The sequence below is a fragment of the Rhodnius prolixus genome, unplaced genomic scaffold (assembly GCF_049639745.1).
Source record: "Rhodnius prolixus isolate KJV_2025 unplaced genomic scaffold, Rpr scaffold_11, whole genome shotgun sequence".
NCBI lineage: Eukaryota > Metazoa > Arthropoda > Insecta > Hemiptera > Reduviidae > Rhodnius > Rhodnius prolixus.
Window position 1 is genome coordinate 15,946,259 of NW_027411625.1, and position 131,089 is coordinate 16,077,347.

Consider the following 131,089-nt stretch of genomic DNA (forward strand, 5'->3'; position numbering starts at 1 on the left):
ATCTGTCAGTGTCACAGATCTGCAGTCTTGTTTATTCTCTTTTTTTTTATTGCTTTTTTATTCCATAATTCAGTACCGTTAATTGAATTGGAATTTTTAATTGCACCTGTAACGCCTGACTTCAGGCCAAGCGTGCATTATTAAACGATTTATGCCCAAAAAGTGGAATCCATTTTTAAAACAGAATTAATTTTGCCTCAACAGTTACAGGTACACAAAATGGTGTGAACACTCACAACAGTGATTTACGCCACAATTCTTTCGAACATTACACAGACTCCACACTGCACAGACTAAACTGAACGTTTAAACCACCCTTGCCAACCTCAGAATATAATCTTTAACAAAAACTTACAGTTTAAAATGGTAAGTATAAGGGTTGATTAAACGCCAAAAGGTACACAAATCAGCAAGTACCCAACATTTTATTAATACTTCATTGATATCATTTAAGAAATTTTACTGCATTAACTTTTCATTGATATTTTAGAATTTATTAGATCTCACGGACCCTTATGCTGGCCACTTCATTTATAAGAATTTTTTTGTGAAAATAATAATAAAATGTATATTTCTTCATCATAACTAAATAGAAGCTTATTTTAACTCTATTCCACATTATTTTTCTGACTTATCTCTATTATGCCCTTTATTCTGTGTAATCACATACACATGCACATTAAAATAAAATAAAAGTTGAGTGTAGTTCTAATTACTATTTAAATTTGAATCACGAAGTTAAAACAAAATTTGAATCTTCAATTCGTCTAACAGAAGTATTTGAGAGCACAAATAACACACAGTTAATAACAAGTAAATTATTCATTTCTCAGTTGTAATTTAATGCAGTCCCTTTAATTGAGTACTTGCAGTAATATACTTTAATAATTAACTGTCCTAAATATGTGCAAATCTTATCTATTTTATATTCCATATATACATATAAGATTGTAGGAAGAACACCTAGATTAAGAATGTAGTTGAAGAAAACTATATTATTTAATATTAACCCAGATTAATGATTACCTATTATTTTTAACCCTTGACTACATAAAGTAATAATCACTTTAATCGAGGAATGAACTTAAACCGACGATTTTTGTTTAAAAACTAAATAAATAAAATAAACATATAACGTTTTTCTTTTCTACCTGTGATTAATAGTTTGATTATTACAGATAAATAGATATTACAGTCAATCAGTTTAAGTGAAATGGTGCGTCACTTGAACAAATATTTTGTAGATGAAAATGGCCAGCATAAGGGTCCGTGACATCTAATATATTCTAAAAATATCAATGAAAAGTTAATGCAGTAAAATTTCTTAAATGATATCAGTGAAGTATTAATGAAATGTTGGGTACTTGCTGATTTGTGTACCTTTTGGCGTTTAATCAACCCTTATACTTAACATTTTAAACTGTAAGTTTTTGTTAAAGAGATTTTTGTACCTTTTGGATAGATTTCCCTTTTTGCTTTACAGATTTTCTTAACATTTGGAATAAGCAATAGTTTCATTACAACCTGATATGGTGTTAAGTCAGACCCGTAACTACCACTGGAGAGATCTTTTAAATGAATGCTTAGAGTTGCGGTCCCCAAAGAATCCGCAACAACAGTTTTCTTCGGTAAACGTTTCAATCAAAAGTGGAAGGTATTTGTGAGTAAATAACAAAATTTATCAAAATTGGTCGTAGTTATTGATTATTAAGAGGGGACTTACTTAAGTGGTGCAAACTCGAGATCCACAAAAGCATTATTCACATAAAATATCGAATCGAATGACAATTCGACGATTGACGTAAATCAGTTCACGCGTCGATAATTTAAACGATTACAATACTTCCTCTTAGTAGGTGTAAGAGCATAGTAGCACTTTAGAGTCACGTATGGAAGCTTTTACCACTTCTTCGTGCTAAACTTTATCAAACCGGACTAAGTGTTATAGAAATAATAGTAATAATACTTTTAGAGTGGGCCTTACTTGCGGGGGGCAAACTCCCCTTCTTAAGTGGCACAGCGTCGAGACTTAAGTGCAAATCCGTACAAGATTTCGATTCGAATGACATTTCATTCGTGAAAATCGGTTCACGCGTCGATAATTTGAAACGACTGCTGTACTTCCCCTTAACAGGTGTAAGAGCAGATCGTCGCTTTAATGTTACGTAGAGGAGTCCTAACCCTTTCATCCTACCAATTTTTTTAAAAATCTGGCCAAGATTTACAGAGTAATTAGTAGTAATAATGTTGAAGGGGGCCTTATATACATGGGGCTAACTGCTCCCCCATTTGATATACAGCGTCGAGATCCCCAAAAGACACATCTACATAAAATTCCGAATCGAATCACACCTCATTCATGAAAATCGGTTCGCGCGTTTAGGCGCTACGTTGTTTACAAAAAAGGTAACAACAACAAGAACAAGAACAATTTCTGAAAAAGCCGTTTTTGCTCATTTTCGGCAACTTTTTTCTCGAAATCTATTTCATCTGTGTTGTTGCAAAAAAATTACAGTTATAAAGGAGGATTTGCCCTATATTTTAAAGAAAATTTGGGAATTTTATCTTTTATAGAAAAAGAGAAAAAAATTGCCAATATACAACTGTCCTGCCGGACAGTTTTAATGAGTATACAAAACAAAAAAACGCTCCTACTTTGGCAGGGTGTAACCCACTGCTTTTTAGAGCTTTGGTTGGTAAAGTATATCCAACATACACTTCAGATGAAAATTCGCTTTATAGATTTGTAATTTGCCTTTTTGCTGAGGTGAAAATCCATTGGGGTTGATTCAACACTCTAAATTAATCCCAAACTTGCGCCTTTCTGGACATGAAAGGGGCCTTTGCAATACTTCTCACAAGGCGGTTGGAATGGCTCAGCTGGCTTCGAACCGGTGATCTCCGCTTTGGAACCCAGTACGCTAACCACAGAGCTAATACCTTCCCCAGTAACCAATATTAAGCAAACTAAGTGCAAAATCAACGCTATATTGGTTCATTCAACCAAATTAAGGAAAAGACGCTAAGAAGTTTGTTACATCCTATTACTATGATGTAAACGTCCAAATTATGTGAATGAGCTTTAAACTGATTGAGCTTCAGCACAATCCATGGAATCCGCCTAGAGTGGCAAAAGTGATTGTCGTTAATTTACTGCCGGCTGCGATAGGCTCTAAAAAACTCAATAATAATACAAATTGAATTTTTTTGAAGTAGAAAGAGATTAGACCGTGTAAGGCTGAAACTGTATCTATCACACATAAGGTGCTGACAGAGTAGTGGCTGATTTAACGCAACGTCCCACAGCTCAGGTTGACAGATTTTCCTAATTCATCAAGCAATGTCAGCCAGTATCTCAGGCTATGGACCGCATTACGCATGGCTTATCCTCTCCCAGACATTTCGCTCATTTCATCGTCTCCATATTTGTTTTACAACTTTACCATTCTCCTATCTAATTCAAAACTTTTGGAACACAATCCTTTTTCAACTTTCATTATTTCCACTTATTTCACTATTTGGGTGTTTATAACATAACAGCTACTTAACAAACATCAAAAAATTGTGAAAACTCTGTTATGCCGAAAATGGGCCACCGATTTCCGCACAGTGTTAACTTCGCCGAAATGACTAAAAGATTACTTTTCTCGTTGCTCGAAGATGACTGTAGTTACCAAGCTCCTCCTGGTTCTGCTTGGAGTCTGATGTCCAGCAGAATAGTCAAGAAGGGTGCAGGTAGATATCTACAAGTCCAAATTTCTCTCTTCATTTCCGTGACTGTAGGGTTCGCGAAAGGGACTAGTTTTAGAGTTGTTTTTTTTCTAATGATGACTATTATCTAAAGTTAGGCTAACGCGGTGGGAGGGGGGTTCTTGGAGTCGTTAGGCGACCAGCTGGGCGATGTTCGTACGCCTTCTGACCGTTTCACGAAGAACTGATGGTTGTTCGGAAGAGCAAGCTCCATCTATGACTTTTGAAGCTTTTCGCCTGCGAAGCTAGTTACTTAAAAGCAGCAGACGACTTACAAATCCATTCTACTCGAGTCTATTCTTCAAAGTATGCAACGCACCTCATAGCGGCCCCACGGTGTCAGGCCTCGAGTCTTGATCTGGACCAGACAATGTGCCCTAGCCGATATAATCTGACCTTTTGCCTTTTAAACAAAATGGCGCTGAATATTTGCCATTTGATGAAATTCGGATTGTAGATAAATGTGGAGAAAATTTTTAATTTTAAATTTCCAAAATAAGTACTAATTTTAGTAATTATTAATTAATTTAACAAAAATAATTAGAAGGAAGGCAGCGCCTTGCATTCATGGAGAATGAGCTCTGACAGACATATCTAATGAAATCCCAAAGTACTAGTTTTACAACTCGACTGCTGTTGGTTCGTGATATACGAAGATGAATTGCCACATTCTGATCTTCATTTTATCAAAGCAATAATAGCACTATAAAGTTATGTAAATGGGCCGTGCATCACGACAGTAATTTACAGCCGATGTTGTTTTTGTAGTTTATATCTTATCTTGACGTACAGAAAAATTATAAAAACTCATAATAATAGTTGGTTTTATTCGAAATCAAAAGACTGTTCAGTTACAACCTGGACTACCAATCGGTTTGTGTGTCTACTCCCAACATTTTGAAATCTTTTTCATACAAGACAAAATCTGGTGTGTTCACTCACCATACTTTTTTGCTAGAAAAAATGTTATAGTAAAGTATGTGCTTCCATCCTCGACAACTAATTGGTTGGATGTTTAGCCCCGCCTGAAAAAATTAGGCGATTTCTTTTATTTTATTCTTGAGAGCAGCAGTAGGAGAAAGTCGTGTGAGTTGCACTGAACAAAATGTTCATCATTGTTTCAATAGCAGTACCTAAAATATAAAATATTTAGTACAAAATGCCCATCCTAGTTCTGGTTTGGTAGAATGTCAGACTGCCGGTCGAGTATGAGCAATGGCTTTTGCTCTGCAAAGAGTTTCCCAATTCAGCTTGGCCATAAAGTATAGGCCTATCAGTTTGGTTTTAAACTTTTTCCCTAGGAAACTGTCGTCATGCAAGCAGCATGCTGAAAATAGATAACGCGCAGTCAGCTATCTTTGTTTGAAAAATTCCAATTTCCAACTTTAAAACGTGTTCACAGTAGATTTTTCGTAACACTTATTGCACTGCTTACAGCAATCATGTATTCATGTATTTGCTTAAATCACCTCCTCCCAATTACAACGGTATGGATTCAGTTGGAGACAATCGTGTGTTCACACGAGATTTGGTTTTACATATTTGCTCTATTCAATTAAAGGAAAGCATCCAGTCGAGAGGGGAGACAGAGGCGTTACTGGTGTGGCGCAATTGCGAGGGACCACCCCTCTCGTGCCCCAGCGAGCTGCCTTCGTCTGAAGCGAACCGCGGCTACTTTGGACTTCATTTATAGCTGACAACACTCGCTGCAGTCTGGAGCTGTGGCTGACATCAAGGCTCGCATAAAAATACCTGCTTTGAACACCACTTCCACTCTCTTCAATTCTCAAAGATCTAAAACCCTTCAAACTGCCACAATTTCACTAAATGTTATTAGGCGTCAATATAACTTAGCTGCTCGGCCTAAGAAGGAAATTGGCATGAGATAAGTATGATTATGAGCGCCAAAACCTCTTTAAAATTCCTTTTCCTCATGAAAAGGTTTGAATGAACATTACAGGTCTACTTATTTAGTCAGTATTTGTACAAAATTTAATGAGAATTTTTAGTGAAGTAGCGGTTCCGTTCATCCGATTTTCTTGGAGGTTGTAATGTGTTTGCTATGAGGCCCAAGGTGGAACTGTATAGTACCATCAATCTCTTGGGCTTCATTACGGCTCACTTCCAGACGTTTCTCCGAATCCTGCAGAGACTGCTGTGAAAAGAATCGAGTCAAATTTTGGTGGCGAAGTTCTAGCGAAATACCTAAAGTGAGTGCTGTAAAGTTCGGCATCAAAGCTACCTGAGGGGCGCTTTTACCACTTCCGTCATAATAGCAGAGGACGTGAAGAGGTCAAGCCGAACAACTAATGATCTCTATCGACCACAGAGACGCAAAGATCTCTGAAGAAGTAACTAGTAAACTGCCCTCCTACGGGCTTCTCCAGTCTTGTACTATTCGTTTTGTTGCTTGAGCAAAGGGTAGTGCACTGGGCTCCTACGCGAAGATCCTGGATTCGAGATAGTTGCCCTTCGATTTTCTCATCCAAGGATGTTTTCTGTTCTCAGTTCTTTGATGGGCAGAGCTGGCTGCAACGAGAGAACACCGAATAGAGGTAAATAGAACTATATGTAGTTTTAATATCTACGTTACACCAGTTGCTGGTTATTTTTTAGCTAAAGTTGTTAAGGTTCTTTTTCAATATCAGCGGTCATTGGTTCCGGGAACATTTCTAGGGGCAATGCCAGCCTAGGAACAATGTTCTATCGAGAGAATCCTTCCACCACCAGAACAATGAACTGCAAGCGGCTCCCAGGAAGATAAATTTCTAAGGGTACTGAACTAAAAATGACACAAAATGGGTTCAATTGTTAACAATGACACGCTCTAATTTGTGCAGTAGCATGACGTTTATTACCTTCCAAATGGAAGAGGTTTTGTCATGCAACCTGACGCAAACGAACCACCAGTGTCCATTCCTTGTTAGGATTGTCAGTAAACTTGATCTTCAGGCCCATGCGGTTAGGGTATGTTTAGAGTGTTTGAAGAAGGAAAACGCTGACGTCTTCATACTTCACCCTCCCGAGACTCCTAAGAGGGGTGCAAGAAATGCTTTTACCGATGCCACCATACACCTTTTTATTAGCGATGATAGGCCAACCCTTTAAGGAAAGTTTATTGCGGAACTAATCTATAAAAAGGTCGATAAAAATTTTAAAATGTGAGCTATGTGAAACGTATAATAGTAATGGAATGTGTGTGTCACCGCATAGTAGACCCTTGACGTTTTCGCTTTTCTGTTCACATATCCGAGTTGATAGTTTTGATACCAGATCTCAGAGAGGCGCACCGCAATTGGCTGGTAGTTTATACATCTCAAATGTCATAAGTAAATATTGTGTATTTACAATTTAAATTACTTTGAGAAAATGCACACATGTAACGAGTGTTTACACACACTGAACTAAATTTGTTTACATAAAAATTTAAACGTTTTCAAAGTATTTAGAATTATTATTATTATTAAGATTTAAATAAATATAATAATTATTTCAAATGTCAATAAAGACATTTTTTTAGTAATAATAATAAAAAAAAAATGAAAAAATTATTTAGAGATTATTTGTTGAAACATTGTGGAGATTAGAGCGCAGTCACTTTTAGAAAGGCTCGTGATAAGATTAATGCCTTATGTATATCTCTTACAAATTCCCATTTCTTTCTTTCATAAACTTCACAATCTACTGGTGACTCATCTGTGTCGTCGAACTACGAAGGAAATATTCTGCGAACAGAATTCATCATCAACTAAAGTGGTTTTAATTTAGGAAAAATGAAAAATCCGATTTCTCAAGTAATAAAAAAATCCCCCTCCCAAACAATTCTACTTGAAAAATGAAAATGATTCAAATGAACGTAATAGTCTTACACTTATTTATTCATTGTAGAAGACTTTACATCGTGACAATAGAGTTGTGAGAACAAATATACAAAATCTCTTTAACAAAAACTTACAGTTTAAAATGTTACGTACGAGGGTTGATTAAACGACAAAAGGTACACAAATCAGCAAGTACCCAACATTTCATCAATACTTCATTGATATAATTTAAGTAACTTTGCTGCATTAATTTTCATCTTTTTAGAATTTATTAGATGTCACAAAATATGCTAGCCATTTTCATCTACAAAATATTTGTTCAAGTAACGCACCATTTAACTTAGATTAACTTAGATCAACTAGTTGCAAACATATTTTTGACCAAGGAGACCTTAAAAATGAAGATTTTTGGTAAAAATTGGGCACGACTGCTGTATTTCCTTTTACCCATTATACAGGGTGTATGCGGAGGAGTGGTCGAAACTTCTGGAGGCGATTCAGCTGCTCAAATGCAACAGAAAATATTCTATTCACTTTGGCCTGATTCTCAATAGTGTCCAAGATATTTGCATTTTTAACTTTTCCGTCGATATTCGCGTTTTTCACCATAAAAACGGCCGTAACTTTGCTATTCTTTATCCGATAACAAATCTGCTTATTCCAAACGAAAGAGGATTAAATTTGCTATAAATTTGTTTAATACCGAGCCTTAAAACGTTTCTTATAACAATGAAATTTTTACATTAATGTCTAAAAAAATTCGGTCTCGATGATTTCTGTTAAAATTTTCAACTGCATTTTTTCAATGATTAATGAATCTAGGAGTCACCCCAACACAAAGTACCTCTATTCGGGGTACGGTTTTATTAAAAACCAAAAAAATCCACATGGTCTTGAAGCACAATAAATGCGCAACTTTTCTGAAATTATGGTACTCCTTGATTCATTAATCATTGAAAAAATGCAGATGAAAATTTTAACAAAAATAACCGAGACGAATTTTTTAGACATTAAAGTAAAAAGTTTATTACTATAAAAAACGTTTTGAGTCCTCTGAATTGAACAAGTTTATAGGAAATTTAATGCTCATTTGTTTCGAATAAGCAGATTTGTTGGAGGATAAAAGATAAAACGCAAATGTCCACGGAAAAGTTAAAATGCAAATATCTTGGACACTTTTGAAAATCGGGCAAAAGTGAAAAGAATAATTTTCGTTGCATTTGAGCTGCTGAAAAACCACCAAAAGTTTCGACAAATCCTACGCATACACACAGTATATACAATATAAAAGAGTTGAGATACGCACGATTTTAGGAGAGCAAATTTTGACCCTAAATAACTCGTTTTCTGCTCGATAGATTTTTACTAAATTTTACACAATTATAGACAATAGTAATCTCCATATACAGATAAATTATAAACAGAATCTATCAAGTAGTTTTCGAGATATTTGAAGTTAAACTTTTCACTTTAAAGAACGAAACCAAATTTTAACCCTAAATATCTCGTTTTCTGCTCCATAGATTTTTACTACGTTTTACACAATTATAGACAATAGTAATCTCCATATACAGATAAAATATAAACAAAATCTACCGAGTAGTTTTCAATATATTTGAAGTTAAATAGTTCACTTTAAAGAACGGAACCAAAATTTAACCCAAAATATCTCGTTTTCTACTCGATAGATTTTTACTAAATTTTACACAATTATAGACAATAGTTGTCTCCATATACAGATAAATTATAAACAGAATGTATCGAATAGTTTTCGAGATATTTAAAGTTAAATTTTGCACTTTATAGAACGGAAACAAATTTCAACCCTAAATATCTCGTTTTATGCTAGATAGATTTATATCAAAATTTACACAATTATAGACAATAGTAGTCTCCATACACTGATAAAATATTAACAAAATCTATTGAGTAGTTTTCGAAATATTTGAAGTTAAAATTTTCACTTTAATGAACGGAACTAAACTTTAACCCTAAATATCTCGTTTTCTGCTCGATAGATTTTTACTAAATTTTACACAATTATAGACAATAGTAATTTCCATATACAGATAAAATATAAACAAAATCTATCGAGTAGTTTTCGAGATATTTGAAGTTAAACCTTTCACTTTAAAGAACGGAACCAAACTTTAACCCTAAATATCTCGTTTTCTGCAATATAGATTTTTACTAAATTTTACACATATATAGACAATAGTCATCTCCATGTACACATAAATTATAAACAGAATCTATTGATTAGTTTTCGAGATTTTTAAGGTTAAAATTTTCACTGTCTAGAACAGAAACCAATTTTAACAATAAATATCTCGTTTTCTGCTCGATAGATTTTTACTAAATTTTACACAATTATAGACAATAGTAGTCTCCATACACTGATAAAATAATAACAAAATCTATTTAGTATTTTTCGAGTTATTTGAAGTTAAAGTTTTCACTTTATAGAACGGAAACAAACTTTAACCCTAAATATCTCGTTTTCTGCAATATAGATTTTTACTAAATTTTACACATATATAGACAATAGTCATCTCCATGTACACATAAATTATAAACAGAATCTATCGAGTAGTTTTGGCGTTATTTGAAGTTAAAATTTTCACTTTATAGAACGGAAACTAATTTCATCCCTAAATAACTCGTTTTCTGCTCGATAGATATTTACTAAATTTTACACAATCATAGACAATAATAGTCTCCATATACAGATAAAATATAAACAAAATCTACCGAGTAGTTTTCAATATATTTGAAGTTAAATTGTTCACTTTAAAGAACGGAACCAAAATTTAACCCTAAATATCTCGTTTTCTACTCGATAGATTTTTACTAAATTTTACACAATTATAGATAATAGTAGACTCCGTGTACACATAAATTATAATCAGAATGTATCGAATAGTTTTCGAGATATTTGAAGTTAAAGTTTTCTCTTTCTGGAACCTAAACCAATTTTAACACTAAATATCTCGTTTTTTGCGCCATAGATTTTTACTAAATTTTAAACAATTATAGACAATAGTTGTCTCCATATACAGATAAATTATAAACAGAATGTATCGAATAGTTTTCGAGATATTTAAAGTTAAATTTTGCACTTTATAGAACGGAAACAAATTTCAACCGTAAATATCTCGTTTTCTGCTCGATAGATTTTTACTAAATTTTACACAATTATAGACAATAGTAATTTCCATATACAGATAAAATATAAACAAAATCTATCGAGTAGTTTTCGAGATATTTGAAGTTAAACCTTTCACTTTAAAGAACGGAACCAAACTTTAACCCTAAATATCTCGTTTTCTGCAATATAGATTTTTACTAAATTTTACACATATATAGACAATAGTCATCTCCATGTACACATAAATTATAAACAGAATCTATTGATTAGTTTTCGAGATTTTTAAGGTTAAAATTTTCACTGTCTAGAACAGAAACCAATTTTAACAATAAATATCTCGTTTTCTGCTCGATAGATTTTTACTAAATTTTACACAATTATAGACAATAGTAGTCTCCATACACTGATAAAATAATAACAAAATCTATTTAGTATTTTTCGAGTTATTTGAAGTTAAAGTTTTCACTTTATAGAACGGAAACAAATTTCAACCCTAAATATCTCGTTTTCTGCTTGATGGATTTTTACTAAATTTTACAAAATTATAGACAATAGTATACTCCATGTACATATAAATTATAAACAGAATCTATCGAGTAGTTTTGGCGTTATTTGAAGTTAAAATTTTCACTTTATAGAACGGAAACTAATTTCATCCCTAAATAACTCGTTTTCTGCTCGATAGATATTTACTAAATTTTACACAATTATAGACAATAATAGTCTCCATACACTGTTAAAATATTAACAAAATCTATTGAGTATTTTTCGAGATATTTGAAGTTAAATTTTCTCCTTAAAGAAAGGAACTAAACTTTAACCCTAAATATCTCGCTTTCTGCTTTATAGATTTTTACTAAATTTTAGGCAATTATAGACAATAGTAGTCTCCGTATACTGGTATATTATTAACAAAATATATTGAGTAGTTTTCGAGATATTTGAAGTTAATCTTTTCACTTTCTAGAACAGAAACCAATTATAACACTAAATATCTCGTTTTCTGCTCGATAGATTTTTACTACGTTTTACACAATTATAGACAATAGTAATCTCCATATACAGATAAAATATAAACAAAATGTATCGAATAGTTTTCGAGATATTTAAAGTTAAAGCTTTCACTTTATAGAACGGAAACAAACTTCAACCCTAAATATCTCGTTTTATGCTAGATAGATTTATATCAAAATTTACACAATTATAGACAATAGTAATCTCCATATACAGATAAAATATAAACAAAATGTATCGAATAGTTTTCGAGATATTTAAAGTTAAAGCTTTCACTTTATAGAACGGAAACAAACTTCAACCCTAAATATCTCGTTTTATGCTAGATAGATTTATATCAAAATTTACACAATTATAGACAATAGTAGTCTCCATACACTGATAAAATATTAACAAAATCTATTGAGTAGTTTTCGAAATATTTGAAGTTAAAATTTTCACTTTAATGAACGGAACTAAATTTTAACCCTAAATATCTCGTTTTCTGCTCGATAGATTTTTACTAAATTTTACACAATTATAGACAATAGTACTTTCCATATACAGATAAAATATAAACAAAATCTATCGAGTAGTTTTCGAGATATTTGAAGTTAAACCTTTCACTTTAAAGAACGGAACCAAACTTTAACCCTAAATATCTCGTTTTCTGCAATATAGATTTTTACTAAATTTTACACATATATAGACAATAGTCATCTCCATGTACACATAAATTATAAACAGAATCCATTGATTAGTTTTCGAGATTTTTAAAGTTAAAATTTTCACTGTCTAGAACAGAAACCAATTTTAACAATAAATATCTCGTTTTCTGCTCGATAGATTTTTACTAAATTTTACACAATTATAGACAATAGTAGTCTCCATACACTGTTAAAATAATAACAAAATCTATTTAGTATTTTTCGAGTTATTTGAAGTTAAAGTTTTCACTTTATAGAACGGAAACAAATTTCATTCCTAAATAACTCGTTTTCTGCTCGATAGATTTTTACTAAATTTTACACAATTATAGACAATAATAGTCTCCATACACTGTTAAAATAATAACAAAATCTATTGAGTATTTTTCGAGATATTTGAAGTTAAATATCTTCTTAAATATCTAGTTTTCTCCTTAAAGAAAGGAACTAAACTTTAACCCTAAATATCTCGCTTTCTGCTTTATAGATTTTTACTAAATTTTAGGCAATTATAGACAATAGTAGTCTCCGTATTAACAAAATCTATTGAGTAGCTTTGGAGATATTTGAAGTTAATCTTTTCACTTTCTAGAACAGAAACCAATTATAACACTAAATATCTCGTTTTCTGCTCGATAGATTTTTACTAAATTTTACACAATTATAGACAATAGTAATTTCCATATACAGATAAAATATAAACAAAATCTATCAAGCAGTTTTCGAGATATTTGAAGTTAAACTTTTCACTTTAAAGAACGGAACCAAACTTTAACCCTAAATATCTCGTTTTCTGCTCGATAGATTTTTACTAGGTTTTACACAATTATAGACAATAGTAGTCTCCATACACTGATAAAATAATAACAAAATCTATTGAGTATTTTTCGAGATATTTGAAGTTAAATATCTTCTTAAATATCTAGTTTTCTCCTTAAAGAAAGGAACTAAACTTTAACCCTAAATATCTCGCTTTCTGCTTTATAGATTTTTACTAAATTTTAGGCAATTATAGACAATAGTAGTCTCCGTATTAACAAAATCTATTGAGTAGCTTTGGAGATATTTGAAGTTAATCTTTTCACTTTCTAGAACAGAAACCAATTATAACACTAAATATCTCGTTTTCTGCTCGATAGATTTTTACTAAATTTTACACAATTATAGACAATAGTAATTTCCATATACAGATAAAATATAAACAAAATCTATCAAGCAGTTTTCGAGATATTTGAAGTTAAACTTTTCACTTTAAAGAACGGAACCAAACTTTAACCCTAAATATCTCGTTTTCTGCTCGATAGATTTTTACTAGGTTTTACACAATTATAGACAATAGTAGTCTCCATACACTGATAAAATAATAACAAAATCTATTGAGTATTTTTCGAGATATTTGAAGTTAAATATCTTCTTAAATATCTAGTTTTCTCCTTAAAGAAAGGAACTAAACTTTAACCCTAAATATCTCGCTTTCTGCTTTATAGATTTTTACTAAATTTTAGGCAATTATAGACAATAGTAGTCTCCGTATTAACAAAATCTATTGAGTAGCTTTGGAGATATTTGAAGTTAATCTTTTCACTTTCTAGAACAGAAACCAATTATAACACTAAATATCTCGTTTTCTGCTCGATAGATTTTTACTAAATTTTACACAATTATAGACAATAGTAATTTCCATATACAGATAAAATATAAAAAAAATCTATCAAGCAGTTTTCGAGATATTTGAAGTTAAACTTTTCACTTTAAAGAACGGAACCAAACTTTAACCCTAAATATCTCGTTTTCTGCTCGATAGATTTTTACTAGGTTTTACACAATTATAGACAATAGTAGTCTCCATACACTGATAAAATAATAACAAAATCTATTTAGTATTTTTCGAGTTATTTGAAGTTAAAGTTTTCACTTTATAGAACGGAAACAAATTTCATTCCTAAATAACTCGTTTTCTGCTCGATAGATTTTTACTAAATTTTACACAATTATAGACAATAATAGTCTCCATACACTGTGAAAATATTAACAAAATCTATTGAGTATTTTTCGAGATATTTGAAGTTAAATTTTCTCCTTAAAGAAAGGAACTAAACTTTAACCCTAAATATCTCGCTTTCTGCTTTATAGATTTTTACTAAATTTTAGGCAATTATAGACAATAGTAGTCTCCGTATACTGGTATATTATTAACAAAATCTATTGAGTAGTTTTGGAGATATTTGAAGTTAATCTTTTCACTTTCTAGAACAGAAACCAATTATAACACTAAATATCTCTTTTTCTGCTCGATAGATTTTTACTAAATTTTACACAATTATAGACAATAGTAATTTCCATATACAGATAAAATATAAACAAAATCTATCGAGTAGTTTTCGAGATATTTGAAGTTAAACCTTTCACTTTAAAGAACGGAACCAAACTTTAACCCTAAATATCTCGTTTTCTGCAATATAGATTTTTACTAAATTTTACACATATATAGACAATAGTCATCTCCATGTACACATAAATTATAAACAGAATCTATTGATTAGTTTTAGAGATTTTTAAGGTTAAAATTTTCACTGTCTAGAACAGAAACCAATTTTAACAATAAATATCTCGTTTTATGCTCCATAGATTTTTACTACGTTTTACACAATTATAGACAATAGTAATCTCCATATACAGATAAAATATAAACAAAATCTACCGAGTAGTTTTCAATATATTTGAAGTTAAATTGTTCACTTTAAAGAACGGAACCAAAATTTAACCCTAAATATCTCGTTTTCTGCTCGATAGATTTTTACTAAATATTACACAACTATAGATAATAGTAGACTCCGTGTACACATAAATTATAATCAGAATGTATCGAGTAGTTTTCGAGATATTTGAAGTTAAACCTTTCACTTTAATGAACGGAACCAAACATTAACCCTAAATATCTCGTTTTCTGCAATATAGATTTCTACTAAATTTTACACAATTATAGACAATAATAGTCTCCATACACTGTTAAAATATTAACCAAATCTATTGAGTATTTTTCGAGATATTTGAAGTTAAATTTTCTCCTTAAAGAAAGGAACTAAACTTTAACCCTAAATATCTCGCTTTCTGCTTTATAGATTTTTACTAAATTTTAGGCAATTATAGACAATAGTAGTCTCCGTATACTGGTATATTATTAACAAAATCTATTAAGTAGTTTTGGAGATATTTGAAGTTAATCTTTTCACTTTCTAGAACAGAAACCAATTATAACACTAAATATCTCGTTTTCTGCTCGATAGATTTTTACTAAATTTTACACAATTATAGACAATAGTAATTTCCATATACAGATAAAATATAAACAAAATCTATCGAGTAGTTTTCGAGATATTTGAAGTTAAACCTTTCACTTTAAAGAACGGAACCAAACTTTAACCCTAAATATCTCGTTTTCTGCAATATAGATTTTTACTAAATTTTACACATATATAGACAATAGTCATCTCCATGTACACATAAATTATAAACAGAATCTATTGATTAGTTTTAGAGATTTTTAAGGTTAAAATTTTCACTGTCTAGAACAGAAACCAATTTTAACAATAAATATCTCGTTTTATGCTCCATAGATTTTTACTACGTTTTACACAATTATAGACAATAGTAATCTCCATATACAGATAAAATATAAACAAAATCTACCGAGTAGTTTTCAATATATTTGAAGTTAAATTGTTCACTTTAAAGAACGGAACCAAAATTTAACCCTAAATATCTCGTTTTCTGCTCGATAGATTTTTACTAAATATTACACAACTATAGATAATAGTAGACTCCGTGTACACATAAATTATAATCAGAATGTATCGAGTAGTTTTCGAGATATTTGAAGTTAAACCTTTCACTTTAATGAACGGAACCAAACATTAACCCTAAATATCTCGTTTTCTGCAATATAGATTTCTACTAAATTTTACACAATTATAGACAATAATAGTCTCCATACACTGTTAAAATATTAACCAAATCTATTGAGTATTTTTCGAGATATTTGAAGTTAAATTTTCTCCTTAAAGAAAGGAACTAAACTTTAACCCTAAATATCTCGCTTTCTGCTTTATAGATTTTTACTAAATTTTAGGCAATTATAGACAATAGTAGTCTCCGTATACTGGTATATTATTAACAAAATCTATTAAGTAGTTTTGGAGATATTTGAAGTTAATCTTTTCACTTTCTAGAACAGAAACCAATTATAACACTAAATATCTCGTTTTCTGCTCGATAGATTTTTACTAAATTTTACACAATTATAGACAATAGTAATTTCCATATACAGATAAAATATAAACAAAATCTATCGAGTAGTTTTCGAGATATTTGAAGTTAAACCTTTCACTTTAAAGAACGGAACCAAACTTTAACCCTAAATATCTCGTTTTCTGCAATATAGATTTTTACTAAATTTTACACAATTATAGACAATAGTAGTCTCCATACACTGATAAAATAATAACAAAATCTATTTAGTATTTTTCGAGTTATTTGAAGTTAAAGTTTTCACTTTATAGAACGGAAACAAATTTCATTCCTAAATAACTCGTTTTCTGCTCGATAGATTTTTACTAAATTTTACACAATTAAAGACAATAATAGTCTCCATACACTGTTAAAATATTAACAAAATCTATTGAGTATTTTTCGAGATATTTGAAGTTAAATATCTTCTTAAATATCTAGTTTTCTACTTAAAGAAAGGAACTAAACTTTAACCCTAAATATCTCGCTTTCTGCTTTATACATTTTTACTAAATTTTAGGCAATTATAGACAATAGTAATTTCCATATACAGATAAAATATAAACAAAATCTATCGAGTAGTTTTCGAGATATTTGAAGTTAAACCTTTCACTTTAAAGAACGGAACCAAACATTAACCCTAAATATCTCGTTTTCTGCAATATAGATTTTTACTAAATTTTACACATATATAGACAATAGTCATCTCCATGTACGCATAAATTATAAACAGAATCCATTGATTAGTTTTCGAGATTTTTAAAGTTAAAATTTTCACTGTCTAGAACGGAACCAAATTTTAACACTAAATATCTCGTTTTCTGTACGATAGATTTTTACTCAATTTTACACAATTATAGACAATGGTAGACTCCATGTACACATAAAATATAAACGAAATCTATCGAGCAGTTTTCGAGATATTTGATGTTAAACTTTTCACTTTAATGAACGGAACCATACTTTAACCCTATATATCTCGTTTTCTGCTCCATAGATTTTTACTACGTTTTACACAATTATAGACAATAGTAATCTCCATATACAGATAAAATATAAACAAAATCTATTAAGTAGTTTTCGAGATATTTGAAGTTAAACTTTTCACTTTAAAGAACGGAACCAAACTTTAACCCTAAATATCTCGTTTTCTGCTCGATCGATTTTTACTACGTTTTACACAATTATAGACAATAGTAATCTCCATATACAGATAAAATATAAACAAAATCTATCGAGTAGTTTTCGAGATATTTGAAGTTAAACTTTTCAATTTCTAGAACAGAAACCAGTTTTAACACTAAATATCTCGTTTTATGCTCCATAGATTTTTACTACGTTTTACACAATTATAGACAATAGTAATCTCCATATACAGATAAAATATAAACAAAATCTACCGAGTAGTTTTCAATATATTTGAAGTTAAATTGTTCACTTTAAAGAACGGAACCAAAATTTAACCCTAAATATCTCGTTTTCTGCTCGATAGATTTTTACTAAATTTTACACAATTATAGATAATAGTAGACTCCGTGTACACATAAATTATAATCAAAATGTATCGAGTAGTTTTCGAGATATTTGAAGTTAAACCTTTCACTTTAATGGACGGAACCAAACATTAACCCTAAATATCTCGTTTTCTGCAATATAGATTTCTTCTAAATTTTACACAATTATAGACAATAATAGTCTCCATACACTGTTAAAATATTAACAAAATCTATTGAGTATTTTTCGAGATATTTGAAGTTAAAATTTTCACTGTCTAGAACAGAAACCAATTTTAACAATAAATATCTCGTTTTTTGCGCGATAGATTTTTACTAAATTTTACACAATTATAGACAATAGTAATCTCCATATACTGCTAAAATATTAACAAAATCTATCGAATAGTTTTAAACATTTTTGAAGTTAAAGTTTTCACTTTATAGAACGGAACCAAACTTTAACCCTAAATATCTCGTTTTCTGCTCGATAGATTTTTACTAAATTTTAGGCAATTATAGACAATAGTAGTCTCCGTATTAACAAAATCTATTGAGTAGCTTTGGAGATATTTGAAGTTAATCTTTTCACTTTCTAGAACAGAAACCAATTATAACACTAAATATCTCGTTTTCTGCTCGATAGATTTTTACTAAATTTTACACAATTATAGACAATAGTAATTTCCATATACAGATAAAATATAAAAAAAATCTATCAAGCAGTTTTCGAGATATTTGAAGTTAAACTTTTCACTTTAAAGAACGGAACCAAACTTTAACCCTAAATATCTCGTTTTCTGCTCGATAGATTTTTACTAGGTTTTACACAATTATAGACAATAGTAGTCTCCATACACTGATAAAATAATAACAAAATCTATTTAGTATTTTTCGAGTTATTTGAAGTTAAAGTTTTCACTTTATAGAACGGAAACAAATTTCATTCCTAAATAACTCGTTTTCTGCTCGATAGATTTTTACTAAATTTTACACAATTATAGACAATAATAGTCTCCATACACTGTGAAAATATTAACAAAATCTATTGAGTATTTTTCGAGATATTTGAAGTTAAATTTTCTCCTTAAAGAAAGGAACTAAACTTTAACCCTAAATATCTCGCTTTCTGCTTTATAGATTTTTACTAAATTTTAGGCAATTATAGACAATAGTAGTCTCCGTATACTGGTATATTATTAACAAAATCTATTGAGTAGTTTTGGAGATATTTGAAGTTAATCTTTTCACTTTCTAGAACAGAAACCAATTATAACACTAAATATCTCTTTTTCTGCTCGATAGATTTTTACTAAATTTTACACAATTATAGACAATAGTAATTTCCATATACAGATAAAATATAAACAAAATCTATCGAGTAGTTTTCGAGATATTTGAAGTTAAACCTTTCACTTTAAAGAACGGAACCAAACTTTAACCCTAAATATCTCGTTTTCTGCAATATAGATTTTTACTAAATTTTACACATATATAGACAATAGTCATCTCCATGTACACATAAATTATAAACAGAATCTATTGATTAGTTTTAGAGATTTTTAAGGTTAAAATTTTCACTGTCTAGAACAGAAACCAATTTTAACAATAAATATCTCGTTTTATGCTCCATAGATTTTTACTACGTTTTACACAATTATAGACAATAGTAATCTCCATATACAGATAAAATATAAACAAAATCTACCGAGTAGTTTTCAATATATTTGAAGTTAAATTGTTCACTTTAAAGAACGGAACCAAAATTTAACCCTAAATATCTCGTTTTCTGCTCGATAGATTTTTACTAAATATTACACAACTATAGATAATAGTAGACTCCGTGTACACATAAATTATAATCAGAATGTATCGAGTAGTTTTCGAGATATTTGAAGTTAAACCTTTCACTTTAATGAACGGAACCAAACATTAACCCTAAATATCTCGTTTTCTGCAATATAGATTTCTACTAAATTTTACACAATTATAGACAATAATAGTCTCCATACACTGTTAAAATATTAACCAAATCTATTGAGTATTTTTCGAGATATTTGAAGTTAAATTTTCTCCTTAAAGAAAGGAACTAAACTTTAACCCTAAATATCTCGCTTTCTGCTTTATAGATTTTTACTAAATTTTAGGCAATTATAGACAATAGTAGTCTCCGTATACTGGTATATTATTAACAAAATCTATTAAGTAGTTTTGGAGATATTTGAAGTTAATCTTTTCACTTTCTAGAACAGAAACCAATTATAACACTAAATATCTCGTTTTCTGCTCGATAGATTTTTACTAAATTTTACACAATTATAGACAATAGTAATTTCCATATACAGATAAAATATAAACAAAATCTATCGAGTAGTTTTCGAGATATTTGAAGTTAAACCTTTCACTTTAAAGAACGGAACCAAACTTTAACCCTAAATATCTCGTTTTCTGCAATATAGATTTTTACTAAATTTTACACATATATAGACAATAGTCATCTCCATGTACACATAAATTATAAACAGAATCTATTGATTAGTTTTAGAGATTTTTAAGGTTAAAATTTTCACTGTCTAGAACAGAAACCAATTTTAACAATAAATATCTCGTTTTATGCTCCATAGATTTTTACTACGTTTTACACAATTATAGACAATAGTAATCTCCATATACAGATAAAATATAAACAAAATCTACCGAGTAGTTTTCAATATATTTGAAGTTAAATTGTTCACTTTAAAGAACGGAACCAAAATTTAACCCTAAATATCTCGTTTTCTGCTCGATAGATTTTTACTAAATATTACACAACTATAGATAATAGTAGACTCCGTGTACACATAAATTATAATCAGAATGTATCGAGTAGTTTTCGAGATATTTGAAGTTAAACCTTTCACTTTAATGAACGGAACCAAACATTAACCCTAAATATCTCGTTTTCTGCAATATAGATTTCTACTAAATTTTACACAATTATAGACAATAATAGTCTCCATACACTGTTAAAATATTAACCAAATCTATTGAGTATTTTTCGAGATATTTGAAGTTAAATTTTCTCCTTAAAGAAAGGAACTAAACTTTAACCCTAAATATCTCGCTTTCTGCTTTATAGATTTTTACTAAATTTTAGGCAATTATAGACAATAGTAGTCTCCGTATACTGGTATATTATTAACAAAATCTATTAAGTAGTTTTGGAGATATTTGAAGTTAATCTTTTCACTTTCTAGAACAGAAACCAATTATAACACTAAATATCTCGTTTTCTGCTCGATAGATTTTTACTAAATTTTACACAATTATAGACAATAGTAATTTCCATATACAGATAAAATATAAACAAAATCTATCGAGTAGTTTTCGAGATATTTGAAGTTAAACCTTTCACTTTAAAGAACGGAACCAAACTTTAACCCTAAATATCTCGTTTTCTGCAATATAGATTTTTACTAAATTTTACACAATTATAGACAATAGTAGTCTCCATACACTGATAAAATAATAACAAAATCTATTTAGTATTTTTCGAGTTATTTGAAGTTAAAGTTTTCACTTTATAGAACGGAAACAAATTTCATTCCTAAATAACTCGTTTTCTGCTCGATAGATTTTTACTAAATTTTACACAATTAAAGACAATAATAGTCTCCATACACTGTTAAAATATTAACAAAATCTATTGAGTATTTTTCGAGATATTTGAAGTTAAATATCTTCTTAAATATCTAGTTTTCTAATTAAAGAAAGGAACTAAACTTTAACCCTAAATATCTCGCTTTCTGCTTTATACATTTTTACTAAATTTTAGGCAATTATAGACAATAGTAATTTCCATATACAGATAAAATATAAACAAAATCTATCGAGTAGTTTTCGAGATATTTGAAGTTAAACCTTTCACTTTAAAGAACGGAACCAAACATTAACCCTAAATATCTCGTTTTCTGCAATATAGATTTTTACTAAATTTTACACATATATAGACAATAGTCATCTCCATGTACGCATAAATTATAAACAGAATCCATTGATTAGTTTTCGAGATTTTTAAAGTTAAAATTTTCACTGTCTAGAACGGAACCAAATTTTAACACTAAATATCTCGTTTTCTGTACGATAGATTTTTACTCAATTTTACACAATTATAGACAATGGTAGACTCCATGTACACATAAAATATAAACGAAATCTATCGAGCAGTTTTCGAGATATTTGATGTTAAACTTTTCACTTTAATGAACGGAACCATACTTTAACCCTATATATCTCGTTTTCTGCTCCATAGATTTTTACTACGTTTTACACAATTATAGACAATAGTAATCTCCATATACAGATAAAATATAAACAAAATCTATTAAGTAGTTTTCGAGATATTTGAAGTTAAACTTTTCACTTTAAAGAACGGAACCAAACTTTAACCCTAAATATCTCGTTTTCTGCTCGATCGATTTTTACTACGTTTTACACAATTATAGACAATAGTAATCTCCATATACAGATAAAATATAAACAAAATCTATCGAGTAGTTTTCGAGATATTTGAAGTTAAACTTTTCAATTTCTAGAACAGAAACCAGTTTTAACACTAAATATCTCGTTTTATGCTCCATAGATTTTTACTACGTTTTACACAATTATAGACAATAGTAATCTCCATATACAGATAAAATATAAACAAAATCTACCGAGTAGTTTTCAATATATTTGAAGTTAAATTGTTCACTTTAAAGAACGGAACCAAAATTTAACCCTAAATATCTCGTTTTCTGCTCGATAGATTTTTACTAAATTTTACACAATTATAGATAATAGTAGACTCCGTGTACACATAAATTATAATCAAAATGTATCGAGTAGTTTTCGAGATATTTGAAGTTAAACCTTTCACTTTAATGGACGGAACCAAACATTAACCCTAAATATCTCGTTTTCTGCAATATAGATTTCTACTAAATTTTACACAATTATAGACAATAATAGTCTCCATACACTGTTAAAATATTAACAAAATCTATTGAGTATTTTTCGAGATATTTGAAGTTAAAATTTTCACTGTCTAGAACAGAAACCAATTTTAACAATAAATATCTCGTTTTTTGCGCGATAGATTTTTACTAAATTTTACACAATTATAGACAATAGTAATCTCCATATACTGCTAAAATATTAACAAAATCTATCGAATAGTTTTAAACATTTTTGAAGTTAAAGTTTTCACTTTATAGAACGGAACCAAACTTTAACCCTAAATATCTCGTTTTCTGCTCGATAGATTTTTACTAAATTTTACACAATTATAGACAATAGTAGACTCTATGTACACATAAATTATAAACAGATTCTATCGAGTACTTTTCGTGATATTTGAAGTTAAACTTTTCACTTTATAGAACGGAATCAAACTTTTACCCTAAATATCTCGTTTTCTGCAAGATAGATTTTTACTAAATTTTACACATATATAGATAATAGTAGTCTCCATATACAGATAAAATATAAACGAAATCTATCGAGTAGTTTTCGAGATATTTGAAGTTAAATTTTTCAATTTCTAGAACAGAAACCAATTTTAACACTAAATATCTCGTTTTCTGTACGATAGATTTTTACTCAATTTTACACAATTATAGACAATGGTAGACTCCATGTACACATAAATTATAAACGAAATCTATCGAGCAGTTTTCGAGATATTTGATGTTAAACTTTTCACTTTAATGAACGGAACCATACTTTAACCCTATATATCTCATTTTCTGCCCGATAGATTTTTACTAAATTTTACACATATATAGATAATAGTAGTCTCCATATACAGATAAAATAATAACGAAATCTATCGAGTAGTTTTCGAGATATTTGAAGTTAAATTTTTCACTTTAAAGAACGGAGCTAAACTTTAACCCTAAATATCTCGTTTTCTGCTCGATAGATTTTTACTAAATTTTACACAATTATAGAAAAAGCAATCTCCATATACTGATCCTTAACAAAAACTTACAGTTTAAAATGTTAAGTATAAGGGTTGATTAAACGCCAAAAGTGACACAAATCAGCGAGTACCCAACATTTCATTAATATTTAAGTAATTCTACTGCATTAATTTTCATTAATAAGTTATTTTTTAGAATTTATTAGATGTCACAGACCCTTATGCTGGCCACTTCATTCATAATATTTTTTTGTTATAATTATGATAAATCACATATACGTACATGCATGTTAAAGTAGAAAAAGACAAAGTTAGAGTAGGCTACTGTCTTGAATTCGTCTTACCGAAATATTCGTGAGCACAAATAACACACAGTTAATAACAAGTAGATTATCCAACAACAATTATTCATTTCTCAATTGTAATTTAATTTAGTCTCCCTAATTTTACTTATAGTAAAATACTGGAATAATTAGCTGTCCTAAAAATATGCATATCTTATTTACTTTATATTACATATATACAACATTGTGGGATGAATACCTACATTGAGTATGTAATTGAAGAAAACTACATTATTTGCGATAAAGCCAGATAATTACCTATTATTATAAACGTTTGACTACTTCATAAAGTAACAATTACTTTAATCGAAGAATGAACTTAAACCGACGATTTTTATTTAAAAATAAAAATAAATAAATAAAATAAACAAAATCATTGATGTATGTTGGTGTAAGCATTTTCTAAAAAAGGTTTTGAATTTTTTAGCCTCATATTTTTTTTATAACGTTTTTCTTTTTAACCTGTAATTAGTAGTTTGATTATTATAAATAACTAGATATTACAGTCAATCTACAGTGCTACTTGAACATATATTTTGTAGACGAAAATGGCCAGCATATGGGTCTGTGACATCTAATAAATTCTAAAAAATAACTTATTAATGAAAATTAATGCAGTAGAATTACTTAAATATTAATGAAATGTTGGGTACTCGCGGATTTGTGTACCTTTTGGCGTTTAATCAACCCTTATACTTAACATTTTAAACTGTAAGTTTTTGTTAAGAAGATTTTTGTACCTTTTGGATAGATTTTCCTTTTTGTCTATTTGGAATGTTACATATGTGCTTTACAGATTTTTTTAAAATTTGGAATAAGCAATTCTATCATTATAACCTGATAAGGTGTTAAGTCGGAACCATAACTACCACTGGAGAGATCTTTTTAAAGATTGATTATAGTTGCGGTGCCCCAAACAATAACAATTTTTTTGAAAAAGCGTTTTGAATAATATAGGAAGGTATTTGTACGTAAATAGCAAAATTAAACTGCGATTTCAGTACTTCCTTTTAAAAGGAGTAAGAAAAATAAATAGCGATTGCAGTACTTCTCCCTAAAAGGCAAAGAGGCAAAGATTTTTTAATCGACAATTCATTGATTTAAATCGGTTCACTCATTGATAATTTAAACGATTGCAGTACTTCCTCTTAGTAGATGCAAGAGCATGATAGCACTTCACAGCAACGTAGAGGAGCTTTAACCACTTATTCGAGCTGAATTATTCAAAATCGGGCTAAGCGTTATAGAAATATTGGTAATAATAGTTTTAAAAAGGGCCTTATTTGGGTGGGGCGAACTCCCCTCCTTATGAGACACTGCGTCGAGACTTTTAAAGTGTAAATCTGTAAAAAATTTCAATTCGAATGACACTTCATTTATGAAAATCGGTTCACGTGTCGATAATTTGAAACGATTGCTATACTTCCCCTTAACCAGTGTAAGAGCTGATCGCCGCTTTAATGTTACGTAGGGCAGCCCTAACCCTATCATCCTACCAAATTTTATCAAAATCGGGCCAAGATTTACAGAGTAATTAGTAATAATAATTTTGGAGGGGGCCTTACATTAAGGGGGCTAACTCCTCTCCCATTCGATGTGCAGGGTCGAGACTCCCAAAAGGCACATCTACATAAAATTCCGAATCGAATGACACCTCATTCATGAAAATCGGTTCACGCGTTTAGGCGTTACGTTGTTTACAAAAAAGGTAACAAGAACAAGAAGAACAAGAACAAGAACAAGAACAAGAACATTTTTTGAAAAAGCCGTTTTTGCTCATTTTCGGCAACTTTTTTCTCGAAAACTATTAGATCTGGGTTGTTGCAAAAAAATTACATCTATAAAGGAGGGTTTGTCCTTTATTTTAAAGAAAATGTGGGAATTTTATCTTTTGTAGAAAAAGAGAAAAAAATTGTCAAAGTTGGGTGTTTTTCAACGTTACGCTTTTTCGTGCACTTTTTGTCGATCAACCCTTATACAACTGTCCTACCGGACAGTTTTAATAAAATATAAACAAAAACTATCGAGTAGTTTTCGAGATATTTGAAGTTAAAATGTTAATTAATGCGCTTGCACAACATGTATTGGCAGGAACATAAAGGGTTGTCCTTATTTCGAAACTAAAATTACAAACCGAGGGGAAAACACGGAATTGCCTTCTAGTTCCACCAGAATGCTACCACTCTTCTCTCCATAAGTGTGTGGAAGCCATTAATAGAACGAACATGAAGGATAAAGAAAAATTAGGAGTAAAAGGTAGAAAAGTAGTGGGCGTTTAAGGAGAGGTACTTAAGTGTGTGACATTCCAGCTTTAACGATACTACAGTTAGCACCACTTCCTCAACAGACGCTTATTAGAGATTTTTTTAAAATTATTACTTGATCTAGTTCTATAAACTTCGTACATACGTTAACGTAGATCTTCAAATTTTTATTTTTATTATTTTTCTATGAAACATTTATTTTGGGAAAATCGAGTATACGATTGTTTTGGATCAAAATTGAGGGTAGACCACTGCATACTTAAAATAAAATGGTTTCATTCGGGATTACGAGCAAAACATGGCTTACGGGAACTTCTGGAAGCAGACTTTTCGCCAGGGACTTGGAGAGAAGCCATTTGCTCGCACCTGATTAATAATTGCTCAAGAGTTTACAATTGCTATTTCTCTGACGACCAAATAATTGCGGCTGTGTCCCAGGCTGGTAAAAAGTTGGGCTTGGCTGAGGGATGCTCTACCACTTTCTCATGCCCAAACTTAATTAATATCTAATTAAAAGTAAAACTTTTGTGAAACCAAGTTAGAGTATAAAATTAATTCGTTCTGAGCAAGGAGTTGGATACAGAAGCTTCAGAGCAAACTTATTTTCTGCGGCAGAAAGGAACCCAGACAACTTTCTCATACCTCATTAATGCGCCCGTCTAAAAAGAAATTTTGGGGATGAAACATTCCCCCACTCTTTTAATAGGAACTATCGCCGTCGTGCAGATTGTCCATCTTCTCTCCAGAGTAAATAAAAATAGTGTTTACAAATTGGTCTAAATTTAAGTCGGTCAGTTAGTCTGACTTTATGTGCGTGGATACAACTCCAAAACGTAGCAGATCCAGTTGGTCGTGGTACTACGCATTTGTAACAAAGCCAGCCAACCTGGAGTCCAACTTTACTAGAATTAAATTTGAAGATTTGCAATTTTCTTGTTTCGGAAATAGCATCAACGATTTATTCTTACTGATTTTGGTTGCGGAATGTGGAGCACTCCACCCCAACTGTTAAGATAAATGATGAATATTACAATGTGCTTGTATTTATTGCCGAACTGGCATGAATGAGGTAGGTTATATTTGTGGGCGAATGAGTGAAGGATAGTTAGTTCGGCTGTGTAAATGGCTGCTTGGTATAATGTCAGTGCCCTAAACTATACCGATTGCATACATAGAGAACTAACATTTCTCTGGAAAAAAAAGAAGGGCATTTTGGGGATTGGGCTGGAGGCAGGCTTCCCCTAACATGCCTTTTCAGTGTGATGTACGGTCTCATCAACTGTATAAGTTAGGAATTAAATATGTAGCTAAAACTTCTGCAAGTCGACTAGAAGTGCCAATTAAGCATTGGACGATTTTTTTTGAAAATAACTACCCATATTTTCCATTAAACTTTGAACACCGACTTAACTTTTACTGACTTTTATTGGTAATATAATTCCAGGAAACTGTATTTAATGTGCACAGGGAGGGGTCAAGCTCTTATCTAAAATGCAGCTCTTTAGCTGCAGAAGATAACAGATTTATGTTATATTCTTAACAAAAACCTTTAGTTGAAAAAGTTAAGTACAAGGATTAATTAACTGACAAAAGGTACACAAATCAGCAAATACCCAACCTTTTTTACATACTTCAGCTTTTAATTTCAGCCAGTTAGAAACGTTGGAAAATAGGATCGGATCCTGTTGCACAACTGACTGTCCAGTAACTCTTCGCCAAACTCCTATGGCTACTGAACAGGTGCTTTGGGTTGTTGCCAAACCTTTTGGCTATGGAGGCTTAGGCTTTCTGCACGTCTCTCACGGAATCGAAGCTGTAAGGTTTTCTGGATCGTTCACGACGTCAGAAACTTGTTAAAAGGAGTTCCTAAACGCGAACCAATCGCACGCGAATAAAGGCAACTTGAACTGTATGCAATAAAATTAGCAAATTTACTTTCATAACACTGTAACACAGTCGCAATCTAAATTTGATTAAACAATATTTACCTATTTACATTATAAATATTTTATTTTTAAATTCTTTCCTAATTTGTAAATATTTTGTTATTTACATTTTTGGATTTTTGTTTATTAAAAAAGCACTTTCACTCAACCACAGAAAATATTTCCTTTTATTCAGTTTTATAAATCAATTTATTTTCTTAATGCCTTTTTTTAGTGTATTTGTTGATAACTTTTACATTAAACATTTTCTAGAATAAATCGTTTTAGAGTAGTTGTCGGGGAGCGTTTGGTTCAACCTTGGTTGTAAGGTTGCAAGAATACCGATCCAGTATAATCACGGTGTTGCAAACGAAAATTTGCAAATTAGTATCCTGAGAATAAGAGTGGTTTTCACATCAAATTTTTCAGTTTTTAACAAAATTCTTTAAAATTGTTTAACAAATTTTCTTTAAATTTAATACTCCTAAATTCACTTTTGTTTAAATAAAAGACTAGCGCTTTGTTTAAAATTGTTTTTGTTTCGGAGTCACTTTCTGCATGATCTCTAAAGTAATGAGTAAACTTAAATTCAGTAAAAATGCTTAGTTTAAAAAAAATAGATCCTTGAAAATTTTTGTTGAGAGAAGATGGTGTATGCTTCACTTTGTTTGTAACAAGGTGTATAACGTTTATTTAAAAAAAAAGTGTACGAAATAGGAAATGATTCACGGAGGTTAGTGGATAGAATATGTGACTTGTTATCTAATCTCGCCGGAGAGATATGAAGGTAGGGACCAGTTTTGAGGACAGCGTCTATCCACCGGCATAAAGTTGAACACTTTATACCACTCGTTCCAATGATAACACTTCATAAATTATAGAAATAACGTAGCAACGCTGAGGCACCGCCCCACGCACAATCTTTCTGCCTTTTTTCCTCATCACAAACGGGCGTTCTTCACTTCGAAGCAAATCCATGCAACCATTCCTTTCAATCTTGCTGTTGCGTTGATTATCGACGCATTTCGTGGCTTACTAATGCCGGTTTAAAAATGTAACTAGTTGTCTATCTTAATCATATCAATTTGTCTGATTGTGGCTAAAATATTTGCAAGTTTCTGACTTAGGGAGTGCAAAGTAGACCTAAAATTTCACCTAAGACATCCCAAAATAAAAATAATAAAATTTATTTAACTTCAAAGTTACCTTAAAGGACTTGTTTTGCACCCTTTGCAATCTCTAAGTTAGTCTCCATCAAGAAGCTACATAAGTCAATACAGGTCTAACCAAGACCTTGTATAGCAATATTTTATTTATTTATATACTTCTATATTTAGATTCTATATTCTATATTTAGAAGTTTAGCAACACTCAGTGAGGAGTATTAACTATTCATCCTAGACCTCTTCCAGTTGGCTATTTATTGCATTTTTCTTGAGGTTTAGTTTTACTGATGAGAACAAATACAAAAACCCAGCTCTAATTGTATCAAATTATATTGGTGAACAAAATAAATGTTTAATACGTCTATTATTTTGGGGCCCATTTACTTCATAGTTAGCTATTATTACTAATTAGTGGATTTACACCAAGTGTGGCATTTTTAAAAACAAATCACCTTCAATAAGTCTCTCACATATTGCACGCTTGTAATAGGTTATATCTCGGGAGAATCAATGGCAAACTTTAAAGGTCTTGTTTTGCACCCTTTGCAACCTCTAAGTTAGTCTCGCATGTCGTACTCCAACAAGAAGCTGCTTAAGTCAATACAGGTCTAGCCAAGACCTTGTATAGCAATATTTTATTGGCAACACTCAGTGAGGAGTAACTATTTAGGAGTGGAAACAGTTAAACTATCAGACCCTTACACTTTAGTGCTATAGCGTCAATACAGGAAGTGAATTTAAGAGATTTAGTTTGACTCCCAGGCACTTGACCGCGAGAGCCCATTTCACAGAATTGTTTATAAATATGATTTTGAGGCTTATATTGGGTCTTTTTTTGTAAACAGTTTTGCTTAAGGTTTTTTTCTAAATTAATTTCAATTTTCCATCTGTGGAAGTATTTTAAAATATGAAAGTCGATTTGACATAGTGTCTATTAGTAGACGCACATAGTGTCTATTAGTAGACGCACATAGTGTCTATTAGTAGACGCACATAGTGTCTATTAGTAGACGCACATAGTGTCAGGTCCCAGCAAACACTTCGGCTATCAGAGAACATTCCCAGGTTCGAAGACATTTTCATTTTTAAAATATGGTAAAAGAAATTGACTACAATTACGTACGGTTCTACCACATGTATAACATTAAGGAAGGGTATCATGATAACCCCAAGCTTGAAAAATTAATAATAAACTAAAATTGTGAAGGGGAAATTAAATAAGCACAAACAAGTAGTCGCTACACTCGACTCACCATACTGAACTAAATTTGATTGAACAATATTTACCTATTTACATTGTAAATATTTTATTTTTAATTCTATCTTTATTTGTAAATATTATACTTGTTATTTACAAGTCTTTTTATATTTCTCATTCATTCACTTACCTCTCAACAACAGCAAATATTGGCTCATTGGCTCGACCGTGCATGATTTCTGGTCCTAGTTCGTTTGACAAAACTTGTGAATCTTTTTTGCTGAAATAAATTTTGGTTTTCCTCATTTATAGTGGCAGGAATTATTGCGGTCGAGGCAAATTTTCAATATTGATTTTCCAATTGAAATATTTATATATTTTAAAATACCTTAACATGAAAAAATGTTTTTTAGGCGCATGGTCAGTGTGACTAAACGGAATATCTCCGAAACGAGAAGTTGCCGAAAACTTTAAATTTGATATTAAATCATGATGGTACAATTGTCACCAGATACAAAATCGCTTTTTAACCGGAAATACGAATTCATTGAGGTTTTTTTTACATTTTTCAACATTCCCTACAAAATGGACTAATGATTTTATTAAAAATCTTTATATAGCTAATAAACACAAAGGTACATCTCTTTTATTTGAAGAAAAATTGTTTGGGGAGTTCTTTGGGCAATAATCGGCACTCTTTTGTCTCTTGAGAACAAATTTATCGGTTACAAAACATTAAATTATAAGGAGAATAATATTATTGTGTACTATAGTATATTTTGCTTTGGTATTTCAGTAGAACTCCCTTACTGAATTTAAAATTTCAAGAAAATCAGATTACCAGGTAGAATGAGTAGAGAACAAGTTTCTGTTTTTTAATTTCTCAAGAAATGTCATCAACGATAACTATTTATTATATAAAATGTATTGGGTCCGCAGTTGCCGATAATATCGCTTACTAGCAAACCTCTTTTCTTCTCTATTTTTGATTTGTTTTCGTTTTTCACCTATAAACAGAAGTTGAATTTTTAGTTTGGTATGTAGAATTTGGTTTCCACTGCGCTTCTGTCATGCACTATACTGTATAATATTAATTAAATTTGGAATGCTACTTTTTACAAAATAAACAACTATTTCTGTTCCATCAATTTTCCGGAAAACAATTCTTTGACGTTGGTGCTGGTACTTTCAGTTAGTACGAATGTTTTACTTAGCTGCTAGTAATGACAAGCTCAAGCAGTAAGAGAAAGACGTGAGTGTTTAATTTAGACTTTGTATCTTCTTTCACTCCTACATGTTGCGTTGCAATTGCTGGTTTCCCATATGAAATCTTTGGCTATTGAAGTCCTGAAGGACTAAGTTTTGCAAAACAATGGCCAGGAATCTTCTTTCTTTCTATGAAGTAAAGAACCTTGCAGGACTTGAACGTCCTTTAATAAAAGTCCCCAGTATTGACTTCCTCATATTCCCAAATTGCCTCCCACATTATTCCAACCATTTCCCCTTGAGACGGGGATAATAAAAATAAAAGTGAATTATCAGTCAAAATTGTTGCCTAAGCATATGTTTAAACAACGAAAAGTAGAAAAGTAGAAATTTGCTCCAAGACATGGAATTTGTAGCAATATTGAAAAACATTCACATTATACAGCAATTCGTTTTTTGCATCTTATCCATCAATTACTCTAGAGTATGTTTGGTCTTGAATCAGGTGTTTCAAAATACATCACGTAAAAAAAAAATATTCAAAAATTATTGAGGATTAAAAATGAACATTGTTCGAAACGTGGTTGAAGTAAGTGGAAATGAATTAAAGAACTGTTGGAGCCTGAGATCAGGTTTCTTATACTATTAAACAGAAGCCAACTAACCGTTTAGTGCAGTGATGGCGAACCTATGACACGCGTGTCAGTGCCGACACGCATCTTCGAAGATAAAAAATTTCATAATTCAAATATTTGTCTCTCATAACGGCCAGAGTTGGTTATTAATAATAATATTATTACTTACGTTAATAATTTAATTATGAAACCATGTACATTTAGCAAAAGATTTAGCAGACAATCTTCGGCACCAAAAAAGTCACTAATTTTTCATACAAATTTTATATTTTTTTCTGTTTTGGTTCAAATATATATACATATATATATATATATTACTTGATTTTCTATGTTAAGTGTCAATGAAATATGTAGAACAAGTCTCTAAATGTAAATCATTGGTTTCATAATTTGGGTTTTTCTATTTTAAATGGCATTAAACAAATAAGTAACTCAAAAACATTATAAATATTTCTATTTTTTTTAGTCTTTACTTTTGTGATGTGGATGACACGCCACGAAAATTATGTTTGGATTTTTCAAAATTTTGACACACCGAGCTCAAAAGGTTCGCCATCACTGGTTTAGTGCGAATTCAAAGTGTCAAGAGAAGCAATGCTTTATCGCGTTTAAAAAGAGGTCGTGTGAGTCTGAACGCCTAAATTAAAATGTTGCACTGCCCTAATTAGCAAAACAATGGAAGTATATCATCGCTATAATTTATTAAGTATTTTGTCACTATATAATTCATTTCTGTGTGAAGTATATAAATACATTAAATAAATAAATATAAATAAATAAATCATTAAAAACGAGAGCGATTACGTGAAGAGTAAGGCGAGCGCTGCTGTTCACGAGTGTTTGAACGTTAGTTCAAATATTTACACTTTGAATTCTCCATTTTGCTCGGTTTTATTTGCTTTTTAAGTTTTCATTGTAAGAGAAATTAATCTGATATGGACACTTACACGGCTTTTTCTTACTCAAGATTGCTCCAAACATCCGTTTCTTCATTTCCCTTACTGTAACACTAGAAGCAAGTTAATGTAAACGTACACTTTTTTTTTTTTAAATTTCACTAGAAATATCCTTTTTCAGAATTCTCTTAGCGCAATGATATTTTGCAAAAGGGTCTGTGTGCGCGTATAACTCAAAAGTGCAAAAAAACGAAGTAAGTTCAAATTTGATATTGGGCTTAGGTATACCTTTATGCTCGGCAATAAGCTTCCAAAAACCAAATTTTTGCCAATGCGAAAATATAATTTTTAATGAATGAATGTCTTTTTAGTTATTTAAGATTACTTCTTGGTTGTTCCGATTTTCTTTTAACTGTGAAGGTCCTGTAACCTTTCTTTAAAAGGTTTTTCAGGAAAATTCCTTTTAAAGGCCGTACCCGTAAGTTTATACAATTAAGCGATTAAATGATTATTTTAAAATTTTGACTCAAAAATGTTAAAAGTAGGAATTCCTGCGATCTTTCCTTTTTTTGAGTTATGATCTCTTTAATTTTATGATATTGTTTAATTTTTCTTCTTCTTTTAAATTATAGCGCGTCAACATCTGAGGTCATCAGCTGCGGGGCTTTTTTCATGTACTGCCTGCTTCCGGACAGTGTTCTCCCGTTACATACGACACTATCCATCACCGGACATGAGGAACTTCTTGGAAGAGAAAATCTAAGGGACAGCAGCTGGATTCGAACTCGGGATCCCCACATTGGGATCCAGTTTGCGCTAACCACTGTTTGATTAGCTTTTTATTTGGGAGTAGAAGTGCCAGACGAGAGGAAGTTGTAATTCAAGCCCAGTTAGTACGATCAAAGGGTAATTTCCGCTGAAAAAATCCTAAAACTTGAGTGTACAAACAGAGTCACCTGAGTCGCCCTTATTTAAAATTAGAAGTGCGAATACACGAAGAAATTGCGGAAATTAGGGCCTAGTGGTGCGATTAAAACTGTTTCCGTTCTGATACTGATGCCACTTCCAATACTAAAATTTCGGCTCAAATATTTCTACGATCAACTGCGACGTTTCCATACTAAATTTAAAAAAATGTTGCTAAAAATAGACCATTCATTTATTACGCACTTTCGGAGACGCCTTGGTCTTCAAACTCGGAATTTCAGTTACTCACTAAATTTTATATTCTGTAAATCACTGAGAAAGCACATCACACTAAAGGTAAACATCTTTGTATACATTATTACTTTATACAAATTCATTTTAATATAATTACTGTAAATATGTTCCACAGCCCTGAAGATGACCTAGTCCTTAGGTCGAAAGTTCGGCAAAATAACTAACCAAGGTTAGTTAAAAGAAACTCAATTGGTTACGTATTCCAGGAAATAACCAAAAACTGAAAACAAAACATTGTCCAATGAAGTCGCATCTTCCGGTAAAGGTAAAATTTTTGCTATATATACATTTTTTTTTTTTTTTTTTTACACAAGTAAGAGCTGCATAGTACACTGAAACGATATTCAAGAAGAATCACATATACCTGGTAAATACTTTCATAGAAATGGGTCTTCGACGGATCTACAAAAACACATTCTTATAGATTTGGCCAATAAAACGACTTCTTCTCACTTGAGAACACAGAACGTGTATTTCTATATTTAACACGATCACCATTTTAAAAATGTCGAAAGAAAGAAGAAAAAACTTCAAGACATTTTAAACATAACGGAACATCTTCTACTAAGAGAAAGACACCAGTACGCCTGGATACATCAGCTGCGCAACACTCAGGTCACTTCACTGACTTTCCCATAAAACCCACTCAATTGAATATCCCAGAAAAAAGTTCCAAATATCAGCCTGAAAATCAAAATCAGCCTGATTTGTTGGCCATACTGTTGTATTTCTGGAGAGCGCCAAAATGATGTGCCGCATTGCTATTAGCACACCTTTCACAGAAATTATCAAATCGTAATAATCAGCATTTGTTCTATAACTTCCTATTTAAAAATTATTGGTTTTACTCACCTACTAAGCCTATTCTTAAAATATAGGCCGTTATTAATCATTTTTCTACGACTACAACCAATTTGTGAGCCATCGTAGGAGGCCATGTTTTAAATGACTCGGGTAAGGGTGTACAGACTGAGGTGCAGTAAGCATTCTAGTCTTCATAATGTAGTGTTATGTGAAATGGCGAAATAGAGGGCAGTATCAGCCACAGATAGTTTATCCATGCGGATGAGAAAATGTTCTAAATGCAGCTGAAAACAGAACTGTGCAAAGCCCGCTTCTTTTAAAATAACTCATGTCGTGGTAAAGAGCATTTTCTTTATTAGGAAAACCCTCGGGAGTTAATGCTTTGAATAATCAAAATCAAATGGGCCCACGAAACCGTTGAACCGTTAATCTGCGGAAGGGTCGCAGACAGTATGAAGCTGATGAGAGATTCGCCAGCATTTAACACTCCGTTACTTAGGTGGTTGCTGGAGGGTTTGAAAGCAAAGACAAAGGGAAATAGAACGGCTAAATCCTTAGTTTTATCAACAGTTCTACTTCCCTGTTGCTGGAACAGTGAAATCATCAAAATGAAGTTGAATTGTTATTGAATGATAAAAGAAAAAAAATTATTAAAATTGGATAGGTGAGAGAGATGAAAAAGGAGACAGTTATGAGACCTCAGGAGCGGAGCTAAGTGACGTCATTCTCAAGACGTCAGCGCTACAGTTGACGATATATTTGATTACAAAACACAAAACTAAGAGAGAAAGAAAGAAGAAATTTAAAAGGCAGCGTTCCAAAGTAGCGCGGGCTCACTTACGAGTACTAACGCCTCGCTTTAAATTTTGCTTAAGCGACCATCATTTCTCATGCTGCGCAGGAAATGTAGTAATACTTTATGAAATTTAAAACTGAAAATACAATTAGGAAAGGAAATAATATCGCTTTACCAGCAAACCTTGTGATTTCTTTACAGTTGAGTTTTTCCTTGCTCAGTTTCTGCACAGTAGCTATTTTTCTTTAACCATGGACATGAGAGAGAAAGGATGCTTTGGAATGGAACAGAATGGGAAATTGTTGATAAATAAATAAATGAATAAAAAATATTAAAAATGATAATAATGTAAAAATAAATTGAACATAATTACAATAAAAACAATTAGACATTTTTACTGAAAATTTCATTGTTTTCTTTAGGTAACTCTTTGATTTTTTCTTTGACAAAAAAATCCGATTAATTTTAGATTACATACATAGTTCTTTTTCTCTTTTCCCTTGTAGCATTATTTATAATTTTTTTTTTTTTTGTGAATCAACTAAAGTATCATAAATATTTACAAGTCATTTATTTTTACTTTTTTTTCATTAAAAAGAAATCTGCATAAACAAATTCATTTAATGTTAACTATAAACTTTATTTGTCTCAAAAACCTACGTTGATTGCAGTTTTCTTACTTTTTAATCATTCAAAAAGCTCCCATACTTTCTATTTGCATAGGTTAAAACCTGCAATATTATTTGCAATTAAGCAGTAATTAAAGTAATGATTTTTTCGGTTTTTGAGTGTGGCCATTCGTGCTTCCAAATGTACACTACCACCTAATTTGTAAAGTTTACCAAGGAATATTTGTTATTTTAGTCAACAACAGATTTGGTTCTCCCGTGAGTGTAAAAATATATGAAAAGGTGCAAACAAACAGTTTTCTTGAGAAATTTCAAATTAGAAAGTACTCATGTATCTAGACCTTTACAACTACTTATTCAATACTTGTCAGCGTATAATGTGACTATTATACGAACAGAAAAGGAGACTAATATGTTATAATTTCAATGCTTAGTGTCCGAAAATTCGTGAGTTTAACTCGCAAATTTCAGCTTTATTTAATCCAGTCTCAATTTTAGGCCGGCTAAATTTCCAAAAACGGAAGTACGATTTTACTGAAGCGATTTTTCAGTTGTATTACTTTTTAAGTTCTCGAAATAGGTTTTCAAATTTTGTTTTTAAACTAGGTTTATACTATTAACGTATCCTTTCTAACGTACCCACCTGAATGTCTAGCACTTTGTTTTCAAGGAACTGACTTTTAAACTCGTCTAAAATCATTCCTTTTTTTAAATGATTTAAGGCGCGTCAACATCTGAGGTTATTGGCGCCCGGAGCTTATTTCAGTGCACTGTCGGCATCTGGACAGTCTTCTCTCGTTACAGACAACACTGTCCACCACCAGACAGTGAGCAGCAAGAACCTTCTAGGAAGAGAAAATCTAAGGGCCAGCAGCTGGATTCGAACCCAGGACCTCCGCGTGGAAATCATCATATCCCTCATTCATAATAATGTACTGTTTTACTATTTATATAAAGTTAAAGGATGTTTTCATAATTTTTATAGTTTTAAATTTGAAGATAATCGGTTAACTTGGGAAAGTAGGTTTTAATTTCCTCGAAAAGTGCTCCAATTTCTTTCGGAAAAATTGATTCCTTGGGGGTTCTGAGATGTTCATATACTTAACCCTATAACTGAAAGCATTCTTCTCTTGATTTGATGTTTTAAGTCTGTCATTTAAGGCACGCCCATACATCACGTTATGAAAAGCGGAAATTCAATGTTACAAAAAAGATTGACAATTAAATGAAATTATTGCGTATTAAATGAAAGCTACGTGAGTTTCACGCTTCAACGTCTGACGTTTCCGGCGCTCACTTTCTTCTTCCCATCTCATGATAGTGTTCTAAAAATAGCCCTGGCTGGGCTCGAACCCAGCACTTGTGACACGCCAGTCCAGCTTTCTATACCACTCAGCTGCCCCATCCTTCGTCAGCCGTCTTAATCTAATTATAGTAGACAAACATTTTTATTCAAAATTGAGATATTCACAGATAGTTAGCTCGTAAATGTAGTTAAATGGTGACAAAAATGGGGGCATAGCACGTAGCGGGAAGGATATCTGAACGTAAACATCACTTAGATCAGAACTCAGGGCCATCGAAAAATCCAGCTACTAAGCCACACAGACTTTCCAGGACTACACGATAGTGTTTCTTGGAAGTATCTAGAAGAGAGGAACTGCCATAAATTACTCAAAGGAAGTAAATGAATATGTCTAGTTATGCTTCTAGCCAGATTCGACGCCACCAGCATAGGATTTCAATCTTGAGAGTCAAATGTAAATCTTCCGGAACTCGAACCAATTTTCCCGCAATTGGTATTACGTAATAAATAGTATTCAAAGTTTAATAACTATACTTGAAGCTTTAGCACCAGTTCACTGATGAACCTTTAGAAGATACCAATTGGAAATCCTCTCAAGAAAATCAATTTTCCACTTAGAAAAGTGAGTAATTAAATCTGAAGAAAATTTCGTCTTCTGGGAACCTCAATAATACTTCATGTCTGGCCAGAACTGATTAAGAAAAAATTGTCACGTTCGCGATGGGTACTTTAAAATAGTTGCACGCAAATGGTTAGAAATAATCCAATGAAAGCTTCAGAGTTTTTTCGATAAAAATGAGAATACGAGGTAATAAAACAGAGTTAGTCATTCCATGCTCTCATAATTGACTAATCTTTATGATCATGTTAGTCTAGTTATGCTGCAGTCAGGGTAAAAGTCAGGTTCTGGAATCACGTTTTTTCAAAGTGGATGGCTTTCAGATTTGAAATATAAAGAATTATAGCGCTAGCAAGCAGGTGTTATTTCGGACTTCATAGACACACGAAAAACAAACAAATATCTCAGACATTAGGAAACGTTGTAGCGAACGTTGGAAAAGTTAGTTTATCTATTACGCCTCTGTGATGGTGGCCGAAGAAGTAGTGGGGAACAGAACAGGGACAGACGAAATGTGGAATCCGGCCAGCTCCGTAAATCCATGAATATAGAAAATCCATTGTCTTGTCTTTAGGAGACTCGCGTTAATTTCGCAATAATTCCAAATTGAACGACTCACTTTAAATCTTAGAAAAAAGAGATAAAAAACTTGAAATGTGCTGATTTTAATAAATAGAGGCCATAACAAATGGCATTGTTTAGTGAATTTATAAGATTTGATGATTTGCAGAAAATTTTTAAAGATTTGTCTTTAGTAAGCGTACTATTCAGTTTGAAGGTCAATGATGCACAGCCATCTACCCGTTGGAACTGATAAAGTTCCAATCAAATCTAATATTGGACATTCAATTTGCTATAAAAAAATTAATAAAACTGTTATGCCTCGTTAAATCTGTATAATTTACAGAAGGATGTGGCACAGTTTGAATCTGTAGCATTTCAAATTGAATTCCTCTCAATAAATTTTTGCTTTCTGCATTGACTATCTTGGCAGAACCAAAAGAAAGTTCATTCCAAATGACAGTTCTTATCAGGTACTGATTTGTTTTTTCGTTCAATCTATTTCGGTCTGTGATGAGTTCGTTCTGCCCGCTGGCCAAAAAGTTGCCTACCCTGTCTAGAAAATAGAGTTAGGTTTCTATTACACCTATGTTAGGGCAAAAACTTATTCAATGATGTGTGCCCTAATCAGTGGTCGATAAGAAGGAAAAGTATGATCGGATTTTTAACTAATTCCTATCATCTTCAACGCATAATATTTTTGAAATTTGGGAAATATACACATTCTAATTCCTTTTAGAATACCTCATGTGCAATGCACCGTCCAGAACCCACATAGCACAAACTTTTCTGGAAAATTCAAAGCTATAAAACCGATGCAGCTGTTTTCCATTTAACAAAACCATTTTGTAAAGTTTCCGCTTAATCCATTCTCTATTTAAATCCACGCAATGATTTTGGAACTCCAAACAGTTCTACAGGTGTACGTTTAGAGGGGAGCTTAATAAACAAAATTTCTCTCTCTCAATTGTCAAAAATTGTAGTAAGAGAAAGTCGTGTGAGTGTATGACGCAAGCGCAGCGAGCAATAACCTGCAACTTTGATATAACCTCCTATATTATGGAGGCTTCGGAAGACTTCATTAATTAGAAATCATTCGTGTATTTTTCAATTATTAATACCTTTTTAATAATTAAAAATTATAAAATTAATAAATTGAAACTATTCGTGTATTTTATATATTGAAAATGTGTATAGATCCGCTGTGCTGGATAATATAACTGATTTTATATGTATAGACGATGAATGAAAACCCTAAGCCATTCTGAACCATATTTGTATACGTCAGAGGTGGAATAATCAGTTTGTTGTAAAGAATTTAAGTTTAATTAAGATAACTTCCAACTCAATATGTGCTTACAATGTAGTTTATGGCAGATACACAATGGAAATAGAGTGTAGTGTGTGAGGGATATTTGTTGGAGCCAAAATCTCTACACCAAAGTGATTCATTAACCTCTGCTGATGGTAGAAACTTCGAAACTGATCAGAAATACAAAAAATATGCGCGCTACGTCGAATAAAATAAGCGATATTTTCTATGTATTAGAAAATATGTCAAAAATTGTTCTAAATACGAATTCTTTGAAAAAAAAAATGACTAAATGATACAGCGCTAGTTATAGTAAATCAAGAAACTATCACTTCATGTCACAAATGTGAACTAAAAGTAATCGCCATTTTTCCATTTGCCGCATAAGATTAAAGAAATAATTTGAGTACTTCATTTTCATTGAATATTTATCACATTATTTACATAATATTGTAATAAAATTATATTCTCTGCGTTGTTTCACCTTTTTCGAATTGTGTTTTTTTAACCCATTTAGGTTGAGAACCAATTTTAATGCGATTGCATTTATCTAAAATCTGAAAACTAAAAAAAATGAAATACACACAACCCGTGAGCCTCTAAGTTTGCCAAATCCATTACCGTAACTTCTTGTCTAACCTCCCACTTTTTTATTTTACTTATTCCAAACTATTTGTTTATGCAGATATATTTCTTTCTTTTACCCTACAAAAAATAAAATAAAACAAATTTATTTATATATTTATATAGCATATTATATAGAAATTTACAAATTATACAAGGATAATTATTGGAGTTTATCTCCTTATTTTTTCTGATTGACTAAAAAAAAATAATCAAAAATTGAAGTCTCTTCTGTTTGAAAAGTCGAGCTTAAATTCGGTGTTTCTTGCCTTTGTACCCTCTAGCCTAGGCTTTGTGCTTAATGAATTTTAAATGGACTGAATTTTGTTTAAAAAGATAATATTAAGGAAGTGTTCAACATTTTTACAATTTATACACTCCTTAATTTAATATAAAAATAAAATAAATTAAAAATAAAAAATAATAATTGTCAAATAGCCATTGTTCAAAGCCTTAAAATTATTTTTATACAATAGCTAAATTTAAATGAAAAAAACTGAATTGGTTTAGTTAGAGAAAGTTTAGAAAAAAATAAATAATTCATTTATCCTTACTTTCCTATTTTTCACTTCTGGTTTTAAGAACAACAGCTAGCCGACTATTTTTACTTTATTTATTTTATTTTTTTGGAAATAACATATTTTTGTTTTTCAATTATTTTTATCATTAAATTTTTTGGAAACTTGAGAATTTTTTTGTACAAAATATACCTTTTTTAAAAAAATTATGGATTCCACTCACTTCTCACCAACTAGAAAGTACTCGCTTCGGCGGTACATGTACTAAAAAATTGCAACCAACTCAAATGAAAAACTTCTACATAGTCATTTATTTGTTTAGTTAATATTAACTTTTAATTTAAGACGGGACAAAAAATATGAGAGATTTCTTCCTTTTCGTTTAAAATATTTACAATTAATTAATAACCATTTTTTCAGTCAAATTAGCTTTTCTTTTTCTTTTTTTTGTTAATTTTTCTCAATCAAAATATTTTCGTTTTCAATTCTTTTTTAACAGGGATATTCTATTTTCTAATATAATAAAAAAATTGTCAAAGAGAATTTCATCTTAAGAAATAGAACTGCTCACTTGAGAGCACCTAGAAACTCCAAAATGTTTCGTTAAATTGCTGTTATAATGTTTATGATACGAAAAGCCAATTTTATGTACAAGTTAATGCAGGCAATTTTTGAGAAATGTCTGCTTTGCATTCATTACGATATTTAAAAGTTTATTTAGTGAACATTGTAAAGATTATATTTGTATTTAAACGGTCAGACAGGTGGCATCTACATAAATGTAGTCATGTATTCTCTGCCAGAAAGAAGGAAACTAAATTCAATTTTTCTCTTTTTGCACTGGCCGACGCTGTGTGACCCGGTCTACTCAATTAAGACCGATTTATTTACCCAGAATCATGTGCTTAATGTGGACAGTAAAGAATCTTTATTCTAGCTGGTAAATGCGTTATTAGTGGTTGCAATTCATTCCGTTTATGTTCTAGCCTACGGAATCAAATTTATTGTCAATAGTGTCAATTATTTAACTCAGATGTTGTCGCGCCTTAAAGTAGAGAACAAATTTGGTATTCATTCGATTATATAGTACAGTGCCGTCTATTTATCAGTAGTTGTAAGTTCACTTCAAAATTAATAGATATTGGTAATAATATTGACCACCAGGCATCCTACTTTCAACAGATTCGACTTCTACCACCCAACTGTAAGTTCTGCATCCACTGCTGGCCCTGTGGCCTAACATTAAAACATGTCTAAGAATACAGAATACTTTTTTTTTTGGTCTTTAAGAAGGAACAAAAACAAAAAACAAGGTTACGAATGTTAACCCTCGGAAGTATTCGGAAAGGTGAGGCGTCTCACTAGAGACTATCACCAAGTTATTTTAAATGAAGTAACCTCACGTTGTATTGCAAAATACGAGAGTATTTTGGGTCGAAAGGTTCGTGCGTCAATTTCAGCAATGTGGATTAAATTTTGCTTTCCTATTGCATTTGGGTTTAATTTTTGAAAGTGTGTGGGTGTTCAGGGTTAAAAGCCAGGAAGGCGAAATACAAAATTATTCTTATTGAATAAGTATATAATTTGGCTATATCTAATAAATTAGATATTATTTTGAAAAACGAAATTTTAATCAGAATTTCATTAGAGTCATTTTTTTTTTACTTACTCAGGTGATGGGGTAAAAATTAAAAGTAAGAGATCTACACCTAATAAGGAGACTGAATGGGAACTTTTCACGTTAATTTTTTTACCTAATAATTGAAAGATTATTATTTCATCTGGCCGGTATTTTTGGTGCCCCTTCAGAGAATTTTATGTACAACAACCGAAGGTCCTCAAATAGGGTTCAGGGTTCAGCTTAAATTAAAGGTTAAAGTGGAATTCCATATTAATTTCTACTACATATAGCACAAAATGGAATACTCAGGCTTTCCATGCAGAATGCGCCACTGCATAACGCCTCAAAAACAGAAAAATGTGATTAGATAAAAACGTTTTAAATGGTACGTGTTTCGAGGGTAATGTTGCCTTGAGCATTTGAGTTACAAATTTAGAATAAATAAAGTTCTGAACCATTAGAAGAGAAAGATTGCAAAGGATTCATTTGTTGAATTATATGGTTTGGAACTCATTGATAGATAAGTTCATTGAATTGTAATTGACAAGCATACTGGTTTTCTTTTTAATTTCGACTCTTACAGAATATTATTGAATATTCAGCGATTACTTAGAAAATTTGAGCACATTTTTTAACACTTCTTCACAAACTGTACTGTCTCTGACTAAATCAGACGAATTGTCACCCTTTACATGTTTATGATTTTGAAGGCAATGCCTTAAGCGACCTTACTTGGGAAAATACCAAATTTTAGAGTGAATTAGGGAAGATATTGCCCGTTGGTCCTACAGCTACACGTACAATGCAGCTTCACTTTCTTCGGGGAGCTTCCTTACGGTTATTTCGCGTTTTAACACTAAATGAGAAGCATTATAGCTCATTGCAAGGATACAGCCGACGGTTTTAAAAGCAGGGCAGGAACTTGGTGTAGAGTGGATCCTAGACGACAAGCAAGTAAATTACTCAAACACAGGATATGAGAAAAAGGGATACTGAAAATGGTGACATCTTCGAGAACCTGAGAATGGCCTAAGGAAGACTTGAGCTACTGCATGGCGTCAAAGGTAAAAATCAGCAGTAGCGAAGTTGACTTGAACTAGATGATAACCCAGCAAGTGAATATCGATGATCGATGAATCGGGCGGTGGCAGTATGAATCTAGCAAGTAATTATTCACATTCCCCTTTCAGCTTGATGTGCTAAAATGTACGCGGTTCATCTTGCCTCAATTATCTGAGCACATCGAATGAGTAGAAAGTGGTTCTGCCAGCTAACTTCTGAGCAGTGTGTAGACGTCACCTTGCCGGAAGAGAGTTGACTTGTTATGTCGCAACAAGAAAAACATGGCTAGACAAGTACAAGTAAAAGGGGTGGAAAATGGGAACTACTAGCGAAGGATGGCAAGATTCCTTGGACTGCACCGCAAGGAGTAGGATGACACCATTTGACGCTATGTAATTAGACAGATATGACCAGAGAGACTTACTGGTTGAAAGGCCAAATTAAAAGCGTTGAAAAAAGGACTTGACTTGAATGAAATGCATGAAGAATTCCCATAAGAGATTTCCAGGTTGATTTCGTGTAGCCCCCTACACGAGTTGACTGCGCAATGGCCACTGGACATGATTACCTGAAAAAGCATTTGCAAGTGGTGAGTATACCCTCGCTAGCGGCACTGCAGGAGGGAAAAATGTCCTTTCCAGTCGTTATTTCAGGTTAAAGCCGATTCACCTGATTGGATGACGTCGAATGGACGAAATGGCCAATGAAATATCGTTGGTTGACAAAAAATGAAATTAGTGATTCGAAAAAATTTAGAAATCCTATCTTTTCCTAGAAAAGCGAACCTTAAGAATCTTGAGCGTGATCTCACTCGACTTTCCTCGCAACTCTAAATTGAGCGATCCTCCAAATGGCGAATTTCATAAATATGTTTGCTACTAACAATGTACCCTTTGTGAAACTTTAGTAAACTGGGCTTCATAATGAAAAGCTCAATGTAGATTTTCCTAGAAAAGTGTTCAATTAAAAGCAAAAAGGGAAACACTGAGTGCTTTCACGTTAGTTTGTGTTCAAATTATTGTAATACACGTGCACACAGACAGACCATTATATTTGACAAAAATTGTTTTTTCCTAACTCAGAGGACCAGAAATCGTGAATATCCGGTGAATGCTTTTTGGAGAATCCAGTGGTAAGAGAAAATAACACAAACATTTAAAGAAATTTGCATTTACAGTGGAATATAAGAGAAATAGATGCCAATTTGCGCTGGAGAAAGGTTTTAAGTTTTTGCAGATTATCTCTCTTTGAGATAAGACTATCTGGCGGAAACTTGGAACATTAGAAAGTTCAGAATACGGGGCAGAAAGCTTTAGAAAACTGCAACCGCTCATAACTTGAGTAAGAGCATAAATATCGAAATCAGTCAAGATCTAAGTTATGCGCGAATACATAAAAACAATAACATTTTTCCTACATTTGTTTACAGACGCTTCAATGTGGAATGAAATGTATTAAGGCCACTATAGTAAGTTTGCTAGAAGTTGGTTGGTTTGTCCTTGTATTTAAAATATCTTTTAGGCGCATTTTCATGGAAACCGGTTGACATCATTCACTACTTACAGAAAATCTCAAAATAAGATTTAGATGGATTCGCAAAGTAATTTGGCTTAAGAAATAATGAAATCGTTCTTTACTGTTTGACACAAAAATTTTGGAAACCTGAGGATACGGAGACTTGTAAGAAGTGCACCCGTTAAAATTATGCATTATTGCACAATCCGAGCAGAGGTTTACTCTTTAAGTACGAGACACTGAAGCCCCATTAATGGCGCACAAAACAAAAGACTCACTAATTTTTTTAATTAATTGATCATAATTAGTATATATATTTTTTAATTTAAACCGCTTCAATTTATTTATATTTATCTATCGAAGAAATTTTTCCGAGATATAATTTGAATACTTTTTATAAGGGATGGTTCTAGTTTTTAGTACCGTTTAAGTAATAAAAACATAAAGCTATCCGCCTGAGAAAAGCTATTCAATATCTATTTTCCTACGACGTACACACAAGTATATGTAAGTCTAACATTCTTATATTTGAAAATTAATTTTCTAGGAAAATTCACTCAGTTGACTTTTCTTTGTTTTGCTTTAGGCGGAGGTTGTAAGGGAGAGTTGAGTCCAAATTGTATTATTTGCGTGAACTTGTTTAATGTTAAAAGCACGAAAACATTTAGAAAGAAATCTAAGTTGGACAAAAATTGACCATGCAATATGAAAACAATCACCTCCATTGAGAATTTTTTAGAAAGTTGAGAGTGCCTTATTATAAGAGGAATGATCGCTGAAGAAGCAATGCAATAACTTGATGAAGCTTTGCTTTTTTATGGCTGTCTAACTCGAAGAAATAGTGCTCCCTCTTTGCAAACGTTTTGGTCGGTGAATGAAACTAAAGTAGATAAAGAAGGAAGGTTACATTCTTGGTGCTCTAAGCTATGGTTGCCAAAAGTTAATAATAAATCACAAAAACCAGAATGCAAGTGTGACAAAAAAGCGTACAGAGGGCAGTATAATAGGAAGGAACAAAGCAATGGTACTAAGGAGACTTCGCTTAGAGTTTAGAGAGATATCACAGAGTGGTCTCCCTGTTACATTCAGAAGATGGTAGAACTAAGTTAGGAAGGAACAGGATTCTATGTGGCCTCAAGGAATCAGTACCGCTCCCGTTAGCACAAGAGCAAAGAATTGGAGGAGAAGACAGCAAACTGCCAATTCAAGGAACCACTGGTTCTGCATAAGTCTTTAAAATTCCAGTATCATACCAAAGGTCTATTTCATTTTAAATTTATTTCTATATTTTTTACTTTGAACATTATTTAGAAGGATATTTATTTTGTTTCTGTATTTGTTTTATGTAAATATGAATAATGAAGGATTTATCACTGCCATTAACTTCTTATAAGGGAATGTTAGGTCCGCCAATATTCTTAAATTTAACCCTTAGAAAGAGTTTAGCGGATGTCGGGAGTGTGTCACATTATAAAATCTTCGACTAGAAACGCAAGTTATTCACAGCATCCACCACAATACTCAGCATAATGAGGCAACATGGGGGTTCCTCAGGGAGTTAATTAACATTAATAGGATGACTGCAGCTAACTCAAAGTGATGATCATATATACGGCTCCTGATAAAGGACCATCAGCGACTAATCGACTACAAAAAAGGGGACGAGCTGTTTGTACATTGTTCAATGAGATCTTGACGGGCAACGTTGTTCTCACTGCACTAGAAAAAGGTATGAAAGAGTTCACAACGAAGAAATTGAGCAGAAAGATTAAATTCGTGGGAGCCTTCGGAGAACTTGAGGAAAACAGAAGAAAGTACATTCGAGGATAAAATTGGCATCATGAGGTGAAAACGTCCGAGCCGATTGAGGGTGAGACTGATGAGCAATCATCTCTAACAGCAAATCCCGCAATCAGAGTGATAAAGCGTCACAAAGAAAAAAGAGAAAAGTTATTAGGTTAATGGAAATATACCCTCTAAAGTGTGATCAAATGTCATGGTGAGAATAAGAGTCCCGCGCAGGATGGAAGGCACCAGTGAACGCAACGGTCAGTGAGCACTTTATGGAGGACCAGATCTGGTGGCCATATTAAGCAAGGCAGGTTGTCCAATGTGAATGCAGCCGCGGCTAGAGTGAAGCACGATTAGAATCATTTAGCGATAGAAAGAGAAAAAGTTTAATTTTTAAAAAATCAAAAGCGTAAGCTTTCATATTGGTGTACAGCTGGAAACAAAATTTGTCGACTTCTTGACAGAAAAAACAACGCGCTATGAACGAATAAAAGTCAAGGGTAAAATTTATTCGATATTGATGTATGGCATAATAAATTTATGCAGTAATTGAAACAAAGTTGATGTGCGAAAACCGCCAGCGTTTGGACAAAGTTTTTGAATTTCAGTCCAATAAGAAATAGATTTCTGGCCAAAAGACAAATAGAGTGCATTTTCGTTTCTGCTATTAAGAAAACTGCACATAGCATCGACTTCATATCACTGGTGGCTGGCATGAAAACTATGGAGCCTAAATTTGATTGAAAAATATTTAGAACAAAAAAAAAATATCTAAAAAAAAGTAATTCTTAAAGTATTGAAAAATAGTACCCAGTTGGTTGGGTGGACCTTACGTCCACTTATCAAATTAGGTATTGTGGACGGAGGTATCTAGCTAACCTACTACTTTACTAAACTCCTCATCTTAAATATCAATAAAAATCCAAGGCATAAACCGGAATCGATAATAATAATAAATTTTAGCTGTGTGGACCTCACCGCTAAACGCTCTAAGGTTAATTGTTTACTATTCATAACAGCATGCTTGTTATTTCTTTAAACTTGAAACTGGTATTAGAATTAAGTTTGCTGAATAGGACGGAACCAATCAGCGTTAAAATCCAGCGTTGCAATCCCTACAGGTCTGAAATATTTTTTAAAAAATCAATCTATTCCAAAAAAAAAGGAGTTGAAATTCGTACAAAGTTCGATTAATTCTTAAACTGTGAAAGGTTTTGTTCAACTTGTTGAAAAAGTTATAAAATGGTTTGAAAATTGTTATTATTGCACTTAATTATAGACAGAAAATTTTATTAAAATTTGGCCGTACCAGAATTAAATTAGGTTCAAAAAAAATATGCTAGAAATCTTGCGATCAACTTAAACCAAACTGAACTTCCTTTTAAATCCAAATTCAAGCTATTCCTTTGTTATATTTGAATCAGAAAAGGTGGAAAATTTATTGACCAAAAAAAAAGCAGGTTTAATTTAACTAACAAAATGTTTGAGAATGTTTCTTTTGGCTAGTAAAAAAATTATAAATTGATTGGGAAAAAATATAATGAATTTAAGAATGTATCAGTCAATTAAAGAAAGGTTTATCTTGACTGATAAATACTTAATTGATTAAAAAATATTTATTCTGCTTTGAAAAAATATATACATGGACAGAACATGTTTAATTTATTATGAAAAGGTTCGATTTGTTTGTAAACAGTTTAATTTGATTTAAAAACGTTTAATTTTATAGGAAAACGTTAATTTCTCTGGAAAATATTTAAGAAGAAAAACAAAGTTTAATTTGATTGGAAAAATATTTCATTTGTTGAAAAAGAATTCAATTTTGTATTAAAACAATTTAATTTCACCGAACAAAGGAATCATCTGAATGGAAAATGGCTAAACTAATGCACACATTCACAAAATTCAGGTAGTCTGATAAAAATATAAATCATCGGAAAAAAACATTTAAAACTTGCAGATAAGAATTATAACCAGATTTTGTTAATTGTTTAATTTTGCAAAAAAAAAAGTTATTTAAATTCAAAAAATTATTTAATTTCAACTCAATAAAATTTTTGTGTTTTTTACATATATTTTGTTTTTCTTTTTAAAGAAAAATTTCTTACGCATTTCTCTCGCGTATCGAACTACAACACAAACTTGAGTAAATGCAAACATATCTATCAAACGAATTCTCTCAGATGAAAATCCAGAACCGATATTCAAAATTACAAAAATTATAGCATGCTATCTCGTAAAAAGTTTTTTTAAAGTAATAATTAAGTTGAAAAATTGTTTTTCTTATTACAAAGTTTAATTAGTTTTTTAAATAGATTATTCTATTGATAATGTTTTTAGAATAATCCATATGAAATTTGTTTCGAAAGGTTTTAATAAATGGAATTTGATTGATGCAAAATGATTTAATAATGAATTTACTTGAAATACAAACTTAAACTTAGATTGAAATTTTTAAGCGCACTTGAATATTTTACGCTGTTTGAAGTGTTAAATTTTGTTTACTTAAAAAGGGTTTAGTTTCATTGAATAAAGCGAAATTATTTTGTTCATGAAGATTAACATCAATTAAAGTTAGCCTTACCAAGAAGCTCGGTTTGTTTTTTTAAGAAGAAAAATAAGAAATCAATAATGAAAATTATATTACTTAGAAACTGTTGAATAAATTGGTTCATGTCCGAACTGCGGGATAATATACTCGTAGTTGATTTTATCTTCCAAAACATGTCTTTTTGCTTGAATTCTGAACGGTATCGAGAGATTAGGTGTGTAAAAGCGAAGCCTGCAGTTGTGAAACCCTCTAGATCCTCCTCAGAAACCTGACTGATTTGAAGCCGAATGAAAATAACAGAATCTAATCAAAATTAAAACAAACCATATATATATATAAATGGCGATGTTTCAATTTTTTCTTTTATCTAATTTTTAAGACCAATTTTAAACAATTCTCTCCATCGCCAGTTAGGAGCCTATAACTCTGGCGCTGTAAAAATCAAAACCCCTTACTGACTTTGAAATAGAAAACGCTAACACGTCTAATAACACAAAAAGATGACTGAAAACAACTAATAATTTTAGGGAACAAAGACTATTTTATTTGATTGAAATAGTTAGTTGTTGAATACCGTATAAGAATGAAATTAAGTGAAACGACTATAAATTATTTAAATAAAAAACACTTTTATTGAAATTAAGAAACAATATTACATTTCAATGAAATGTGCAGGAATTATTTTTCAATTTATTATAATACAGATATAAATCGTAAAATTTTTGATTTTAATTTTGGTATTAGTTGAGAGAAATCCTTCGCGAAAAAGAAATTAATTTAGGTTTATAAGAATTTAATGAAAATATTAAAGTGCATTCAATTTAGAAATAAATAGAAAATAGTAAATTTTGTGTTTTGTTTCAATTTTAGATTTGGTCAACCGATTATTTTTATTGGTATTTGTTGAAATTAATTGAAAACAACTTAGTTGATGTGTAAAAAAATATATAACAGATTTAAATTTATTTATATCGGTGTAAATAAAGAGCTGTTTGAAACTAAAGAACTGGCTGTGAAAAAGGTTTAATTTAATTGAAATATGAAGAAATTGAAAAGAAAGTTCTAGTTTCAAATAATTTGGTATAAATTGATTAAACTCACAATTTGAAACCACAATGCTGGACAATTTCTATTCATATGCATGCTTTCTTTGATTGAAACCGGTTTCAGTGAGACTAATTCATCCATCCCCAAAAAGATTGGTACATCCAGGTTCTCGCTAAAAATGCTTTTGAAAAATGTTCGCTAAAGTTTCTTTTAAATTAATTCCTTAAATTTACCCAAAAAAAGGTATGCTTTTTTTAAAAAAAAAAAAACATTTTAAATATTTGATTGAAATTTATAATTAAATAAAAAACACCAGCTTTTATTTGACTGAAAAATGCTTCATTCTTAAACCAAAAAAATTAAATAGAAAATTGTTTTTGAGGGGAAAACATGTAGGTATTCATCACTAAACAAACAAAAAATATCCACAGTACAATTGCAAAGACATAATTTTATTGGGCAGGATTATTTCTTATTTCTTGTAATTTTTACTGAAGGGGCCTTCCAAAAAATGTAATTACTGTACTATTTTTGATTTTGTTAAGCGAAATTAGTTTTAATTTTTGCGGGGTAAAGTTGTTTGAATGAATTAATTGAGGTAGAGATTCATTGAATTTTTGGGGTTTATGAGGGTTTTGGGTTACTATTATTTTTTGAAAAGCCCGCCTTGACAAAGCTGCCAGAATTAAAATTAAAAATATAATAGTAATAACATTATATTATTTACAAATGCCCGAAAGTCTTAAATTATTTTTATTAATATATTTATTTAGTTTTGTCCAACTTTTTAATTTTATTTTTTGTTTATTTTTGATCTTACCCAGTGAGCGGGTACTGTCACAAAGCTGTTGTCCCTGGCGGTGTGTGGTACAGCGAAGATTGATAGTAGCTGTCCTGGTAGTTGCCATACTGTGAAGCCATTTCATACATTTTGATCTCGGTTTTGGATTCAGTCGGTAGTAGTCTTGTTATAGAGAACGGATGCGAAGCGGCTGTATATTCTTGTTTCAGATTGTGGTGACTACTATAGTCGGTTAAAGCTAGATGTGAATGCCATCGACTACCAAGTAGATCTTCTTGTGGCTGTATGCACAGATCAGAACCACTTTGGTGCAACAGTGAAGCCATTGGATCTGTTTGTAAATTTAGATCATTTTTATCCAGTTTCTCTGGTTTTTTGTTATCTTCATGGTGGCCACCATGATGCTGCAGACTATGATGGTGATGGTGGGTGTGTGGTGATACACTCTTATGCGACTGCCGTTGCGCTTCTTTCTTGTCATCTTTAAATCGTTTTTGTCTTCTTAGATAGCAACCATTTTCAAACATATTACCAGAATCTGGATGCAATGTCCAAAAACTTCCTTTGCCCGGTTTGTCCGGTGTACGTGGTACTTTAACAAAACAATCGTTGAAGGAAAGGGAATGCCTGATAGAATTCTGCCATCTCTGCTGGTTTTGACGATAGAACGGAAATAGGTCCATGATGAATTGATAGATTTCGGACAGAGTTAGCATTTTTGTCGGTGAATTCTGGATGGCCATGGTGATTAAAGAGATGTAACTGTAGGGTGGTTTTGCATGCGTGTAGCTACGCCTGTAAGATTTATCCGTCCTGGCCCTCTGCAAAGCGGCTACAGAACTCGGAGAAACAGTCTCGCCAATGGCTTCTCTGTTCTGCAACCCAGTAGACATTTGATATGCATTAATGTTCATACAGTTGCTAACCGTATTCATATTTCCATAGCCCATAGAGCTGGAGCTCATGCAGTTACCATTCATAGCTGACATACTTCCCATGCCCGTATGTGGTCCAAGCATATTCGTGCTAAAACTACCAGCCTGTGGTGAAGAATTCATAGATACACAAGGCATTGAGTTTATATTATAGGTAGATGTCATTGTTGGACTCATATTAACATTTGTCATTGCACTGCCAACCGTATCTGAATATAGTTTTTGAGATAACATAGTCATACTAAAAATATTTTTATAATAAAAACTAACTCACACTTTTTTACTAGTTTTTTCCTTTTGCTCTAAAAAGTAACTATCCACACACGGACTACGCTGTAAATGTTCACGAGAGAGAAGTCGCACTTTTACTGCTCAAAGAAGTTTCTATTAATTTCATTCAAAAAGCATAAATAAGTAAACTAATCCGAAAAAAATAATAATAATAATAATAGCAATAACATCAACAGTAATAATAAAGAAAACATTTAAAATAAAATATCACAAACGTTTTGTTTTCTCAAAGTGAATCCATTGTTAAGTAATTAAAATACTTAGTTTGTTTATATTTATTTAACCCGGGCTTTTTACTTAAAAACAAAATTGAATCCTCCACACTATAAACACGAACTACACTGGTGACTGTACCACGAATAAACGCAAATGCTGGATGTTACAAGCATATAGTAAAGTAAAAGCCAGTGGGTGCCTTTAGTGGGGATAGCAGTCTACCCTCCTTGGGCACTCTCGTTGCTCTCTCTTGCTCCATCCAAACTGCGGAGGGGTATAGAGAGGGGAAGCGGAAAAATAAAATAAGAAAAGAAGATCAAAATAAAAGCAAAAAAAAAATCATTCCAGAAGGGAAATACTTGAAAACACCCCACTCTGAGCCCTGAACACTCGGGTGGGGGATTATTAAGGGGGGCTATGCAGTTCGGAGCTTTTGAGCCAATGGCAGTCCAGTAACCAAGACAACACGGGCTCGGACCAATCCCAAATAGGGAGATGGTCTCTCTATTGGGGACAAATCCAAGCCCTAAAACGCGGGAGGGGATTTCGTTACACTGCACAAAACTGTAGTAGGGGAACTTGGCGCTCTAATGCCGGCTACCTCCTCTACGTCTCCGAAACTTCAATCCCCACTATTTCCCATCCAACACCTGACGAAGGACCACGCCCCTTAACTCAGTCTCTTCTCACAAAACAAAATCAACTGAAAATACAAGAGAGAGAAAAATTATAGATAAAAAAAAGTAAAAAATAGAAATGAACAAGTTGGGAAGTAGTCGAGCGCAATGCTCCATAGCAACCCCCGGAGATGTAACCTTCCTTCTGTTGGCTTACTTCCTTACGAGGAGTATGGTAAGTCTTCTCACTAACTCACTTACATTTGTAACTTGCTAACTTTTTTGCAATAATAACTTCAAATTTTGATAGTCCTCTTCTCCAAACAATACACCCAAAAGTAGGCTTTTTTTTTACTTACTCCCCACCGCACGTTAGGAGAAGTATTGCAATCGTTCTAATTTTGAATGTTTATTGAAAATATCCATTTTGAGCTTCCTTGAGTAAGTGTTTTAGTGTTAGTTAGTTAGTATGAAAGTGTCATGAGTACAAGTGGGACTGTTCAGTATAATATACTATATTTGAGTCGGCATAATTCAAAAACGAAAAATTGCAATAACTTTTTTTAAAAAATTAACCGAAAGCGTCACTTCACTGACACGATTTTCCAGTATTTTGCTGGTTTACACCAAAACAGCTCCGATAATTCCCTTGAAACTGGGTATTCTGATAACTATGTCCATCTATAACTTATATTTGAAGCGAAATACAATACCTTTGGGGAAGGGTTGAGGTGTGCTTTCCTCTCATGCGCTGTTTATGTATACTGTACATTCTCATCACCAGTGTTATACTAATATGAATTAAATGTGAAACCAAAATTCCGGAAAGTGAGACAACCGGAAGGCCCAATTTGCTGACAGACTCCTTTTTTTCAAATGCTTTCAACTATTTCTTTAGACTGCACACTACAGTACAAATCTATGCACGTATCACCATTACTTTTATTCAAAACATTCGACCAAGAAAGTAGGGAGAGGTGATGTCAAACTCTCGTCTGAAGTTATATTACAGAATATTGTAGCTTTTAACACCTGTACAATATTTATGAGTAGTTAAAATACTGAGTTGGTAGAATATTAGTATTCCAGAATAACGATACGGCCTTTCCCATGTTTTGTGTAGTTTTTGTAGGTAGTACGCAGGTTTCCTTTTCATCTTTGATATCCAGCACTGCGGATCTAACCCCATTTTGAACAGTTTCCTTTTGAATTTTGACATAACGTTTGTAAGGCCGATCACTTTAAGTTTGAAACTTCTGTTTAGAAAATATTGATTTTAGAAGAGCTGTGACGTCACGCTCCCTTGAATATAATCGTTCTATTAATAAACATGTACAATAATAAATTCAACTTCTAAATTCAAGAAATTTCAATTACGTAAATCGCTCTAAGAGAATATGGCGTTATTGCTTAAATATGTTTTAATTTATTTTATTAATGAAATTTAACCATAAATTTTTTCAGAAACTGAAAAACTACATAATGAAATGGTCATATTGAAATAGTGTCATATTGAAATAGTGTCATATTGAAATAGTGTCATATTGAAATAGTGTCATATGGAAATAGTGTCATATTGAAATAGTGTCATATTGAAATAGTGTCATATTGAAATAGTGTCATATTGAAATAGTGTCATATTGAAATAGTGTCATATTGAAATAGTGTCATATTGAAATAGTGTCATATTGAAATAGTGTCATATTGAAATAGTGTCATATTGAAATAGTGTCATATTGAAATAGTGTCATATTGAAATAGTGTCATATTGAAATAGTGTCATATTGAAATAGTGTCATATTGAAATAGTGTCATATTGAAATAGTGTCATATTGAAATAGTGTCATATTGAAATAGTGTCATATTGAAATAGTGTCATATTGAAATAGTGTCATATTGAAATAGTGTCATATTGAAATAGTGTCATATTGAAATAGTGTCATATTGAAATAGTGTCATATTGAAATAGTGTCATATTGAAATAGTGTCATATTGAAATAGTGTCATATTGAAATAGTGTCATATTGAAATAGTGTCATATTGAAATAGTGTCATATTGAAATAGTGTCATATTGAAATAGTGTCATATTGAAATAGTGTCATATTGAAATAGTGTCATATTGAAATAGTGTCATATTGAAATAGTGTCATATTGAAATAGTGTCATATTGAAATAGTGTCATATTGAAATAGTGTCATATTGAAATAGTGTCATATTGAAATAGTGTCATATTGAAATAGTGTCATATTGAAATAGTGTCATATTGAAATAGTGTCATATTGAAATAGTGTCATATTGAAATAGTGTCATATTGAAATAGTGTCATATTGAAATAGTGTCATATTGAAATAGTGTCATATTGAAATAGTGTCATATTGAAATAGTGTCATATTGAAATAGTGTCATATTGAAATAGTGTCATATTGAAATAGTGTCATATTGAAATAGTGTCATATTGAAATAGTGTCATATTGAAATAGTGTCATATTGAAATAGTGTCATATTGAAATAGTGTCATATTGAAATAGTGTCATATTGAAATAGTGTCATATTGAAATAGTGTCATATTGAAATAGTGTCATATTGAAATAGTGTCATATTGAAATGGATGGAAAGAAACCGATCAGTTTTATCGCAAATTATATACTCCGAGTTATTCTTTCACCCGTCGCAGAAGACCTTGCCATCTAAGATAGGTCCTTATTTCTTCCTCGGAACCAGAGCCAGTAAAGTCTGCAAAATCTGAAAAACTAATGGTTAGGCGTGTTTTGCTTAATGAGTGCTTTCCGGTTGCCACCTCTCTGAGCGCCTCAGACGTTGACACGCCTTAAATACAAACAACAACAAAAAATACTGTCCTACTGAAATTTCCGAGTTGCAAGAATGTCACTCGATTGTTTTTCGAGTTCTAAACATCCACAAAAATGTTTCATTTAAACTCGGACATAAAGGGTTAGAGTTAGGTGTGGCGTTGTACAAGTCTGCTTTGATGTGGGCCTCTATGGCCCCTTTTTGCAAGATGTCGCCAAAAGGTTCGCTGTGGACAGATACCGTCAGGTCCTCCTTCACCTCTCCATTGTCGTGTACTTGAAAATCGCGGGTCACCCAGCTAAGCTACAGGCTTTGATGGATTGCCATGGACCCCATTCGATAATAATCTCTAATCAGACAAGTACGCCTCTAAGGTCTTCAAGGTGGACTAGCTGTTAGAAGAACTGGCGATTTTTCTCCAGACAAAAAAAAAATGTGTTTGGTCTGAAAGATTGACGCGTGCCTATCAGAGAAATGGTGGTACTCGGGCCACTATTTCATTTCAGTAAGAGCGCAAGTCAGCATAGCATTTAAATTCTACTTCCTTTACAATCCCTCTAATCCGGGCCTAAATATTGCAACAAAGTAATGGATCATCAATTTAAAATAAATGAACTTATCGCAACACTTCACTGCGACACACTTGCAGATTCTGTATTCAATTAAATTTCGATTAATGTAACATGTAGTTATCAGCGGCAGTATATTTATTTACTGTCCATTAATTGCTTACAAACGCGTTGATAAGAATTATTTCTCATACATTACTGCACAAACAAGCTTCATTCGTAAATTAACTAGATGTACAGTCACCTAAGCAATTCAAAAATTCTGCTGTGAACACTCACTCGACTTACTCTTAGTGCCATTCTCAAGGTTCTAATTCACAAAGTTTTTTCTAAAACTCTGGAAATGTTAATATCTAATTCTAAAACACTTTTGAGGGGACTAACAACCCTCTCTCTCAAAATTACCTTCAGTCGAATTTTTGGATGTTTCCAGTGATTTATGTGTTTGTAATCACTATCCAAAGTTTGAGTAAAATCGTGGCAGCTGTTGGCGAGAAAACCTCATAAAGTGGAAAAGATCCATTCGGTTAAGGGGCATTCCGGCCAAGCGATTTACTTCAAATCCAGAAATCCAGACTCACATTTGATTCTTGTCGTTATTCAGTGCAATATCAGTAATGGCAGAGGATCTAACCGTTTTTAGAAACAATCCTCCTGCCTTTAAGCAATCTGAAAAATGTTCTTATAGACCTGCATGAATTCTGCACTTAGAATACCAAGTTTAAAGAAATTTGGTGGAGCTGTTTTTGGAATAGCCGTGAAAATCTGATTTAGAAAGGTTCTACTTTCGGTCGATCTATTTTGCCAAACCCTTATTCTGCAACCCTTTGTTAGCGCCCTAGTGAAACTGCCGGTGTTTGTTCTTCAATGTCACCTCCTCTCACTGCAGCAGACTAAGAGACATAATATATCTAAAGTGAATACTCACTTGAATTTTACCTTTCACAGTTTGGGAAAGTAAATTTTTTTCAAATTTGTGTTTTTAAAAAAGGACCAATTTTCAAGGCTTTGGAAAAAGCCCTTCCGCGCTCCCTATTAACTGCAGTTTTTTCCTTCCTTTTTTCCACCATTCTGATTACTTCACACCTTAAGCTTTCTGCATACCATTGTTATGAATGTTATAATGAATTGTTCATTAGCACTTCATGTATTTATTTATTGTACATATTTATAATAAAGATTTTCTATCTATCTATCCTAGAGAACTGACATACTTCCAACTTAGCCTTTTGGCCAGTCATTTGATACTCGTACCCATTAATTGAACAAATTATTGAGTCTAGAATTCTCTAGAACAAAGCTCTCTTCGATCAATTTTTCTGGGTAAAATGTTTATAAATCTGCGCGTAGCCAATTAGTATACCTAACTAGTTATGATTAACCAACCGAGGTGCCACTGTAGCCGAGCGTTTGGAGGTGAGGCCCGCAATGCTGATGTTTTTGTTTTTGTTTTTTTTTATTTATTTATTTATTTACAGAATATGTACAAAATATTTACAGGAGTACCAATGATGTGTATTCTAACTCCTGCACAGTTATCTCATATATGCACAAGATAGTAATAGAGTCAAAATTTGATTAGAGGGAAAATAAATAAAAACCTCCAAAAAGGAAAAATAAAATATTGAAGTCTAATTATGGTTTTAAATTATATGCTAAGTATGTGCTTGACTCTGTTATGTTTGTACTGGATGTTGATGTCATATGTTCCTGTCTGGCTGTAAATAGGTATGTCAGTGTCATGGAGTTTGGTGAAAAATCTGTGTGTGCTATTTCTTACTATGTCCTTGATGTAAGTGGAGTCAGTATTCTTGTGGAGCGTCTCGATGTATGTGTATCTGGGTGAGTCAGTGGCCAGTCTTAAGAATTTGTTTTGAATTATTTGGAGCTTTTTGTAGTTGGTGTTACAGGTCAAGTTCCATGCAGGGCAGGCATATAGTAACATTGGTCTAACAATTGCACGGTATATTAATGCTGATATGTAATATACATATAGTGGTACGAGTCCCCACTCTAAGCCATGGATTTTTTTTAATGGTTATTATGATATGATAATATGATATATGATATGAATTTATAGTAAAGTATGATCGCTAGTCGCCTCCGTTTCCGACAGATAATTTGGTAGTTGGACATTGATCAAAAATCGCATCATCTGTGTACTTGTTGGAGCCGTTTGCGAGATAATTCCCCAAAACTGAAAAAATAATGAATTTATTAAAGATTGGCTCTTACGGAAGCTTATAGTGGCGAAAAGCCTTGTTAGCTCCCACGGTGGCGCATCACCATATTCAGTTTTTCGATCAAACACATGCAGACACACTACGTTTCCGTATTCTGGGGACCTCTGATTTTTTTTTTTTTGCAACGTCCTCTTTATTGTTGCAAGCAAATTTAATGTGATTACAATATAAATTTATAAAATAAATAAACAATAAAACTTTAGCTTTATGCAAAATGTCTAATTAAGACTTATTGTTATGTTGACGTTTTTCAGTTATGCTTTCGTGCTTAGGACGAGCCACTAAACATTTATTACCTGTGGAATTTAAACTTACACTAATATGGCGAATGAGGGACAGTTAAGCTAGAATAAACAGGAGTATTGTAGCTCTAGTATATTCTGTTTGTACGTACATCTTTTACGACTAGTTCATCGATTTCCCTTGTACCTACATTGGTATTACTGAGGTAAAGAATGTTGGCTGCCCTGTTTCATAAAAATCAATTTCGCTTTGGAAGGAATCTCATAAATGCTATTTCATTGTCCATAATGGAACAACTGGTAATGGATTATACATCAGTATAGATCTCATCAATTTCTACTCGCTCTTACCTCTTGTACAGGAAATATTGCAATCGTACAGATTTTCAATTTTGAGATTTTAGTGGATATATTTGTTTTGAGGTCATGAAAACGAGAAAATGGTCTGTCTGTCTGTGATTAGTAAAATTCAAAAATTAATCACTTACTCTGGACATTGTTAAAAAAATTAATTGTTAATTTCACAAATCAGTGGCATTCCAAAATGTAAAAAGAAAAAATTAAAGAACCTATAAACCTAATCGCTAATCTGTTCACTTCCATAAATATCAGTGAGACGCTTTCCTTTAAATTTGTAAGCAATTACTTTTAATACTAGTTAAAAATCCGTCGGCAGTTGAAGTGTTTTTTATTCTCAAATAAGATGGGGTGCTTAAAGGTTCTATGAGATCTCTTTGAAAATAAATATTCTACAGCAAAACATTTTAAATAAAAGTGATAGCTATTTAGCATAGTTTGTAGTACACGAGATTTAGCGAAAACGAAAACTGTTCGAGCTTTTTGGAGAAATTATTTTATTATTATTATTATTATGAAGTTATTTTGTTTCAGACGCACGCTGATGAGGAGAGCTATGGAATACGTAAAATAATACCTATTTTAAATGTTAAAACTAAAAGTTATATACCGTATTGATGAAACAGCTCGGAGTAGATATTGACTTTACTAGCTTTTAAAAACGCTTTCTTAACTCATATCTTTGGGTAATAATAACAGAAAATTATTAGGAATAATAATGTTTTGCTTGGTCGACTTATAAAATAATCAAACCTTAAATCACATTTTGGCTGTCACATCTAGCTTTTCTTTAAATCACTGAACATTTTCCGACCCAAAATTTTTCCCAAATTTGTTTTTTTTTTTTGTGATTTCGGTTTTTTCTGTTAGTTTTAATCTCATTATTGAAAAATATCGACTTAATTCTTGAACATTCAGCCTTATATCTGAGCCAAATAGTGTTTGTTTTCCGCGTAATTCTTCATGCTTGTGTTCATGTTGTAATGCAAATTAGTAGCGTTACTTGCAAGAGAACGAACAATAGTTGTGTAGTAATCTCAAAACCTGCCACCTTCTTTGAAGCAACTTCGCAGGGTGTAATCTACAACAGGTAACATCTACGAAAGGTAGCATCCATAACAGTAATGACATTCTTACTAAGAAAAAGCTAAATTGTAAAATTTGTTTCTTAAAAATAGAAAATAATAAACTAAATTAAAAACTTAAAACCATTTTATGTCAAATCCTACCTTGATCCCATTGAGAAATCAGTATTGGCATTATATTTCTGTATGAAGAACCAAAATATGGTAAAGAAGTGCAACATATTTGTTCTCGAATCTTAGCTAATTAATTCACTCCTTCGTTACCGATGTTTAGGAATAGAATTATTAGGAAATGATATTTGCCTGCTACAATGTATTGTCTGCGCAGTTGGGACCACTCCTAAGGGAAATAAATAATAAAGAATAAACCTAAGCTAACTTTAGTTTTAAATGATCAAATTTGCAGTTTGTATCTTGAATAATGTTAATTCTACAATGGTAATTATACATAGAGTAGCGTGATTACTTTATTTGAGTAGGTTTTAGCCGGGATGAAGCTTTACTAATAAATATCAGTAAAACCTTTCTCCAACCAACTCCTCCGAATATCGAACTTACCTGTATCGAAATACAGGTTTTATTTCATCGTCGCAAAATACAGACCATGAGAACATGTGAGTAGCCTCACTGTGGGCAAACCGGGGGTATATTTTAATTTAGCAAAGGAAGGAAAAGAACATTTTTCAAACTTCTTAGCTGAAATACACACGTATTTGTTTTTAAAAATTAGTTGCAAAGGTGGAGAGTGATTATTAGCAGATCTTTTAGTTTCAATTTTATGTATTGAGCGAAGAAAGTCGTATCTGTTTAATTTTCGTTTTCAATTAAATCAAAGATCGCTGTCAGGCAGCCTGTAATTCTCACATAAACAACAATTACACATTAACAAACAGGTGATAGATTGAATTTTTTTGTCTGGTAACCGGACGGTGTTATTCAATATTATTATTAAATTCAATAACTTAATATCTCAAAATGACAGTTTGATAAAAGTACGCTCATCTCTCCTTCAACTTACTAGCTTTTGGACCCCAAGGTTATCTTCTAGGAATCACAACTGGAATGAAAACTTAACAAGGCTCGAAAATCGCCAGCCTCTGGTATATTGAGCGTTCAGACTTGGTTTATTCGTCGAGCACATTTTTCATGATGTTTTTCAGTGGAATTTGCTTTTTTAACATGAAATATTTGTATTATGAAAGACTGATAAAAGCAAAGTTTTCTCTTTTCAAAAAACATTTTGGATAGACTCAGCCTTTTGACCTTAAGAGCCATTGTGTATATGCAAAAAAAGGTCGAGAATTAAATTCACCACAATTTTGTGCTTCTGTAGTTTCTGTTCCTATAAAAATAATAAACATAACCAAACTGTCCTCAGAAAACTTTGAAAATTCAAATCTTTTGCCTCATATTTTTGGTAATGTAATTCTACGATAAAAATATACAGGAACAAAATTACATAAAACTGAATGCAAAAATATTAACAAATGGAATTAAATTTACTACAGTACTGCGTAGTCAGGGCCACTCCTATGGTAGATAATAAGAGCTAAAATCAAGCTAGTATCTGACGGGCTTTGACTCACAGACCGAATATATTTATATATACATAACACTTTATTAAATATTTGTGTAAAAAATAATAATCACAGTTGAATACAATTTTGCAATTGAAATTAATATAAATTTTATCATTTAAAATTAAAAGACACAACTAAAATAATTCAAAACATGTTAGATTAGTGCACTAAAAGCCTGCATGGAATGTCTGCCTTCAAAATGCCATCTTTTTTAGTTAATTAAGTATTTTACTGAATATTACTTTTTTACACTTTATTACAAATTATACTTGCTTTGATGACATGGTGCCAATTTATTGAACGTCTTAAATGCTGAATCCAAATCAACACATGTGATAATTTTAAGTGTAATCAAATAAGTGATTTACCCTTGGAATGAAGAGGAAAAAAATTACTTAAGCTCATAACTTGGTTCATATTAATCATCCTGTAGGAATCAAAGTAGCCAAGTAAAATTTTGAGGCGTACAACATCTCTGAAAACAAGGAATACGCTCAGTGAAAATTATAAATAATACTTTTAAGTTTAATATGTTAGTTTAAAATGTTATCATCGGAATTATTACTTTTGTGATAAGTGGTCTGGGATATTTGTTATCAACAAGTGAAAAATATGTGAATCAAATCTATACATGATAACAGAATTTAGACACATAGATCCATATATGTACGGACCACAGTTGATTACGCCTTATATAAAGATGTTCATAATGTATGCACTAGCATTAAATCTCATTCTTGCAAGATATTGCTTTATACTTAGGTAAAATTTTTAATGGAATTTTCCCTTATCTCAGTATTATGATTCATTTTAAGAATACGTATTTTATGTCACAAAAGAGCGTTTAAATTGTGTTAAATTATTTAATGTGATACTTAGTGGTATAGTTAAAATAAAATTCTAATAAAAACAACTTTACATTCTCTTACTACAACTCGCCAGGTTTTCTTCAAACTTCGATATTTTGAGGGGAGCAAGATGTCTCATAAGACTTCCTTAATTTTCAGGAAAAGAATTTCAAACAAATGCGATACGTTTTTGTCTAGGTAAACGATGTACGAAACCTAAGATGAAATCGTTTAAGAGATTCACACATCCGGTCCACCGAGTCGCTTCCAATCCGCAATATTGGGAATATAATTCTCATTATTATTAGGCCGTTAGGCGCCACGGTAGCCGAGCGGTTAGAGGCGAGACCTGCGAAACTAATATGCATTGTGCTACTGGGTTCGATTCCCCGACTTAAGCCTTGGATTTTATTTAATGGTTAATAAAAGAAATTTATAGTCGCCTCCGTCCACGACACCTAAATTGGAAGTTGAAAGTAAAACCACTCCTGAAAATAGGCATTTCTTTACTTTTACTACTCCTCAAATAACCTTGGTGAATTGTTAAGGCAAGAATCGTTGACCACATAAACCACAAATAAAAAATAAACATGTAAAGCTCAAGCGCACAATTAATGTCTTAAAATAGCAAAAATAGATTTGGATAACCCTTGTGTTTCGTCTAAAAGACTGTTTATTTGTGCTCAGAACATGCTACTCTAAACTTAAAATGTTTGTGCCATAGTAGCAAAATCATAGATAACAAGCGCTAAACTTCATTCTTTATTCGGTAAAAAACATAAAATAACACTTTTACATACAATACAGAAATAGCATGGCTACAAGCCGTCTGCTGGAGCTGCCGCGTGATTAAATTAAATAATAGTACTTTTAAATAATGAAAAAATAAATAAATAAAACAAAAAAAAAATAAAGTAAAAATAAAAGTAAAATAAAATTACACAATATTATGAATCATATCCCGTAAAAAATAATTAAATATAATACACAAATAATAATCATGGTTAATATAATTTAAGTGGAGGTAATTTGTTTATTTCTATAACAACGCGCTTTTTTAGCAAAATAAATAACTTTTTGACAGTTTACTGAACAGAGAAGATTCGTAATTTGGTGTGGTGATATCTTAGAACCAAAATATTCTGTACCGAAATTAGATAATGTAGGACAGGTAATAAGAAAATGAAAAAGATCCTCAGGACCTTGCGAGCACAAAGGACAAATCTCAGTCTCTGGATCTTTCATAAACCAAGGGACCTTGTTCAATGACAATAATTCCCCTCTAAGTCTAACCAACCACTTAAAATCGTCAAACAAGCGCTAAACTTTATAAAAATATATATAATATTGGAAGTTAAAGAAATTAGGAATAAGAGAACAACTTAATCAAAAATTTTGGATGTAAAGCCCGCCTGAAAAAATAGGCAATTACTTTACTTTTTTACTTATTAGGCTGTTATAACATACAATTCAGTAAGAAGACACTTAAGTGGGAAGAACAAGAGATTGAGAACCAATCTCCTGAAAGTACCCTAAAATTAATTACCTGAAAAAAGTTTGGAAACAAATGTAAAATTTCTAAATCGGTTCTGAAACGTAGAAATCATTTCAGCAATCACAAAATAACTATTTAGTTTATTTAGTCACCGCTAGAGTGTAGAATGTGTCGGACTACTTCACAGATCTGGTAATGGAAGCAGCTTTACATTTTGCCATTATTTTTCCGTTTTACTTCATTTTTTAAATCAATCTTGGGCTTACCCCAGGAAAACAGACGAATACTCCAAATTGAAAATGGTCAAGTTGATATTCATATAAGAATATTTATACATACGTTATGGATGATAGATGAAACTAAATTAACTATTCCAGAGAATCATATCCCATTAAAATGCTATAACTCGTCTAAAAGAATTGACTTAATTTACTTGTTGCTACTACTCCACTTAATTGGTCTTTAGCAATAATCATTGTTGTCACCAATTGGCTATTAACGAGTACAGTAATTATTCTTTATTTTTAATCAAATTCTATTTTAGATTCATTTTTCTGGTCTTCACAAATATATAAAAAAGTAGTAAAAGAAAATTATAATAATTTTACTCCGTTTAAATTGCTTGTAATTAGTAAAGATACTTCGAGCTTCTATCTTATTATACTGCTTTTTACGCAGGGTGTACACGGAGGAGAGGTTGATACTTCTGAAGGTGATTCGCAGCTCAAATGAAACAAAAAAATATTCTATTCACTCTGGCCCTATTGTCAATAGGTCCAAGATATTTGCATTTTTAACTTTTTCGTTGATATTCGCGTTTTCCACCATAAAAACGGTCTTAACTTTTCTATCCTTTATCCTACAACAAATCTGCTTATTTCAAACGAAAGAGCATTAAAATTTCCTATAAATCTGCTTAACCCAGAGGCTCAAAACGTTTCTTATAAATAATTAAATTTTTACTTTAATGTTTAAAAAAAATTTCTCGATGATTTTTTTTGTTAAAATAGTCAACTGCATTTTTTCAATGCTTAATGGATCAAGGAGTTACCCAATTACAGAAAAATTGGGCATTTATTGAGCTTCAAGACCATATGGATTTTTTTTGTTTTTAATAAAACCCTACCCCAGAGGGTGTAAATGCAGAAAACTGGGAAGTCTCTTTGGCTAGGGTGCAGAGGCTGGCCTGTCTGTTGATTAAGGGTGTCTGTAGCAGTGCCTCTACTGCCTGGAAATCACCAAGGGTGCAGGCAGTTCGTGTGGCTCCCAGAGACTGGATCTGGAGAGAACATGAAAAGAACAGGGAAGGGATTAGCTATGCGGTTAGCGAATGCTGGATTCCAACGCGGAGGTCCCGGGTTCGAATCCAGCTTGCTGATCCTTAGATTTTCTCTTCCTATGAGCTTCTTACAGCTCACTGTCCGATGATGGACAGTTCTGTAACGAGAGAACACTGTCCGGAGGCCGGCAATGCACTGAAAAAAGCTCCGGGCGCCAATAACCTTAGATATTGACGCGCCTTAAAAAAAAAAAAAAACATGAAAAGAACTTGGTGTCCTGGGATCAAACACAGCAAGACTGATGTCTTGGATGTGTAATTAAAAAGACAAATTGACTCTGTGCTTCGGCAGTTTGGCAGATTACTCTGATCACCGGCCTATACACAGGGTTCAGGAAGCATCTGTTCAAGATGGGGTTTATGAGCTCGGATCCGTTTTGCAGATTGTGTTAGGCCTCTTACTTGTTGTTCGATTACGTTGCAATCGAGTGATTGCGCTATGAAACCTTTGGAACTTTCGAGACCAAAGGAGATAGTAGAACAAAAAGAACTAGTAGGGAAAGTCCTCCACCTCTTTAGTAGGGGAGTTTTCGTCTACTAGATTCAAAGGGGGAAGGCACAATCTCATTATTGAAGTCTCTTTTGGCTGCAGTGCCGTGGGGCACAGGTCCCACCCCGTTATTTTAATCCTTAATCTTTAACTCGTATTTATCGAAGTTTGAACTAAGGTTTTTATAATGAACAAAGATATCAAGTGATAGAAAATGTGCTCTAAAAGAAGGCCCTTAGCATTTTGGAAATCAAGGAATCCACCTAATTAAGGAAACCACAAAATAAAGCAAAATTTAAAAAGTCTGGATTTTTAATTTTTATTTTTTATTTTGTGTTAATTAAATACAAAATAAAAACATAGCATTCTTATATATAATTTTCATTTTCATTTCTCCTTTTGAACAGATGGTTTTTCTTTTTCTTTTTTTAATAATAATAATAATATACTTTATCAAATAATTTACAATAAATGTTTCAGTTATTTTTCGAAAACTTTTCCAGTCTTCTCTGACGGAGAATTTCTTGTTCTGAAGTAGATTTTGAATCCGAAACTGTTGCTGACTTGTCAGCACTGCTGCAAAATAATAAGATAAATAAATTAAAGAATACCATTTTTCAAACTATAAGAGTTCCCTAGTTTTTTAAAATTAACCATGTACGTCTGATGTTCATCAACATCAAATATATACATAAAGAAAGGAATTAAGGAATCGTAATTTGATTTTATAGGGATTGAGTGAGGATATCATGATGTAAGCGGGTGATTGTAGAAGATCCTAAAAGTATTTAACACTAATTTAGAAGCTAATTTTATAGCTGATGATAACTTATATTTGGAAACTTGGTGGGCAATCCATTAAAACTCCTACTTTAATAAAATTAAGACAAAGAAATTTAAGGGTTCTACTCTAGATATATCTGAAGATTACCCGAATGGTCAGAGAAGAAAGAATGGCTATATAAGTATTATAAGTAAAACATATAGCTGCGTTACAACTACATTATTTTATGAGGACATTTTAAGCATTATTAGTAGTTCTCCAAAATCTATTAAGAAGAATAGATCTTCCAGAAAAAAACTAGTTTGAAAAAGTAGCAGTGCTTGGGGAAACATCCCAAACTGAAGTATCTAGTCGTCCTAGTACACATACGATGACAGTTAGAACCATGGCTGTCTTCTATTGATACTACAAAGGTACCAAAAATGTCAAAGAGAGCAAACAAAAAAAAAATCTGATAATCAACTAACCTGAGGATAGCAAGTAAGGAGGAATATGGGGGTCGTATAGGGCGAAATATGGTAAACCCGTTGAAACGCAAGTTAGCAAACTAAAAAACTTTCAATTTTTGTGCTGGATTTGGCATGGATACAAAATATTTTAAAAAGTTCGGCACTATTGACGATGGATTGTGATTTATGTAATATGTGCTTTTGAGACTTGGTTGACCTGCGATCTTATGGCTTCTCCTCTAAATACTCATGAAGTGGCTGCAATAGCACCTGCAATCAGAGATAACGGCAGGGCAAGTGGAGGTCACTTGATACTAACCAAGACTAATATTTTCTCCATCAAATTGTTAAATAGATGTAGACAGGATAATATGAATGCTTATAAGTGGTCAAACGTCTTTCATTCCTATATTTCAGGCCTTCATTGGAATTAAACTCAATCCTTGACTTGTTAAATTTGCAACTGGAGTGATATACATAATGAAAATTGCGTAATTTTGTTTGGAGATGATGTTAGCATTTCTAGATGAGATTTTTTTTTTAGTAGCTTTCATGATTCTCTGTTCGACAAAAATGTTAGTATTCTTTATGAATTCGTAGCTAACAACAGGTTTATTTTAATTAATGACAGATTAAATAACCTGCTTTCTATTCATTCTTGTCGGCTATTGGAAAGAGGACTGTTGATCTCGTATGGTGCCCTCTTTAAAATTTTCATTGAATACCTGACTTTTAAAGTTCTACATATTGTCTCTGGCTCGGATCACTTTCTTGTCCATCTTCAAATTGGAAACCGTTCTGTTTTTATCAATTATGAAATAAGTCCTAGTGAGAATAGAACTCAGTCTTAAGTCATTTATTCTTAGCTGCCCAAACACTCATAATTTATTTTCCAAATGAATGGAAAATTTTGAATAAATTTCAGTCAATTTTTACGTTTCAATTGTGGATTTCCTCTACAAAAACGTGTTTGATGCTATTAAAAAATAGTACAGATAATTAATTTATTAATTGTCAGAACTAAACTAGGTATTTCACATATTTCTATTCTGAAACTAATTATGGGTTGGTTATGTAAAATATTAACAATGAATAATCATAAATTGCCTCGTACATATTACAATAGGTTATTGTACTAGAACAATGTAATCTAGACCCAAAATATAACTGGGTAACTCAAATTAAACATTTATTTATTGCCAGAGGTCTTTACGATTTGTGGTTAAATCAAATTGTCGTTGAATTCAAAAAACACCCTAAATCTATATTGCAGTATATCAATAGGTTTTACAAGACAAACAAAAAATGTATAAGTCTGATTTTAGCTCATTTTACCGACCAATTTACTTGGAAACGTTAGTAAAGTATGTGCTTCCGCTCCCGTCTACGATACCTAATTGGTAAATGGACGTTAAGCCCCGCCTGTAAAAATAGGCATTAGTTTACTTACTTTTTACTAGGAAAAGTTTACCCACCAACTTGAATTTAAGATTCCCCCATAATATTTGTAAAGTTATTAGGCCAATTCGTAGGTAAGCAACTACTATATAAAATGCAGTTTCAGGAATATTTTCTGTACAATAGATCCTCAACATGTTCGGTTTGCCACATACAGGTAAAAGAAAATATCTATCACTTTTTCCTGGTTTTCCTAATGTACACCTTTTTTAAGAAATCATTGCTAGCCAGATATTCCCAGTAACTCTTACTCCACTTTGCACTTTCATAATTTAATTAATTCTTAGAACAAGATTATTTTCGTCAGTACAACCATTTGTTCAATGAATATAAAAAAAAAAATGTTAAATGATTGAGAGTATTAATAAAGGTTGATTTTTACAACTTTGTACAAAATTACAGATATTCAACTACATTCTCTGTACAATTTCTGAAATTCTCTTCAACTTACTAGAGTTTATATTATTTAGGGTTTATTCTTTAGTTTTTATCTTTATTAAGTTAGTAAAAATTAATTGTCGTTACATTATAATACAGTATGAACTCAGGAAGTTACTACAGCCACTATCTGTTTAGTTTATTATTATATTATTTTTAGCATTATTAAATTTTTAATGTTATTAATTGTACGCCGGAATTTTGGTTAAAAATAGCCTTTTGTTATTTATACCTATTTGATTTATAAAAAAGACAATTTTGTGAATAAAGTAACATAATTAGTAATAACTTGTTTACCTTTCTTGAGATACCGAAGAGGTATCTTCTAAATTAACATTAGCTTCTAATATGGAGTTCAATGAAGCAGGTGTAGCACTATCATCACTATCTAAACCTACTTCTTCGCTATCTTCCGCTTCACTTCTGCTGGTTCCACTTTGAGCTTCACTGCTGCTGGCCCCGCTTTGAGCCTTACCAGAAGTATTTGGGGCTGAAATTAAGTTTGAAGCTCTAGGGGGAAAACACAAACAAAAAATATGGTATGGATATTACTCTACAATTTTCTCTTATTGCAATTATTTCAACCCTAAATTTACAAATTTTCTTAAAACTGAATGTAAAAGGGTACCACCTCCTAAAACATAGGTAGCAGGGATTGTTGTTACAAGTTTCTGGATAAGCCCTACACATATTTAATGGGGCATGTAGCGAACGACCGTTACTTGAACTTAAATGGCACCGTAGCAAACCAAGTTGTCAAAAATTTTACACATCGCAATATTTCACTTATTAGAAATAATTGTGAACATAGCGAGGACATTTGAAGTTTTCTCAGACGAGGAGAGATACCCTGCCTACAAATGGAAAAGGAGAAGTAATGTTCCACAGTCAGAAAAGTGGAAACAACTTCAATACGATATTGACAAAATGAAACAAAAGGTCGTCTAAAAAGGATATACGATGCTAACCTTGATGCAGCTGCAATAGCTGCACAATATTGCTGCATCATTATAATGGATGTGTCCAGCATGGCCTGTATAGAGTATAGGTATTGAATCCTCTGTTCCATGCCTTCTCTAGTATCCTGTTCCAGTCTTCGCATTTCTTCTGCACTTAATCCATCTGGTGGGGGCATCGGTGGAGGAACGTCTAAAAGAGAAACAATTATTTTCTTTTACTCAGCCAAGAATTTGAAAACGTAGTGGGTAACAAAACTGACTAGTCCAAACTTACTAAATGCCATAAATGGAAATGGTGGTATTAGAGGTGCATTATCTTGATCCAATTGAGGAAGCGGCGCAAACGTGTATCCTAAAGATGCACCTAGGCTATCAACGCCTTCAGTATGGTTTAGATGTGCAGTCCCATTTACACCTGGAATAGAAGAGAACCTGTTGACTGACGCACACTCTCACGATTTTTATTAATCTACAGTAATAGTTCAACACTAATTGACCATATTTCTTCAAACATAGAACTTTTACAAGACGTTAAAATTGTTAATTGGGTATAACCAAAATCTGGGCAATTTATTTCGCAAAATTCTCAACTGCACTTGGTATTGTTAACAGAAGTTTCTTTATTTCCTATTAGCTACCCATTATATTTTTTTTTTATACTTCAACTTAGTTAAGAACTATGCCATTTAAAAAAAATGGTTTGATTAAATTACAATTCTGACAAGTTCTAAAGCCCACAAACGTAGCTTCCAAAATTAATTAAATAATAGAAAAAGGCTTTGTTTCTCGGCGAGCCTCTAAGGTGTGTTTCAAAAACTTTTCCTCAAAGAGCCTGGACTAGGTATCGCCTGAATACCACTTTTTCTTCTTAAATGCCTAATTTTATCTACGGAAAAGTGAGAACGGTACATATGAAGTTTTATGCCAACAAAAATAGCTGCTAATAGGGGTTGTGGGCTCACAGTTCGGTTAAGATTATGGAAAAAAAATAAAGTAATGGCTATTTTTTCAGGCGGGCTTAAAGTCCAACTACCAATTAGGTGTCGTGGTCGGAGGCGACTAGCAAATATACTTTACTATAAATTCTTTTATTAACCATGAAATAAAATCCAACGCCTAAGACTGGGAATGGAACCCAGTACCTCAATACACATTAGCTTTACAGGTCTCGCCTCTAACCGCTCGGCTACCGTGGCGCCTGAGCTATGAAAAATTATGTGGCTTATATTTCGCAGTGACCTTTATAGGTGAGTACAGAAATCATTTTTTAATTGTGGTGAACTCACAGACTTTGGTTACATCCAAGTTCTTTAGATAGATAAGTATAGATACAAGATTATTTGTAAATAAGTACCAGGGATAGGAAACTGTCCATAAGTCTGCGCTGTGCGATCTCTTAGTCTAGCCTGCTGCGCTGAAGTCGCAGCAGCGCCATTGGTCTGTGCAGTTCTGTCCCGGAGTCTGGGCGTCTGCCCGCTGGCTGCTGCCCCGTTGGTCTGCGCCGTTCGGTCTCTGAATCTGGGTGGCTGGCCAGCGGGAGCTGCAGCCGCGCCAACAGCGCCTCCAGCAGGAGCCACTGCCGCGCCTGCAGCTGGAGCTGCTTGAGGAGCACCCGCCGCGCCTGCGCCTGCTGCTGCTGCGGTGGCTGCAGCCGAGGCTGGTGTCCGCAAGATATTCAGTCTGCAGGTGGGGCATGTTTGCTGGCGTTGGAACCAAGATCGCAGGCAAGACGTATGGAATATGTGATTACAGGGTAATTTTTTTGCTGCTGCAAAAAAAAAATAAAAATAAAAATCTGATGTATTAAATCTGCGGACAGCTAACCGGGATCAAACCCGACATTTTTGGCTTGCGAGGAATCTCTCCCTTTCTACATTGTTATCATAACTAACCTGAACGCATTTCCTCACGACAAATGATGCATACATTGTCCATCGCAGCTAATTCTTCAGCTGTCGCATCAGGATATAAGGTATTCATATTGCGTATAGCCCGACGTGACATGACCACATCATTTACGGCTTTCTTGAAAGCTCTAAATTAACGGAAACAAAATATGTAAGTACATAAAAGAAGATAAAATGAAGTATTTAGATTATTTCAAGAATAAAAAAATAACCTATATGGTACAGCTTAAGAAAAAAATCATGGATATTGGTTTTGGGTGCAGCACGTATTTTTTATTTGATTAGTTTTTTTTGTTTTTTTGAGACAAGAATATTAAACTGCAATAAAACTCATAAAACGATACCCACTCTGGGTAAATCTGGGATAAAAGAGACCCATAAACTCATTAGTTCAACATTAATCCGGTGCCGAAAAGAAATGTCGAACGCTGAGCTATTTTTGTTTGAAATTATTTACTAGTTCATTCATTTTATTAGCTATTCTAAAGAAAAAATAAAACACAAGCGTAGAGTATGGAAAAAATCAGACCCGGACTCTAACCAAATAAGACAACATTATAAAAATTATACGATGCACTATCCTAGAGAGGCACCCAAGTTTTGCAGGGGAGTCACGAGAGCAACATCAAAATTGAATATTATGTTTTGAAAAAGTGCGCTCATATGGGATGTGCAGAATAAATTTACTTCTCTCCTGCATTATAGCAACTAATATTGATTGTTACGCTTTAATATTATTCCCCCTGTTTTTGAACTGAGACCAACTGGACTCGAACCTTACCTTGTAAAAGGAAATCATGACATGATAGAAAGATCATTGATCACAAAATTGGGATATATATTTCTGACAATTTTCAGAAACTGAAGGTTCTGAATATGTTATCTTCAAGAAAAAGACTACCAGAACATAGTCTGCAGCTGTCAGGACAAGGATCCAGGATTCAAAAGGAAGTTGCATCTTTTGAAGAGGAAGACTGAAGATGGGAATTTTGAGGATTGCTTTCAAAAAGCAAGTAGAACAGAAGAAATAAGTGGACGTTAAATAAAAAAAATATAACTATTAGCGGAGCACTTGACCTAACTGTTCTACATAACTATTTCCGACTAGATCATGAAACATCTTTTAACATTGACCCTCTTATGAATTATACAAGAATTATACAGCTTATAGATCTTGCCACATTTTCCAAATTATGGAACTCCGTGAAGAACAAATATCCAGAGTTAAGTAAAATGCCCTTTGTGTTCTGCTTTCATTAGAAAATTGTTTATACCTATGAAACTGGATTTTCAGTTTCGATCAAGTCCAAACACGTAATTCCATACCTGACTGTGTAATACATGGGCCGGAAAGCAAACAGTGGCAATGTGTATATTCGCACCATTATGATTACGAAGGAAAAGTACAATATCACCTTAATAAATCCTAAAAATAAATAAGAATAAAAATTAGAATCACTATTTTATAAGTTTAATTAAATAATAATAACAATAATAGTCTTTACTTACATATTTACAAACTTTACTAAAAATAGGACGTAAAACATAAACGGAAAAATGCCTAATGACAAATCTGTTGGTTATTCAATCGTTACAGGAGTAGGTAAATAAAAGTAAAAAATATAAAAAAAAATGTACCTATCGACAAATGAATAAAATTACAGAAATAAAATAAATAAAAATGAACACTTGAAGATAGCATCAAGATAATAGAAGAGACCCACAGAATGCACCTAATTAACATTACTTCTACATCATATTAGGCAGGCATTTCAAAGTTCTATCTGTATTATACATATTTACTATAACTCCTATGTAAATGCCTGTGGGGAGGCTAAACACAATTATTTGCGCACATCGCTAACTCTGCAGTTCCAAAATGTGAATTTAGTGAGCATTTAGGAGTGTCAATGTATAATCGCTGAGATGTGTTGTTAGGTAGAGACAACTGAAGACGGAAAATGACTAAGTCAACTAATAGTAAAATAATTCCGTGTTGGGAGAAAATTTGAATAATAATTTATATACGTGAAAGTAGCGTATTTCATATCTTGTTTTATACTTACCCATAATCAATTCGGTATACAAGAGAAACACAGCCTTATTCTCCCATGGTAACTCATGGAAATCGTTCACATGAAATGCATATTTAATAACAATATTAAGCACGATAGTAAGCAGTATAGCATATTCAAATCCAAACACCAGTTGAACAGAAGCTCCCTTATTCAGTGTGGATTGGTATGCGTGGCATACAAATAATACATCCAAAATCCCAAGCAGTATAAGAAGCGCTAAAACAGAATTATTTATGTGCCAATTAATTGCTATTATCTTCGGAATGTCAGCATAAAAAATTTTTTTTTTTATTTTTATTATTATTCCTAATATAGCCAATATAGCTCGTGCACATCAAGTGTACAGTATGACAAAACAATTATCAGTGGATGTCCAATTCTCTGCACCACACTGATAAATCAACCTCCGATTATGGATGAAAAACCGAAAGCTGTCAAAAATTGAAAAAAAAATAAAAATAAAACATGGGTGCTATGACAGATATATCTCACAAGATTAACAGTTGTAAGCTATCACTCTGCCACATTTTGGATTCCTTGATGAATTGCATTTTTGAAATAAAAATCTCTCACGCTGGTTTAAATTTCGGTGAAGTTACTAAATCTTTTCCCGCTAAGTATGTATACCCTAATAGAAATTAATGAAGTAGGATAAAGCTAAGTTTGCACTAATGGGAAGGTGTAAAAGAAGAACACATTCAAAAAAATTTCGTTTTTTTTTCTTCATTCTGAAAAGGTGAGTGTGTGTGTGTGTGTGTGTGTGTGTGTGAGCGAGGTTATCTTAAGCTATTTGCCATTGAATAACGCTCTGGATGAGCCATTGTTTCAGTTTTTGGCCAGAAAAGATATTTCTGATTCATGAGAAAGGCTTTGGGAAAGAACTCCTTCTTAATTGTCGAAGATGCACAACCAAGAATGTCATTTGACTGCATCAAACCACTGGCCACCTTCCTTTCAGTCAATTTCCATTAAAAGTCACTTTTGTTTGTAACACATAGGACAGATGTATTAATATTTTTTAATCAAAAGTTCTCCAAGTATTACTTTTTCAGACAGACTGTTAAGATAGTAGGTTCAAGCGGCACAACCGAGTTAACTTTCCTAAATGCACGGATAAAATGGCTAACAGGATCTTTATGCACTGACAGTACTGCGATAATTGCAAGTTTCTTGCGGAACGATATGACGCAGACAACTACAAATAAAGCCAAACCAACGTCAAAATTAAGGCCGCTCTGAACCTGTCTTTCTTTCTAAAATCATAACACCCTTATTAATTTTTTGAAACCAACACTGCGCCTTAAGAAGATTCAAGAACATCATCCCTTTCGATTTCCGATTACTCATTGAGCACAAGTAGATCCAGCATAAAAAAAAATTAAAATAATTAAAATTAAATTAAAAAAACACAAACTAACCATTTGAAGGGTACAAATACAAATACTATACACAGCCTTAAGGAATAATAGGAACGGAAAATCCAAAGAACTATAGCAAAACGGCCAGTCCCCCCCCCCCCATCAACGATATATGTTAAGTCAGAAGAGCCCAGACGTGCTGTTCTCTTTAGAAGCGAGCCTCTTCAGCCCACTGAACAGTGACCAACAGTACTCTCTAGGATGGAGAACACTGTCCAGAGACCGATAGCACACTGAGAACATTCCAGGCGCCCATGAGCACAGATGTTGACGCACCATAATTCTAATAAAATGACCGTTACTTACATATTATTCGAATATGGAACAACCAGGATATAACGGGACTCCGTTCCATCTGAAAGGAAAAAAAAAATAAGTGTCACTTTCACTGGTGAATAGTTGCAGATTACAGTTCTGTTTCCAGCTAGGTAAAGTTGTTTGACTCAGTGTTTCTATCTAACTATCTCTCGTTATCAATTCAGATCGAGCTGTAAGGTAGTAAACTAAGATAGTGCAGGTTACAGTCCTGTTTGCAACTAGATAAAGCTGTTTATATTATACCCTAGTGAATTCTCGTTGCCAATTCAGAATTTCTTTTTTTTTTTAATCTGATTTTAAGGCAGTAAACTAAATCAAAGTTTCACGCTGGAGCAGATAATAAATTATACTTACATAGTCCACTCGTTCATCGGCTAACCAATGAAAAGCTTTCAGGAACAACAATAACGTAAATAACGCTAAAAATTTTGGATTGAAGTCATCTCTAAACACAGTAAAAGCTAGACAAGTTTCAGTAATGGCATACCATGATCTCTCCATTAGGTGCTAAAAATGAAGTATACTTATTAAAAATAAATTTCTATTAAATTAATGAAACATATTTCATTCTAGTATTAGAACAGTGAACAAATTAATGTTTAAAAAGTATTGTATAACGTATCCGAATATTGTTTCTCAGGGCGAGATAATCAATGTCTTGAAAAAGATTTAATTGCGAAAAAACAGGGATGAGCAAAAGAAGGAATTAGTTCGTTGTTAAAATATTTCGATTCAAAACGAGAAAATCCATATTTCGTGGACCTGCCAGCTACACTTAGATTTTTTCTTCTTACTTTTTCTACTTATTGCTTTCTGTCTTTTAATGGACAATGCTGTCTTTAGCGATTGTTCACCGAACATCAATGCACAGACAAAGCTTCTGACATTTCTATGCCTTAAATTGGGAAATAAATAATTTTATCATCATAAAAATGTAAGAAAATTAATATATGTTGCCTAGTGGGCTGGGGCCAAGTAACACAATTTTTGAAGAAATTATTGAACCGCCGTAACGGACACCTCTGGTGGTCCTTTTTCAAGAACTGCAAATAAATTTGAATTGAAGTTACATAAATCCATGACTTTAAGTCCGTGTTGTAATTTTAATTTTGAATAATTCAATCGCAGTTCCTGAAGATTGACACCAATTGTTTCTGAAGCGGCGAAGCAATACAAACATCTTACAGAAAATTATGTTTCTTGGCCCAAGCCAACTATTGAAACAAAGGCCAAAATCTAGTGTCGATTTAGCACATCAGTAAGAACATTATATTGCTTAATATCTACGCTGTATTTTGGAAATATCGTTAACAAAAAAAAAGTCATTTTTTACTTTGAAAAATACATGTTTAGAAGTTAATAATTCTTTAACGAGTAGAAAAAACAAAGATAAATTTTAATTTCTAAACCGTCTGTTAACTGTTATTTCTCATATTAAACAGAAATTTTTAGGTCAGAAAAATGAAAGAAAAATATTTAAGAGAAAAATGTTATTTATTCTGTAAATAAGATAGCTGATGAAAAAATCAAATCTCGACACTTTGGAGCTCAACCCATTCCAATGACTTATTCTTCATCTGTATTTAGACTCCTCCATGGTTAAAAACAGTTTCACGCTGATTAAAAGTGCAACAAAAAATGCAAGACCAGCAAAATTAAAAAAACAAAAAACAAGTCTTAAGAACATTTAAAAGCGTGAAAACTTGACTGATAGCTGCAGAGAGTATGTATAGGAACACATTCAGGACTTAAGTTTCAGAAAATGACAGAAAGGCACAATCGCATTACCAATGCACTTTCCAGCAGTGGCAAGATTTTCTTCTGCGAGTACACTAAATGTTTCAGTTCATAAACGCGGGAAAGGTTCATTAACCAATGTGAGTTACAATAATACAAAGTATTGGCTAGGAGCAGTTGCCATATCAGCACATTTTATTCATAACATATGAATTTTTTATTGAGCTCTTCCTTAGGGAACTTTCGGTACTAACCGGCACATACACAAATGCACTGCAGCAAGCAAATAACCATCATAACTTATTTTAATAATTAAAATATTAATCTACACACCTCCAATTCAACTGCACGTAACTCACCAAAGAATATCCTCCTCATCAATTTACCCATTATGATAACTATTATAAAGGCTTGGATGTAAATAATCTGAAAGAGAAAATAAACAAGGTGTTAGAGAAATGTTAGGTGAATTAACTTCATTACTTTACGATTCCTTTCAACTTTTCCATTTTTACTCCTTATTTTTTTCAGTATTAATTAATGATTACTAGTTTGAAGCAAAATCTTTAAAAAGTTACAGGTTAGAAATCTCTAAGGAAAGTTATAATTCATTTTTAAGTTGCGTTTTAAGTATCTTAATAATTAAGAAAGGTGTAATGGATCTGTACGGGGGCACTAATAATTCTAAGTTTATTATTCTAATAAACTAAGTTTACTTCTCTCAAATCCAATGACGTAAAACTGTAAATCCTTGAATGCAACGAACTACCTATATTAGGCATTTACTACATGATCAGCCTTTATCTCTTCATTGTTTTCTTTGGATGTAAACTAATGGTTACAAGTTTCTTACACTATGAATATTCCACTACAGATTGGTTTGATTTAATTTAAATTTTAGTTGTAACTAATGTAATAAAATTAAACACTCAAAAGAAGCATAAATGGTAAGTTTGTTTACTGCAATTATAATCAGGTATTAATTTGGTCAATAGAAGAGCACATTGTACAAATTAAGATTTGGATATCTCACTCAAGTTCATACCAATATTTCAGGCATTATTTTTTAAAAATCGGCTGCCTGGTGTTTTCGCGGCACTACCGATTTTTTAGCATTAAATTGGTCTTAGGGAACATTACCTGATAAACCCACTGCTTTTCTTCCTCCTCACTACTTAATTTTATAAATTCTTAACAATTTCTAAATTTAAATTCTTAAGTTTATATTCAAAGTGGTCTTTTGTGGAATGAATTAAAGTAAGACGCTTTTCATTATACCTATTTTACGGCTGATCAATTGAAGAAATATCGTCGAATGTGAAATCTCAAAAAAAAATATTTGTAATTTTTTCCAAAGGGAAAGGAAATAAGACACAAAAAATGAAAATTGAATGAAGAGATTTCAGAAGATGTCAACTGGTGTTAGTAGACAGGTGTCTCAATATACCTGCAATATACCTTCATTTAATGAAATCAGTGCAGCTAATTCTGGAATAAGTTATTCTTGGAAAACCTACATATAAAAATAATAAAATTATGTCATCCTTTAAATGTGTAACGGTGTTAAAATGTTTCATTTTTTACTGTATCAAGAGCTGAAAGGGTGGAAAGAAATTTCTAAACAAAAGTATTTACATTTGAAGTGCTGCCTTGAAGAACTGAGTTGTAAGCAAACTTTCCCACTCTATTTTATTTACTTAAAAAAAAGAATTCCTAAGTACCACATACACGTCACTGTTACGTCGGATAGGTAGATAATAAGAATGATTTTCATTTTCTTTTTTATCAAATAGTACTAGTAAAAGAAGCGGATAAATGAAACCTTAAAAGTTAAAGTAGAGGAAGAAATTACCAATGAGCCAGTACAATAGAAATGCTAAGAAGAGAACTTGCTCTTGTGCACTAAACTCTCAAAAAACAATCCTCCCACAGCGAAATTCCTCATCCTTTAAAATTTGTAAATTTTAAAGTAATCTGTAAAAAACAGTTTACCCAGCTAGAAATTCTACAAATTAATAGGTGTATTAATTGTTGGTCCGAGGGGAGGGACCAAGTCCAAGGATACCCAAAACCCCTCTGATCTGTATAGCTACCTAAAAAGAAAGAAAACAAAAAAAAAAGAACAATGAACTAGTGCCCCCAAAACTTCAAACACTTAAAGAGTAGCTGCAGACTGAACAAATCGAACGTAGTCTTAAGGGGAAATAGCCTAAACTCTTCCACTGTCCACGTTTTCTGCCAAAGATCTTGAACATATTCTTCTCGCCCTTCCAACAACCGTCTGAAAAGGAATGAGTGAATGGATCCTTTAGCTCACTAAGTTTACAAAAGCGTCAGTATGCGAAACACAAGTTCACCCCCATTAGCCTTATCTGGACAAGGCAAAGACACACCACTTAGGTGCCACGCCGGTAATTGACAGCGGTCTTGATCCGGACTAAGTCGAGTGCCCTTGCTGACTTAACCTAACCTTATGCCTTTATACAGGACACCATAGACTCAGAAAACATATTCACAGGGTTCCCAAAGTCGGCTGGATCCACAGACAATTGCAGGAAATAAAATCGTATCCTGTCTTATACGTTGCTGTAGGTAGTTAGCGATTTGAGATTCTGGCGCTGTGAGACCGACCAGAGGAAATAATACGCAAAGACGACTGGTGTGTAACTTGGAACATTTAAAAAGGAAAGGTCAGATAACATTGAGATCTGAAGGGAAGTTCTAAGAAAGATAGGAGTAAGTAAATAGCATGTCACCGTTAGCAACAAATGGTAAGAGTGTATGAGAAGGCCGAAGATTATCAAGGACATAAGAGTTAGTAAGAAAATACTACTGAATGCGTGTACTTATAAAAAGTGCTGCAAGATAATTTAAAGGCTAGTGCTGAAAGGTCATGAAAGTCATACAAGGCTATGATCCCTATACACAGTGCAAGAAAACCAAGCAATAGCTAGAACGTAACACCCCGCATTAGCTAAAAAACATCACCTCACGTCATTAAACGTGAAACAAACTGTAGTATTTGATGGACCAAGTTGGAAAAAATGAACTAAAAAGGACATTGAATGAGATAGAGGTGCGCCAAATTGCAGGTTTTTCTTGTACGTCTTCATTGCTTAGAAGACTGCAGATATTTATTTATTAGTACGTTCAACACGAAGAAAAATGAATGTAAACCAGACCAAAGTTTAGCAAATGCAAACCATCAGATAAGTTTAGAAATTAAACAGTGCACAAATACTTCTTTTTTTTTTGTTTCAAGTGTAATGTAAAAACTGAGAGAATTATGAAATAAAATACTTACAGCCATACTGGGATTTGACTTGGTTATATAGACCACTGATGGATAAAATTGTTTCTTCTGATAATAAGCATTTCCAATGACTACGGTGGTCAATATCATACTCATCACAGTTATAGCTAAATTCCTCATTTTTTTAATTCTTTCTATTTACAATATTCTAATGAAAAAGATCACTTGTATAATTCAGTCCAACATCAAATCCTAAAGGATCTAATCAACATAATTAAATTCAACATTTTTGTAGAAGAATTTTGTTTTAAAACGATGTTCACACATAAAGTAAAAAAAGATAAATGAACAAATGTCAAATAAGAAAATTAAATCCTCTCTCTCAAAAAACAAAAGAACCCGAAATAAAGAAAAACAAACAAATTGAAATTAATAGTAAACAAATCTAGCTGTCCGTTTTACAAATATAAAAATGGGTATGATTATTCAAATGAAAGTTATAAAAAAAAAGAAAGAAAATCTGAATCGATAAAATGCTACATTATTATAGGTTAATATGATAGATAAGAGATTTTGAAACAGCTATTCTAGCACATCAGTAAGTTTCGACTTAGCCACAACAGTCCACGTATATCAAGATCACAATAGGCAACACAATCGAAAAATGGGGAAAAAAAAATTCATGCAGTAAAATGGTAAAATATTTCAGTGTTGCCCATTTATTTATTATTTTATTTAAATGTTAAATCACAATTTATTACATTTAACAAAATAAAATTTAAAAAACAACAAATTAACAGAAATAGCATAGAATAAAACAAAATCCCCGAAAACATTTCAAGAATTTACAATATATTAATTGAGCGTTTAGTTCGAAATTATATTATGGCGTGTTTATAAATATCTAAGGCATGGATAATGACAATTAATGGGGGGGGAGCTGCCAAAAAGTACCGCGAACATTTTGGTGTTGTGTTTTTGAAAAAGAATAATAAAGAATAAAGCGACATATAAAACATTCAGGGTTAAGAACAAACGAAAACACATTTAAAATTGTGACAGGCAGTTTGCTGTTTCAAAATTTTAACAGCATTAAGCAGTATAAAATTATAAAGTAAAACAAACAAATTTGCGAATCATAACAAATATGATGCACATCATGTACCGTAAACCATCAAAAGTAAAATACAATTTAAGCATTTATACGAACTTTTACTCTACTTATGATTTGTTTACGAAACAATTCAGTATTTCTGGTAAGGAAGTTTCCTGCTCGCGTCATTCTGTAGACAGACTAAGGCGAAATATTTCACCAATAAAATTATATTATAGAAAGTAATATAATTGTGCATAACTTTTTTTGTAGTTAAAGATATTAAAATATTATAACTTACCTCTTTAATAAAAACTTACACTTCAAAAGTTAAGAATAAGGGTTGATTAAACGCCAGAAGGTACACATATCAGAAAGTACCCAACATTTCTTTCATACTTCTAGTATCTTATTGTTTAGAATGAATTAGATGTCACAGGCCCTTATGCTGACCTTGATTCATCCATAAACATTTTTCTGTTAGAATAAAAATGATGTATCTCATCCTAATAGTTAGTACATAATAAAAAAAAAGCCCTTCATTTTATCTCTATTCCAAATTATTCTTTCGATTTATCTTAATTTTGAATATTCGTCACACTTACTCGCACATTAAGAAAGAAAAAAGGAAAGTTGGAGTTGGACTATTACTGTCGTAATTTGTCACAGGATTGAAACTAAATTTCAGTCATGGATTCGTCTTACAGCAGAATACGAGAGCACAAATTACACATAGTTAATAATACTTGCAATTAGAATTCATTCATTTTCAAATTTTAATTTAATGTAGTCCCTTTTATTGAGTACTTGTTTTAAATGTTTTATAATCAAATAAAAATATACATATCTTCATCTATTTTATATTAAATATATACTCGTATAACATTGACGAGAAAAATCTTGATTAAGAATCTAATTTAAGGAGACTACATTAACATTTAATATTAATAAACTAGATTACCTGTTATTAATTACATATTATTTTTAACGCGTAACTACTGCATAAAGTAAAATACCAATCAGTTTAATTGAACAATGAACTTAAACCGACGATTTTTACTTCCTTCTGCTGCACTAAACTTCCACTTAAATCAGATGTCAAAAACAAAAACAAAATAAAATCGGTATGTACTTTGGTATATGCATTTTTAATTTTAAACGTCAAAACAGTTATATTTTTCTTTAACATTTTTTTGTTTGTTTAAACCAGTGTGTTGTATACTAAAGCGGCCAAGGGATGAAGTCCAGTATACAAGCTTTTCTTCTCACCGCTCGCAGGTACAAGTGACTGGATGGCCCTGAAAAGGACCGTTTACAAAAAATATGTCGGCACTCGACTCGCCTATGGCGCTCCCCAGCGGGGAAGCCGTACAGTTGGGTTCACACTGTTGGTTGAGATGACTGCGCCGCTCCGAGAATGGCTTGATCCCAGCGCGAGGCCACAGCAAAAGTGAAGTGAGAGGCCCTGAAAAGGGCCGTTCGCTAATACCAGTCAACCTGCTTTGGGAGCCCCGGCAGTGTGCCAGCACCCCGATAAACCCCGGTACCAATTGGCCTGGTCCTCGCTCGTGTCTCACACTGTGGCAGCGCTGGTGATCCGGCTTGCCTCCGTAGCTGGTGAACTAAGGCTGCTCGTGTGCTGGGCTTGGTCCTCGCGTTTGTCTCACACTGTGGCAGCGCTGGTGATTCGGCTTGCCTTCGTAGCTGGTGAACTAAGGCGGCTCGTGTGCTGCACTTTCTTCTTTCTTCAAAATACAGGGGTTAAGTGATCGACTTTTTTCTGGTCCGGACAGTGAGGTCCTTTGGCCGGTACAGAGATCCAGGTTTTAAGAGTAAGGCCCAGTCAGCAATCTTCCAGCCAAGGTAGCTATGGTAGATGTTTTCCAGTTGAAAAATTTTCTTGGACTGATGCAGACACGGCCGATTCTGCCCTTTTTATAGCGAAGTCAACCGTGCCGCGCTCTGGCGTCGCGACGGCGTCGCTATCTCTGTACCGTCCAAAGAACCACACTGCCATTCCAGAGTCTTGAGAAAGACTTTTTAAAATGGACTATTTGCCTCTTTTCCTTCTTTATTTTTTATTTAATAAACAATCATATATACATATAAAAATTATATTCTTCCTATTTACAAAAATTCTGTAGCTGTTCAATAGTAAAGTAAAGTTGGGGTTCCAACACTGCATGAATAGTTTAATACCTGCTACACAATATAAATTCAATTGGTGCTACTCATTACTGAACAAATATTTTATGCATGAAAATGGCCAGCATAAGGGTCTGTGACATTCTAAAAAATATGATACTAGAAATATGAATGAAATGTTGGGTACTTGCTAATTTGTGTACCTTTTGACGTTTAATACATACTTTGTGCATACTTTACTTTTTAAACAGTAGGTTTTTGTACCTTTTGGATAGATTTTTTTTTTTTTTTTTTGTACCTTGATTGGAATAAATTTATATATCTAATGATTTTTTAAATATTCCGGTATCGGGAATAATTAGGCTGATTTTCCGCACTTCTAGCAAATACTTTATTAAAATTACTGACCAAGATACTGTACATAATATTAATCCTCAGATTCAGTGTAAGCTTTGCAAATTAAATGAAATCGAAGACTTGTATCATATTTTTCTCAATGCCCCATGTATCAGCCAATCAGAGAATTTTATAACTTCAACAACGAGGAGAACTGGACGGACAAGTTGCTTAACCCTAAAACTGTATCTGCTCTAAAATTAATTTGTACGTATGTGAGTAATGTACTCAAATTAAGAGCCTTAATAATTTATAGAACAACATAATTACTGAGAATTAAAATAATAATAATAAATATTTATGTATAAAATAATAAAATTAAACTTGGAAAATAGTAATTAACTTAAATAATTACTCAAAAATAGTAATATATCTTTAAATTTTTCTCTTCTAAGCTTTAAATTTATTTATGTTCGTCTGGGAGTGTGAGGCAAAATTTCAATAAATTTATTATGTAATTTAATTATGCTGAAAATTAATATTATTTATAATACCAAAAGGTAAACTATTATTTTTCATTAAAAATACGATTTATCTTTTACTTTGTTATTTTATTTTAAGTTGATCTTTAATTTATTTTTATTTTTCTAATTACAACAGAACTACACACATTGTAAAAAAAAATTGTTTGGAGATTGACCCCGTAGACAATTTTGAATGATGTTGTATGTATAAAAAAACAATAAATTTTCTTCTCTTTTTATGATGTCAAAAAAAAAGAAAAAAATTAGGCTGATTTACGCCGGATATATGTAGAAGTTAGAATGTTTTTTTCAATGCCTTGTGGATCTAGTTTTAACTTATCCAGTTCAGATGTCTAATTTTAACTACATTTGACATCAATCTAATAGATCAATAAAAGTAATTCATGAATATTTCTTTAATTATCGTTATAACTTTAAAAATGATCGTGAATGCACTTTTCCAAAATATTCCAAGCCTTTAAAAACCTATTCTGTTAATTTTCTTATTTAGCTTACAGGTTTTCTTTAACATTTTGGATAAACAATATTTTTATACTTGGTAAGGAGTTAGTGGAAGGTAGATGTAGAATGTAATAGTGTCAAGTTAATGGGAAGAAGATGGAGACTGAAAGAAAAGTTACTCAAAATGGTAAGCAGCTCTTAGGATTCTAAGCAACTCTGGAATCAGTTTTTTTTTTTCATATTTTTATAAATAACTTAAGTTTATATATATATATATATATATATATATATGGGACAATTGACTGGAAAGAGCATGTCTATGCATCTCTAATGGTGGAGGCCATTTCGAGAATGATCTGTAATGTTATTGAGGAGTAAAATTTATAATAAAATAGTACTTTTCTTCTTAATCAATGAAATATATATATAACATATAAGTTCATCAGCATTACATTTATAATTTACGGTTTTTACACCAATATTTTTTGCTTATATCTGTGTTACATCTGTTTTTAAACGGTCATCATTCTTCCTTACAAATGCATTTGCTTTCTCAAATTCCAGGCAAACAGACCATCAATGGCATTCACAAGGTACATATATTTCTTATTTAATTTGAGACCTAATCTTCCAGTCAATTATCAAGAACTTGAAGAATAAAATGTCTAGAAAGAAATGTCTTCCAGTATACTGATCCCTCTAGTTTTGATTTTCTTTAAGTTTCCTAATAACTGGCAGCTAGACGACAAAGCTTGTTTTAGCTATGAGCCATGAATGGACCTCGTAGAACTTGATACCTTGTTGAGTCATCTGGCTGATGAGATTACCTAGGCAGCTTCCTTGCAATTTAACGGGGTTAACAAAAAAAATTGATTATTCAAAATTTTTCAGAAGTCTTTTCTCCGCCTAATTTTTATTTTTTCCGCTGCTTGATAATTACTACCGATTCGCAGAGCTTAATTGCATTTACCCAGATAAACATTTTAATAAGTATAAGTACTAGCATGTTAAGTTCCTTTCATTTTTCAAAAATTAGTTCCCCAGGTTGGATTGGAGAATTTAACTTCCACTTATGTGGTTCTGTCTAATATGCTTTAGAGGAGAGTCTGACATTGATTATCTGACCCTTTCCCAGTCGCTTTTAATCAGTCTCAGCACAAAATTTTTCAGAGTGCCTTATTTTATTCACATGATTTTTGCCTTAATATCCGGACCGCTTCAACTTTAATGAATTTTTAAAGGAGGGGTCCTTTCCATGACTTATTAAACACTACATCACTGCATTGATTTAACATATAATTCAACAAGCAAACAACATCGAATTATATCTAAATAGTTAGAATTTATTTAGATGTAGAAACCTGATTTTAAACACGGAATTATAACCGTAATTAGTGTAGAAAAATTAAAAACTAAGTTATAAATCCAAGTCGTTGGTCATCTTCTTTTAAATGTAGGTAGGATGAAGTTCATGAAAGTTAAATAGGAGGAGGGAGAATTATATTTGCAGATTTGCTGTATATATGTAATTCTTTTTTGTTAGACTTATTACTATAATATTAGAAGATAATTGAATGATAACACTTAATTTTTTTATTGATGAAAATAATAAAATAATTGCATATTTCATCAGAAAGAAAAAAATGATTAAAGTATTTGGAAAAGGCGTTACTGGTGCAACATTGAAAAATAACAAAAATGGCATCTGATACCTTGGAATGCGCTGTGGTTTCTATTAACTCTGGCGGTGGTAGAGTTTCTAATAATAGTGTTGATTGTGATGAAATTAGTAAACGTATAGAAGTTTCAATGAATGTATTGACAAGTGAAAAATGTGAATTAAAAACGGAAGAAGAGAAATCAACAGCGAATAGAAACGGTGTCAGCAGCTCATGTTGTACACAAATAAGACAGTCATATAGTAGTAGTAAAACTGATATTGTTAGAAATTTATGGAATAGCGGACATTCAGATAGACTTAAGAAGGATTATTCACATAAAAAACATAAAGGTACGTGTTGAATAATTTTTAATTTATTCTAATTTGGATTTTATGATTGCTCTAATTTTTTGCCTTTGTATTTTCTAAAAAAAGGAAGTAGTGTTTTTTGTATGTATTAGCAGAGTTGAACATTTGATCATTTTTATTTCTAGACTTTTCTTGCTTAAAAAAAAATTCCCATCTAATGTGTTTACATACACATTGTTCTTAATACTCTCTAAAAGAGTTTTTATGCGTAATTCTACTTCAAATAGTCCTGTTCAATTGTGAAGCCTGGAAGTCAAGTCCAGTTACACAAATATTGTGAGAAAGTGCTGCAGGACTGGCAGTTCCTAAAGACACTGCAGTGAAATCCTGAGGCAGATGATTAGTGATGGGTTTTGTGTTTTCTACAACTATTAAAGAGTGATGCATCATGAATTTGGTCTTCCCACGGACTTAAATAGCCCAGCGTTATCCTGTTTAGGATACAACTGTACACGGAACACCAATTTGTTCAAGCGACATAATCACTCGACCAATCATCATAGTCCCTTCAAATCTTAAAATTCATCTATATATGTACTTCTGAAATTATAGAACTGGACATTACCTTAATCATTAGGCTGTATAGAGTGTTTTTATAGTTACTGGACTTCCTTTATAAATATAATTCAATTATGAGCTTATTTTTTTGTGAACCTCGCCTATATCTTACGATTAAATGATTATTAGTAAGACCTAATAGGTAAAACAGGTTTTTTGTTTTTTTTTTGTAACAGTAACCCTAATAAAAAGGAGTTTATTGTGAATAGTGTCAACAAGTGTCACACAATGACGTTTTTATTATATATAATAAAAAAGTTACTAAATTATATAAAATCAATTTTTAAAATAAATTATATAAAAAATGGCAAAATTTTAGAATAAAGAAGCAATTTTCTTACTGATGGCCAAACATGTGCGTTAATCAGTAAATGTTGGTAAAGTTTTTTCTAGGTTGTGTCACTAGTGGGCAGTAATGAGTTAGATGGTCCTAAGTTTGTATGGTCGTGTTAGCGCAAGAGCTGTAGAGGTTGTCTGTTATGTGGAATCTATGTAAGCAATGTCGCGTTCTTCCATGTCCTGTTACAACCTGTGTCAGCTGTAGTCTATCTGTTAGTCTAGTAGATTCCTCTACGGGTCAGAAGTTATGTTCATTGAGTTTCTCTTCCACTTGTGGTTGTCATCAATTCTTCATCGCAAGACTTTTCAATTTCCATTACTTTTCTGATGTTTTTAGAGTTTTTGGTAACTTGACTTCATGTGCTTGTTAGCTGAAACTTCCTTCGCCAATCTGTCAGCCGTCTCGTTCCAATCAATTCCAACGTGTGCCTTTCCCACTCTATTTTCACATCCCAGACGATTTTTGTTAATGAGTGCGTTACCTGTTCTGGCAGATGCTAATGGATGCCTCTATGCCTGATTACTGCTAAGATTATTTGACTGTTCGTTTTTAAAGTTACAGAATTGCCTCCTTCTTTCAGGCCGTGAGCGATTATCCATGAAATTGCTTTGTATGTAGCCAGCTGCTCGGCTTGGTTATGACAGCAGCATAAGTTAAGTCTAAAGCAGCTTTTAATGAATCTGTCGCGTTCGAATACAGCAAATGCGCTACTAACCGTTAGTAGTCTTTCTTAAAGAAAATTGTCACTATCCTGTTTGTCAAAGTCCATTGTCTAGTCCGGGATGAATCCAGTCTGAGGAGCTGATCTCTCTATCAAAATTTTCTTTACCATCCTTAAGGAAATTTAAACCTGTACTTATTCTTTCTCACGTTCTGTTTCATCGTGATTATTGAATGCTTCCATTCCTTCAGAAAAGTTCCTTTCCTCGTCATATAACTGTGTTATCAATTAGGGAAACTTTTCAAAAACATTGAGATATGTTTCTTTGGTTATTCCGTCCATCCCAGGACTCTATTTTTGGTGTAAATCTGTTTATAGCATTTCTATCATTGTTCATAAAATATCTAGTTTATTTTCCGTAGTTATCTATTATATTTCTGTTTTAATCCTGACGTGGTGGTTATCTGCTACGGATATATCATCTTCGGGGAAAAACATTCATTATGGTTCGACCGTTTCATTAAAGTCTGAGATGTAAGTTCCATCCTGTCTCTTATTATGGAAATAATATTATTTTTCATTTTACCCGCGGAGATTTTGTACTCTAGATTCTAGGGATTCTGCTTTTCATTACTGAAGGTGCCAGAATTCTAGTTTTGCCTCCAAAATGATATCTGAGTATTCGTTTTTGCATCTTAAGTTTTTTTGACCGCTTCATCATCTACTTGCTGCCAACTCATTTTTTGATAGCTTCTCCTTTTTCTCATTATTTGTTTCCTTTTTTCTGACAGTTCTTCGTTCCACCAGTTCACTTGCTACTTCATAGTTTCTTTTCTTAACCTTTTAATTTTTTAAAGTTTTATTGCTGGTATTTTGAACAGCTTTAAGAAATGTAAAAGAAAACTTTGACGTAGATTTATCTTGAGATTCTTGTAGGTTGTTTTTCATTCTGCATTTACAGAAGTGCACAAACATTTTTTGGAAAACTTCTCTTTCAGAATGGTTTCTAACTTATTTAATCTCCTTTGGCGCATTTTACTGTTTGTAAATAGAGCTTTCGTGGTTGTTACTAACCTGTGGGCGTCCTCGGATGTTAATATCGAATGCCAAATTACTTTGGTCTGAAAGACTATTTATTTTCTTCCAGTGTAAGATTTCTCCAAATCTGGATTGAATTGACGAGGTGGTTCTATGAGGTGGTCTGCTATATTGTTGCCCCCATTGATGTTGTGTAAAGTAAGATCATCGATGCGAATAATTAAATAATTATGTGATGTGAATAATTTATTTTTTAGTTACCATAATAAATATTTATTTTAATTCTATTCACCATCCTTTGATGCATCGGGTAGTTTTTGCTAAGTGAAGAGTTGTATGGGTCATACTGCCAGAAATGTTACGACTATTGTATGTAACTGTCATAGATATTACAATGTTCTACTTGCATTGGGCAGTCTTAAATTCGATGTTACTCATAACAGATTAGACATATTACTTTGGCTACCTTCTTTTTCTCTAGTTAGCGAGTTACAATGAAAGCACCGAAAAATTTAACTACAACTATGGTGGAGGTACATGTTAAACAGGCAATTCCGACTTAACCCAGGCCCTAATACATTGCTCGAAAGGGAGTTTAGCTCTTACATCAGTGCCCAGACTCACACCTGCGGTAAGCGAAGCCGGGGACAGACCCTGGAGATTCTGCAGCCACCACTTCAAGCTCTTCAGAAGAAAACTGAGCAGGTGTAGTCTCGACAGACGAATACTCAGGTGGAGCCAAGAAGACAGTACCCGGTAGAAGGTTGTTTAGGTATTTTTTGCTATTTTCTGCATTGATTCTTTTTGAGTGCTTCCTGCTGCCACCAATAGTTGATGTAGTTTTTTCTTTCTGCATTCTTTGATTCGCTAGTACAATTCCTTTCTTTATTTTTGGTTTTGAACGTCTCCGACTCCCATCTGCCTGTATATCGTGGCAGCTGTATTTGCCTATAAGTACCAGCAATTTTTTGACAATGCTTCACCCGTTCACGAGGAATTGTTCGAGTCACGGCACCACTGCAGTTACGAAGTCCCGTATGTTCATGACAAATCTTTTTTTGTATGAGCACGTGATCTTTTGATTCCTTATTAGCCCTTTGTGAAACAAATCGGGGTTTACAATGCTTATATGCCCAATTCCCCATTTATCATTTATTTTATTTAATTATCATTTAAATAATTCATTTCATTTCAGCGTAAAGCAACTGTGTTTAATTCAATATTATAAGCTCTATATTCTCCTGCAAAAATACTAGCAGTTAGATTTCTAAGTGTTTTGGCTGAAGTATCAGTCGATTACCATGCAGCTGTAAAATATTTATAATGATCTGGAAGGGTTGCTAAATTTTTGTTATTAACATTGAATAATCAATTTTGGGGTTTCTGTACTTAGAAAGCAAATTTTTCTAAATTTGTTATGCAGAGTGTTTAATCACTATTTTTACAAAATTTAATTGACAAATTCTTGCCATAAGTTATATTTTTGATTTGTTCCTTTCTAAAAAACAAAATTAATTGGTTAAAAATTGCTTAGATATGTTATGTTATAATTAATAACATGCATTATAGTTTTCTTATTCATATTTGTAACAATTGCTTTTTTGTGCTTTCGCATCATCTTGCAATGCTTTCAACAATTATTTTTATCGAGTTTGAACCAATCATGATTGGAAAAGTGGCATTATGATGATCATGAAATTGAGGTTGACAGTAGGTACAAATATTTTTGAGTTGTTGTTACCCCCTGTCATGCCCGTATTAATGACAGGGTATATTGTGCTAAGACAACTCTAAACACTGGCTAGGGTTGCGTTCCTTCCTCCCTTAAACTCCAGTTGTTCTGTATGTGAGTTTATTGCCTGTTATGCGGCTAATGTTTGGGAATTTGAAAGGTATGAAGATTTAGAAAAATCGTTGTGATTTTTTATTAAGAAATTGTATTCATTATCTTCAGATACCCCAAACTACATGTTGTAAGTTGACCTATTAGTTATTTTTACTTAAAGCTACATTTCAAGTATTGTTTCAGAACTCTCGAGGTCCCCAGTCATAGACTAGAGTTCTTGTCTTGGAGGTAATTAGAAGGAAGACATTCTGGTTTCAACAGTGAATTAGTTTGGCTAACAAACACTCTAGTCCGTTTCGTATCTCTATTGGTGACCTGCCTCTATGGAAAAACCAGTTATCGCCCTTGCTGGAAAATCTTGAACTGGCACATCGGGTAGACTTTGCGCAGTCTATAACAAGCTTCTCGAAATTTACTTTTTATATTAGCTTTATAGGCACAAACTGTAAATTATTTTATTTTGATCATCATTCCTCTTCGTTACGTTTAAGAGATTTGAAATGATTATTTCGAGACTAATTACTATATTTGAACTTTGTGCCATGAATTTAAAGGGATGAGGAGAGAAGAGGTGTTCATCAAGTAACACTAGGGAGGAAATTGTGCATTTTCTTGCAATTTGTCCGATTCTCCATGGTTTCGTGTGCGTCATCCGTACCTTCTGTACCTTCGTGTATCATCTCTCTTTAGACTGGAAACGTCTTAATTTTGCTTGCTTCCCATCTATCGATACCAATTAGTGCGTCAGTTTTTTAAAAATGGCAAAAATTTCTTTATTTTATTTGATAATTTAACATATCTGCCTTTTATTTTTCTATTTTTCTTATTTTTAAAAGTTCTATTTTTTAAAAAAGAAGAATATATATTTAAAAAATTTCTTTTTGTAATTTTTTAATTTAATATCTATTTTATTACTTAATTATTTTTTGTCTTAAATTAGTTCCCTTACTGATTGTTTTTATTATAGCTGTTATTTATTTATTATCATTTCTTTTTATTATCAACTAAAATAAGGAAAGAAAAAATGAGAACATGATTTATTGTATTTGTATAAGCTGACGGATGTTTTCAAACCCTAGATACTTCGCATTTATTTATTTACTTATTTTTTTGAGACTTCTTTATATTGTGAAGGGGATACTCGTTCCTTCACTAGTTAATTGCTCAATCAGAGCTTATTTTTTTGTCAGTTCACATTCTTTATTGTTAAGTCTAAAATGTTATGTACAAAATCACTATAGTTTCATAAATATTTAAATTTTTCGTATTTTTCCGATTATTAAGTTAAGTGTTAATTTCTCTGAAACCTGAGAAACAGGTTTTTGAAAACATGGTTACTTAACTTAATTTTTCCCGCCATGATTAATATGCGTCGGGAGTTGGTGTAGTGATTATTAAGAGTGGATTTATAAATGAGTGTTCTCCATTTCGAATCCCGAGTATAACTACTTTATATTTGTTAGATAAAATAAATGAATATTAAGTAATATCGGGATTTTAAGCCCTACCTGAAAAATAAAAGATTACGTTTTTTCTGAATAGTTTAAAGAAGGAAGTTAGTTGATGTTGTTTGGCAGTTTTATACAGTTGCGTTTTGCATATGTTTCTATAGGGGCTAGTTGAGAAATGTATAGTTGTCCAGCAGTCTTAAGCATTTTATAACTTAAGTTGATGTCTATTCGTTACAATTATTATGGCTATATTGTTAAATATATTCCACAGCCCTGAAGATGACCTATTCCCTAGGTCGAAAGCTCGGCAGAATAAAAAATCATGACTGAAAATGGCATTATTCTTTTCTTCCTATTGGATTAATGAATCAGTCGCTAAAAATAATGAACAATATTTAATAAACAAGTGAACATCGAATTATACTTAAAAAGTTCTTTATTTATTTAGACGTATAAACCGAATTGATTAGACAACTCAACACATGATTATGACTATAATTACTTTTTTAAAAAGTTGAAAACTAATTTAAAAATTCAATATCTTTGATCAGCTTCACTTAAATTTTGGAAAAATAGAGGTTTTGAAGGTTTAATTGCGTAGAGGGGGTATTATTTAAATTGATGTTTGTATATATGATTATTTATTTATTTTTTGTTCATTTGTTAGTAAAATTTAGGAGTTAATTTAACTTTTTTTTTATAAATTATTTAAATTAGCTAAATAATTTTATATTTCATTGAAAATAAAAATTATTTTGCCAGTTCGAAAGGGAAATACTGGTGCACTGATATTTAGAATGCACTGTGCTTTCGTCAGTTCCAGTTTATTATTAGTATAACTGATATTGTTGGATATTCAAAAAAGAAGATCCATCCTTAAAAGTATTTCTTAAGTAAAAGGCTAAAGGTAATATTTTGTATTTGTGGATTTTTTATTTATTTATTTTTTGTTAAAGAGAATGTCTTACAATTTTTCAATAAAACATTAGTACTTGAGTAATGGTACATTGTAATCGCAAACACAAATTAGACGTACGTGTAATGTAAATTGTTAGATAATTTTCTTAGGTTGAAAAGTTCAGTTCTTGAATAAATAAGTGTTAGAGGATGGAACTCATCAAATAAAATACTATCGCACAGTACTGTGTTTAATTGCTGCAGAACTAGCTGTACCTACAGAAATGCAGCAAAATCCCGAGATAGGTAATCCGAAGTGGTGTTTTTTTTTTCTGTTAAAGAAGCAATTCATGAATGAATGAATTTGTTCTAACCACAGTCTTTAGTAGCCCAGTGTTATCCTGTGCTATCTTCCCTCATAAAATTATTAAACATTCGCATTCTTGGGATGGCGAAGCATGTCGTTAGGAAAAATTAAAGACTTTTTAACATTGATAACCAAGACTTCTGAGGAAGAATGTGTAAGTATATCACAACTCAGTGATTTGCCCATTTAATTTAGAGACAGTAAGGATTTCTGTTTGTTTGATTGTTGCAGATAGTGAATTTGAGCAGATAATTAATTCGAGTAAGAAGAACAAGGACAGGGACAAACTAGATTCTAAGGAAAGCAGGAATGCGGCTCAAGATCAAGTTAGTATTTGTCATGTCGTTTCTTTTACACTGATTCCTTTATTTTTTCTACATTAATATTCCAAGACGCATCGATATCTGTGATTATTTTATTAGGATCAGGAGCTTTCATAATGCATAGCCGATTGCAAACACCGTTCTTTCATTCCAAACATATCCCATTCCGTGTTTTACATTGTCTAACTAGACAGTTATCAACAAGATATATGGGTACACTTCAAAAGACGAGTGGCCATGGATAAGATAATTGCCTTCTTCATTGACTGCTTAAAAAAACTTAATGCTGCAAACAATCCAAAATGCGCTCTTCCTACCTTCAGTTTTTCATTCAGCAATTTCTTATTTCTAGTAACCATCTACTTACAGCTCTTCAGATATTCCAAAGCAATCATTCACTGCTTTACCGCTTCAATAGCCTTATCCAGTCCTTAGATCGGGAAAACTCTTTCTCCACTACTTACAGAACTTTTATGTAAATTATTTACTAAAATTCTGTCAGTTTATTGCAGTTCTATGTCCAAAGCATTCAAAGCTCCCTCGGTCCCCTCCCGTGCACAGAGATTTAGAAGAGGAGATCCTGAATTTCAGAAAAACGTGTAAGTGATGCCTCCTACTGGTTTTGCATCCCAACATGCGTCCATAGCGCTTTAATTAGATGCTGTTCGACTCTTGGAACTTTTGGTCTGAAAAGCTAGATTATAGCGAGCAAGCAACAAACAAGTCTATCTCAGTCTCTGCAGGACAAAGCAAAGAATCAACTGATAGCGGTCTTACAGTTATCTGACCGCAGATCTTGAACCCGAAACTATCAAATGACCGTACCAACTTAATACAGCTTTATGCCATATATTGGGCACGATAGGTTTAGAAAACGACTGGAGGGAAAACCATGAACCTACAAAAAAGGAGGATTTTCTCCTTCAAGAAACTCAAGTGATCTTGAGATTGAAATAAGAAAAAATAAGCCTCTTTTGGCTGCAGTGTATGAAGAACAGGTTTCGCTCCATGCACTAATCTATGTAAGTTTTGTTTTATTTGGAAACATTAAGTATGAATGATACCAATAATTCTTGGGGTCTGGAAAAGCTAACAATTGATAAAACTGTGGTTGGGTCCAATCAATAATATCATTGTTTTTATCCGTCAATTTATGTTTTATTTATTTTATTATTATTGTTATTTATTTATTTTTTGACACTATCGAGGATTGTTTCAAACTAAAAAGAGAGTCGTCTGAAAGCTTCAAGAAGTAAACCTGCAAAATAAACGACTGTCTTTGAAAAAATAAAAAAGAGAAAATAAAGTGTCAGTCCAATGTAGTAATGCTATCCGTTTCTTCTTCCGCCTCTAGAAGCTGCATTCATTAACAGTTAGTCCTTTCACTAGTATAAAAAGATAACAATTTCAAAGTGGTGGTGTCTAATGAATAGTTGAAGGTTGAATTTCTACCATCATGTCATTAAAATTTATTTAATGTTTACTTTCTCAATCATAGTAGAAGTTATAAATTGAATTGTAATTGAGTTTAATTTATTTGGCAGTTTTAGCTAATGTAACTTCTTCTACCTAGTTTAATTTCGACTATGTTTATATATATATATTTCGCAGTCTGGTTTAAAATTGAAGCTCGAGTACGACATGATTGTACAAAAAGAAAAGCCGTGTGAGACTGAAAAGGATTTTCCAGACCTTAACTCTATAAAAGAAGAAAATCCTGATAAGGTAAAGTATTTAATTTATTAATTTACACATACTGGTTCGTTCGTTTGATGCAACTATAGTTCCAGTCTGAACTAAATTGACTCCAATATGGTAGTGATGTCAGTTGACAGAGAGTGCTAATAATTAGGCATCGTGGCAACTTATTATTTGTAAACACATTACATAGTAACTTATTTTTACATGAGACTTAGTTTCATACACAATAATATAATTCATGTTTCATTTTATGCTTTCATTTAACACATATTTTCTCGGCAGACCAGATTGGGGAAAATGTGCATGAGGCAGATAATAGTTAGCCTGTTTTCATTTTTTTTTTTGGAAGAAGAGGATACGCCACGACATGTTATGTCAGTGTGAAGAGCTCAGTGTTCTTGTATTCGGAAATGAAAAAACTTATGCCTTCATATTTTGCCAAGTAGTCCCTCATCAGATTCTTGCTTTAACAGACAAAACTTGGGGTGGTCTTGGAGCAATAGACCCTTTGGGTCGCAGTGGGAATAGCTTTCTTACCAATCCTATGGAATCTATTATAATTTATTAGAATCCAGTAGTTTATCTTGCAACGTTCTCCCGTTCCCGTTGTACGAGTATGCCAGGTTCGTTTGATATTTTAATTAAACTGTTCCTTGACTACTCTTTATCGTATATGTGTGTTTTTTATTTCCCAGTGTAACTTCATGATTATTGGAGTCAAATTAGATAAACCTAAACAAGAGGCACATGTCTCTTTAATAAAGGCTGTGTTTTTTAAAACAAGTAGATTAATGGCTTTTGCCAGAAACTTATAATTACAATTGTGGTTAGATATTCATTTATTTTTATTATAATTTTATTTATTTACCTAGTAATGTATCTAAGTGCTATTCATTTTTACGTTTAGCTCTAAGAAAATTTGTAAATTATAATGGTAATAATTGTAGAAGAGAGCCATTTAAGTTCCATCTCAGGTTTTATTATTATAAATATTATGATTATTATTATTATACTTATGTTATTTTCTTTGTACTAGGACAAAACTGAGCCATCCAATGAGAAGGCTAGCCTAAACGGGAGCAGAAACAGTGGAGATTCCGATAGGAAAGAACGCAGTCATCACTCCGACAGCAAGCGACCATCCTCTGAACGACGCCTCTGTTCCAAATGCTACAAACGGCAGAAACTAAAACGAGCCTCTATCGGAGTACAATGTAGACGGGATAAGTCTTTAAACAAGTTGTCAGCATTAAGTAGTAATTTGTGCAGCAATAGTCTGTCGCTTGGAGCATCCGCCTTAAGTTGTACCATGCCTAGGAATTTACATCCGGCACTAGACAACCTTAGGTGAGCTTCTTTACTTTATTTCACTCATGTTAGGATGAAATATTGCAATCTGTGAAAATTTCGAAGTTGAATTCGCTTGCCGGAAATACATGTTTTGTGGTCACGAATTTTAATAGCAATGGTCTAAGTCAGTGATACCGAATCTTTTAAAAAGTGGTCTAAATTTTTTTTATACTTTTTTCTTGGGTCACTGTCAGTGGCGTCACTTGGAAGGGGGGAAGATGGTTAAAAATTATTTTTTTGGTTATCACTTTTAAAATCCTCTAAAAAGTTAACTTTTTTTTGGAACTTCTACTTTTGCTAGTGAAGAGCAAAAAATAAAGGTCTACATCAAAAGATTGATATCAGTGGGGTGATACCATGAATTACTGGTGACACCATGCCCAGTCGGCAGTCGCCTCTGTACATCTCCACGTTCTATGATGCTACGATTATGTGTGCGCGTTGAAGTTTATGACTTCTTAACAAACACTTACGGTTTAAAAAGTTATGTATAAGGGTTGAGTAAACGCCAAAAGGTGCACGAATCAGCTAGTACCCATCATTTCATTCATGCTTCGTCAATTGATATCATTTAAGTAGTTTTACTGCATTAACTTTTCATTAATATTTTTTAGAATTTATTAGATGTCATAGACGCTTATGCTGGCCAGTTTATTCATAATAACTTTTTTGTTATACAAATGATAATTTGTACATTACATCTTCATAAATAAAAATGTACTTTATTTTAACTCTATTTCAAACTTTATTCTTCTGATTTATCTTTGTGATGCCCTTTATTCTGAGTAATCACATACTCATGTACATTAAAATAGAAATTGAAAATGTTGAAATATGAATCTCGGAGTTAAAACAAAATTTGAATCTTCAGTTTGTCTTACAGAAGATACGAGAGCACAAATTACACAGTTAATAACAAATAAATTATTCAACAATATTTATTCATCTCTCAATTGTAATTTACTGAAGTCCCTTTAATTGAGAACTTGTAGTAAAATGCTTTAATAATTAGCTGTGCTAAAAATATGTTTATATCTATTTTATAATATATATACATAAAATTGTGGGAAGAACACCTAGATTAAGAATGTAATTGAAGAAAACTGTATTATTTAATATTAAACAAGATTAATTATTACCTATTGTTTTTAACCCTTGACTACTAAATAAAGTAAAGTAACAATCAATTTAATCGAAAAATGAACAAAAACCGACAATTTTTATTTAAAACAAATAAATAAAATAAACAAAATCATTTATGTATGTTGGTTTAAGCATTAAAAAAAAAATGAATTTTTTAGCCTCATAAATTTTTTTGATTTTTTATAACATTTTTCTTTTAACCTGTGGGTAATAGTTACATTATTAAAGGAAAATAGAGTAATTCCCTATTCTTTCACGTCCAACTATCAATTAGGTATCGTGGATGGGGGCGGATGCTCACACTGAACTATAAACAATTTTTTCTAACAAATAAAAAGTAGTCATACGCGGGATTGGAACTGGGGATCTCCCACTTACAAAGCCACGCACTTTGATCACTAGATTAGCACCCGCCCCAATTTGATTATTATATTATAGATTAATAGATATTACAGGCAGTCTAAGTTAAATGGTGTGCTACTTGAACAAATATTTTGTAGAGGTAAATGGACAGCATAAGGGTCTGTGACATTTAATAAATTCTAAAAAATAATTAATGCAAGTAAAATGATATTAATTAAGCATGAATGAAATGTTGGGTGCTAGCTGATTTGTGTATCTTTTTGCGTTCAATCAACCTTATACTTAACTTTTTAAACTCGTAAGTTTTTGTTAATGAGATTTTTGTATCTTTTGGATAGATTTTCCTTTTGTCTATTCGGTAAAGTTTCATATCTGCTTTACAGATTTTCTTAACAATTGAAATAACCAATACTTTCATTATAACGTGATATGGTGTCAAGTCGGAACCGTATCTACCACTGAAGAGATCTTTTAAAAGAATGCTTAGAGTTGCGGACCCCAAAGAATCCACAAAAACAATTTTCTTGGGAAAATGTTTCGAATAAAATGGGAAGGTTTTAGTGCGTAAATAGCAAAATTACACTGCGATTATAGTACTTCCTTTTAAGAGAAGTAAGAACAATTAAACTGCGATTGCAGTACTTCTCCCTAAAAAGCAAAGAGAAATTAGACTTCAAATACGCACGATTGCAATACTTCTCTTTAGTAGTTGTAAGAGTAGGACAGCACTTAAGTATCACGCAGCAAAACTCGAACTACTTCTTCCTGCCAAATTAAATCAAAATTGGTCGAAGGTTGTTGATAATTAAGAGGAGCCTTACTTAAGTGGGGCAAACTCCGTATCTAATGTTCTAGATGTTGAGATCCACAAAAGCTGTACCACATTAAAATTTTGAATCGAATGACAATTAACTGACGTAAATCAGTTCATGTGTCGATAATTTAAACGATTGCAGTAATTCCTCTTAGTAGGTGTAATAGCAGATGACCCTTTAAAGTCACGTAGGGAAGTTTTAAACACTTCTTATTGCAAAATTTTATCAAAATCGGACTAAGAGGCATAGGAATATTAGTAATAATAGTTTTAGAGAGGGACTTACTTGCGTGGGGCAAACTACCCTTCTTAAGTGGCACAACGTCGGGACTTCTAAAATGCAAATCTGTACAAAATTTCGATTCAAACTGGTCTAGGACATGGTTTTTTTTTAACTAGTTAATATGATAGATTTATAGTATTATAAGTTAGCTATCCTTCTAGGACACATGATGGTTAGAAGGAAAGCACACCTGTCCTTATTACAATTTTTCCGACTAAACGCATTTAAGTTTATTTGATTTTTTTATTTTTTATTTTATTAGAAAGTTATTTTGATGAGGGTTCGGAAAGAGTGATTTCACTCTGCCCGCATAATTATAATGTATTTATTAGTAATAGAGCAGGCAGGCATAATCACTAACATTTATTGCAAATTCCAAGTTTGAAGAAAGTTTTTTAAGCGAGAAATTTTAATAATGCAATGAAAAAAACATGCGAGTGTTCTCGTCAGTTTTCTTTATGTATTTGTTTATTTTGCAGATACGGTAAATTAATGAGGGTGGAAACCTATCCGAATGGTGGAGCCTCTGTAATTCACATGTATCAAGACGAAATACAGAACCTTTCTTCAAATGAAATTCAAGATCTTGCCAATGAGTTTTTTAAGGTATACATCTTTATTAACCAAATTTGTGCCTTGTTGTTTTTATTAATTGAATTAAAAAAAGCTTTTTCCTGTTAAATGAATCTTTAGATTGCTCTAATGCCTTAGAAACAGCTCTAGGGAAAAGTGCAGGGGGACAGAATAGTCCTCTAGCCTTCTCCCTGTACCTTTTGTGTCAATCGTTATCTAAAGCAGGATCAAGACACTTCATGTGAGGCTAAAATCCAAATTATGTTTTTTCTGCCTAATCTAAGCAGTTCACTAGAGCAAATATATTTTAACATGCATTGAATGTATTTAAAAACCACGATGTTTATTTACAAGACTTATTTTTTTCTCTCTCCATTTTAGGTCGTTTTTGGTGAGGATGATAATGGAAATGCACACCACGTTATGGGAATTGTGCATAGTTCTGCTAGTTACCTTCCAGACTTACTAGAATACATGGCAGATCAATATCCAAATTTAACTGTAAAAAATGGAATTCTCGGACGAGGATCCGATATAGAGACTACAACAATGAATCAATATAGAAATCAAGTGCACAAACATTACAAATATGGTACAGTTCGACATGGACCGTTGCACCAGATTAGTCTAGTTGGAACTGTAACTGAAGAAGTTGGTGGGTTCTTTCCAGACCTTCTAAAACGTCTTGAAGATAATCCATTCTTGAAAATGGTATGTGAAATTTATTTTATCAGCGTTTGTACATAAAATCGTCTGTAAGTGAAAAAGTGTGGACGCGAGAATGAGTATAGGCTATCCTAAAAACAAGAAGTTCTCTATAACACCTGTCAATTCTGGCCCTTATGTTTATTGCATAAGTACATGAATGGACCTGTTGTTTGATGTATTCAGTGTTGTTAGGCTAGGATACCTACAGGGACGCCAATATCCCTGATGAAGTGTCAAGTCCACTCCTTGTTAATTATATGATTGTTTTGAGTAATTATCTTTTTCTTTTTTTTAGCTTTAATTAACTTTTTATTTTCCTTTAACAGACGATGCCTTGGGGACCTTTGTCAATAGTCCAAATGGAAACTCCCGAAGAGTCTAACGATGGACCAATATTATGGATAAGGCCAGGAGAGCAGTTAGTGCCTACGGTTGATTTTAAATCGCCATTAAGAAGGAGAAGGCAGGTTTATTTAACGGCATTTTGTTTATTAGGAAAGGAAGGACGCTTTGGACAAAGCTAGTTTTCTATGCTCATAACACCCTTTAAAATTTTCTAACCATACTAGAGAATCTTCGTAAAAAACAGGGTTCTTCCTTTTGTACTCATTAGTTTCGGAAGTGGCTCGTGGTGTTATAGTCTGAGTCCCAAAATTGCTCAAATTTCTAGATTCAAATAGGAGTCATTTTTTTAAATTGCACTTTTAATACATATATTTTGAACTAATGTCAATAGTTTTTTTGTTTTTTTTTTTTTTGCAGTATAGAAGTGCTTTTGCAGTATAAGAATACTGTATGCTTTTGAATTTATTCGCTGAATAGATTTAATTTATTATACAGTTTATTTAATGTTCTCTGATTTATGAATTGTGATTTTACAAGGTTAAATAAATTAACCAAATATATAAAATCTTCTCAAATAGCCATTGCGAAAGTTATTTATTTTTCTGTAATCTATAGAACAGGGATAAATGAGTTAAAAAATCTTCAGTACCTGCCTCGAATGACTGAAGCAAGAGAATACTTGTTTGAAGACCGAACTAAAGCACATGCTGACCATGTTGGTCATGGTTTAGATCGAATGACCACAGCTGCTGTCGGTAAGTACTTTTTTCTTGTTAGTATAAATAATAATAATTAATAAGGGTTGATCGTCAAAATAGTAGTAGGGAAGGGATTAGCTATGCGGTTAGCGTATTGGATTCCCACGCAGAGGTCCCGGGTTCGAATCCAGCTGCTGACCCTTAGATTTCCTCTTCCTAGGAGCTTCTTAGAGCTCACTGTCCGGAGGCCGGCAGTACACTGGAAAAAGCCAATAATCTGAGATGTTGACGCGCCTTAAATCATTAAAAATAATAATAATAGAAGTGTTTTATTAAAGAAAATAATAGGAATACAAGAGAAAATAAATAAATAACAACACTTAGACATGGGCTCAAGGTCCGTTTGCCAAATTGATTTTACAGTAAACAAAAGAGATGCTCCGCAATATATATATATATATAAACTGATAATAACTATAAACTCGAAAAACAAACCCGAAAATAAGTAAAAAAGTAAATTTATTGTACATTTAAAAATTTATGAGATAAGATTTTGGAATAATTTGAAAGATTTAAATTTCGGAATAATCCTAATATTCATAATCATAAGAATAATAATTATTACTTGTAAGACCCAAGTAAGTAAATCAATAATAACCAACAGTCGAAACTAATAATTGAATTCTTGAACCATAAAAAATCTATATTTCAATGGGGCTGCAGTATATCAATAAAGATTTCCCCATCCATAGAATTTAAATATTCAATTACTTCTTCCGGCGAGAAAAACCTTTTAACTAGTCATCTGGTTCTATATTCTTGTAGTATTGGGCACAGACTGACAAAATGAACTACATTTTCTAAATCATTCGTATTACATGAGCATATACGTATGTTGACTCTCATCCCTAGTTACATGAAAATTAAGCTTTAATAACTGGCCTCTCAATTTCAAAATAATGCTGATCAAACTGATAGAATTATTATTAGTGACATAATTGCATGATGACAGATCTAGATTCAATTCTTTATACAATTTGTGTATTTTGAATTATTCATATTACTTTTGTTTTGTTTGAATTTAGAATGTATAGCACCTAGTAAATTATCTGCTGAGCCCTCATAATTAGCTTCAATTATTAAATGGGAAGAACTATATTTATTATACAGATCAAAGTATTCTTTAAACAAAAATAGTTTTCTTTTAATAATTTCATTGGCAAAAATTCTGGGGAGACGGTATTCAGGCATTGACAGCACTTTCTCTATATATTTATAATGCAAATTAAAGGTAAATAGAAACCATGCACGTGAATTCGTTTCCGTATATAACACATAATAAGGGGTGTTCATAGGCAGTCTAAACAATTTTTTTAGGAAAAACGTATTCAATTTACCTACCTCGTGAATCCGCAGAAAACCCCGAACTTGAGCACCGAAGAAAATTATAACCCACACTACTGAATTGAAAATATTAAATTTTGCACTTAGAGGGATATCGCTGTTATTAATTAAGTCACTATAGGTTATCATACTAGCGGATTTTGATAAACCTAACTTTTCCTCGGAATGCCGAGTCAGAGACAATTTGGGGTTTAAAATAACACCTAGATATTTATACAAATTAACTATCTCTAAATTCTCTCTATTTAATTTCCATGATTCCTTTCTCGATAATCTGCCCGCATTTCTAAACACCGTTATCTTGGACTTACTCAGATTAACACTCAGGTTCCACATACTAGCGTAGATTCCCACTCGGTTAACCATTTCTTGAAAAACAGGATCCGAGGCTAATAAAACGATATCATCCGCATATAGGAGACACCTAATATTTACCGGACCTATGTGCAAACCACCTCTAATGAAGTCCTCCATGTCATTCAGAAAGAGAGCAAAGAGAAGGGGGGAAAGTCATCCTTGTCTGAGTCTGAGTCCCATCATAGTAGGCAAACTCGCCGTCACACGCTATTCGTCCACACAGATGACTCACGGTTAGAATAAATATTTTGCAAAACATTTCTTAATTAATTTGAAATACCAAGTGTGAATAGCTTATAATACAATTAATGCTTGTCAGGGGAATTAAAAGCTGATTTAAAATCGGTGAAAAACGCGAATACTTTTCTCCTTTTTTGGGCGATCACAATTTTGTAGATATAAATGTTAAGGTACTAAAAATATAAAGTGTTACAGTTAAGAAGTTGAGGTGTCTCTCAGGACAATTTATGCTGCCGCCGTTGTTTTAAAGGGGATATATATATATATATATATATAGGGTGAACCAGTAAGTATTGTCCATAGGCCTACTGTGTGTAGTACATCTAAAGTGGAGTTCAACGATGTATTTGGACAACTTCATATTTTCCACTGTTCTTGAGTGACGTCACTTTAAATTTTTTTTAAAAAAATCATTACTTTTTTCCAATAAAAATGTTATTACTCAGAAAGTTATGTCCGAATTCGATTCTGATGACAGGGTTAGAAAGACATAAATTTTCTAAAAATTGAAAACATTTCGAAGCATAAGTTATAATCCCAACAGCCTCAATCTTCCACCGAATGCTGGAAAAATAAAAGTAATCGAAATTTTTAAGAAAACTCATTAGGCCCTTACGAGATCATTATCAGACCTAGGTGCTGGCACTTTTTATAAAAGTTTCCTTGTTTAATGGGCTTTCAAACGCAAACGGTATATCATTTTCCAGGATTCCTTTTGTCTTCGTATGAGAATTTACTTTTGTTTTACAAGAAAACGTGCTCACGAGCACTCAACAGTGTTAGTTATCAAGTTGTTTAATTCATTGAAAACTCTTTTAGATGGACCAGTAGTCAATTTTTAAAGTAGATTGTCTTAAAATATCACTACCACAATGCATATTAGCTTTGTAGGTCTCGCCTCTTAACCGCTCGGCTACCGTGGCGCCTTATATATATATATAAAGTAAACCAGCTTTCTGCTCTCTCTTGCAGATAAAATTTCTTGATTTTGGAATAGAATAAATTTCAGCTTCTTAGTTTCAACTCCGGTGTAGTTATTAAAATTTTCTCTCTGAAAAAAAAATGTGCTTGGATCGAATTAGTAGTAGCGTAGAGTTTAGTCTAACTTTAAGGTAGATGTAAAGAATAACGCTAATATATTGTGGCACCTTGTCATAAAAAAGTTTTGACTGTTTGAATAGAAAATATGTAAAGAAACTTTTACACAGCATAATAGTTAATGCGATTGCTTATTTGTAAACATCGGACGTACGGGAATGGGTTTTATGGTCCACTGTACTTCTTTAGTTATTCAAAGGAAATATCTTTTTCATGACATCCCATTAATATCAAATAGTTCTTACCCATTATTGGAATTCCAAGCTTGAAAAAAAAACAGTGCATTATTTGAAACATGTTTTTCCAGAATAAAAATATTTTGAGAGGGTTTGAGGTTTTGAACTACTCCAATTGGTAGATTTTCAATTGTTTATTGCAGGGCGGGGCATACTTTGAACCACAGTGCAATAACGTTCTGATCTCTTTATCTGCATGAAATCCAACTTGAATGTTGCCTGACTACATTTTTTTTAGGAGAAAATTATGTATTTAAAGAAAATTAATCGTATGAAAGTTCAAATAATTGTAATTAGAGAAAGTTGTGGGAGTGTTTCAAATCAAACTATTATTGGATAGGTGTACTGAAAGCAGTTACCGGCGGCGAAAAGTTGCCTTACAACAGAATTACAAAGGATGTAGTGGCCTTCCATGCTGCAGACTTCAATGAGCTTGTGGAAAAACTGCAGCTTGATCTCCATGAGCCACCAATATCTCAGGTATTCACCGTTTTTTGATTTTGTAATGAAAACATACCTAAGAGGGTTCTATGGATACGAAACCATTGTGTCATGGTGTGAGAGCTAAGTAGAGGATTGCGGCTGCCTGGGCAAGGCAAATGACATGAAGCAATCTCTCTTCCTCAATCAAGCGAAACCTGTAATTATCTACGGAGACTACTAGGCTCATAGATCTTCCTAGCCTAGAGTTCCGTCGCAGGCTAATTATGACTCTTAAATCTTAATGGCCTTGGTTGAAAAACCTGTTGAGTTTTTGTTCTACTAATGACCTTTAACTTGATTTCTTCTTCGAAGCTAAAACGTAAAAACTCAATTTCATCGCAATCGGATTAAGGTTATGGACCGAAAAAAATAGCCTTGTCGATCTTCTCGGATCCTAATCTTGGTACCAAATTCTAACATCAGGAGCTAGCGAGGATTAAACTCACGTTTGCTCGCAAACATTGAATTCTGTATTATGTCACTTATAATTTAGTCGTAATTTTTAATTTTTAGTGCGTACAGTGGATTGAAGATGCAAAATTAAACCAACTTCGAAGGGAAGGAATCCGTTACGCCAGGATTTCCTTGTGTGATAATGATATCTATTTTCTACCACGTAACATCATACATCAGTTTAGGACTGTTTCAGCTGTCACCAGCATTGGTTTGTATTTGTTTATTAAATAATTATATAATTAAATAAATACTAATTAAAAGGTGTTTATTATTATTTTTAAATTAATTTTTCCAGTTTTGTTTTATTTTCAACTTCAGTTGAAGTTACAAAGTCAAAAAAGCTAAAAACCTTGGCCCCTTAATTGTAAACACAAAAAAAGGGAAATTGAATTTAAAATTGTTTTTAATCCTAAATTTCATTTGTTTGCCAATTTTACATTAGCTCCAGTGCCAAACTTTGTGGGGACTTCCTTGCTGCCTCTAGAGCCCTCATGGTGCTTTTCTAGGAACAACAATTAAAAATCTCCGTCAATCCAGATTAAACGCTCGGATCACTATTTCTAAGTAACTTCGTGTATTTCCTACTTACATTTTCAGCCACAATAAGTAAATTTAAGTACATTAGTGTTTAACAGATTATATTGGTTGAATGTAGTTTAAACAAACCTGAAGAGGTGTTGTGGTTTGCTGTAAAAAATTTTCTTAGTTGCAACATCGTTAAAAATGGTGAGTTGGCAACAATTGAAAGCTATTCATAGAAATGTTACGTTCAGTCAGCCAATTTTCCTCAAATTTGGAATTAAGGTTATACATATATTTAATCAGTATTATAAATATTTAGAGTCCATCAATTATTTGTTTAGTCCTTAAATTAAGTAAAATGACACTTTATAAGAGAGCCCTACCATCTGCTCTGAGTGCCCTAAATCAAATTTTCCTGGGAAAATGTTTCATATAAGAGTTGTTTAACTACATACAAGCAGTAATTACATCAGCTTTAATCCTAAAAACTGAAAAATGTATTCAGTAAAGAAAACTTTCAGTAAACTTTACTGAATGACTTATCCGGTTGCCTCTTTCGCCCAAAAGTTTATTCATAATTCTAAAAACATCATCTAGCAGCATCTAGGCTAGAAATAAATTTCTAACTTTTAACGATTTTTTGTTTTTGAGTTATGCTGAGCTCTCCTACTTACACACTTATATACACATATATGAGCATACCCGTTTGCAAAAACCACATTTCTGAACTGAGAGAGAGCCCTAAAAAATAAGTACTTACTAGTGAAAATACAACATAGAAAATTGGATTCGATCGCATTACTTTTTTTTATTTAGTATAGCCATTATAAATACCTTGTGCATTCTTATAAGGTCCACAACATCGGAATAAGTTATAAAAACTTCTTTGATGCTAGTGCTAACCGTAGAGTGCAGTGTGGTGTGTTTCAGTCATTTCCATTGGCTTATGTTCAATCTCTGATTCATTGTTTCATTTTATAGCATGGCATGTCCGGCTGCAGCAGTACTATAAAGATGAAGCTAGCAGTTTACAAAGAGCTAAGCATTCAAGGATAGTGTCTGGCTTGAGCGCTGGTTCACACGTCTACAGGGAGAAAGTACACCAGAAAAGTAGCATAAGCACTTGTAGTCCAGAACACTATCCGTCATCGACTACAGCCACCTCAAAATCTTTGTGCCCTCAACTTCCCATTTTATCGAGTGTTCCTAAAGGTGAGTAGTTACAATTTTGTAATTACAAGTTTGCTAGATTCAAAATATAACTCAACTCATACTTTACACATAAAAATATAACTCACTGTTATAAGCCATCTTCTGCAACCTGTCGCATAGATAACTTTATAGAAACGGAGAGTTCAGAACGTAAATTTCTTGTCCGAAATGGCGATTTTCGAGTCTGTTAAAATCACTCAATAATGAAGTTAATTACAGTGAGAGCCTTAATTTAAATCATGAACCCTGGATTGAAAGAGTTAGTTATTGTGTTCACTTTGTTATTCAAACCATGATATTAGGTACATATAATTTGAATATTCCATCTTAAAAGAGTTGTGCTGGCTTATTTTATTATTTTTACATCAAGAGGATATTTAATGTTTATTAAGTGATTCTGTTTACAGTTCTCTATTAAATTATGTCAAATACTCGTATAACACGATTCTTTTGAGTTAGGGATTTTAGTATTAATTTTAAAACTTGATATTATTAGTTAGTTCTGCATTAATAAAATAACAGAAGTTTAATTTTTTTATTTTTGGCTAAGAGTTTAGTCTGGACAAGTTGTAATAAACTACGATAAACTTTTTTAAGTATTTAGCATAATTTTTGTTGCTTGTTCGTTAATGATACATTTTTGTCATTGTTCTTATCCTTGATATTTATATATTTTTTAATTCTCAGCGGGTGGATTATCACAATCTCTGAACAAAATGTATGTTAGGAGAACTTTCTCACTTGCTGTGTCCAGGAACAAGTTGAGAATAACTGCCTCCAAATTATTATTGCTGCTAATATTATAATTTATTCTTGTTTGTTTCAGACGCCCAACAGAAGGGACATAAAAGGAGAAGCTCTAAAAATGAGAGCAGCTGTAAGGAAAGTTCTAAAAAACATCGTGAAAGTAGTAGTAGCGGTGAACTTAGTAAGAAAAAGACGAAAGAAGATCGTAAAAGAGATCACCACCACAGCAGTGGCCGAGGTGGTCAACGTAAAGAATCATCCAGCAGTGAACATCCTATAATAATGCCGGCAGATTCCAGTAAAAGCTGTACTCGGCCGGAAGTTCCATTTGATTGTTGTGTTAGTAGTACAATTAAAGAATCCTCGCCAACAAAGATTAGAGACACCTCCGCCGATCATAATAGACATCGGGTATTTCCTGGTCAGTCGACCTCCTCCTCATCGAGTGCATCTAACCAGAGACACACCTCTGGTACATTTAGCGAAAATAGCCGTCATAGAAGAAGAAAATCGCTAGACAGCAGTCGTCTAGACACCCAACAGGAGATTAAGAAAAAAAGAAATTCAACTGATGACAGCGAACAGTGGACGACAATTAATAATTATAAAAATTCAAGTACGAAATGGGGCCTGACAAGACACAGTAAGTCAGCGGAAGATTTGGATATGAGAAGTGAAAATTTAAAAAAAGACCATAATTTAGAAAGTGTTGATGTTCAAGATGATAAAACTACTATTCGCCTTTTCCAAACTGAAATCATCTGTGATGATGTAAAATCTGATGAAACAACTATAAAAGATTTCAATAATACTTTAAGTAAATCATCAATTGATGATATAACCATTGAACCTACTACATGCAGTGATAATCAGTTAATTGCTGAAAATGCAGAGAAAATTAAACCAACATCACTTTAAAAAAAGTTTGTTTTATGTGTTTTTAAGCACCAAACCTGTAAAATTAATTAAATTAATCATTAAGATAATAAAAATCAAAGAGAATATTTTTCAAATAAACAAAGAAGGAAAATATGGCCCTGTAATTTTTTGAAATCTCTCAAATTTTGTATGGGGGATAAACACTTTGTTTCAATTCAAATAAAAAAATTAACGATAGATTTCCGCATTGCAAGATAACATAGTTTATTTATTTCGTTCATTACATGCTTGTTTTTCTTTAAATCTACCAGTTTTAAGAACCTAAAGCAACTTCAGAAATGGTTTCATCATCTTGTTGAGAATTTGACTTCTACTTTATAAACATTTCTGTCACATCCGCATTGGTTCACTGCAGTTTCTTTTAAATATGTTAGAAGCAGATTAATTACTCAATCCTCTTTTATTTGAAACAAGGTTTATTTTCAGTGTCTCATATAATAACAATTTAAAACATAAATGGTAAGTTTACACTCAGCGAATAACGCAGTTCACACAGGCAATTCCAGAACTATGACAGCCAACTGATTTGTGCACTCCGTCTCCCGGTATTACTTATACTTTCCTCAACCCCCTTCCATTCTAACATGATGACATTCGGCCAACCTGGAGGCCGAAATTGCCCTCGATTGGCTGCATCGTCAGGGGGTTAATTACAATCGTAGTCTTTTAAGTAAGCCGGTTTTATAATATTTCGTTTCTTCATTTTCAAATGTTCTAGATCTTCTTTGGGAGATTTTAGACCATTTCTAGTTGATTATTTTTCGTCTTCTTTCTTATCTTTTTCTTCGCTAGTCTTGTTCCCTTTCGTATGGGTTCTACAGTTTTAGGTTTTTTACATGGGTGGATGTGACGCATTGCCGCCCGCTATCATTGCGCAAGTCTCTGACTGAGTACTAGTCGTGCCCACGATTTCTCGTCATCACCATTCTCGTTCTGAGTAGTTGCCTTTTTCAGGAACACTATATTCGGTAGCCTTGTAGATTTGTTTATCAACCTTTTCTTCGATTCCTTGTGAGCCTTTATAATCTTTTCTCTAGTAATGGTTTGTCGTTCTTTTCAGAATTCACTGAATGCACGATAATATGTCTTTTGACATATCGCTTCATAGGTGGGAACCAGTAAGTCTAGTCCTCCAGATGTTTCTCATAGTTCTGACCAATTCGAAGTGTCCAATTAATTCCTGGCATTTTATCGAAAGCGTTTTTCGAAATCCCTTCGATACCATTAACAGATTTCTTTAATTCTCTATTTTATATAGTATTCCATTTTGCAGTGTTAATCCTGATGCCTTTTTTGTTTCCCCTATCGTTTTCTCGTGACTTGGTTTCTCCAGAATTTTAAACAGCTCCTGAAGTAGATTATCCCCAAGTGTCCAAATTCTGCAAATACGCATCCGCATTCCGGTTCTACGTCTTTTCTTACTTGTGTATCTGTTTTAGCTCGTCTTAATGCATCCATGTGCTGCTTTTTTTTGCCAGGACGTTGCGTCACTTCTAACTAAAACTCTTGCAGCTGTCCACTCCAGCGACTAATATGTGAATTTTGGGTTGGTGAGAATTTAAATATACTAGTGCTCGACAGTAGGTTACAATCAGCTTTAAACCCATTAAAACATTGTCGCAACCTCTCCACACTCCACAAGATTGCCAATAATAGCTCGTCTTAATTATTTTTCTGGCATTGAAAATTGCCTTTAAATAAGGCAAGTTGTTTGATGTTTTTTCCTTAAAACTGACCGTAATGATTAAAATCTTGCATTTCCAACTCTTGTTTTTGTTATATCTAGTTAATTCGTTTAATCAAATTATGTGCAATTTTTGCATGATTAAATTTTAATACTAATTAATAATTAATTAGTAGTTAATGTTAATTAATATTATTAACTTAATATTGCACCGTTTATTCAGTAGCGAAATATTCTACTTTTATTTTAAAATTCCTTTCGCAGTTATCTTGTCACTTATTGGGTTTAATAAAGGGATTGTGTTGAACGAACAAATCCTTCAGGGATAATTCAGTGTGTAGTTTTTGCTTAAATATATTCTTTGGAAATGCCAAATTTTGTTCGAAAAGCTAGTTTATAAAATATTTCAGTATATTTTCTTTAATCTAAATAACATTAAAAAACTTTTTTCTTTTTTTTTGGGGGGGGGGAGTCTAATAAGTCTGTCTTTCTAATCGAAGATGAAATCAGCGTAAGATTCTTCATTGTAATTACTAGAAGATTCGTTCTAGTTTAGTCTTCTAGTACACTGTCGTCTACTGATGTGAAATTAAAATCACCGCCATTCAAGCTTTCACCCTTTTCCACGAAGGCATTCGTTTTAATAGATTGTATTGTTTGATAATGACCAAAATCCTCTTCGAGATAGTAATCGTCATTGTTAGAACTTATTAAACTATGTGCTTATGAATTTAAGAAAGCACGTACTATCTAAACAGATAATTCTGGAACTTCAAATAGTTAAGAGTCATTTATTTTTATATTAGCAACCAATTACTTAAAAAATAATAAAATTCTATCATAGACTGTTCGATTGCGTCAATTTTTTTCCATAATAGTAATTAATAATCCTGTCTTGTGTGAGCAATCCTGAAGATAGACACGTCACTAGAAAGGTTAATAATTCATAATCCAGTTCCATAATATAATTAAAAGTTCTTTCTCAGATGGATTTATATCAAAATAGATTTCTTCTAAAGTAAGTTTCTCACATAACTACAACTTAAATACATGAACATAATATTATTGCCTGATAAGGTTACCCACATTGAAAATAACACATTTCACACACGCAATTCAAGAACTACGATAACCAACTGAAAAACGTTCCTGTGCACACCGCCTCCTGCTATTATTTACTCTTCCCGATGCTCCCTTACATTCTAATACGGTAATACTATTCTTTATTAGTTTTGGTAAATTTTCCATACAAAAAGTTAGTTTAAAATAAGAAATACAAACAATAAACAAGTGAAAAATAATTATTTGTTGCATTAGAAGTTAAAATAACTGTAAATTGAGTGTACATAAAATAATGTTTAATAAAACTGAATTCTAAAAGAGTCAAACAAAACAGTAAAAACGGTTCAAAGTAAAGGGAAATAGATCTAGAGTTACTATTTCTCATCAGTAATAAAACTCTTATTCTGAATACCGACATAATAAAATCATATAAATTATTAAAGTTTTCCAATTCTTTTATAATCAATAGTTTTTTAATATATTAATGTATCAAAAGTTAGATCTATACATCTTTCTAAATATTTCTTTCTTTGTAACTGTAGAATCGGACATACTAAAAGAAAATATGGAAGATGTAAGCTGCATTCAAATTGCAAATACTACACTCTTTTTCAGAGTTAAACCTATAAATTTCGCCTTTGGAAAATATTCTGCAGTCATTATAATTGTATAATCTTGACAGCTAACAATTCGCTGCCTTGAAATACTCGTTTTTTATTTTAGATATTTTTCCCTACAACCTAAACAGTTTATATGTCTACATAATGGGTTATTACTGAAATGCTAACTTGAATTGATGCCTAGAGAGATGAGGTGGTTTTCCATTTTTTAGTTAAATTTGGGATTTCTTTACGTATTACATTAAAGTTAAAAAGATAATTAAGAAGGTAGTCAGCGCCGATGATTTTTATACTTCAATTATGTAAAACAATTAAACTTCATTTTTGATCCGGAGTAGCGTCCATAATCTAGGCATAATTTGAGCAATCGTCTAGGGAAGCTCAACGATCCACTTTCTCCAGTTGAATATTAATCATGCCTGTCTCCAAGCGAACCATATCATAGGGAGTGTTGCGGTACCATGAGAGAATACATTTAAAACATTGTGTAGTTATTGAACAAATTGTCTGGTAGTACTTAGGGGCCCATATTTCGGAACTCACTAGAGCTCAAAAAAGCTCAACATTCGAATCAAAGTAATTCGATTTGGATCTCATTAAAATCTATTTTACTCTGCCTGAAGCTAAAATGGTTGGTTTGATATTTTTCGACCTCCTTCCTTTTTTAGAGGGAACTATCTTGGATTTAGCTGTGTTATTTACTAATGAATTAATAGAACAATATCGGGATAATAACTTTACTTTATCCTGCCCAAGTATAGCCAGAAAAGGTCTTCAGCGTATAAAAGGGCTAATAAGTCCCTTTCATTAAATATACTCATTCTTTGACAGCCATTTTTTTGTCAAAAAAAGAAACCAAATTACTAGTATAGAAGAAAAATAATAAAGGGCTCAAAGGGTCCCCCTGAAGTACGCCCTGAGTAATTTCAATTTTGTATTGCCAATGTCTTTCAGTATTAATGTCGCTTGATTTAAAGATCCATTAAAATTCTTATAATTTTTACATCCATTCCGAGGTTGTGCAGTTTTGACCGTAATTTTTCATGAACTACCAGAGGTTCTCAACGCATTTGAGATTGCAAAAAATAGTGGCGGGCTTAATCGGATTTGAAAGAAAAATAAATGAAAAATATAATCATGATAGCATGATAGTGATCAGTTATGCAATTTAGCGAGTTTTTCGAAGCAATTATTTTAAATGTATTTTTGTTCATTATTATTTAATTATTTTAAGACTTTGGTGAGGGCGCATGCCATTAGCTCCGCGGGCCCAAGGTTGGGAACCCCAGAACGAGGGTATCAAATACCCGTTTACAATCGATAAATGCAGCATACAAAGTCGGTTTTTTTTTTTTTTTTTTTTTTTTTTTTTTGATGCAATTCAATAGAGCTCAAAATAAAAATTTTATCTACATAACCTCGAGACTAGAAGGTCTAAAATCGTTATACTCTTTAGGTAATTAATATCAAAATAGTGTTAAATAAAAATTAAAGTAGCGATACTTATATAATAGTTTGGATCATTTTAATTTCCTTTTTTAAATTCATGAAACACAGAAATTTCTGTACACTTATTCAGAACTTTCTCATAACGTACTTTCATTCTGCTGGCATTATTTTTAAAAACTTATAACTCAACCGATCAAGCCCTGAGCCTTTCCCAACTTAGGTTATTTCCTGCGGTTAGGAAAATGCCCTTTGCTAAGATTGGATTTGTAGATGAAAAGATAGGCGTCAAATTGTTCTAAAACATTAAAAATGTTTATAATAATTTACAAAGTCATTTGGAGGAATAGAATTGGTTGCTGGATTATTGGTCCTAAATTTTTTGCTAGGAAACCAGAAAGTTTTTGAATCTTTACGTTACTAAGTGCATCTAATCATTCTCAGCTTCTGAAGCATCTATTGGTGTTGGCTCCACATTTTCTGCAGAGTATTCCAAGTCCGAATTTGGCACATTCACTTTATATACTTCCTAACATCTTCTACCGCCCTTATAATTTCTCTGGAGAGCTACCAGAATTTATGTTGTTCTGAAATTTGTACTAATTTTACATAATTTTCTTGGTATCATTTTATACTAACTGATGATCGATTATCCATCCTTCCTTCAAAAAATATAATTATTATTATTATGAGTCATTTTAGTGACAGAATATAATTCCATTTTCAACTAATTTAAAAATTTCCATGAAACTGGTGCTAGAATATTATTCTAGTTGGAATATTAGTACCGGTGATAGTAACATCTATTTTATTTTATAAGTAAAAATATATTCTTCATATATGAATTTTCCTAAGCTTTTCTTTGTGATTGGTTGTCTGCTATTCTCCAGCATAGTATACTTACTTTTTTCGTTTCCTCTTCTTATGAATTTTCTTACTGCTTAATCCCATCACTGAGAAATATTACCACAAACTCTACTGTACGGTAAGAAAGTGTTAACCATAAGTTTTCCAGAAAAGCAAAATTGTAGCTACAAATCCGGTGAAACCGACAATACCGAAGTAGTCTAGTTACCTGTAGGCACTCACCACTGGAGGTTCACTAACTGTCCGACTGAGCTTTACATACAAACGTATGCGTTCATTGGGTTTACTTTATTTTTTAAATGCTTCAGATATATTAATTATTTGCTATTAGAACAATTTTACTTGTATTTTTATTTATAGAAGTACCATTTTGTTTTCAATTCTTTTTAAAACTTCAATATTATTTAATCGGTCGATTTTTATTGGTAACAATATAGAGGCATCCTCGACCTCGACCACAGAGTTTTCAGACCCTTATTTTTAATGGTTGATGGGTAGCTTCTCTATCATGAGTTTTTAATGCCACGAAGTGCAATTGCATTGCATGCTCGATGAATGTTGGATTGTATTCTGTTAAGCTGATCACACTAATAGGTTAATATTTGTTTTAGCTATTTAAACACCATTTTCTTTGGCAAGTAGTCTTCTTAACTGATTGTGATTCGGCGAATAGTCTAGTTTCGTTTGAAGTTCTGGTGTTTGCATTTGAAAGACATGTATTTCGGACATTCAGATTTAATAGTGTTCATCTGCTTAAGTAAATATACGAATTTATATATTTTTTATATTTCTTAATTAAAGTGTACATTGCGGTGCGTTCATCATCTCCAACATCGTGGCGCCTCCTTTAAAACGTTTCATTCACTTATTTAATCAGTAAACTGATTTTTTCTAGACTTTTTACTGGCTGGAACGACATCGGAATGTTTAAGTTACTTACCATTAGCTCTTGTATTGCATAAATTCTTATTTTCATCTTTTAAAAATCTCGCAGTAAAAAGTTTTTGTTGGGATTATAAGAAGAAGAAAGTACTTATTATAGCACTAAACGAACTTTACTCGCTCTGTTTTTAAGTTTTTAAGTCCTCGGTAACATAAATTTTATAGTAACTTTCTATATCTGATACACACAGCTTTAACTTTTATAAGTGGAGGTCAATTTTTTAGCAAAAATAATAATGATAATGAACCAATCTTTCTATTAAATAAAATATTGAGACTCGCCACAATGGAGGAAAATAAGCATGATAAAGAGGAAAAAATAACAGAAATTCCTTATTTTCTAACAAATTTCCAGCTTTAATGAAATATACCATTTCAAATGTACACCAAAAACATAAAATAAAATAATCATAATAATTATAATAGTAATATAAGTAAATAGTTTTAGGAGAAGATAATTTAAAGATTAATAGATTTTTGAGCGAGTGAGAATTTTCTTTTTCTTTCATCTCAAATATTTTCTCTAATTTCATTGGAAAAATTTTATTTTTAAAAGGTGAAAATACAATATAAGCTGAATTTATGTTGCTCTTATACATGTATTTACAATTTTGAAAAGAGAAGTCCTTGTAGATTTTTCAACATGTAAATGGATTTGTTTGAAACAATCTAAACAGTCTCTGCAGTAGTCTCCAGAATAAGCTATTATATTTCAGCCCGGTTTGCCCTTTCTTTCAATTTATCTTCCCAGTTAGTTTTAAAACATTCATTCTATTACTTACACCTGTGACTACTTTTATTAAAACAAAAATCTACTTATCAAGTCTGTATCTTATGACCCGGTTTGTTCTTACTGAGGCGTGCTATAAAGCCACTCTTAGTTTAGCTGTGTGGAGACGCCCGTTCCTTCATTGCTAGTTTACATCTCGCGTGTTGCTCAGTTAGTCGTGATTTTGACGCTGACTATTCGAGTTTTACGGAAAATGGAGGATTCTGCTGTAAAAAACGCATTACAGTGGTCTGGAGTTGATTCCGTGTTTGTTTTTTAGGGTCCCAGGTTCACCCACACATCTGCAATTAATTGGAGGACAAAAATGTTTAAATATTTATCATTTATATATTAACAACAAAAATGAGAGATGTTTTTTGAAAACGTTTATTGAATGCAATGCTTCTTTATTTTCAAACTAGCGACAACGACATTAGTTGCAATGGATTTGCTTAAACTTCGTTTGTTTGAAAGTATCCCTAGCAGTTTTAGCACGATAAAATTAAAATCGTATAGGGAAGGGATTAGCTAAGTGACTAGCGTGGATTCTCGGGTCGATCTCGGGTTCGAATCTATCTGCTGACCTTTTTATTTTTTATCCTAGGAGCTTTTTAGGCACTACACGGAAAAAAAGTACCGGGCACCAACAACCTCAAATGTTTCACCTTAAATTTTATATTTAAAAAGAGACAAAATTAGTACAATTCTCCAGGTGCACTTTTAGCTAGCTTTTCTTCAAATTTAGCCTTTTCCCAACTTTTTTAGACTGTGGTTTTAATTCAGTCAAATTTTAGATGTGAGAAAACTGCTTAAGGAACCAAAGTAAGTTTGTTACGTTACAGGCTTCGGATTTCTTTGTAAATTTTTATTATCCTTCTTGATTTTTTTTTTATAGCGCAACAGTTGCCAAGGTTTTTAGCTATAATTGTATAATATTATTATTATTATTTTTATTATTATTATTATTAACAACACTGCCTCTTAATATCTCATTATAGATCGCTGAATTATTTTGCGGCGAAGTTTGCTTTTTTTAATGATTTTTTTTAATTTAATTTTTTTTTTTAATATTTCAATATAAATGTATTTTTTTTCAACGGCCAACTAACTACTTTGTTCCAAAAATTTATATATACATATTTATTCAAATTTTCAGGTGGTATTGTTGTTCCATTACTGCAAATTATCGCTTCCCCTCTCCCTAAATAAGAGCAACATGAAAATCAGTTAAAATTAAAAACTCACCAATTTCACAATTTTTTTTATATTATGTATACATAAAGTGTCTTTGTTATTTTTATTTTATATAGATGGCTGTGTTTCCTTTTGTAAATTATATATTTGTATATTGCGCATATAATATATATTTTTGTTTCTTTGAATGAATATGTTTTAATTATAATTGGGAGGGTTATTTTTAATCCCAAGGTATTTTAAAAGATTTAGAGATGCTTTATTTAATCCAATAATAGAATCGTTAGAAGAACTTAGCATCAAATGTAACGGCCTGGTTTTTTTTTTTTTCATATATATATAATATACTCGTATATAGCAATTGGAATTTTTGTGCGTTTTGATCAGAAACTGCTCAAAAAATAAAAGTTTTTTGTTAATTTTTTAAAAAAATAGTTAATCATTATTTTCAAAATAATATCACCTAGGGGGTGTGAGGTGCCTTACACAACAGGGCCAAAAGTTCCTTTCCTGAATTAGTCCCCTTCTTATTCCTTTATCTATTTTTTATTGAAGTTTCCTTCAATTCATCCTAACGTAAGTATTCCTAAAACTGTCTTTTCTGGTTTAACTTTTAACTCTAAGGTAGCGTATTTGTGCAGCGTGAACTGACTTCTTAACCTCGCGCTTGTACAAGTCCTAAATTTGCTGAAATAGGAACAGAACTCTATTTTTTTTACTTCGCTTTTTGAAAAAAGTCTATTTATTGCTAGAAATAAAATACCTGCCTCTCCGATTTTCTCCCTTATTTCCGTATCTCTTGCTTTTAGAGGTAAGTTGCTAGGTACTTAAAATCTGTTGCATGCTCCAATCTCTCGCGTTTAGTCTCAGATTATGTCTCTTCCCTAATCATCATGAAGTTTGTTTCCTTTCAGTTAAACAAATTTTTTTATTTTTTTTTATTTAACACTGTTGAATTTAAGGTTGAATTAGAGATTAATAGTGTTGTGCAACATACGAAATATATGGCAAACTAGAAACCTTAGATAGGCGTCATATACAGTTAAAAGAAAGAAAGGTACATTTTTCTTAATATACTTATAACAGCATCCAAAACCAAGTTAAAAAGCAAGGAGCTCAAGCTGTATCACTGTTCGTTTCCTCTAAAGAAAAGAAATTTCTGGGAAGTAAAACCTGTTGTGACATTTCGATTATTTGCGAATAGGCCTTTAATTGCCAAACGGTCTCCCGTATCTAATCCTTTTTCTACTTGAAATCTGTAATATAAAAAATAAAATAGGAAACAAAAAAAAGTATTAGAATATTTGAGCTCTTATTTTGCTATTTAGAAAAATGAAAATTGTATATTAATCGTATGAGGGAAGGAATCAGAGAACCCCGGAGCCCTCTGGTTCAACGTGTACGCCCATTTTTAGGATAACTTCTCCTTAAATAAAATGATGAATCTCTTGAGACGGGCTTTTTGTAAGTCACTTAAGAAGTAACTTAAGGTTTTCTTGCAAGTATTTCAGCATGAAAAACTGATTTTCCAAGAGAATTGGCGAGGTGAGGTCCCTGGCAACTTTAATATACGCCCTTCCTAACACCATCACAGCTTCTGTTCTTCTATAGGAGGTGGTCACGATTTCATTTCTGCACAATTCAACATGGTAATGTGAATTTATATTTAATGTGATAGGTCTGAGTTCATATTCTACTACTACTACATATATAGTTAAGAAAAGTCATTTTATATCTCTTCATATTCCCCTCGAATCTACAACTAGGTGCAGGTTATCCTCAAGTTTTATCTATCTATATCCTCGAGTTTTTTTTGCTCCCTTGCTCTTAGAATTTTTTAAACAAATAGTTGAAATAAAATTAAAAATGCTGATCAATTTGCCGCCATGTTTGGCAGGAATAAATACAAAATGCGAAAATTCCTTTGTTCCGTGGATTTCGACTTTATCTCCCCTTCCCTTATTTATTAATTCTTCTTTTTTAGGTCATTTTACGGGTTTACTGTTGAAAACAATGCTTTGTACAAAAGATTTGGGCAAAAATGTATCTAAAACCACGGGTGGCCAATTGGATGATTGCATGTGGCACAAGCAGAGTTAACAGATAAATCCAAGTTTCAAGGTGATCTTGCTCTCAGTTCCAAAAACTGTTACAAATGAGACTCTCTTGCAGATTAAGCACCGTCATGATGCAATCAACTTCTCATGCAGGAAATCATTATAGATTATTATAGACTGATACTTCATTAAACTGGCGTAAATTAATTAATTTAACTGCGTCATAAAGTTATTCCTTTTCCTTCTTAAGAGAAGCAGACTCTATTCTTATCTCTATTTACCAACTGTGAAAGTAAGACAATATAAGAGGTGTTCGAATTATATGGCGAATCTAAACAGGTCTTAAAAAAATTGGCGCATAGTATGCAAAAGTTTTGCCACCCCTGCTCTAAATGTAATGCAGTAAAACTGCAATCAACTCCCGACTCCCCTTTATAGTGTTTTGGGGGGGGGGGGAATAGAGGCGCTAAATAACTTATTTCAATTTTCAGGCAGAATACGTGGGAAATAGTTTATCGATAATGAGTAAATATCGTGAGAAACATAGTGGGTCAGCAAAAGAATAGAAGAATAGATGTGCTAAAAAATAGTTTTAAAATCTAATGAACTAAAATACTAAAACCTGCCTGTACTTAAGCAATGGAACTTTGGGGTTCAGCCAAAGCTTCCAATATCTATAATATCCAATCCTTCCAGTCTAAAAAACTCCGTCGAATCGCTAATGCTCCGAGATTTCCTTGTTCTTTATGTTTCAGAAGCTATAAGATCCCGTTACATTAAATTCCACACTTCAATTACATCTTAATCCGCTAACTTACTGCAATGCCTGGAAATACTCCAAGACGGTTGAAGCGCAGGTGGCCACGCGATCTTCTCAATGAAGTAAGTGCCAGTGTACAATAGTGAACTGTTCTTCTTTGGGAGTTTCACCAATGGGTGAATTCTCCCCTCACGTTACTCATGTTTATACTTGTATTATGTTGTATCAGCTTCAATTATGGCAGAAATATACTGCAGTTTGAAAATACAAAAAGTAAAAAAAAATCAAATCTGGATACTCACACGATTTTCTCTTGCTACTACTCTTATGGTTCTGACACAAAAAGTTTTTTAAAAATAGTTGATTAGTTTTTAATACATCTAATTATACTTATTGTAAAAATGTACATTGAACTGGCAACTTACAGGGTAGTTTCCATCGATCTCTTTTTTCTTTTTTTTCCCCTCTCGTGCCAATCGAATCGGCCAGGTATAGATAACAAGTTAAGTAAGGATTCTTATAGAAGTTCCCACGCATTTTTTAGAGAAAATCTCGAAAGTGAAAAATCCATTCAGTATAATGGTACTTCCGGTGTGAAATGGAATTGAAAAGAAACGACATACACGTACATACCATATGCAAAAAACATTGTTTCCACAAAACCACAATTTTCCTGTGAAAATTCAATAAGGAAAATAAAAATGTGAGATCGTATGTGGGTAATGATCGCTGTCTGAGAAAAACGTTGAACCATAAGCCATATATTGTAAAGGATGCTTAGAATCTGAGTGCCTATGAAGTGCTATTTGTTTACATAAAATGATAGTGTGTGATAATGAGCTAGAGTTTGCACAAGCAAACCCACAAGGGTTCACTAAATCCAAGTAATAATCTCTGTAGGCGAGCAAGCCCTAAAAAGTAAATAATTTGAAGACGTCTCGGAAAAAACCATCACTTCGGCTTTGTTAGAGTTCCTGAAGTGTTCAATTTTTTTACACTTACATAACTCACACGTAGACGGACCTCTTTAGATATTCAGGAACTGGCTCAGAAATTAAGTTTTTTGTGAAAAATGTGTCCAATAAAATTGTTGGAACCATTTCTGTACATCTTTATTTACGAATCTATAATTTAAATTCGTGTTTCCATCTCAATCGATTTTGTTCTATATTATAATGGTAGCAATAATTTTCATGCGATTTATAATTATGTAGGTGGTGGAACTAAACGTGGACTGAAATAGCAGTTTAGTAGAAAGAGCCTTGAACTTTACAATCATAGCCATCGATTTATTTATGGGAAAATTTTCTTTTTTGAAATTAAAATTGAGAGTCTCTGCTCCAGCAGTTGACTTAGGAAAAAAACGTGTTAGGAGGTAATGAAAAAAGTAGCTATTTGCATTATTCATTAAACTGTCAATCCAGTAGAACATTGCTTCCATTAGTTAGTAAAACATGATCTGTACTTATATCTATTGTTTTTTTGGGGTGGATAAAGTGTCCCAGGCATTATCTAAACTATAATGAGTTTAACAGCCAAAGAGTGTGCCTAAGCATGTTGGAAAAATAAACAGATGTAATGTGCTTTTGCGATGTTGTAGTTCTAGTACGGTATCGAGGATTCTGCAGCGTTGCTAGGATGTCTCCTTTTAGTCAGAAATAGCAACAGAAGACCCGTATCAGCCAAAAAAGACTGACAAATGAGTTTCTTCAAGAGCTTTCCAAGTGCTATAGGCAGAAGCTTGGAGGCAGATTTTAAATAAAAATCATTATGAGTTTTCACAAACTCTGCAAAAAAAAGTTACAATTCTATCCTGTGAAATACGGGGTTTCTAGTAATGTTTTTTATGTTTTTTGATGATACACAGATGGCTGAAGAGTAAATTGTACTGAAGAAATATTTTGTGGTATAAATAGTACTTATTTTCCTAAAAAAAATTATACGGTTTCATAAAAAAAAAATATGGCGAGAACCCTCACTCGATTTTTTTAAAATTACAATTCTTGAACATTCTACCTTACTCATATTCTTCAAAGGAAATTTGAACAAAGTGTTAATCGCCTTTCATGTTATGCTGTGTCACTGTATTAACACTACATATGAGAAAACTGTGAGCATGCCTACTCCCTCAATAACTCAATAAAATCCATTTTCCAGAAAAACTGATTCAAATAAAAGTAATTCACCTTCAAGGGTTATATTATGTGTAGAATATGTAAAGTTTGTCGTAACTGTTTTCGAGAAAATTTGGAATTATAAGTTTCAATAGTGTCACTGCCCCTTCCTTAATAAATTAAATTTCACCTAGATAAAAATCTAATTTCAAATTCGAAAAACTGCTTGAAGCAAATAAGTTCTCACATCCTCTGAAGGTTGATAATAATAAAAAAATTTCATAGAATTCATTTTAACAAAAAAATAAGCTAACTGAAATATATAAAAAATTTGATTGGAACAAAGTTTGTTCTGAATGTTATTTTTAATTTAATAAAATATGATTGTAAATAATTTTTTTTTTTATAAAGTATTCCCATTTTTGAACAAAATTCCATGTTACTTTTTCCTTTTAAAAGTTCTTTAAATTAAAAAATAATATTAATTATTAGGTGAAATTAAAAATGTGCAATATAATTATTATATATATGAGCATATAAATTGTGTACAAAAATTGAATTTTTATCAAGTTTGAGAAAGAAAAAATTTCTTTTGTACCTCGCTACGATGTAAAATGGAATATTGCTTATTATAATAATTTGCATATAAATTCTATTTTAATTTTATTTTTTTTTTAAAAAATCAATTATTAGTCGTGTGTACAGATTCTGAATTTAATGTAATTAAAAATTAAATGGAATAGTTTTTGTATTTTGTTAATAGTTAATAAAAAAAGGAAAGAATTTATTTTATAGCTATATAATTTATCAATGAATCATATGAATATAAAATAATGGAAAATAGGTGAGTCAGGCGTAGATTTCTTCGGTACTGGTATTTCTCCTGAAAATAAGGCAAAGTAAAATAATTTTAAGAGAAAAAAAATAGTGAAAAAATCTGTCTGCTGTAAAATGAAAGTAATTTTCCCTCAAATTTCAGCAAATGGCTTCATTAAAACGTGTAATTTGTGTTGGATCGAATAAAACAGAAGTTAAAACGAGCAAAAAAAACAAAAAACTTTTATACAAGCTATCTCTTGAGGTCAATTCAGAAACTTCAGTTAGTCTGTACAAATGACTTTTTCTTATCCACATCCCAATTCACTCCTTTACATCTATTTAAACTAGAGTTTAAGAGGTAGAGGAGGAAACATCCATTAATCCATTAATCTCATAGATTGTAGTGAGAGGAGATCTGGTTCAGGATCTGTGGTTGGAACAGCTTGTGTCAGCTGAGGCTGTCTCCTCTTAAGGTTCTTATCTGGTTTTTTCTGAATGCTATAATTCGTATTGTTAGAATGGACTTTTGTGATCCAGGCCCAGTTTAAGTTGATTGAGTTGTATTTAATTAGGGGAGCTATATGGGCTTGAATGAGCCTCGGCTAGCATAGAGATTAGATCCCCTCCACAGATAAATAAAATAAGCCTAATATGATCTATCCATTGAAGGGATTAGCGGAAAAGAAGTCCAGTGCGAACCATCCATGTTAAATAATTACCTAAAAAAGCGTAACTGAAACTATTTGCGTTATTTCAGGTGGACTAGAAAGTTGTTGGTCTTGTATCTTCATAAAAAATGCTATTCACTCTTAGTTTTTAGTTTTATTTATTTATTATTATATGTATATATAACATATATATATTTTACTCACCACTCTCCTTAAAATTCAAATATATTTTTCTTTGGAAATATTTTGTTACTTTTTAGTTCAGCTTAAGAGAATCCCCTTATTTGTATGTATGGACATGTACAGTTTTTTTGTTGTATTTTTTAGAATGGGTAAAACATACTTCAGAAATATATGGAATTGTACAGATAAATATTTTTATATTTAAAAGTAATGAAAACAACAACAAAAATAATAATAATAATAATATATTAATACTTCTATTAAATTATAATAAATAATAGATTGCAAAAAAAATTGATGTTGCTTTGAGGCAGTTTGTATATAAATTAATATATTAAGCTTTCTCAAAATACAGACTTTATTTTTTAAAATATAATTATCATATTTAAGTTCGAATGTTATTAAATTTATCTATCCATCAGGGTGTAAGAATAGTCTGACCGTTATGTCTTTGAATCCTCAAACCCAACTTGTACTGTTCAGTGCAGTAGAAATAGTAATAGTGAAACTTTTATCTGTCAGGTACCTAATATTTCTCGTTCTTTATTCTTTTCGCGGCTTTAAGGTCCGAAATGTACCAAGGCATTTTCTACCAAAAATTTCTTGGCACTCTTATCTCTTGTTTTTCTCCGCCTCTGTTTAATTCCAATCCGCTCAAATCATTTTCAATTCTTGTAACCTCCGTAACTTGGGTCTTTCTCATGGCCCACCACCTAGTCCAATCTTACACGCTTTGCTAGGACCCCTTGCCCTTCTATGTTCGTTAATGCCAGCTTAATCGTCCGAACTTCTTAGAACGTATAAAATATACTTCAGAAACATAAGGAATGATACAAATAAATATTTGTTTGAATTGGCTTATGAAAAAAGCTGTGGTATTTGAAAGAGCAGCTTAGTTGAATCTACCAAGTTAAATACGACCATTTTATGACACTAATTAGAAAAATCTCTTACCAAGATTTACATAAATTTTCTTAAAATTTTAAATTAGTTCTAAACAGATAGTCCGCTTCAATTTATTATTCGTTCACTGAATATTATTGAAGGAACGTTTACATAACCGCTCCCCCAAAAGCACTTTATACTTTTTTTAAAAAATTCTCATCGATAGACCAACACATCTTGCCCAACTGCTTAGAAAATAAATTAAACTTGAATTAGCCTTTTTCTACAGCCTCAATTCCAGGTTGCACTAAAATTCCTAGAAGGAATTTTGGTTAGTCATTTTAAAATTAAATATGAAGGTATTAATACCTACAGTATTTAAAGTTGCAGATTAGAGGAGAGTCTTACTTCACCTCTACTGAAGGACAAATCATTTAAAGTTGCCTTGGAAAATATTTGAAATATTGCTAATGTCCTATAATTATACTACATATTAATCATTGGAACCAGTTTTGAAAAAGAAAAACACTAAACATCTTTAGTGAAGTGGCACTTCCATTGGGCTGATTTTTTTTCAATGTATATCTATCTAAAAACACACTTCTCACCCATAAGTGTCCTTACATAATTTTTCTTAAAAACTATTCACTAAAATGTAACTAGTATGCCAAAATATAAGAATATCCTAGAAAAATTAAAATAAATAAAAAGGTTGATGCAATTTTTGTCCAAATGATTATTGCCCGCTTAAATAATTGAACCGAAATTTATTATAAAATTTTAACTGCTTGTAATTTTTCGTTAACATTTACCTGCAGAGATAATTTGTAAAAACCTCTTTTTGGGTTGATGGGCCTCAAAAGACTATAGTAAAACAAAAATCTTAGATAAAAACACCCTTGACTTTCCCTTACTGCGATTTGCCAGAAATTGATGTCAGTTTTCTAAATTTCATTTGGTGCTAGCGTCAATAATACGAGTTGTGATGCATTTGGTAATAGGTTTGACTTGAGTAAATAACATGGCAGCGCGTTTTTATTTCTTCAACAAACTATGTGCAAAAAAAAAAACTTTTATCTTACCACCTAAAATTACTGAAAAATAAACTTTCCTTTTAAAAAAAAGTTTTAAATATGGGTGAAATGTATTAAAAACATTTAAATATGTTCTGTAAAATCAGGATTGTGGTATCTTTTTTCTTTAAACTTATCCTACCAATGCTTCAATTTACCTGAATGTACTGTAGATTTTAGAGCCTTGACGTGGCATATTAGAAAAATGCTATGGTTATTAGTTCTGAGAACATAAAAAATAGATATGATAGATATTTAGGCGGGTGGGTAATATGCGAAGTTCAAATAAATCGTCGAAATCACTTTCGAGAAAATCTCGAAAAACTTAATAATTGCTAAAGCCGTAAATTTCACCAAAATCGATACTGCTGAGGTGATAATTGTACCAAAGTGCAATTCCAAGTTTGAGCTTTCTGCGCCTTTTCATAATATTAAAAGAGTGGTGAAGAGTTGTTTCTTCACAGGCTGCACGTGGAGTATAGTTCCACATCAACTTTCTTCTAACATTTAGTTTTCTTCAAATAAATATAAGTATTATGGAGGTTAAAATGGTATGAATATGCCCTCGCAGTATAAGTTAAAGGTTATTAATATTGCACATTAATCAAGTGAACACTCCCTTAATATTTGCAATCATAGATATTGACGTCGCACATTGTGCAGTTTCCATTTCCTCTATGTTGTCATCTAGTCTTCAAAGTTGTGGGAACAGAAAGTTGTGTAGATATCAACATAACGCTCCGGATTCAGCACCATGGCCCTTACTTCAAAAAACATCTAACGTCCAATTTCTTAAAACTGCGACAAATTGTAGCTTAGAACTTTGAATAAGCTCCTTAAATAAGCTAAGAGGTGGCATTCGTGTACAAACTGTCCCAGAAAAAATGTTGGCTTGTGCCGTGCAGAACTTTGCCGGGTGGAGACCCGGTGTTGTTCTTTAGCTAAAAGGATATTCGTCTTCCAATATCTTCGTTAATTGAATAGTGAGTAACAACAATTTACTACAGATTTTTAAAGTAATATTTTACAGGGTACACCAATATGAAATGCCTATAGAAATGGAGGTTATTCTGAACCTCATTACAAAAAAAAAAAATTTATAACCTAAGGTCCGATACTCAACCTTTCTCGAGAAAAAGGTCATCTTACCTATTAGTTTAAACTTCCCATAAAAAAAAAATCGCAACACTGAAATTTTGGAACTTTACAAATACATTAGTTATAAATAAAACAAATAAGTTCAGAGGATCATAATAAACCATTTAAATTTTTTAAACCGAACAAAAATTATATTTTTCTAAAAAAAAAGAACTAATTCTTATTTAGAAAGCTTAAAAAAAAATATATATTTCTTTAACACAAACATTTTAGGTTTAAATTGACATTTAATAACAAGTATTGTCCCTCTGCTTCTATTCTTTTCGGGATACTCTTGAAAAGTTTTTGAAATCTTCTGTAGTTGTCTACTCCTCTATTACAGCCGCTCCGGACTTCTTGCTGGCCACTCAAATGTATGAATACCTGTAGTTTTCAGGTATGCAGAAACACAAGTGGCCTAATAAGGTCGGGCATATGCATAAGCAACTATTCCGTGTCTTTGAAAGGCATCAAGGCACTACGTGATCTTGTTGAATCCTTTCCACATACCTTAAGGCATACAATGCTTCTTCTTAGATTGGTACCAACCCGGTACATGCCTCCCGAAAAATGACGCCCTAGAGCAGGGATGGCGA

At 32.2% G+C, this 131,089-nt stretch overlaps 3 protein-coding genes and 1 long non-coding RNA gene across 6 annotated transcripts; 2 read left to right on the top strand and 2 right to left on the bottom strand.

Annotated features, from left to right (window-relative positions):
* Nucleotides 1-36,926: 36,926 nt before the first annotated feature.
* On the bottom strand, nt 36,927-54,651 carry fkh (fork head box protein). Its single transcript, XM_074137710.1, has one exon. It carries the CDS (start codon nt 53,726-53,728, stop codon nt 52,589-52,591), a length of 1,140 nt encoding a protein of 379 aa, XP_073993811.1. The 5' UTR covers nt 53,729-54,651; the 3' UTR covers nt 36,927-52,588.
* A 2,449-nt stretch (nt 54,652-57,100) lies between these two features.
* On the top strand, nt 57,101-62,043 carry LOC141459109 (uncharacterized). The gene is made up of 2 exons (XR_012461380.1): nt 57,101-60,030; nt 61,370-62,043. It is a non-coding gene; the product is annotated as an uncharacterized lncRNA (long non-coding RNA).
* A 5,923-nt stretch (nt 62,044-67,966) lies between these two features.
* Nucleotides 67,967-83,170, bottom strand: sip3 (septin interacting protein 3). 3 transcript variants are annotated; one of them, XM_074137701.1, is made up of 12 exons: nt 82,523-83,170; nt 79,552-79,644; nt 77,836-77,988; nt 77,470-77,518; nt 75,734-75,961; nt 74,994-75,093; nt 73,653-73,795; nt 73,115-73,525; nt 72,035-72,175; nt 71,770-71,950; nt 71,099-71,311; nt 67,967-68,248 (listed from the first exon to the last, which is right to left on the bottom strand). In XM_074137701.1, the coding sequence occupies exons 1-12, from the start codon at nt 82,649-82,651 to the stop codon at nt 68,149-68,151; spliced, it is 1,941 nt and encodes a 646-aa protein (XP_073993802.1). In that variant the 5' UTR covers nt 82,652-83,170; the 3' UTR covers nt 67,967-68,148. The 3 variants fall into 3 exon arrangements, with proteins under 3 accessions (XP_073993802.1, XP_073993801.1, XP_073993800.1); XM_074137700.1 differs by having other exon boundaries at nt 67,967-68,245; nt 73,115-73,528; XM_074137699.1 differs by having other exon boundaries at nt 73,115-73,528.
* Nucleotides 83,171-88,704: 5,534 nt separating this feature from the next.
* Nucleotides 88,705-120,985, top strand: LOC141459101 (uncharacterized). The gene is made up of 12 exons (XM_074137698.1): nt 88,705-89,042; nt 96,450-96,544; nt 98,153-98,266; nt 99,279-99,589; nt 102,675-102,801; nt 103,150-103,479; nt 103,803-103,939; nt 104,437-104,576; nt 108,195-108,334; nt 108,851-109,001; nt 110,297-110,527; nt 111,354-120,985. Exons 1-12 carry the CDS (start codon nt 88,730-88,732, stop codon nt 112,190-112,192), a joined length of 2,928 nt encoding a protein of 975 aa, XP_073993799.1. The 5' UTR covers nt 88,705-88,729; the 3' UTR covers nt 112,193-120,985.
* Nucleotides 120,986-131,089: the final 10,104 nt, after the last annotated feature.

Coding starts and splice junctions, on each gene's coding strand:
- fkh (XM_074137710.1), bottom strand. CDS start 53,728: ATGACTATGTTATCTCAAAAACTATATTCAGATACGGTTGGCAGTGCA.
- sip3 (XM_074137699.1), bottom strand. CDS start 82,651: ATGAGGAATTTAGCTATAACTGTGATGAGTATGATATTGACCACCGTA. Junction 73,796..74,993: donor CCCATGTATTACACAGTCAG/GTATGGAATTAC, acceptor CCGTTAATTTAG/AGCTTTCAAGAAAGCCGTAA. Junction 73,529..73,652: donor TCGTGAGGAAATGCGTTCAG/GTTAGTTATGAT, acceptor TTTTTTTTGCAG/CAGCAAAAAAATTACCCTGT.
- LOC141459101 (XM_074137698.1), top strand. CDS start 88,730: ATGGCATCTGATACCTTGGAATGCGCTGTGGTTTCTATTAACTCTGGC. Junction 96,545..98,152: donor GGAATGCGGCTCAAGATCAA/GTTAGTATTTGT, acceptor TATATTTCGCAG/TCTGGTTTAAAATTGAAGCT. Junction 103,480..103,802: donor ATAATCCATTCTTGAAAATG/GTATGTGAAATT, acceptor TTCCTTTAACAG/ACGATGCCTTGGGGACCTTT.